Below are 144,179 nucleotides of genomic sequence, written 5' to 3'. Positions count from 1 at the left end.
GACGAAAACGGACCGATTTCTCAGGTTTTTACTACATATGAACACTTTTCACATTCTCCCGTGCAACTCGGCTGCTAGTCCTCCTTTTATGCAGAATCTTAAGGTGATAGCTCATGTCCAAGGCACCAAAGCCAGCTAAAAAGTCAATATTCAAAACCTAAAACTTTAATTGTACTACTTCTTACAGGCTATTACATCAACTTAGAAGCTTCATATGTGTTCTACTATGGTGCTTTTAGTGTCTCCGCATACCGCAGCATTCGACATAGCTTCGCAGACGATAAGTACAAGCGTTTCAGAGAAAAGAGCGGCCACTGTGACGATCTGGCTTTAAGTAGATTCGATAACAAATGACGAAAACGGACGGATTTCTCAGGTTTTTACTACATATGAACACTTTTCACATTCTCCCGTGCAAATCGGCTGCTAGTCCTCCTTTCATGCAGAATCTTAAGGTCCTAGCTCATGTCCAAGGCACCAAAGCCAGCTAAAAAGTCAATAATCGATACCTAAAACTTGAATTGGATTACTTCTTACTGGCTATTACATCAACTTAGATGCTTCATCTGTGTTCTACTATGGTGATTTTAGTGTCTCCGCATACCGCAGCACGCGACATAGCTTTGCAGACGATAGGTACAAGCGTTTCAGAGAGAAGAGCGGCCAATGTGACAATCTGGCTTTAAGTCGATTCGATAACAAATGACGAAAACGGACGGATTTCTAAGGTTTTTACTACATATGAACACTTTTCACATTCTCCCGTGCAACTCGGCTGCTAGTCCTCCTTTCATGCAGAATCTTAAGGTCCTAGCTCAAGTCCAAGGCACCAAAGCCAGCTAAAAAGTCAATATTAAATACTTAAAACTTGAATTGTACTACTTCTTACTGGCTATTACATCAACTTAGAAGCTTCATCTGTGTTCTACTATGGTGCTTTTAGTGTCTCAGCATACCGCAGCACGCGACATAGCTTTGCAGACGATAAGTACAACCGTTTCAGAGAGAAGAGCGGCCAATGTGACGATCTGGCTTTAAGTCGATTCGATAACAAATGACGAAAACGGACGGATTTCTCAGGTTTTTACTACATATGAACACTTTTCACATTCTCCCGTGCAACTCGGCTGCTAGTCCTCCTTCATGCAAAATCTTAATTTCCTAGCTCATGTCCAAGGCACCAAAGAAGGGTAAAAAGTCAATAACCGATACCTAAAACTTTAATTGTACTACTTCTTACTGGCTATTACATCAACTTAGAAGCTTCATCTGTGGTCTACTATGGTGCTTTTAGTGTGTCCGCATACCGCAGCATGCGACATAGCTTTGCAGACGATAAGTACAACTTTTGCAGAGAGAAGAGTGGCCAATGAGACGATCTGGCTTGAAGACGATTCGATAACAAATGACCAAAACGGACGGATTTCTCAGGTGCAACTCGGCTGCTAGTCCTCCTTCATGCAAAATCTTAATTTCCTAGCTCATGTCCAAGGCACCAAAGAAGGGTAAAAAGTCAATAACCGATACCTAAAACTTTAATTGTACTACTTCTTGCTGGCTATTACATCAACTTAGAAGCTTCATCTGTGTTCTACTATGGTGCTTTTAGTGTGTCCGCATACCGCAGCACGCGACATAGCTTTGCAGACGATAAGTACAACTTTTGCAGAGAGAAGAGTGGTTAATGAGACGATCTGGCTTGAAGTCGATTCGATAACAAATGACCAAAACGGACGGATTTCTCAGGTTTTTACTACATATGAACACTTTTCACATTCTCCCGTGCAACTCGGCTGCTAGTCCTCCTTTCATGCAGAATCTTAAGGTCCTAGCTCATGTCCAAGGCACCAAAGCCAGCTAAAAAGTCAATAATCGATACCTAAAACTTGAATTGTACTACTTCTTACTGGCTATTACATCAACTTAGAAGCTTCATCTGTGTTCTACTATGGTGATTCTAGTGTCTCCGCATACCGCAGCACGCGACATAGCTTTGCAGACGATAAGTACAACCGTTTTAGAGAGAAGAGCGGCCAATGTGACGATCTTGCTTTAAGTCGGTTCGATAACAAATGACGAAAACGGACCGATTTCTCAGGTTTTTACTACATATGAACACTTTTCACATTCTCCCGTGCAACTCGGCTGCTAGTCCTCCTTTTATGCAGAATCTTAAGGTGATAGCTCATGTCCAAGGCACCAAAGCCAGCTAAAAAGTCAATATTCAAAACCTAAAACTTGAATTGTACTACTTCTTACTGGCTATTACATCAACTTAGAAGCTTCATATGTGTTCTACTATGGTGCTTTTAGTGTCTCCGCATACCGCTGCATTCGACATAGCTTTGCAGACGATAAGTACAAGCGTTTCAGAGAAAAGAGCGGCCACTGTGACGATCTGGCTTTAAGTAGATTCGATAACAAATGACGAAAACGGACGGATTTCTCAGGTTTTTACTACATATGAACACTTTTCACATTCTCCCGTGCAAATCGGCTGCTAGTCCTCCTGTCATGCAGAATCTTAAGATCCTAGCTCATGTCCAAGGCACCAAAGCCAGCTAAAAAGTCAATAATCGATACCTAAAACTTGAATTGGATTACTTCTTACTGGCTATAACATCAACTTAGATGCTTCATCTGTGTTCTACTATGGTGATTTTAGTGTCTCCGCATACCGCAGCACGCGACATAGCTTTGCAGACTATAGGTACAAGCGTTTCAGAGAGAAGAGCGGCCAATGTGACAATCTGGCTTCAAGTCGATTCGATAACAAATGACGAAAACGGACGGATTTCTAAGGTTTTTACTACATAGAACACTTTTCACATTCTCCCGTGCAACTCGGCTGCTAGTCCTCCTTTCATGAAGAATCTAAAGGTCCTAGCTCATGTCCAAGGCACCAAAGCCAGCTAAAAAGTCAATAATCGATACCTAAAACTTGAATTGTACTACTTCTTACTGGCTATTACATCAACTTAGAAGCTTCATCTGTGTTCTACTATGGTGATTTTAGTGTCTCCGCATACCGCAGCACGCGACATAGCTTTGCAGAGGATAAGTACAACCGTTTCAGAGAGAAGAGCGGCCAATGTGACGATCTTGTTTTAAGTCGGTTCGATAACAAATGACGAAAACGGACCGATTTCTCAGGTTTTTACTACATATGAACACTTTTCACATTCTCCCGTGCAACTCGGCTGCTAGTCCTCCTTTCATGCAGAATCTTAAGGTCCTAGCTCAAGTCCAAGGCACCAAAGCCAGCTAAAAAGTCAATAATCGATACCTAAAACTTGAATTGTACTACTTCTTACTGGCTATTACATCAACTTAGAAGCTTCATCTGTGTTCTACTATGGTGCTTTTAGTGTCTCAGCATACCGCAGCACGCGACATAGCTTTGCAGACGATAAGTACAACCGTTTCAGAGAGAAGAGCGGCCAATGTGACGATCTGGCTTTAAGTTGATTCGATAACAAATGACGAAAACGGACGGATTTCTCAGGTTTTTACTACATATGAACACTTTTCACATTCTCCCGTGCAAATCTGCTGCTAGTCCTCCTTTCATGCAGAATCTTAAGGTCCTAGCTCATGTCCAAGGCACCAAAGCCAGCTAAAAAGTCAATAATCGATACCTAAGACTTGAATTGGATTACTTCTTACTGGCTATTACATCAACTTAGAAGCCTCATCTGTGTTCTACTATGGTAATTTTAGTGTCTGCGCATACCGCAGCACGCGACATAGCTTTGCAGACGATAAGTACAACCGTTTCAGAGAGAAGAGCGGCCAATGTGACGATCTGGCTTTAAGTCGGTTCGATACCAAATAACGAAAACGGACCGATTTCTCAGGTTTTTACTACATATGAACACTTTTCACATTCTCCCGTGCAACTCGGCTGCTAGTCCTCCTTTCATGCAGAATCTTAAGGTCCTAGCTCAAGTCCAAGGCACCAAAGCCAGCTAAAAAGTCAATATTAAATACTTAAAACCTTAATTGTACTACTTCTTAGTGGCTATTACATCAACTTAGAAGCTTCATCTGTGTTCTACTATGGTGCTTTTAGTGTCTCCGCATACCGCAGCACGCGACATAGCTTTGCAGACGATAAGTACAACCGTTTCAGAGAGAAGAGCGGCCAATGTGACGATCTGGCTTTAAGTCGATTCGATAACAAATGACGAAAACGGACGGATTTCTCAGGTTTTTACTACATATGAACACTTTTCACATTCTCCCGTGCAGCTCGGCTGCTAGTCCTCCTTCATGCAAAATCTTAATTTCCTAGCTGATGTCCAAGGCACCAAAGAAGGGTAAAAAGTCAATAACCGATACCTAAAACTTTAATTGTACTACTTCTTACTGGCTATTACATCAACTTAGAAGCTTCATCTGTGTTCTACTATGGTGCTTTTAGTGTGTCCGCATACCGCAGCACGCGACATAGCTTTGCAGACGATAAGTACAACTTTTGCAGAGAGAAGAGTGGCCAATGAGACGATCTGGCTTGAAGTCGATTCGATAACAAATGACCAAAACGGACGGATTTCTCAGGTGCAACTCGGCTGCTAGTCCTCCTTCATGCAAAATCTTAATTTCCTAGCTCATGTCCAAGGCACCAAAGAAGGGTAAAAAGTCAATAACCGATACCTAAAACTTTAATTGTACTACTTCTTGCTGGCTATTACATCAACTTAGAAGCTTCATCTGTGTTCTACTATGGTGCTTTTAGTGTGTCCGCATACCGCAGCACGCGACATAGCTTTGCAGACGATAAGTACAACTTTTGCAGAGAGAAGAGTGGCCAATGAGACGATCTGGCTTGAAGTCGATTCGATAACAAATGACCAAAACGGACGGATTTCTCAGATTTTTACTACATATGAACACTTTTCACATTCTCCCGTGCAACTCGGCTGCTAGTCCTCCTTTCATGCAGAATCTTAAGGTCCTAGCTCATGTGCAAGGCACCAAAGCCAGCTAAAAAGTCAATAATCGATACCTATAACTTGAATTGTACTACTTCTTACTGGCTATTACATCAACTTAGAAGCTTCATCTGTGTTCTACTATGGTGATTTTAGTGTCTCCGCATACCGCAGCACGCGACATAACTTTGCAGACGATAAGTACAACCGTTTCAGTGAGAAGAGCGGCCAATGTGACGATCTTGCTTTAAGTCGGTTCGATAACAAATGATGAAAACGGACCGATTTCTCAGGTTTTTACTACATATGAACACTTTTCACATTCTCCAGTGCAACTCGGCTGCTAGTCCTCCTTTTATGCAGAATCTTAAGGGGATAGCTCATGTCCAAGGCACCAAAGCCAGCTAAAAAGTCAATATTCAATACCTAAAACTTGAATTGTACTACTTCTTACTGGCTATTACATCAACTTAGAAGCTTCATATGTGTTCTACTATGGTGCTTTTAGTGTCTCCGCATAACGCAGCATTCGACATAGCTTTGCAGACGATAAGTACAAGCGTTTCAGAGAAAAGGGCGGCCACTGTGACGATCTGGCTTTAAGTAGATTCGATAACAAATGACGGAAAAGGACGGATTTCTCAGGTTTTTACTACATATGAACACTTTTCACATTCTCCCGTGCAAATCGGCTGCTAGTCCTCCTTTCATGCAGAATCTTAAGGTCCTAGCTCATGTCCAAGGCACCAAAGCCAGCTAAAAAGTCAATAATCGATACCTAAAACTTGAATTGGATTACTTCTTACTGGCTATTACATCAACTTAGATGCTTCATCTGTGTTCTACTATGGTGATTTTAGTGTCTCCGCATACCGCAGCACGCGACATAGCTTTGCAGACGATAGGTACAAGCGTTTCAGAGAGAAGAGCGGCCAATGTGACAATCTGGCTTTAAGTCGATTCGATAACAAATGACGAAAACGGACGGATTTCTAAGGTTTTTACTACATATGAACACTTTTCACATTCTCCCGTGCAAATCGGCTGCTAGTCCTCCTTTCATGCAGAATCTTAAGGTCCTAGCTCATGTCCAAGGCACCAAAGCCAGCTAAAAAGTCAATAATCGATACCTAAAACTTGAATTGGATTACTTCTTACTGGCTATTACATCAACTTAGAAGCTTCATCTGTGTTCTACTATGGTGCTTTTCCTGTTTTCGCCTACGGCAACACGCGACATACCTTTGAAGACGATAAGTACAACCGTTTCAGGGGGAAGAGCTGCCAATGTGACGATCTGGCTTTAAGTCGATTCGATAACAAATGACGAAAACGGACGGATTTCTCAGGTTTTAACTACATATGAACACTTTTCACATTCTCCCGTGCAACTCGGCTGCTAGTCCTCCATTCATGCAGAATCTAAAAGTCCTAGCTCATGTCGAAGGCACCAACGCCAGCTAAAAAGTCAATAATCGATACCTAAAACTTGAATTGTACTACTTCTTACTGGCTATGACATCAACTTAGAAGCTTCATCTGTGTTCTATTATGCTGCTTTTAGTGTCTCCGCGTACCGCAGCACACGACATAGCTACGAAATCGATTAGTACAACCGTTTCAGAGAGAAGAGCGGCCAATGTGACGATCTGGCTTTAAGTCGATTCGATAACAAATGACTAAGACGGACGGATTTTCAGGTTTTTACTACATATGAACACTCTTCACATTCTCCCGTGCAACTCGGCTGCTAGTCCTCCTTTCATGAAAAATGTTAAGTTCCTAGCTCATGTCCAAGGCACAAAAGAAGGGTAAAAAGTCAATAACCGATACCTAAAACTTTAATTGTACTACTTCTTACTGGCTATTACATCAACTTAGAAGCTTCATCTGTGTTCTACTATGGTGCTTTTAGAGTGTCCGCATACCGCAGCACGTGACATAGAATTGCAGACGATAAGTACAACTTTTTCAGAGAGAAGAGCTGCCAATGTGACGATCTGGCTTTAAGTCGATTCGATAACAAATGACGAAAACGGACGGATTTCTCAGGTTTTTACTACATATGAACACATTTCGCATTCTCCCGTGCAACTCGGCTGCTAGTCCTCCTTTCATGCAGAATGTTAAGGTCCGAGCTCATTTCCAAGGCACCAAAGCCAGCTAAAAAGTCAATAATCGATACCTAAAACTTGAATTGTACTACTTCTTACTGGCTATTACATCAACTTAGAAGCTTCATCTGTGTTCTATTATGCTGCTTTTAGTGTCTCCGCATACCGCAGCACGCGACATAGCTACGAAATCGATTAGTACAACCGTTTCAGAGAGAAGAGCGGCCAATGTGACGATCTGGCTTTAAGTCGATTCGATAACAAATGACGAAAACTGACGTGTTCCTCAGGTTTTTACTACATATGAACACTTTTCACATTCTCCCGTGCAAATAAGCTGCTAGTCCTCCTTTCATGCAGAATGTTAAGGTCCTAGCTCATATCGAGGGCACCAAAGCCAGCTATAAAGTCTTAATCCATACCTAAAACTTGAATTATAGTACTTCTTCCTGGCTATTACATCAACTTAGAAGCTTCATCTGTGTTCTACTATGGTGCTTTTAGTGTTTCAGAATACCGCAGCACGCGACATAGCTTTGCAGACAATAAGTACAAGCGTTTCAGAGAGAATAGCGGCCAATGTGACGATCTGGCTTTAAGTCGATTCGATAACAAATGACGAAAACGGACGGATTTCTCAGGTTTTTACTACATATGAACACTTTTCACATTCTCCCATGCAAATCGGCTGCTAGTCCTCCTTTCATGCAGAATCTTAAGGTCCTAGCTCATGTCCAAGGCACCAAAGCCAGCTAAAAAGTCAATAATCGATACCTAAAACTTGAATTGTACTACTACTTACTGGCTATTACATCAACATAGAAGCTTCATCTGTGTTCTACTATGGTGATTTTAGTGTCTCCGCATACCGCAGCACGCGACATAGCTTTGCAGACGATAAGTACATCCGTTTCAGAGAGAAGAGCGGCCAATGTGACGATCTGGCTTTAAGTCGATTCGATAACGAATGACGAAAACGGACGGATTTCTAGGTTTTTGCTACATATGAACACTTTTCATATTCTCCCGTGCAACTCCGCTGCTAATCCTCCTTTCATGCAGAATCTTAAGGTCCTAGCTCATGTCCAAGGCACCAAAGCCGCCTAAAGAGTCAATAATCGATAACTAAAACTTGAATTCTACTATATCTTACTGGCTACTACATTAACTTAGAAGCTTCATCTGTGTTCTACTATGGTGCTTTTACTGTCTCCGCATACCGCAGCACGCGACATAGCTTTGCAGACGATAAGTACAACCGTATTAGAGAGAAGAGCGGCCAATGTGACGATCTGGCTTTAAGTCGATTCGATAACAAATGACGAAAACGGACGGATGTCTCAGGTTTTTACTTCATGTGAACACTTTTCACATTCTCCCGTGCAACTCCGCTGCTAATCCTCCTTTCATGCAGAATCTAAAGGTCCTAGCTCATGTCCAAGGCACCAAAGCCAGCTAAAAAGTCAATAATCGATACCTAAAACTTGAATTGTACTACTACTTACTGGCTATTACATCAACTTAGAAGCTTCATCTGTGTTCTACTATGGTGATTTTAATGTCTCCGCATACCGCAGCACGCGACATAGCTTTGCAGACGATAACTACAACCGTTTCAGAGAGAAGAGCGGCCAATGTGACGATCTGGCTTTAAGTCGATTCGATAACAAATGACGAAAACGGACGGATTTTCAGGTTTTTACTACATATGAACACTTTTCACATTCTCCCATGCAACTCGGCTGCTAGTCCTCCTTTCATGAAAAATGTAAAGTTCCTAGCTCATGTCCAAGGCACCAAAGAAGGGTAAAAAGTCAATAACCGATACCTAAAACTTTAATTGTACTACTTCTTACTGGCCATTTTATCAACTTAGAAGCTTCATCTGTGTTCTACTATGGTGCTTTTAGTGTGTCCGCATACCGCAGCACGCGACATAGCTTTGCAGACGATAAGTACAACTTTCTCAGAGAGAAGGGCGGCCAATGTGATGATCTGGCTTTAAGTCGATTCGATAACAAATGACGAAAACGGACGGATTTCTCATGTTTTTACTACATATGAACACATTTCACATTCTCCCGTGCAACTCGGCTGCTAGTCCTCCTTTCATGCAGAATGTTAAGGTCCGAGCTCATTTCCAAGGCACCAAAGCCAGCTAAAAAGTCAATAATCGATACCTAAAACTTGAATTGTACTACTTCTTACTGGCTATTACATCAACTTAGAAGCTTCATCTGTGTTCTATTATGCTGCTTTTAGTGTCTCCGCATACCGCAGCACGCGACATAGCTACGAAATCGATTAGTACAACCGTTTCAGAGAGAAGAGCGGCCAATGTGACGATCTGGCTTTAAGTCGATTCGATAACAAATGACGAAAACTGACGTGTTTCTCAGGTTTTTACTACATATGAACACTTTTCACATTCTCCCGTGCAAATAAGCTGCTAGTCCTCCTTTCATGCAGAATGTTAAGGTCCTAGCTCATGTCCAAGGCACCAAAGCCAGCTATAAAGTCTTAACCATCCCTAAAACTTGAATTATACTACTTCTTCCTGGCTATTACATCAACTTAGAAGCTTCATCTGTGTTCTACTATGGTGCTTTTACTGTCTCCGCATACCGCAGCACGCGACATAGCTTTGCAGACGATAAGTACAACCGTTTCAGAGAGAAGAGCGACCAATGTGACGATCTGGCTTTAAGTCGATTCGATAACAAATGACGAAAACGGACGGATGTCTCAGGTTTTTACTTCATATGAACACTTTTCACATTCTCCCGTGCAACTCCGCTGCTAATCCTCCTTTCATGCAGAATCTAAAGGTCCTAGCTCATGTCCAAGGCACCAAAGCCAGCTAAAAAGTCAATAATCGATACCTAGAACTTGAATTGTACTACTGCTTACTGGCTATTACATCAACTTAGAAGCTTCATCTGTGTTCTACTATGGTTCTTTTACTGTCTCCGCATACCGCAGCACGCAACATAGCTTTGCAGACGAGAAGTACAACCGTTTCAGAGAGAAAAGCGGCCAGTTTGACGATCTGGCTTTAAGTCGATTCGATAACAAATGACGAAAACGGACGGATTTCTAGGTTTTTACTACATATGAGCACTTTTCATATTCTCCCGTGCAACTCCGCTGCTAATTTCCTTTCATGCAGAATCTTAAGGTGCTAGCTCATGTCCAAGGCACCAAAGCCAGCTAAAAAGTCAATAATCGATACCTAGAACTTGAATTGTACTATATATTACTGGCTATTACATTAACTTAGAAGCTTCATCTGTGTTCTACTATGGTGCTTTTACTGTCTCCGCATACCGCAGCACGCGACATAGCTTTGCAGACGATAAGTACAACCGTTTCAGAGAGAAGAGCGACCAATGTGACGATCTGGCTTTAAGTCGATTCGATAACAAATGACGAAAACGGACGGATGTCTCAGGTTTTTACTTCATATGAACACTTTTCACATTCTCCCGTGCAACTCCGCTGCTAATCCTCCTTTCATGCAGAATCTAAAGGTCCTAGCTCATGTCCAAGGCACCAAAGCCAGCTAAAAAGTCAATAATCGATACCTAGAACTTGAATTGTACTACTGCTTACTGGCTATTACATCAACTTCGAAGCTTCATCTGTGTTCTACTATGGTTCTTTTACTGTCTCCGCATACCGCAGCACGCAACATAGCTTTGCAGACGAGAAGTACAACCGTTTCAGAGAGAAAAGCGGCCAGTTTGACGATCTGGCTTTAAGTCGTTTCGATAACAAATGACGAAAACGGACGGATTTCTCAGGTTTTTACTACATATGAACACTTTTCACATTCTCCTGTGCAAATTGGCTGCTAGTCCTCCTTTCATGCAGAATGTTAAGGTCCTGGCTCATGTCCAAGGCACCAAGCCAGCTATAAAGTCAATAATCGATACCTAAAACTTGACTTGTACTACTTCTTACTGGCTATTACATCAACTTAGAAGCTTTATCTGTGTTGAACTATGGTGCTTTTAGTGTCTCAGAATACCGCAGCACGCGACATAGCTTTGCAGACGATAAGTACAACCGTTTCAGAGAGAAGAGCGGCCAATGTGACGATCTGGCTTTAAGTCGATTCGATAACAAATGACGAAAACGGACGGATTTCTAGGTTTTTACTACATATGAGCACTTTTCATATTCTCCCGTGCAACTCCGCTGCTAATTTCCTTTCATGCAGAATCTTAAGGTGCTAGCTCATGTCCAAGGCACCAAAGCCAGCTAAAAAGTCAATAATCGATACCTAAAACTTGAATTTTACTACTTCTTACTGGCTATTACATCAACTTAGAAGCTACATCTGTGTTCTACTATGGTGCTTTTACTGTCTCCGTATTCCGCAGCACGCGACAAGGCTTTGCAGACGATAAGTACAACCGTTTCAAAGAGAAGAGCGGCCAATGTGACGATCTGGCTTTACGTCGATTCGATAACAAATGACGAAAACGGACGGATTTCTCAGGTTTTTACTACATATGAACACTTTTCACATTCTCCTGTGCAAATTGGCTGCTAGTCCTCCTTTCATGCAGAATGTTAAGGTCCTGGCTCATGTCCAAGGCACCAAAGCCAGCTAAAAAGTCAATATTCAAAACCTAAAACTTGAATTGTACTACTTCTTACTGGCTATTACATCAACTTAGAAGCTTCATCTGTGTTCTACTATGGTGCTTTTAGTGTCTCCGCATGCCGCAGCACGCGACATAGCTTTGCAGACGATAAGTACAACCGTTTCAGAGAGAAGAGCGGCCAATGTGACGATCTGGCTATAAATCGATTCGATAACAAATGGCGAAAACGGACGTATTTCTCATGTTTTTACTACATATGAACACTTTTCACATTCTCCCGTGCAACTCGGCTGCTAGTCCTCCTTTCATGCAGAATCGTAAGGTCCTAGCTCATGTCCAAGGCACCAAAGACAGCTGAAAAGTCAATAATCGTTAGATAAAACTTGAATTGTACTACTTCTTACTGGCTATTACATCAACTTAGAAGCTTCATCTGTGTTCTACTATGGCGCTTTTAGTGTCTCCACTAACCGCAGCACGTGACATAGCTTTGCAGACGATAAGTACAACCGTTTCAGAGAGAAGAGCGGCCAATGTGACTATCTGGCTTTAAGTCGATTCGATAACAAATGACGAAAACGGACGGATTTCTCAGGTTTTTACTACATATGAACACTTTTCACATTCTCCCGTGCAACTCGGCTGCTAGTCCTCCGTTCATGCAGAATCTTAAGGTCCTAGCTCATGTCCAAGGCACCAAAGCCAGCTAAAAAGTAAATAATCGATACCTAAAACTTGAATTGTACTACTTCTTACTGGCTATTACATCAACTTAGAAGCTTCATCTGTGTTCTACTATGGTGATTTTAGTGTCTCCGTATACCGCAGCACGCGACATAGATTTGCAGACGATAAGTACAACCGTTTCAAAGAGAAGAGCGGCCAATGTGACGATCTGGCTTTACGTCGATTCGATAACAAATGACGAAAACGGACGGATTTCTCAGGTTTTTGCTACATATGAAAACTTTTCACATTCTCCCTTGCAACTCGGCAGCTAGTCCTCCTTTAATGCAGAATCTTAAGGTCCTAGCTCATGTCCAAGGCACCAAAGCCAGCTAAAAAGTCAATAATCGATACCTAAAACTTGAATTGTACTACTTCTTACTGGCTATTACATCAACTTAGAAGCTTCATCTGTGTTCTGCTATGGTGCTTTTAGTGTCTCCACATACCGCAGCACGCGACATAGCTTTGCAGACGATAAATGGAACCATTTCAGAGAGAAGAGCGGCCAATGTGACGATCTGGCTTTAAGTCGATTCGATAACAAATGACCAAAACGAACGGATTTCTCAGGTTTTTACTACATATGAACACACTTCACATTCTCCCGTGCAACTCGGCTGTTAATCCACCTTTCATGCAGAATCTTAAGGTCCTAGCTCATGTCCAAGGCACTAAACCCAGCTAAAAAGTCAATAATCGATACCTAAAACTTGAATTGCACTACTTCTTACTGGCTATTACATCAACTTAGAAGCTTCATCTGTGTTCTACTATGGAGCTTTTAGTGTCTCCACATACCGCAGCACGTGGCATAGCTTCCCAGACGATAAGTACAACCGTTTCAGAGAGAAGAGCGGCCAATGTGACGATCTGGCTTTACGTCGATTCGATAACAAATGACGAAAACGGACGGATTTCTCAGGTTTTTACTACATATGAACACTTTTCACATTCTCCCGTGCAACTCGGCTGCTAGTCCTCCGTTCATGCAGAATTTTGAGGTCCTAGCTCATGTCCAAGGCACCAAAGCCAGCTAAAAAGTCAATAATCGATACCTAAAACTTGAATTGTACAACTTCTTACTGGCTATTACATCAAATTAGAGGCTTCATCTGTGTTCTACTATGGTGCTTTTAGTGTCTCCGCATTCCGCAGCACGCGACATAGCTTTGCAGACGATAAGTAGAAACGTTTCAGAGAGGAGAGCGGCCAATGTAACGATCTGGCATTAAGTCGATTCGATAACAAATGACGAAAACGGACGGATTTCTCAGGTTTTTACTACATATGAACACATTTCACATTCTCCCGTGCAACTCGGATGCTAATCCACATTTCATGCAGAATCTTAAGGTCCTAGCTCATGTCCAAGGCACCAAAGCCAGCTAAAAAGTCAATAATCTATACCTAAAACTTGAATTGCACTACTTCTTACTGGCTATTACATCAACTTAGAAGCTTCATCTGTGTTCTACTATGGCCCTTTTAGTGTCTATACATACCGCAGCACGTGACATAGCTTTGCAGACGATAAGTACAACCGTTTCAGAGAGAAGAGCGGCCAATGTGACGATCTGGCTTTAAGTCGATTCGATAACAAATGTCGAACACGGACGGATTTCTCAGGTTTTTACTACATATGAACACTTTTCACATTCTCCCGTGCACCTCGGCTGCTAGTCCTCCATTCATGCAGAATTCTAAGGTCCTAGCTCATGTCCAAGCCACCAAAGAATGGTGAAAAGTCAATAATCGATACCTAAGACTTGAACTGTACTACATCTTACTGGCTATTACATCATCTTAGAAGCTTCATCTGTGTTCTACAATGGTGATTTTAGTGTCTCCGCATACCGCAGCACGCGACATAGCTTTGCAGACGATAAGTACAACCGTTTCAGAGAGAAGAGCGGCCAATGTGACGATCTGGCTTTAAGTCGATTCGACAACAAATGGCGGAAACGGACGGATTTCTCAGGTTTTTACTACATATGAACACTTTTCACATTCTCACGTGCAACGCGGCTGCTAGACCTCCTATCATGCAAAATCTTAAGTTCCTAGCTCATGCCCAAGGCACCAAAGAAGGGTAAAAAGTCAACAATCGATACCTAAAACTTGAATCGTACTACTTCTTACTGGCTATTACATCAACTTAGAAGCTTCATCTGTGTTCTACTATGGTGCTTTTATTGTCTCCACATACCGCAGCACGCGACATAGCTTTGCAGACAATAAGTACAACCGCTTTAGAGAGTAGAGCGCCCAATGTGACGATCTGGCTTTAAGTCGATTCGATGACAAATGTTGAACACGGACGGATTTCTCTGGTTTTTACTACATATGAACACTTTTCACATTCTAACGTGCAACTCGGCTGCTAGTCCTCCTTTAATGCAGAATCTTAAGGTCCTAGCTCATGTCCAAGGCACCAAAGCCAGCTAAAAAGTCAATAATCGATACCTAAAACTTGAATTGTACTACTTCTTACAGGCTATTACATCAAATTAGAGCCTTCATCTGTGTTCTACTATGGTGCTTTCAGTGTCTCCGCATACCGCAGCATGCGACATAGCTTTGCAGACAATACGTAGAACCGTTTCAAGAGAGAAGAGCGGCCAATGTGACGATCTGGCTTTAAGTCGATTCGATAACAAATGACGAAATCGGAAGGATTTCTCAGGTTTTTACTACATATGAACATTTTCCACATTCTCCAGTGCAACTCGGCTGCTAGTAATCCTTTCATGCAGAATCTTAAGGTCCTATCTCATGTCCAAGACACCAAAGCCAGCTAAAAAGTCAATAATCAGTACCTAAAACTTGAATTGTACTACTTCTTACTGACTATTACATCAACTTAGAAGCTTCATCTGTGTTCTACTATGGTGCATTTAGTGTCTCTGCATACCGCAGCGCGCGACATAGCTTTGCACAAGATAAGAACAACCGTTTCAGAACGAAGAGCGGCCAATGTGACGATCTGGATTTAAGTCGATTCGATAACAAATGACGAAAACGGACGGATTTCTCAGGTTTTTACTACATATGAACAATTTTCACGTTCTCCCGTGCAACTCGGCTGCTAGTCCTCCTTTCATGCAGAATGTTAAGGTCAGAGCTCATGTCCAAGGCACCAAAGCCAGCTAAAAAGTCAATAATCGATACCTAAAACTTGAATGGTACTACTTCTTACTGGCTATTACATCAACTTAGAAGCTTCATCTGTGTTCTACTATGGTGCTTTCAGTGTCTCCGCATGCCGCAGCACTCGACATAGCTTTGCAGACGATAAGTACAATCGTTTTAGAGAGAAGAGCGGCCAATGTTACGATCTGGCTTTAAGTCGATTCGATAACAAATGTCGAACACGGACGGATTTCTCTGGTTTTTACTACATATGAACACTTTTCACATTCTCCCGTGCAACTCGGCTGCTAGTCCTCCTTTCATGCAGAATGTTAAGGTCAGAGCTCATGTCCAAGGCACCAAAGCCAGCTAAAAAGTCAATAATCGATACCTAAAACTTGAATTGTACTACTTCTTACTGACTATTACATCAACTTGGAAGCTTCATCTGTGTTTTACTATGGCGCTTTTAGTGTCTCCGCATACCGCAGCACGCGACATAGCTTTGCAGTCGATAAGTACAACCGTTTCAGGGAGAAGAGCGGCTAATGTGACGATCTGGCTTTAAGTCGATTCGACAACAAATGACGAAAACGGACGGATTTCTCAGGTTTTTACTACATATGAACACTTTTCACATTCTCACGTGCAACGCGGCTGCTACACCTCCTATAATGCAACATCTTAAGTTCCTAGCTCATGCCCAAGGCACCAAAGAAGGGTAAAAAGTCAACAATCGATACTTAAAACTTGAATTGTACTACTTCTTACTGGCTATTACATCAACTTAGAAGCTTCATCTGTGTTCTACTATGGTGCTTTTAGTGTCTCCGCATGCCGCAGCACTCGACATAGCTTTGCAGACGATAAGTACAACCGTTTTAGAGAGAAGAGCGGCCAATGTTACGATCTGGCTTTAAGTCGATTCGATAACAAATGTCGAACACGGACGAATTTCTCTGGTTTTTACTACATATGAACACTTTTCATATTCTCCCGTGCAACTCGGCTGCTAGTCCTCCTTTCATGCAGAATCTTAAGGTCCTAGCTCATGTCCAAGGCACCAAAGCCAGCTAAAAAGTCAATAATCAATACCTAAAACTTGAATTGTACTACTTCTTACTGACTATTACATCAACTTAGAAGCTTCATCTGTGTTCTACTATGGTGCTTTTAGTGCCTCCGCATACCGCAGCACGCGACATAGCTTTGCAGTCGATAAGTACAACCGTTTGAGAGAGAAGAGCGGCGAATGTGACGATCTGGCTTTAAGTCGATTCGATAACAAATGTCGAACACGGACGGATTTCTCTGGTTTTTACTACATATGAACACTTTTCACATTCTCCCGTGCAACTCGGCTGCTAGTCCACCTTTCATTCAGAATCTTAAGGTCCTAGCTCATGTCCAAGGCACCAAAGCCAGCTAATAAGTTAATAATCAATACCTAAAACTTGAATGGTACTACTTCTTACTGGCTATTACATCAACTTAGAAGCTTCATCTGTGTTCTACTATGGTGCTTTCAGTGTCTCCGCATACCGCAGCATGCGACATAGCTTTGCAGACAATAAGTAGAACCGTTTCAGAGAGAAGAGCGGCCAATGTGCCGATCTGGCTTTAAGTCGATTCGATAACAAATGACGAAATCGGAAGGATTTCTCAGGTTTTTACTACATATGAACATTTTCCACATTCTCCGGTGCAACTCGGCTGCTAGTAATCCTTTCAAGCAGAATCTTAAGGTCCTATCTCATGTCCAAGACACCAAAGCCAGCCAAAAAGTCAATAATCAGTACTTAAAACTTGAATTGTACTACTTCTTACTGACTATTACATTAACTTAGAAGCTTCATCTGTGTTCTACTATGGTGCATTTGGTGTCTCTGCATACCGCAGCGCGCGACATAGCTTTGCACAAGATAAGAACAACAGTTTCAGAACGAAGAGCGGCCAATGTGACGATCTGGATTTAAGTCGATTCGATAACAAATGACGAAAACGGACGGATTTCTCAGGTTTTTACTACATATGAACACTTTTCACGTTCTCCCGTGCAACTCGGCTGCTAGTCCTCCTTTCATGCAGAATGTTAAGGTCCTAGCTCATGTCCAAGGTACCAAAGCCAGCTAAAAAGTCAATAATCGATACCTATAACTTGAATTGTACTACTTCTTACTGGCTATTACATCAACTTAGAAGCTTCATCTGTATTCTACTATGGTGCTTTTAGTGTCTCCGCATACCGCAGCGCGCGACATAGCTTTGCAGACGATAAGTACAACCATTTTAGAGAGTAGAGCGCCCAATGTGACGATCTGGCTTTAAGTCGATTCGATAACAAATGACGAAAACGGACGGATTTCTCAGGTTTTTACTACATATGAACACTTTTCACATTCTCCCGTACAACTCGGCTTCTAGACCTCCTTTCATGCAGAATCTTAAGGTCCTAACTCATGTCCAAGGCACCAAAGCCAGCTAAAAAGTCAATAATCGATACCTAAAACTGGAATTGTACTACTTCTTAATGACTATTACATCATCTTAGAAGCTTCATCTGCGTTCTACTATGGTGCTTTTAGTGTCTCCGCATACCGCAGCACGCGACATAGCTTTGCAGTCGATAAGTACAACCGTTTCAGGGAGAAGAGCGGCTAATGTGACGATCTGGCTTTAAGTCGATTCGACAACAAATGACGAAAACGGACGGATTTCTCAGGTTTTTACTACATATGAACACTTTTCACATTCTCACGTGCAACGCGGCTGCTAGACCTCCTATCATGCAAAATCTTAAGTTCCTAGCTCATGCCCAAGGCACCAAAGAAGGGTAAGAAGTCAACAATCGATACTTAAAACTTGAATTGTACTACTTCTTACTGGCTATTACATCAACTTAGAAGCTTCATCTGTGTTCTACTATGGTGCTTTTAGTGTCTCCGCATGCCGCAGCACTCGACATAGCTTTGCAGACGATAAGTACAACCGTTTCAGAGAGACGAGCGGCCAATGTGACGATCTGGCTTTAAGTCGATTCGATAACAAATGTTGAACACGGACGGATTTCTCTGGTTTTTACTACATATGAACACTTTTCACATTCTCCCGTGCAACTCGGCTGCTAGTCTTCCTTTCATGCAGAATCTTAAGGTCCTAGCTCATGTCCAAGGCACCAAAGCCAGCTAGAAAGTCAATAATCGATACCTACAACTTGAATTGTACTACTTCTTACTGGCTATTACATCAACTTAGAAGCTTCATCTGTGTTCTACTATGGTGCTTTTAGTGCCTCCGCATACCGCAGCACGCGACATAGCTTTGCAGTCGATAAGTACAACCGTTTGAGAGAGAAGAGCGGCCAATGTGACGATCTGGCTTTAAGTCGATTCGATAACAAATGTCGAACACGGACGGATTTCTCTGGTTTTTACTACATATGAACACTTTTCACATTCTCCCATGCAACTCGGCTGCTAGTCCTCCTTTCATGCAGAATCTTAAGGTCCTACCTCATGTCCAAGGCACCAAAGCCAGCTAAAAAGTAAATAATCAATACCTAAAACTTGAATGGTACTACTTCTTACTGGCTATTACATCAACTTAGAAGCTTCATCTGTGTTCTACTATGGTGCTTTCAGTGTCTCCGCATACCGCAGCATGCGACATAGCTTTGCAGACAATAAGTAGAACCGTTTCATAGAGAAGAGCGGCCAATGTGCCGATCTGGCTTTAAGTCGATTCGATAACAAATGACGAAATCGGAAGGATTTCTCAGGTTTTTACTACATATGAACATTTTCCACATTCTCCGGTGCAACTCGGCTGCTAGTAATCCTTTCATGCAGAATCTTAAGGTCCTATCTCATGTCCAAGACACCAAAGCCAGCTAAAAAGTCAATAATCAGTACCTAAAACTTGAATTGTACTACTTCTTACTGGCTATTACATCGACTTAGAAGCTTCATCTGTGTTCTACTATGGTGCTTTTAGTGTCTCCGCATGCCGCAGCACTCGACATAGCTTTGCAGACGATAAGTACAACCGTTTTAGAGAGAAGAGCGGCCAATGTTACGATCTGGCTTTAAGTCGATTCGATAACAAATGTCGAACACGGACGGATTTCTCTGGTTTTTACTACATATGAACACTTTTCATATTCTCCCGTGCAACTCGGCTGCTAGTCCTCCTTTCATGCAGAATCTTAAGGTCCTAGCTCATGTCCAAGGCACCAAAGCCAGCTAAAAAGTCAATAATCAATACCTAAAACTTGAATTGTACTACTTCTTACTGACTATTACATCAACTTAGAAGCTTCATCTGTGTTCTACTATGGTGCTTTTAGTGCCTCCGCATACCGCAGCAAGCGACATAGCTTTGCAGTCGATAAGTACAACCGTTTGAGAGAGAAGAGCGGCAAATGTGCCGATCTGGCTTTAAGTCGATTCGATAACAAATGACGAAATCGGACGGATTTCTCAGGTTTTTACTACATATGAACACTTTTCACATTCTCCCGTACAACTCGGCTTCTAGACCTCCTTTCATGCAGAATATTAAGGTCCTAACTCATGTCCAAGGCACCAAAGCCAGCTAAAAAGTCAATAATCGATACATAAAACTGGAATTGTACTACTTCTTAATGACTATTACATCATCTTAGAAGCTTCATCTTCGTTCTACTATGGTGCTTTTAGTGTCTCCGCATACCGCAGCACGCGACATAGCTTTGCAGTCGATAAGTACAACCGTTTCAGGGAGAAGAGCGGCTAATGTGACGATCTGGCTTTAAGTCGATTCGACAACAAATGACGAAAACGGACGGATTTCTCAGGTTTTTACTACATATGAACACTTTTCACATTCTCACGTGCAACGCGGCTGCTAGACCTCCTATCATGCAAAATCTTAAGTTCCTAGCTCATGCCCAAGGCACCAAAGAAGGGTAAAAAGTCAACAATCGATACTTAAAAGTTGAATTGTACTACTTCTTACTGACTATTACATCAACTTAGAAGCTTCATCTGTGTTCTACTATGGTGCTTTTAGTGTCTCCGCATGCCGCAGCACTCGACATAGCTTTGCAGACGATAAGTACAACCGTTTTAGAGAGAAGAGCGGCCAATGTTACGATCTGGCTTTAAGTCGATTCGATAACAAATGTCGAACACGGACGGATTTCTCTGGTTTTTACTACTTATGAACACTTTTCATATTCTCCCGTGCAACTCGGCTGCTAGTCCTCCTTTCATGCAGAATCTTAAGGTCCTAGCTCATGTCCAAGGCACCAAAGCCAGCTAAAAAGTCAATAATCAATACCTAAAACTTGAATTGAACTACTTCTTACTGACTATTACATCAACTTAGAAGCTTCATCTGTGTTCTACTATGGTGCTTTTAGTGTCTCCGCATACCGCAGCACGCGACATAGCTTTGCAGTCGATAAGTACAACCGTTTGAGAGAGAAGAGCAGCCAATGTGACGATCTGGCTTTAAGTCGATTCGACAACAAATGACGAAGACGGACGGATTTCTCAGGTTTTTACTACATATGAACACTTTTCACATTCTCACGTGCAACGCGGCTGCTAGACCTCCTATCATGCAAAATCTTAAGTTCCTAGCTCATGCCCAAGGCACCAAAGAAGGGTAAAAAGTCAACAATCGATACTTAAAACTTGAATTGTACTACTTCTTACTGGCTATTACATCAACTTAGAAGCTTCATCTGTGTTCTACTATGGTGCTTTTAGTGTCTCCGCATGCCGCAGCACTCGACATATCTTTGCAGACGATAAGTACAACCGTTTTAGAGAGAAGCGCGGCCAATGTTACGATCTGGCTTTAAGTCGATTCGATAACAAATGTCGAACACGGACGGATTTCTCTGGTTTTTACTACATATGAACACTTTTCATATTCTCCCGTGCAACTCGGCTGCTAGTCCTCCTTTCATGCAGAATCTTAAGGTCCTAGCTCATGTCCAAGGCACCAAAGCCAGCTAAAAAGTCAATAATCAATACCTAAAACTTGAATTGTACTACTTCTTACTGACTATTACATCAACTTAGAAGCTTCATCTGTGTTCTACTATGGTGCTTTTAGTGCCTCCGCATACCGCAGCACGCGACATAGCTTTGCAGTCGATAAGTACAACCGTTTGAGAGAGAAGAGCGGCCAATGTGACGATCTGGCTTTAAGTCGATTTGATAACAAATGTCGAACACGGACGGATTTCTCTGGTTTTTACTACATATGAACACTTTTCACATTCTCCCGTGCAATCGGCTGCTAGTCCTCCTTTCATGCAGAATCTTAAGGTCCTAGCTCATGTCCAAGGCACCAAAGCCAGCTAAAAAGTTAATAATCAATACCTAAAACTTGAATGGTACTATTTCTTACTGGCTATTACATCAACTTAGAAGCTTCATCTGTGTTCTACTATGGTGCTTTCAGTGTCTCCGCTTACCGCAGCATGCGACATAGCTTTGCAGACAATAAGTAGAACCGTTTCAGAGAGAAGAGCGGCCAATGTGCCGATCTGGCTTTAAGTCGATTCGATAACAAATGACGAAATCGGAAGGATTTCTCAGGTTTTTACTACATATGAACATTTTCCACATTCTCCGGTGCAACTTGGCTGCTAGTAATCCTTTCATGCAGAATCTTAAGGTCCTATCTCATGTCCAAGACACCAAAGCCAGCTAAAAAGTCAATAATCAGTACCTAAAACTTGAATTGTACTACTTCTTACTGACTATTACATCAACTTAGAAGCTTCATCTGTGTTCTACTATGGTGCATTTAGTGTCTCTGCATACCGCAGCGCGCGACATAGCTTTGCACAAGATAAGAACAACCGTTTCAGAACGATGAGCGGCCAATGTGACGATCTGGATTTAAGTCGATTCGATAACAAATGACGAAAACGGACGGATTTCTCAGGTTTTTACTACATATGAACACTTTTCACGTTCTCCCGTGCAACTCGGCTGCTAGTCCTCCTTTCATGCAGAATGTTAAGGTCCTAGCTCATGTCCAAGGTACCAAAGCCAGCTAAAAAGTCAATAATCGATACCTATAACTTGAATTGTACTACTTCTTACTGGCTATTACATCAACTTAGAAACTTCATCTGTATTCTACTATGGTGCTTTTAGTGTCTCCGCATACCGCAGCGCGCGACATAGCTTTGCAGACGATAAGTACAACCGTTTCAGAGAGAAGAGCGGCCAATGTGACGATCTGGCTTTAAGTCGATTCAATAACAAATGTTGAACACGGACGGATTTCTCTGGTTTTTACTACATATGAACACTTTTCATATTCTCCCGTGAACTCGGCTGCTAGTCCTCCTTTCATGCAGAATCTTAAGGTCCTAGCTCATGTCCAAGGCACCAAAGCCAGCTAGAAAGTCAATAATCGATACCTACAACTTGAATTGTACTACTTCTTACTGGCTATTACATCAGCTTAGAAGCTTCATCTGCGTTTTACTATGGTGCTTTTAGTGTCTCCGCATACCGCAGCACGACACGTAGCTTTGCAGACGATAAGTACCACCGTTTCAAAGAGAAGAGCGGCCAATGTGACGATCTGGCTTTAAGTCGATTCGACAACAAATGACGATAACGAACGGATTTCTCAGGTTTTTACTACATATGAACACTTTTCACATTCTCACGTGAGACGCGGCTGCTAGACCTCCTATTATGCAAAATCTTAAGTGCCTAGCTCATGCCAAAGGCACCAAAGAAGAGTAAGAAGTCAACAATCGATACTTAAAACTTGAATTGTACTACTTCTTACTGGCTATTACATCAACTTAGAAGCTTCATCTGTGTTCTACTATGGTGCTTTTAGTGTCTCCGCATGCCGCAGCACTCGACATAGCTTTGCAGACGATAAGTACAACCATTTTAGAGAGAAGAGCGGCCAATGTTACGATCTGGCTTTAAGTCGATTCGATAACAAATGTCGAACACGGACGGATTTCTCTGGTTTTTACTACATATGAACACTTTTCACATTCTCCCGTGCAACTCGGCTGATAGTCCTCCTTTCATGCAGAATCTTAAGGTCCTAGCTCATGTCCAAGGCACCAAAGCCAGCTAAAAAGTTAATAATCAATACCTAAAACTTGAATGGTACTACTTCTTACTGGCTATTACATCAACTTAGAAGCTTCATCTGTGTTCTACTATGGTGCTTTCAGTGTCTCCGCATACCGCAGCATGCGACATAGCTTTGCAGACAATAAGTAGAACCGTTTCAGAGAGAAGAGCGGCCAATGTGCCGATCTGGCTTTAAGTCGATTCGATAACAAATGACGAAATCGGAAGGATTTCTCAGGTTTCTACTACATATGAACATTTTCCACATTCTCCGGTGCAACTCGGCTGCTAGTAATCCTTTCATGCAGAATCTTAAGGTCCTATCTCATGTCCAAGACACCAAAGCCAGCTAAAAAGTCAATAATCAGTACCTAAAACTTTAATTGTACTACTTCTTACTGACTATTACATCAACTTAGAAGCTTCATCTGTGTTCTACTATGGTGCATTTAGTGTCTCTGCATACCGCAGCGCGCGACATAGCTTTGTACAAGATAAGAACAACCGTTTCAGAACGAAGAGCGGCCAATGTGACGATCTGGATTTAAGTCTATTCGATAACAAATGTCGAACACGGACGGATTTCTCTGGTTTTTACTACATATGAACACTTTTCATATTCTCCCGTGCAACTCGGCTGCTAGTCCTCCTTTCATGCAGAATCTTAAGGTCCTAGCTCATGTCTAAGGCACCAAAGCCAGCTAAAAAGTCAATAATCAATACCTAAAACTTGAATGGTACTACTTCTTACTGGCTATTACATCAACTTAGAAGCTTCATCTGTGTTCTACTATGGTGCTTTTAGTGTCTCCGCATACCGCAGCACGCGACATAGCTTAGCAGTCAATAAGTACAACCGTTTCAGAGAGAGGAGCGGCTAATGTGACGATCTGGCTTTAAGTCGATTCGATAACAAATGACGATAATGAACGGATTTCTCAGGTTTTTACTACATATGAACACTTTTCACATTCTCATGTGCAACGCGGCTGCTAGTCCTCCTTTCATGCAGAATCTTAAGGTCCTAGCTCATGTCCAAGGCACCAAAGCCAGCTAGAAAGTCAATAATCCATACCTACAACTTGAATTGTACTACTTCTTACTGGCTATTACATCAGCTTAGAAGCTTCATCTGTGTTTTACTATGGTGCTTTTAGTGTCTCCGCATACCGCAGCACTCGACATAGCTTTGCAGACGATAAGTACAACCGTTTCAGAGAGAAGAGCGTCCAATGTGACGATCTGGCTTTAAGTCGATTTGATAACAAATGTCGAACACGGACGGATTTCTCTGGTTTTTACTACATATGACCACTTTTCACATTCTCCCGTGCAACTCGGCTGCTAGTCCTCCTTTCATGCAGAATGTTAAGGTCAGAGCTCATGTCCAAGGCACCAAAGCCAGCTAAAAAGTCAATAATCGATACCTAAAACTTGAATGGTACTACTTCTTACTGGCTATTACATCAACTTAGAAGCTTCATCTGTGTTCTACTATGGTGCTTTTAGTGTCTCCGCATACCGCAGCACGCTACATAGCTTTGCAGTCGATAAGTACAACCGTTTCAGAGAGAAGAGCGGCTAATGTGACGATCTTGCTTTAAGTCGATTCGATAACAAATGACGATAACGGACGGATTTCTCAGGTTTTTACTACATATGAACACTTTTCACATTCTCACGTGAGACGCGGCTGCTAGACCTCCTATTATGCAAAATCTTAAGTTCCTAGCTCATGCCAAAGGCACCAAAGAAGTGTAAGAAGTCAACAATCGATACTTAAAACTTAAATTGTACTACTTCTTACTGGCTATTACATCAACTTGGAAGCTTCATCTGTGTTTTACTACGGTGCTTTTAGTGTCTCCGCAAACCGCAGCACTCGACATAGCTTTGCAGACGATAAGTACAACCGTTTCAGAGAGAAGAGCGTCCAATGTGACGATCTGGCTTTAAGTCGATTTGATAACAAATGTCGAACACGGACGGATTTCTCTGGTTTTTACTACATATGACCACTTTTCACATTCTCCCGTGCAACTCGGCTGCTAGTCCTCCTTTCATGCAGAATGTTAAGGTCAGAGCTCATGTCCAAGGCACCAAAGCCAGCTAAAAAGTCAATAATCGATACCTAAAACTTGAATGGTACTACTTCTTACTGGCTATTACATCAACTTAGAAGCTTCATCTGTGTTCTACTATGGTGCTTTTAGTGTCTCCGCATACCGCAGCACGCTACATAGCTTTGCAGTCGATAAGTACAACCGTTTCAGAGAGAAGAGCGGCTAATGTGACGATCTTGCTTTAAGTCGATTCGATAACAAATGACGATAACGGACGGATTTCTCAGGTTTTTACTACATATGAACACTTTTTACATTCTCCCGTGCAACTCGGCTGCTAGTCCTCCTTTCATGCAGAATCTTAAGGTCCTAGCGCATGTCCAAGGAACCAAGGGCAGCTAAAAAGTCAATAATCAATACCTTAAACTTGAATTGTACTACTTCTTACTGGCTATTACATCAATTAGAAGCTTCATCTGTGTTCTACTATGATGCTTTTAGTGTCTCCGCATACCGCAGCACGCGACATAGCTTTCCAGACGATAAGTACAACCGTTTCAGAGAGAAGAGCGGCCAATGTGACGATCTGGCTTTAAGTCGATTCGATAACAAATGACGAAAACAGACGGATTTCTCAGGTTTTTACTACATATGAACACTTTTCACATTCTCCCGTGCAACTTGGCTGCTAGTCCTCCTTTCCTGCATAATCTTAAGGTCGTAGCTCATGTCCAAGGCACCAAAGCCAGCTAAAAAAGTCAATAATCGATACCTAAAACTTGAATGGTACTACTTCTTACTGGCTATTACATCAACTTAGAAGCTTCATCTGTGTTCTACTATGGTGCTTTTAGTGTCTCCGCATACCGCTGCACGCGACATAGCTTTGCAGTCGATAAGTACAACCGTTTCAGAGAGAATTGCGGCTAATGTGACGATCTGGCTTTAAGTCGATTCGATAACAAATGACGAAAACAGACGGATTTCTTTGGTTTTTACTACATATGAACACTTTTCACAGTCTCCCGTACAACTCGGCTGCTAGACCTCCGGTCATGCAGAATCTTAAGGTCCTAACTCATGTCCAAGGCACCAAAGTCAGCTAAAAAGTCAATAATCGATACCTGAATCTTGAATTGTACTACTTCTTACTGACTATTACATCATCTTAGAAGCTTCATCTGTGTTCTACTATGGTGCTTTTACTGTCTCCGCATACCGCAGCACGCGACATAGCTTTGCAGTCGATAAGTACAACCGTTTCAGAGAGAAGACCGGCTAATGTGACGATCTTGCTTTATGTCGATTCGATAACAATGACGATAACGAACGGATTTTTAAGGTTTTTACTGCATATGAACACTTTTCACATTCTCCCGTGCAACTCGGCTGCTAGTCCTCCTTTCATGCAGAATTTTAAGGTCCTAGCTCATGTCCAAGGCACCAAAGAATGGTAAAAAGTCAATAATCGATACCTAAGACTTGAGTTGTACTACATCTTTCTGGATATTACTTCAACTTAGAAGCTTCATCTGTGTTCTACTATGGTGGTTTTAGTGTCTCCGCATACCGCAGCACGCGACATAGCTTTGCAGACGATAAGTACAACCGTTTCAGAGAGAAGAGCGGCCAATGTGACGATCTGGCTTTCAGTCGATTCGATAACAAATGACGATAACGGACGGATTTCTCAGGTTTTTACTACATATGAACACTTTTCACATTCTCCCGTGCAACTCGGCTGCTAGTCCTCCTTTCATGCAGAATCTTAAGGTCCTAGCTCCTCTCCAAGGCACCAAAGCCAGCTAAAAAGTCAATAATCGATACCTAAAACTTGAATTGTACTACTTCTTACTGCCTATTATATCAACTTAGAAGCTTCATCTGTGATCTACTATGGTGCTTTTAGTGTCTCCGCATACCGCAGCACGCGACATAGCTTTGCAGACGATAAGTACAACTGTTTCAGAGAGAAGAGCGGCCAATGTGACGATCTGGCTTTACGTCGATTCGATAACAAATGACGAAAACGGACGGATTTCTCAGGTTTTTACTACATATGAACACTTTTCACTTTCTCCCTCGCAACTCGGCTGCTAGTCCTCCTTTCATGCAGAATCTTAAGGCCCTAGCTCATGTCCAAGACACCAAAGCCAGCTAAAAAGTTAATTGTCGATACCTAAAACTTGAATTGTACTACTTCTTACTGGCTATTACATCAACTTAGAAGCATCATCTGTGTTCTACTATGGTGCTTTTAGTGTCTCCGCATACCGCAGCACGCGACATAGCTTTGCAGACGATAAGTACAACCGTTTCAGAGAGAAGAGCGGCCAATGTGACGATCTGGCTTTAAGTCAATTCGATAACAAATGACGAAAACGTAAGGATTTCTCAGGTTTTTACTGCATATGAACATTTTCCACATTCTCCAGTGCAACTCGGCTGCTAGTCCTCCTTTCATGCAGAATCTTAAGGTCCTAGCTCATGTTCAAGTCACCAAAGCAAGCTAAGACGTCAATAATCGATACCTATAACATGAATTGTACTACTTCTTACTGGCTATTACATCAGCTTAGATGCTTCATCTGTGTTCTACTATGGTGCTTTTAGTGTCTCCACATACCGCAGCACGCGACATAGCTTTGCAGACGATAAGTACAACCGTTTCAGAGAGAAGAGCGGCCATTGTGACGATCTGGCTTTAAGTCGATTCGATAACAAATGACGAAAACGGACGGATTTCTCAGGTTTTTACTACATATGAACACTTTTCACATTCTCCCGTGCAACTCGGCTGCTAGTCCTCCTTTCATGCACAATCTTAAAGTCCTAGCTTATGTCCAAGGCACCAAAGCCAGCTAAAAAGTGAATAATCGATACCTAAAACTTAATTGTACTACATCTTACTGACTATTACATCATCTTAGAAGCTTCATCTGTGTTCTACTATGGTGCTTTTAGTGTCTCCGCATATCGCAGTACGCGACATAGCTTTGCAGTCGATAAGTACAACCGTTTCAGAGAGAAGAGCGGCTAATGTGTCGATCTGGCTTTAAGGCGATTCGATAACAAATGACGATAACGAACGGATTTCTCAGGTTTTTACTACATATGAACACTTTTTACATTCTCCCCTGTAACGCGGCTGCTAGTCCTCCGTTCATGCAGAATTTTAAGGTCCTAGCTCATGTCCAAGGCACCAAAGAATGGTAAAAAGTCAATAATCGATACCTAAGACTTGAATTGTACTACATCTTTCTGGATATTACTTCAACTTAGACGCTTCATCTGTGTTCTACTATGGTGCTTTTAGTGTCTCCGCATATCGCAGCACGCGACATAGCTTTGCAGTCGATAAGTACAACCGTTTCAGAGAGAAGAGCGGCCAATGTGACGATCTGGCTTTAAGTCAATTCGATAACAAATGACGAAAACGTAAGGATTTCACAGGTTTTTACTACATATGAACATTTTCCACATTCTCCAGTGCAACTCGGCTGCTAGTCCTCCTTTCATGCAGAATCTTAAGGTCCTAGCTCATGTTCAAGTCACTAAAGCAAGCTAAGAAGTCAATAATTGATACCTATAACATGAATTGTACTACTTCTTACTGGCTATTACATCAGCTTAGAAGCTTCATCTGTGTTCTACTATGGTGCTTTTAGTGTCTCCACATACCGCAGTTCGCGACATAGCTTTGCAGACGATAAGTACAACCGTTTCAGAGAGAAGAGCGGCCAATGTGACGATCTGGCTTTAAGTCGATTCGATAACAAATGGCGGAAACGGACGGATTTCTTAGGTTTTTACTACATATGAACACTTTTCACTTTCTCCCGTGCAACTCGGCTGCTAGTCCTCTTTTCATGCAGAATCATAAGGTCCTAGCTCATGTCCAAGCTACCAAAGCCAGCTAAAAAGTCAATAATCGATACTTAAAACTTGAATTGTACTACTTCTTACTGACTATTACATCATCTTAGAAGCTTCATCTGTGTTCTACTATGGTGCTTTTAGTGTCTTCGCATACCGCAGCACGCGACATAGCTTTGCAGTCGATAAGTACAACCGTTTCAGAGAGAAGAGCGGCTAATGTGACGATCTGGCTTTAAATCGATTCGATAACAAATGACGATAACGAACGGATTTCTCAGGTTTTTACTACATATGAACACTTTTTACATTCTCCCCTGCAACTCGGCTGCTAGTCCTCCTTTCATGCAGAATCTTAAGGTCCTAGCTCATGTCCAAGGCACCAAAGCCACCTAAAAAGTCAATAATCGATACCTAAAACTTGCATTGTACTACTTCTTACTGGCTATTACATCAACTTAGAAGCTTCATCTGTGTTCTACTATGATGCTTTTAGTGTCTCCGCATACCGCAGCACGCGACATAGCTTTGCAGACGGTAAGTACAACCGTTTCAGAGAGAAGAGCGGCCAATGTGACGATCTGGCTTTAAGTCGATTCGATAACAAATGACGAAAACGGACGGATTTCTCAGGCTTTTACTACATATGAACACTTTTCACATTCTCCCGTGCAACTCGGCTGCTAGTCCTCCTTTCATGCACAATCGTAAAGTCCTAGCTCACGTTTAAGGCACCAAAGCCAGTTAAAAAGTGAATAATCGATACATAAACTTGAATTGTACTACTTCTTACTGGCTATTACATCAACTTAGAAGCTTCATCTGTGTTCTACTATGGTGCTTTTAGTGTCTCCACATACCGCAGCACGCGACATAGCTTTGCAGAAGATAAGTACAACCGTTTCAGAGAGAAGAGCAGCCAATGTGACGATCTGGCTTTAAGTCGATTCGATAACAAATGACGAAAACGGAGGGATTTCTCAGGTTTTTACTACATATGAACACTTTTCACATTCTCCGGTACAACTCGGCTGCTAGACCTCCTTTCATGCAGAATCTTAAGGTCCTACCTCATGTCCAAGGCACCAAAGACAGCTAAAAAGTCAATAATCGATACCTAAAACTTGAATTGTACTACAACTTACTGACTATTACATCATCTTAGAAGCTTCATCTGTGTTCTACTATGGTGCTTTTAGTGTCTCCGCATATCGCAGCACGCGACATAGCTTTGCAGTCGATAAGTACAACCGTTTCAGAGAGAAGAGCGGCTAATGTGACGATCTGGCTTTAAGGCGATTCGATAACAAATGACGATAACGAACGGATTTCTCAGGTTTTTAATACATATGAACACTTTTTACATTCTCCCCTGCAACTCGGCTGCTAGTCCTCCGTTCATGCAGAATTTTAAGGTCCTACCTCATGTCAAAGGCACCAAAGAATGGTAAAAAGTCAATAATCGATACCTAAGACTTGAATTGTACTACATCTTTCTGGATATTACTTCAACTTAGAAGCTTCATCTGTGTTCTACTATGGTGATTTTAGTGTCTCCGCATACCGCAGCACTCGACATAGCTTTGCAGACGATAAGTACAACCGTTTCAGAGAGAAGAGCGGCCAATGTGACGATCTGGCTTTAAGTCAATTCGATAACAAATGACGAAAACGTAAGGATTTCTCAGGTTTTTACTACATATGAACATTTTCCACATTCTCCAGTGCAACTCGGCTGCTAGTCCTCCTTTCATGCAGAATCTTAAGGTCCTAGCTCATGTTCAAGTCACCAAAGCTAGCTAAGAAGTCAATAATCGATACCTATAACATGAATTGTACTACTTCTTACTGGCTATTACATCAGCTTAGAAGCTTCATCTGTGTTCTACTATGGTGCTTTTAGTGTCTCCACATACCGCAGCACGCGACATAGCTTTGCAGACGATAAGTACAACCGTTTCAGAGAGAAGAGCGGCCAATGTGACGATCTGGCGTTAAGTCGATTCGATAACAAATGGCGGAAACGGACGGATTTCTTAGGTTTTTACTGCATATGAACACTTTTCACATTCTAACGTGCAACTGGGCTGCTAGTCCTCCTTTCATGCATAATCATAAGGTCCTAGCTCATGTTCAAGTCACTAAAGCACGCTAAGAAGTCAATAATCGATACCTATAACATGAATTGTACTACTTCATACTGGCTATTACATCAGCTTAGAAGCTTCATCCGTGTTCTACTATGGTGCTTTTAGTGTCTCCACATACCGCAGCACGCGACATAGCTTTGCAGACGATAAGTACAACCGTTTCAGAGAGAAGAGCGGCCAAAGTGACGATCTGGCTTTAAGTCGATTCGATAACAAATGGCGGAAACGGACGGATTTCTTAGGTTTTTACTACATATGAACACTTTTCACATTCTCCCGTGCAACTCGGCTGCTAGTCCTCCTTTCATGCAGAATCATAAGGTCCTAGCTCATGTCCAAGGTACCAAAGCCAGCTAAAAAGTCAATAATCGATACTTAAAACTTGAATTGTACTACTTCTTACTGACTATTACATCATCTTAGAAGCTTCATCTGTGTTCTACTATGGTGCTGTTAGTGTCTCCGCATACCGCAGCACGCGACATAGCTTTGCAGTCGATAAGTACAACCGTTTCAGAGAGAAGAGCGGCTAATGTGACGATCTGGCTTTAATTCGATTCGATAACAAATGACGATAACGAACAGATTTCTCAGGTTTTTACTACATATGAACACTTTTTACATTCTCCCCTGCAACTCGGCTGCTAGTCCTCCTTTCATGCAGAATCTTAAGGTCCTAGCTCATGTCCAAGGCACCAAAGCCACCGAAAAAGTCAATAATCGATACCTAAAACTTGAATTGTACTACTTCTCACTGGCTATTACATCAACTTAGAAGCTTCATCTGTGTTCTACTATGAAGCTTTTAGTGTCTCCGCATACCGCAGCACGCGACATAGCTTTGCAGACGGTAAGTACAACCGTTTCAGAGAGAAGAGCGGCCAATGTGACGATCTGGCTTTAAGTCGATTCGATAACAAATGACGAAAACGGACGGATTTCTCAGGTTTTTACTACATATGAACACTTTTCACATTCTCCCGTGCAACTCGGCTGCTAGTCCTCCTTTCATGCACAATCTTAAAGTCCTAGCTCATGTCCAAGGCACCAAAGCCAGCTAAAAAGTGAATAATCGATACCTAAAACATGAATTGTACTACTTCTTACTGGCTATTACATCAACTTAGAAGCTTCATCTGTGTTCTATTATGGTGCTTTTAGTGTCTCCACATACCGCAGCACGCGACATAGCTTTGCAGAAGATAAGTACAACCGTTTCAGAGAGAAGAGCGGCCAATGTGACGATCTGGCTTTAAGTCGATTCGATAACAAATGACGAAAACGGACGGATTTCTCAGGTTTTTACTACATATGAACACTTTTCACATTCTCCCGTACAACTCGGCTGCTAGACCTCCTTTCATGCAGAATCTTAAGGTCCTAACTCATGTCCAAGGCACCAAAGACAGCTAAAAAGTCAATAATCGATACCTAAAACTTGAATTGTACTACATCTTACTGACTATTACATCATCTTAGAAGCTTCATCTGTGTTCTACTATGGTGCTTTTAGTGTCTCCGCATATCGCAGCACGCGACATAGCTTTGCAGTCGACAAGTACAACCGTTTCAGAGAGAAGAGCGGCTAATGTGACGATCTGGCTTTAAGGCGATTCGATAACAAATGACGATAACGAACGGATTTCTCAGGTTTTTAATACATATGAACACTTTTTACATTCTCCCCTGCAACTCGGCTGCTAGTCCTCCGTTCATGCAGAATTTTAAGGTCCTACCTCATGTCCAAGGCACCAAAGAATGGTAAAAAGTCAATAATCGATACCTAAAACTTGAATTGTACTACATCTTTCTGGATATTACTTCAACTTAGAAGCTTCATCTGTGTTCTACTATGGTGATTTTAGTGTCTCCGCATACCGCAGCATTCGACATAGCTTTGCAGACGATAAGTACAACCGTTTCAGAGAGAAGAGCGGCCAATGTGACGATCTGGCTTTCAGTCGATTCGATAACAAATGACGATAACGGACGGATTTCTCAGGTTTTTACTACATATGAACACTTTTCACATTCTCCCGTGCAACTCGGCTGCTAGTCCTCCTTTCATGCAGAATCTTAAGGTCCTAGCTCCTCTCCAAGGCACCAAAGCCAGCTAAAAAGTCAATAATCGATACCTAAAACTTGAATTGTACTACTTCTTACTGCCTATTACATCAACTTAGATGCTTCATCTGTGATCTACTATGGTGCTTTTAGTGTCCCCGCATACCGCAGCACGCGACATAGCTTTGCAGACGATAAGTACAACTGTTTCAGAGAGAAGAGCGGCCAATGTGACGATCTGGCTTTACGTCGATTCGATAACAAATGACGAAAACGGACGGATTTCTCAGGTTTTTACTACATATGAACACTTTTCACTTTCTCACTCGCAACTCGGCTGCTAGTCCCCCTTTCATGCAGAATCTTAAGGCCCTAGCTCATGTCCAAGACACCAAAGCCAGCTAAAAAGTCAATAATCGATACCTAAAACTTGAATTGTACTACTTCTTACTAGCTATTACATCAACTTAGAAGCTTCATCTGTGTTCTACTATGGTGCTTTTAGTGTCTCCGCATACCGCAGCACGCGACATAGCTTTGCAGACGAAAAGTACAACCGTTTCAGAGAGAAGAGCGGCCAATGTGACGATCTGGCTTTAAGTCGATTCGATAACAAATGACGAAAACGGACGGATTTCTCAGGTTTTTACTACATATGAACACTTTTCACATTCTCCCGTGCAACTCGGCTGCTAGTCCTCCTTTCATGCACAATCTTAAAGTCCTAGCTCATGTCCAAGGCACCAAAGCCAGCTAAAAAGTGAATAATCGATACCTAAAACATGAATTGTACTACTTCTTACTGGCTATTACATCAACTTAGAAGCTTCATCTGTGTTCTATTATGGTGCTTTTAGTGTCTCCACATACCGCAGCACGCGACATAGCTTTGCAGAAGATAAGTACAACCGTTTCAGAGAGAAGAGCGGCCAATGTGACGATCTGGCTTTAAGTCGATTCGATAACAAATGACGAAAACGGACGGATTTCTCAGGTTTTTACTACATATGAACACTTTTCACATTCTCCCGTACAACTCGGCTGCTAGACCTCCTTTCATGCAGAATCTTAAGGTCCTAACTCATGTCCAAGGCACCAAAGACAGCTAAAAAGTCAATAATCGATACCTAAAACTTGAATTGTACTACATCTTACTGACTATTACATCATCTTAGAAGCTTCATCTGTGTTCTACTATGGTGCTTTTAGTGTCTCCGCATATCGCAGCACGCGACATAGCTTTGCAGTCGACAAGTACAACCGTTTCAGAGAGAAGAGCGGCTAATGTGACGATCTGGCTTTAAGGCGATTCGATAACAAATGACGATAACGAACGGATTTCTCAGGTTTTTAATACATATGAACACTTTTTACATTCTCCCCTGCAACTCGGCTGCTAGTCCTCCGTTCATGCAGAATTTTAAGGTCCTACCTCATGTCCAAGGCACCAAAGAATGGTAAAAAGTCAATAATCGATACCTAAAACTTGAATTGTACTACATCTTTCTGGATATTACTTCAACTTAGAAGCTTCATCTGTGTTCTACTATGGTGATTTTAGTGTCTCCGCATACCGCAGCATTCGACATAGCTTTGCAGACGATAAGTACAACCGTTTCAGAGAGAAGAGCGGCCAATGTGACGATCTGGCTTTCAGTCGATTCGATAACAAATGACGATAACGGACGGATTTCTCAGGTTTTTACTACATATGAACACTTTTCACATTCTCCCGTGCAACTCGGCTGCTAGTCCTCCTTTCATGCAGAATCTTAAGGTCCTAGCTCCTCTCCAAGGCACCAAAGCCAGCTAAAAAGTCAATAATCGATACCTAAAACTTGAATTGTACTACTTCTTACTGCCTATTACATCAACTTAGATGCTTCATCTGTGATCTACTATGGTGCTTTTAGTGTCCCCGCATACCGCAGCACGCGACATAGCTTTGCAGACGATAAGTACAACTGTTTCAGAGAGAAGAGCGGCCAATGTGACGATCTGGCTTTACGTCGATTCGATAACAAATGACGAAAACGGACGGATTTCTCAGGTTTTTACTACATATGAACACTTTTCACTTTCTCACTCGCAACTCGGCTGCTAGTCCCCCTTTCATGCAGAATCTTAAGGCCCTAGCTCATGTCCAAGACACCAAAGCCAGCTAAAAAGTCAATAATCGATACCTAAAACTTGAATTGTACTACTTCTTACTAGCTATTACATCAACTTAGAAGCTTCATCTGTGTTCTACTATGGTGCTTTTAGTGTCTCCGCATACCGCAGCACGCGACATAGCTTTGCAGACGAAAAGTACAACCGTTTCAGAGAGAAGAGCGGCCAATGTGACGATCTGGCTTTAAGTCAATTCGATAACAAATGACGAAAACGTAAGGATTTCTCTGGTTTTTACTACATATGAACATTTTCCACATTCTCCAGTGCAACTCGGCTGCTAGTACTCCTCTCATGCAGAATCATAAGGTCCTAGCTCATGTCCAAGGTACCAAAGCCAGCTAAAAAGTCAATAATCGATACTTAAAACTTGATTTGTGCTACTTCTTACTGACTAATACATCATCTTAGAAGCTTCATCTGTGTTCTACTATGGTGCTTTTAGTGTCTCCGCATACCGCAGCACGCGACATAGCTTTGCAGTCGATAAGTACAACCGTTTCAGAGCGAGGAGCGGCTAATGTGACGATCTGGCTTTAAGTCGATTCGATAACAAATGACGATAACGAACGGATTTCTCAGGTTTTTACTACATATGAACACTTTTTACATTCTCCCCTGCAACCCGGCTGCTAGTCCTCCTTTCATGCAGAATCTTAAGGTCCTAGCTCATGTCCAAGGCACCAAAGAATGGTAAAAAGTCAATAATCGATACCTAAGACTTGAGTTGTACTACATCTTTCTGGATATTACTTCAACTTAGAAGCTTCATCTGTGTTCTACTATGGTGATCTTAGTGTCTCCGCATACCGCAGCACGCGACATAGCTTTGCAGACGATAAGTACAACCGTTTCAGAGAGAAGAGCGGCCAATGTGACGATCTGGCTTTCAGTCGATTCGATAACAAATGACGATAACGGACGGATTTCTCAGGTTTTTACTACATATGAACACTTTTCACAATCTCCCGTGCAAGTCGGCTGCTAGTCCTCCTTTCATGCAGAATCTTAAGGTCCTAGCTCCTCTCCAAGGCACCAAAGCCAGCTAAAAAGTCAATAATCGATACCTAAAACTTGAATTGTACTACTTCTTACTGCCTATTACATCAACTTAGAAGCTTCATCTGTGATCTACTATGGTGCTTTTAGAGTCTCCGCATACCGCAGCACGCGACATAGCTTTGCAGACGATAAGTACAACTGTTTCAGAGAGAAGAGCGGCCAATGTGACGATCTGGCTTTACGTCGATTCGATAACAAATGACGAAAACGGACGGATTTCTCAGGTTTTTACTACATATGAACACTTTTCACTTTCTCCCTCGCAACTCGGCTGCTAGTCCTCCTTTCATGCAGAATCTTAAGGCCCTAGCTCATGTCCAAGACACCAAAGCCAGCTAAAAAGTCAATAATCGATACTAATAACTTGAATTATACTACTTCTTACTGGCTATTACATCAACTTAGAAGCTTCATCTGTGTTCTATTATGGTGCTTTTAGTGTCTCCGCATACCGCAGCACGCGACATAGCTTTGCAGACGATAAGTACAACCGTTTCAGAGAGAAGAGCGGCCAATGTGACGATCTGGCTTTAAGTCAATTCGATAACAAATGAAGGAAACGTAAGGATTTCACAGGTTTTTACTACATATGAACATTTTCCACATTCTCCAGTGCAACTCGGCTGCTAGTCCTCCTTTCATGCAGAATCTTAAGGTCCTGGCTCATGTTGAAGTCACTAAAGCAAGCTAAGAAGTCAATAATTGATACCTATAACATGATTGTACTACTTCTTACTTGCTATTACATCAGCTTAGAAGCTTCATCTGTGTTCTACTATGGTGCTTTTAGTGTCTCCACATACCGCAGCACGCGACATAGCTTTGCAGACGATAAGTACAACCGTTTCAGAGAGAAGAGCGGCCAATGTGACGATCTGGCTTTAAGTCGATTCGATAACAAATGAGGAAAACGGACGGATTTCTCAGGTTTTTACTACATATGAACACTATTCACATTCTCCCATCCAACGCGGCTGCTAGTCCTCCTTTCATGCAGAATCATGAGGTCCTAGCTCATGTCCAAGGTACCAAAGCCAGCTAAAAAGTCAATAATCAATACCTAAAACTTGAATTGTACTACTTCTTACTGACTATTACAACAACTTAGAAGCTTCATCTGTGTTCTACTATGGTGCTTTTAGTGTCTCCGCATACCGCAGCACGCGACATAGCTTTGAAGACGATAAGTACAACCGTTTCAGAGAGAAGAGCGGCCAATGTGACGATCTGGCTTTAAGTCGATTCGATAACAAATGGCGGAACCAGCCGGATTTCTTAGGTTTTTACTACATATGAACACTTTTCACATTCTCCCGTGCAACTGGGCTGCTAGTCCTCCTTTCATGCAGAATCATAAGGTCCTAGCTGATGTCCAAGGTACCAAAGCCAGCTAAAAAGTCAATAATCGATACCTATACCTTGAATTGTACTACTTCTTACTGGCTATTACATCAACTTAGAAGTTTCATCTGTGTTCTACTATGTTGCTTTTAGTGTCTCCGCATACAGCAGCACTCGACATAGCTCTACACACAATAAGTACAACCGTTTCAGAGAGAAGAGCGGCAAATGTGACGATCTGGCTTTAAGTCGATTCGATAACAAATGTCGAACACGGACGGATTTCTCAGGCTTTTACTACATATGAACACTTTTCACATTCTCCCGTCAACTCGGCTGCTAGTCCTCCATTAATGAAGAATCTTAAGGTCCTAGCTCATGTCCAAGGCACCAAAGACAGCTAAAAAGTCAATAATCGATACCTAAAACTTGAATTGTACTACTTCTTACTGGCTATTACATCAACTTGGAAGCTTCATCTGTCTTCTACTATGGTCCTTTTAGTGTCTCCACATACCGCAGCACGCGACATAGCTTTGCAGACGATAAGTACAACCGTTTTAGAGAGTAGAGCGCCCAATGTGACGATCTGGCTTTAAGTCGATTCGATAACAAATGAGGAAAACGGACGGATTTCTCAGGTTTTTACTAAATATGAACACTTTTCACATTCTCACGTGCAACGCGGCTGCTAGACCTCCTATCATGCAAAATCTTAAGTTCCTAGCTCATGCCCAAGGCACCAAAGAAGGGTAAAAATTCAACAATCGATTCCTAAAACTTGAATTGTACTACTTCTTACTGGCTATTACATCAACTTGGAAGCTTCATCTGTGTTCTACTATGGTGCTTTTAGTGTCTCCACATACCGCAGCACGCGACATAGCTTTGCAGACGATAAGTACAACCGTTTCAGAGACAAGAGCGGCTAATGTGACGATCTGGCTTTAAGTCAATTCGATAACAAATGACGAAAACGGACGGATTTCTGCGGTTTTTACTACATATGAACACTTTTCACATTCTCCCGTGCAACTCGGCTGCTAGTCCTCCTTTCATGCAGAATCTTAAGGTCCTAGCTCATGTCCAAGGCACCAAAGCCAGCTAAAAAGTTAATAATCGATACCTAAAACTTGAATGGTACTACTTCTTACTGGCTATTACATCAACTTAGAAGCTTCATCTGTGTTCTACTATGGTGCTTTTAGTGTCTCCGCATGCCGCAGCACTCGACATAGCTTTGCAGACGATAAGTACAACCGTTTCAGAGAGAAGAGCGGCCAATGTGACGATCTGGCTTTAAGTCGATTCGATAACAAATGTCGAACACGGACGGATTTCTCTGGTTTTTACTACATATGAACACTTTTCATATTCTCCCGTGCAACTCGGCTGCTAGTCCTCCTTTCATGCAGAATCTTAAGGTCCTAGCTCATTTCCAAGGCACCAAAGCCAGCTAAAAAGTCAATAATCAATACCTAAAACTTGAATTGTACTACTTCGTACTGACTATTACATCAACTTAGAAGCTTCATCTGTGTTCTACTATGGTGCTTTTAGTGTCTCCGCATACAGCAGCGCTCGACATAGCTTTGCAGACAATAAGTACAACCGTTTCAGAGAGAAGAGCGGCCAATGTGACGATCTGGCTTTAAGTCGATTCGATAACAAATGTCGAACACGGACGGATTTCTCAGGCTTTTACTACATATGAACACTTTTCATATTCTCCCGTGCAACTCGTCTGCTAGTCCTCCATTAATGAAGAAACTTAAGGTCCTAGCTCATGTCCAAGGCACCAAAGGCAGCTAAAAAGTCAACAATCGATACCTAAAACTTGAATTTTACTACTTCTTACTGGCTATTACATCAACTTGGAAGCTTCATCTGTGTTCTACTATGGTGCTTTTAGTGTCTCCACATACCGCAGCACGCGACATAGCTTTGCAGACGATAAGTACAACCGTTTCAGAGACAAGAGCGGCTAATGTGACGATCTGGCTTTAAGTCAATTCGATAACAAATGACGAAAACGGAAGGATTTCTCAGGTTTTTACTACATATGAACATTTTCCACATTCTCCAGTGCAACTCGGCTGCTAGTCCTCCTTTAATGCAGAATCTTAAGGTCCTAGCTCATGTTCAAGTCACCAAAGCCAGCTAAGAAGCCAATAATCGATACTTATAACATGAATTGTACTACTTCTTACTGGCTATTACATCAGCTTAGAAGCTTCATCTGTGTTATACTATGGTGCTTTTAGTGTCTCCGCATACCGCAGCACGCGACATAGCTTTGCAGACGATAAGTACAACCGTTTCAGAGAGAAGAGCGGCCAATGTGACGAACTGGCTTTAAGTCGATTCCATAACAAATGGCGGAAACTGACGGATTTCTCAGGTTTTTACTACATATGAACACTTTTCACTTTCTCCCTCGCAACTCGGCTGCTAGTCCTCCTTTCATGCAGAATCTTAAGGCCCTAGCTCATGTCCAAGGCACCAAAGCCAGCTAAAAATTCAATAATCGATAACTAAAACTTGAATTGTACTACTTCTTACTGGCTATTACATCAACTTAGAAGCTTCATCTGTGTTCTACTATGGTGCTTTTAGTGTCTCCGCATACCGCAGCACGCGACATAGCTTTGCAGACGATAAGTACAACCGTTTCAGAGAGAAGAGCGGCCAATGTGACGATCTGGCTTTAAGTCAATTCGATAACAAATGACGAAAACGGAAGGATTTCTCAGGTTTTTACTACATATGAACATTTTCCACATTCTCCCGTGCAACTCGGCTGCTAGTCCTCCTTTCATGCAGAATCTTAAGGTCCTAGCTCATGGTCAAGTCACCAAAGCAAGCTAAGAAGTCAATAATCGATACCTATAACACGAATTGTACTACTTCTTACTGGCTATTACATCAGCTTAGAAGCTTCATCTGTGTTCTACTATGGTGCTTTTAGTGTCTCCGCATACCGCAGCACGCGACATAGCTTTGCAGACGATAAGTACAACCGTTTCAGAGAGAAGAGCGGCCAATGTGACGATCTGGCTTTAAGTCGATTCGATAACAAATGGCGGAAACAGACGGATTTCTCTGGTTTTTACTACATATGAACACTTTTCACATTCTCCCGTGCAACTAGGCTGCTAGTCCTCCTTTCCTGCATAATCTTAAGGTCCTAGCTCATGTACAAGGTACAAAAGCCAGCTAAAAAGTCAATAATCGATACCTATAACTTGAATAGTACTACTTCTTACTGGCTATTACATCAACTTAGAAGCTTCATCTGTGTTCTACTATGGTGCTATTAGTGTCTCCGCATACAGCAGCGCTCGACATAGCTTTGCAGACAATAAGTACAACCGTTTCAGAGAGAAGAGTGGCCAATTTGACGATCTGGCTTTAAGTCGATTCGATAACAAATGTCGAACACGGACGGATTTCTCAGGCTTTTACTACATATGAACACTTTTCACATTCTCCCGTGCAACTCGTCTGCTAGTCCTCCATTAATGAAGAATCTTAAGGTCCTAGCTCATGTCCAAGGCACCACAGACAGCTAAAAAGTCAATAATCGATACCTAAAACTTGAATTTTACTACTTCTTACCGGCTATTACATCAACTTGGAAGCTTCATCTGTGTTCTACTATGGTGCTTTTAGTGTCTCCACATACCGCAGCACGCGACATAGCTTTGCAGACGATAACTACAACCGTTTCAGAGAGAAGAGCGGCCAATGTGACGATCTGGCTTTAAGTCGATTCGATAACAAATGACCAAAACGGACGGATTTCTCAGGTTTTTACTATATATGAACACTTTTCACATTCTTCCGTGCAACTTGGCTGTTAGCCGTCCTTTCATGCAGAATTTTAAGGTCCTAGCTCATGTCCAAGGCACCAAAGCCAGCTAAAAAGTCAATAATCGATACCTATAACTTGAATTGTACTTCTTCTTACTGGCTATTACATCAACTTAGAAGCTTCATGTGTGTTCTACTATGGTGCTTTTAGTGTCTCCGCATACCGCAGCACGCGACATAGCTTTGCAGACGATAAGTACAACCGTTTTAGAGAGTAGAGCGCCCAACGTGACGATCTGGCTTTAAGTCGATTCGATAACAAATGAGCAAAATGGAAGGATTTCTCAGGTTTTTACTACATATCAACACTTTTCACATTCTCACGTGCAACGCGGCTGCTAGACCTCCTATCATGTAAAATCTTAAGTTCCTAGCTCATGCCCAAGGCACCAAAGAAGGGTAAAAAGTCAACAATCGATACCTACAACTTGAATTGTACTACTTCTTACTGGCTATTACATCAACTTAGAAGCTTCATCTGTGTTCTACTATGGTGCTTTTAGTGTCTCCGCATACCGCAGCACGCGACATAGCTTTGCAGACGATAAGTACAACCGTTTCAGAGAGAAGAGCGGCCAATGTGACGATCTGGCTTTAAGTCGATTCCATAACAAATGGCGGAAACTGACGGATTTCTCAGGTTTTTACTACATATGAACACTTTTCACTTTCTCCCTCGCAACTCGGCTGCTAGTCCTCCTTTCATGCAGAATCTTAAGGCCCTAGCTCATGTCCAAGACACCAAAGCCAGCTAAAAAGTCAATAATCGATACCTAAAACTTGAATTGTACTACTTCTTACTGGCTATTACATCAACTTAGAAGCTTCATCTGTGTTCTACTATGGTGCTTTTAGTGTCTCCGCATACCGCAGCACGCGACATAGCTTTGCAGACGATAAGTACAACCGTTTCGGAGAGAAGAGCGGCCAATGTGACGATCTGGCTTTAAGTCAATTCGATAACAAATGACGATAACGAACGGATTTCTCAGGTTTTTACTACATATCAACATTTTCCACATTCTCCCGTGCAACTCGTTTGCTAGTCCTCCTTTCATGCAGAATCTTAAGGTCCTAGCTCATGGTCAAGTCACCAAAGCAAGCTAAGAAGTCAATAATCGATACCTATAACATGAATTGTACTACTTCTTACTGGCTATTACATCAGCTTAGAAGCTTCATCTGTGTTCTACTATGGTGCTTTTAGTGTCTCCGCATACCGCAGCACGCGACATAGCTTTGCAGACGATAAGTACAACCGTTTCAGAGAGAAGAGCGGCCAATGTGACGATCTGGCTTTAAGTCGATTCGATAACAAATGGCGGAAACAGACGGATTTCTTCGGTTTTTACTACATATGAACACTTTTCACATTCTCCCGTGCAACTCGGCTGCCTTCCTCCTTTCATGCAGAATCATAAGGTCCTAGCTCATGTACAATTTACCAACGCCAGCTAAAAAGTCAATAATCGATACCTATAACTTGAATTGTACTACTTCTTACTGGCTATTACATCAACTTAGAAGCTTCATCTGTGTTCTACTATGGTGCTTTTAGTGTCTCCGCATACAGCAGCGCTCGACATAGCTTTGCAGACAATAAGTACAACCGTTTCAGAGAGAAGAGCGGCCAATGTGACGATCTGGCTTTAAGTCGATTCGATAACAAATGGCGGAAACAGACGGATTTCTTCGGTTTTTACTACATATGAACACTTTTCACATTCTCCCGTGCAACTCGGCTGCCTTCCTCCTTTCATGCAGAATCATAAGGTCCTAGCTCATGTACAATTTACCAACGCCAGCTAAAAAGTCAACAATCGATACCTAAAACTTGAATTTTACTACTTCTTACTGGCTATTACATCAACTTGGAAGCTTCATCTGTGTTCTACTATGGTGCTTTTAGTGTCTCCACATACCGCAGCACGCGACATAGCTTTGCAGACGATATGTACAACCGTTTCAGAGACAAGAGCGGCCAATGTGACGATCTGGCTTTAAGTCGATTCGATAACAAATGACGAAAACGGACGTATTTCTCAGGTTTTTACTGTATATGAACACTTTTCACATTCTTCCGTGCAACTTGGCTGTTAGTCGTCCTTTCATGCAGAATTTTAAGGTCCTAGCTCACGTCCAAGGCACCAAAGCCAGCTAAAAAGTCAATAATCGATACCTATAACTTGAATTGTACTTCTTCTTACTGGCTATTACATCAACTTAGAAGCTTCATGTGTGTTCTACTATGGTGCTTTTAGTGTCTCCGCATACCGCAGCACGCGACATAGCTTTGCAGACGATAAGTACAACCGTTTTAGAGAGTAGAGCGCCCAACGTGACGATCTGGCTTTAAGTCGATTCGATAACAAATGAGGAAAACGGACGGATTTCTCAGGTTTTTACTACATATGAACACTTTTCACATTCTCCCGTGCAACGCGGCTGCTAGACCTCCTATCATGTAAAATCTTAAGTTCCTAGCTCATGCCCAAGGAACCAAAGAAGGGTAAAAAGTCAAAAATCGATACCTAAAACTTGAATTGTACTACTTCTTACTGGCTATTACATCAACTTAGAAGCTTCATCTGTGTTCTACTATGGTGCTTTTAGTGTCTCCGCATGCCGCAGCACTCGACATAGCTTTGCAGACGATAAGTACAACCGTTTCAGAGAGAAGAGCGGCCAATGTGACGATCTGGTTTTAAGTCGATTCGATAACAAATGTCGAACACGGACGGATTTCTCTGGTTTTTACTACATATGAACACTTTTCACATTCTGCCGTGCAACTCGGCTGCAAATCCTCCTTTCATGCAGAATCTTAAGGTCCTAGCTCATGTCCAAGGCACCAAAGCCAGCTAAAAAGTCAATAATCAATACCTAACACTTGAATTGTACTACTTCTTACTGACCATTACATCAACTTAGAAGCTTCATCTGTGTTCTACTATGGTGCTTTTAGTGTCTCCGCATACCGCAGCACGCGACTTACGTTTGCAGTCGATAAGTACAACCGTTTCAGAGAGAAGAGCCACTAATTTGACGATCTGGCTTTAAGTCGATTCGATAACAATGACGATAACGAACGGATTTTTAAGGTTTTTACTACATATGAACACTTTTCACATTCTCCCGTGCAACTCGGCTGCTAGTCCTCCTTTCATGCAGAATCTTAAGGTCCTAGCCATGTCCAAGGCACCAAAGCCAGCTAAAAAGTCAATAATCGATACCTAAAACTAAACTTGAATTATACTACTTCTTAATGGCTATTACATCAAGTTAGAGGCTTCATCTGTGTTCTACTATGGTGCTTTTAGTGTCTCCACATACCGCAGCACGCGACATAGCTTTGCAGACGATAACTACAACCGTTTCAGAGAGAAGAGCGGCCAATGTGACGATCTGGCTTTAAGTCGATTCGATAACAAATGACCAAAACGGACGGATTTCTCAGGTTTTTACTATATATGAACACTTTTCACATTCTTCCGTGCAACTTGGCTGTTAGCCGTCCTTTCATGCAGAATTTTAAGGTCCTAGCTCATGTCCAAGGCACCAAAGCCAGCTAAAAAGTCAATAATCGATACCTATAACTTGAATTGTACTTCTTCTTACTGGCTATTACATCAACTTAGAAGCTTCATGTGTGTTCTACTATGGTGCTTTTAGTGTCTCCGCATACCGCAGCACGCGACATAGCTTTGCAGACGATAAGTACAACCGTTTTAGAGAGTAGAGCGCCCAACGTGACGATCTGGCTTTAAGTCGATTCGATAACAAATGAGCAAAATGGAAGGATTTCTCAGGTTTTTACTACATATCAACACTTTTCACATTCTCACGTGCAACGCGGCTGCTAGACCTCCTATCATGTAAAATCTTAAGTTCCTAGCTCATGCCCAAGGCACCAAAGAAGGGTAAAAAGTCAACAATCGATACCTACAACTTGAATTGTACTACTTCTTACTGGCTATTACATCAACTTAGAAGCTTCATCTGTGTTCTACTATGGTGCTTTTAGTGTCTCCGCATACCGCAGCACGCGACATAGCTTTGCAGACGATAAGTACAACCGTTTCAGAGAGAAGAGCGGCCAATGTGACGATCTGGCTTTAAGTCGATTCCATAACAAATGGCGGAAACTGACGGATTTCTCAGGTTTTTACTACATATGAACACTTTTCACTTTCTCCCTCGCAACTCGGCTGCTAGTCCTCCTTTCATGCAGAATCTTAAGGCCCTAGCTCATGTCCAAGACACCAAAGCCAGCTAAAAAGTCAATAATCGATACCTAAAACTTGAATTGTACTACTTCTTACTGGCTATTACATCAACTTAGAAGCTTCATCTGTGTTCTACTATGGTGCTTTTAGTGTCTCCGCATACCGCAGCACGCGACATAGCTTTGCAGACGATAAGTACAACCGTTTCGGAGAGAAGAGCGGCCAATGTGACGATCTGGCTTTAAGTCAATTCGATAACAAATGACGATAACGAACGGATTTCTCAGGTTTTTACTACATATCAACATTTTCCACATTCTCCCGTGCAACTCGGCTGCTAGTCCTCCTTTCATGCAGAATCTTAAGGTCCTAGCTCATGGTCAAGTCACCAAAGCAAGCTAAGAAGTCAATAATCGATACCTATAACATGAATTGTACTACTTCTTACTGGCTATTACATCAGCTTAGAAGCTTCATCTGTGTTCTACTATGGTGCTTTTAGTGTCTCCGCATACCGCAGCACGCGACATAGCTTTGCAGACGATAAGTACAACCGTTTCAGAGAGAAGAGCGGCCAATGTGACGATCTGGCTTTAAGTCGATTCGATAACAAATGGCGGAAACAGACGGATTTCTTCGGTTTTTACTACATATGAACACTTTTCACATTCTCCCGTGCAACTCGGCTGCCTTCCTCCTTTCATGCAGAATCATAAGGTCCTAGCTCATGTACAATTTACCAACGCCAGCTAAAAAGTCAATAATCGATACCTATAACTTGAATTGTACTACTTCTTACTGGCTATTACATCAACTTAGAAGCTTCATCTGTGTTCTACTATGGTGCTTTTAGTGTCTCCGCATACAGCAGCGCTCGACATAGCTTTGCAGACAATAAGTACAACCGTTTCAGAGAGAAGAGCGGCCAATGTGACGATCTGGCTTTAAGTCGATTCGATAACAAATGGCGGAAACAGACGGATTTCTTCGGTTTTTACTACATATGAACACTTTTCACATTCTCCCGTGCAACTCGGCTGCCTTCCTCCTTTCATGCAGAATCATAAGGTCCTAGCTCATGTACAATTTACCAACGCCAGCTAAAAAGTCAACAATCGATACCTAAAACTTGAATTTTACTACTTCTTACTGGCTATTACATCAACTTGGAAGCTTCATCTGTGTTCTACTATGGTGCTTTTAGTGTCTCCACATACCGCAGCACGCGACATAGCTTTGCAGACGATATGTACAACCGTTTCAGAGACAAGAGCGGCCAATGTGACGATCTGGCTTTAAGTCGATTCGATAACAAATGACGAAAACGGACGTATTTCTCAGGTTTTTACTGTATATGAACACTTTTCACATTCTTCCGTGCAACTTGGCTGTTAGTCGTCCTTTCATGCAGAATTTTAAGGTCCTAGCTCACGTCCAAGGCACCAAAGCCAGCTAAAAAGTCAATAATCGATACCTATAACTTGAATTGTACTTCTTCTTACTGGCTATTACATCAACTTAGAAGCTTCATGTGTGTTCTACTATGGTGCTTTTAGTGTCTCCGCATACCGCAGCACGCGACATAGCTTTGCAGACGATAAGTACAACCGTTTTAGAGAGTAGAGCGCCCAACGTGACGATCTGGCTTTAAGTCGATTCGATAACAAATGAGGAAAACGGACGGATTTCTCAGGTTTTTACTACATATGAACACTTTTCACATTCTCCCGTGCAACGCGGCTGCTAGACCTCCTATCATGTAAAATCTTAAGTTTCTAGCTCATGCCCAAGGAACCAAAGAAGGGTAAAAAGTCAAAAATCGATACCTAAAACTTGAATTGTACTACTTCTTACTGGCTATTACATCAACTTAGAAGCTTCATCTGTGTTCTACTATGGTGCTTTTAGTGTCTCCGCATGCCGCAGCACTCGACATAGCTTTGCAGACGATAAGTACAACCGTTTCAGAGAGAAGAGCGGCCAATGTGACGATCTGGTTTTAAGTCGATTCGATAACAAATGTCGAACACGGACGGATTTCTCTGGTTTTTACTACATATGAACACTTTTCACATTCTGCCGTGCAACTCGGCTGCAAATCCTCCTTTCATGCAGAATCTTAAGGTCCTAGCTCATGTCCAAGGCACCAAAGCCAGCTAAAAAGTCAATAATCAATACCTAACACTTGAATTGTACTACTTCTTACTGACTATTACATCAACTTAGAAGCTTCATCTGTGTTCTACTATGGTGCTTTTAGTGTCTCCGCATACCGCAGCACGCGACTTACGTTTGCAGTCGATAAGTACAACCGTTTCAGAGAGAAGAGCCACTAATTTGACGATCTGGCTTTAAGTCGATTCGATAACAATGACGATAACGAACGGATTTTTAAGGTTTTTACTACATATGAACACTTTTCACATTCTCCCGTGCAACTCGGCTGCTAGTCCTCCTTTCATGCAGAATCTTAAGGTCCTAGCCATGTCCAAGGCACCAAAGCCAGCTAAAAAGTCAATAATCGATACCTAAAACTAAACTTGAATTATACTACTTCTTAATGGCTATTACATCAAGTTAGAGGCTTCATCTGTGTTCTACTATGGTGCTTTTAGTGTCTCCGCATACCGCAGCACGCGACATAGCTTTGCAGTCGATAAGTACAACCGTTACAGAGAGAAGAGCGGCAAATGTCACTATCTGGCTTTAAGTCAATTCGATAACAAATGACGAAAACGGAAGGATTTCTCAGGTTTTTACTACATATGAACATTTTCCACATTCTCCAGTGCAACTCGGCTGCTAGTCCTCCTTTCATGCAGAATCTTAAGGTCCTAGCTCATGTTCAAGTCACCAAAGCCAGCTATGAAGTCAATAATCGATACCTATAACTTGAATTGTACTACTTCTTACTGGCTATTACATCAACTTAGAAGCTTCATCTGTGTTCTACTATGGTGCTATTAGTGTCTCCGCATACAGCAGCGCTCGACATAGCTTTGCAGACAATAAGTACAACCGTTTCAGAGAGAAGAGTGGCCAATGTGACGATCTGGCTTTAAGTCGATTCGATAACAAATGTCGAACACGGACGGATTTCTCAGGCTTTTACTACATATGAACACTTTTCACATTCTCCCGTGCAACTCGTCTGCTAGTCCTCCATTAATGAAGAATCTTAAGGTCCTAGCTCATGTCCAAGGCACCAAAGACAGCTAAAAAGTCAATAATCGATACCTAAAACTTGAATTTTACTACTTCTTACTGGCTATTACATCAACTTGGAAGCTTCATCTGTGTTCTACTATGGTGCTTTTAGTGTCTCCACATACCGCAGCACGCGGCATAGCTTTGCAGACGATAAGTACAACCGTTTCAGAGAGAAGAGCGGCCAATGTGACGATCTGGCTTTAAGTCGATTCGATAACAAATGACCAAAACCGACAAATTTCTCAGGTTTTTACTATATATGAACACTTTTCACATTCTTCCGTGCAACTTGGCTGTTAGCCGTCCTTTCATGCAGAAGTTTAAGGTCCCAGCTCATGTCCAAGGCACCAAAGCCAGCTAAAAAGTCAATAATCGATACCTATAACTTGAATTGTACTTCTTCTTACTGGCTATTACATCAACTTAGAAGCTTCATGTCTGTTCTACTATGGTGCTTTTAGTGTCTCCGCATACCGCAGCACGCGACATAGCTTTGCAGACGATAAGTACAACCGTTTTAGAGAGTAGAGCGCCCAACGTGACGATCTGGCTTTAAGTCGATTCGATAACAAATGAGGAAAACGGACGGATTTCTCAGGTTTTTACTACATATCAACACTTTTCACATTCTGCCGTGCAACTCGGCTGCTAGTCCTCCTTTCATGCAGAATCTTAAGGTCCTAGCTCATGTTCAAGTCACCAAAGCCAGCTAAGAAGCCAATAATCGATACTTATAACATGAATTGTACTACTTATTACTGGGTATTACATCAGCTTAGAAGCTTCATCTGTGTTCTACTATGGTGCTTTTAGTGTCTCCGCATACCGCAGCACGCGACATAGCTTTGCAGACTATAAGTACAACCGTTTCAGAGAGAAGAGCGGCCAATGTGACGATCTGGCTTTAAGTCGATTCGATAACAAATGGTGGAAACAGACGGATTTCTTTGGTTTTTACTACATATGAACACTTTTCACATTCTCCCGTGCAACGCGGCTGCTAGTCCTCCTTTCATGCAGAATCATAAGGTCCTAGCTCATGTACAAGGTACCAAAGTCAGCTAAAAAGTCAATAATCGATACCTATATCTTGAATTGTACTACTTCTTACTGGCTATTACATCAACTTAGAAGCTTCATCTGTGTTCTACTATGGTGCTTTTAGTGTCTCCGCATACAGCAGCGCTCGACATAGCTTTGCAGACAATAAGTACAACCGTTTCAGAGAGAAGAGCGGCCAATGTGACGATCTGGCTTTAAGTCGATTCGATAACAAATGTCGAACACGGACGGATTTCTCAGGCTTTTACTACATATGAACACTTTTCACATTCTCCCGTGCAACTCGGCTGCTAGTCCTCCATTAATGAAGAATCTTAAGGTCCTAGCTCATGTCCAAGGCACCAAAGACAGCTAAAAAGTCAACAATCGATACCTAAAACTTGAATTTTACTACTTCTTACTGGCTATTACATCAACTTGGAAACTTCATCTGTGTTCTACTATGGTGCTTTTAGTGTCTCCAAATACCGCAGCACGCGACATAGCTTTGCAGACGATAAGTACAACCGTTTCAGAGAGAAGTGCGGCCAATGTGACGATCTGGCTTTAAGTCGATTCGATAACAAATGACGAAAACGGACGTATTTCTCAGGTTTTTACTATATATGAACACTTTTCACATTCTTCCGTGCAACTTGGCTGTTAGTCGTCCTTTCATGCAGAATTTTAAGGTCCTAGCTCACGTCCAAGGCACCAAAGCCAGCTAAAAAGTCAATAATCGATACCTATAACTTGAATTGTACTTCTTCTTACTGGCTATTACATCAACTTAGAAGCTTCATGTGTGTTCTACTATGGTGCTTTTAGTGTCTCCGCATACCGCAGCACGCGACATAGCTTTGCAGACGATAAGTACAACCGTTTTAGAGAGTAGAGCGCCCAACGTGACGATCTGGCTTTAAGTCGATTCGATAACAAATGAGGAAAACGGACGGATTGCTCAGGTTTTTACTACATATGAACACTTTTCACATTCTCCCGTGCTACGCGGCTGCTAGCCCTCCTATCATGTAAAATCTTAAGTTCCTAGCTCATGCCCAAGGCACCAAAGAAGGGTAAAAAGTCAACAATCGATACCTAAAACTTGAATTGTACTACTTCTTACTGGCTATTACATCAACTTAGAAGCTTCATCTGTGTTCTACTATGGTGCTTTTAGTGTCTCCGCATGCCGCAGCACTAAACATAGCTTTGCAGACGATAAGTACAACCGTTTCAGAGAGAAGAGCGGCTAATGTGACGATCTGGCTTTAAGTCGATTCGATAACAATGACGATAACGAACGAATTTTTAAGGTTTTTACTACATATGAACACTTTTCACATTCTCCCGTGCAACTCGGCTGCTAGTCCTCCTTTCATGCAGAATCTTAAGGTCCTAGCCATGTCCAAGGCACCAAAGCCAGCTAAAAAGTCAATAATCGATTCCTGAAACTTGAATTATACTACTTCTTAATGGCTATTACATCAAATTAGAGGCTTCATCTGTGTTCTACTATGGTGCTTTTAGTGTCTCCGCATACCGCAGCACGCGACATAGCTTTGCAGTCGATAAGTACAACCGTTTCAGAGAGAAGAGCGGCCAATGTGACGATCTGGCTTTAAGTCAATTCGATAACAAATGACGAAAACGGAAGGATTTCTCAGGTTTTTACTACATATGAACATTTTCCACATTCTCCAGTGCAGCTCGGCTGCTAGTCCTCCTTTCATGCAGAATCTTAAGGTCCTAGCTCATGTTCAAGTCACTAAAGCCAGCTATGAAGTCAATAATCGATACTTATAACATGAATTGTACTACTCCTTACTGGCTATTACATCAGCTTAGAAGCTTCATCTGTGTTCTACTTCGGTGGTTTTAGTGTCTCCGCATACCGCAGCACGCGACATAGCTTTGCAGACGATAAGTACAACCGTTTCAGAGAGAAGAGCGGCCAATGTGACGATCTGGCTTTAAGTCGATTCCATAACAAATGGCGGAAACGGACGGATTTCTCAGGTTTTTACTACATATGAACACTTTTCACATTCTCCCGTGCAACTGGGCTGCTAGTCCTCCTTTCATGCAGAGTCATAAGGTCCTAGCTCATGTCCAAGGTACCAAAGCCAGCTAAAAAGTCAGTAATCGATACCTATAACTAGAATTGTACTACTTCTTACTGGCTATTACATCAACTTAGAAGCTTCATCTGTGTTCTACTACGGTGCTTTTAGTGTTTCCGCATACCGCAGCACTCGACATAGCTTTGCAGACAATAAGTACAACCGTTTCAGAGAGAAGAGCGGCCAATGTGACGATCTGGCTTTACGTCGATTCGATAACAAATGTCGAACACGGACGGATTTCTCAGGCTTTTACTACATATGAACACTTTTCACATTCTCCCGTGCAACTCGGCTGCTAGTCCTCCATTAATAAAAAATCTTAAGGTCCTAGCTCATGTCCAAGGCACCAAAGCCAGCTAAAAAGTCAATAATCAATACCTAACACTGGAGTTGTACTACTTCTTACTGACTATTACATCAACTTAGAAGCTTCATCTGTGTTCTACTATGGTGCTTTTAGTGTCTCTGCATACCGCAGCACGCGACATACGTTTGCAGTCGATAAGTACAACCGTTTCAGAGAGAAGAGCGGCTAATGTGACGATCTGGCTTTAAGACGATTCGATAACAATGACGATAACGAACGGATTTTTAAGGTTTTTACTACATATGAACACTTTTCACATTCTCCCGTGCAACTCGGCTGCTAGTCCTCCTTTCATGCAGAATCATAAGGTCCTAGCCATGTCCAAGGCACCAAAGCCAGCTAAAAAGTCAATAATCGATTCCTAAAACTTGAATTATACTACTTCTTAATGGCTATTACATCAAATTAGAGGCTTCATCTGTGTTCTACTATGGTGCTTTTAGTGTCTCCGCATACCGCAGCACGCGACATAGCTTTGCAGTCGATAAGTACAACCGTTTCAGAGAGAAGAGCGGCGAATGTGACGATCTGGCTTTAAGTCAATTCGATAACAAATGACGAAAACGGAAGGATTTCTCAGGTTTTTACTACATATGAACATTTTCCACATTCTCCAGTGCTGCTCGGCTGCTAGTCCTCCTTTCATGCAGATTCTTAAGGTCCTAGCTCATGTTCAAGTCACCAAAGCCAGCTATGAAGTCAATAATCGATACTTATAACATGAATTGTACTACTTCTTACTGGCTATTACATCAGCTTAGAAGCTTCATCTGTGTTCTACTATGGTGGTTTTAGTGTCTCCGCATACCGCAGCACGCGACATAGCTTTGCAGACGATAAGTACAACCGTTTCAGAGAGAAGAGCGGCCAATGTGACGATCTGGCTTTAAGTCGATTCCATAACAAATGGCGGAAACGGACGGATTTCTCAGGTTTTTACTACATATGAACACTTTTCACATTCTCCCGTGCAACTGGGCTGCTAGTCCTCCTTTCATGCAGAGTCATAAGGTCCTAGCTCATGTCCAAGGTACCAAAGCCAGCTAAAAAGTCAATAATCGATACCTATAACTAGAATTGTACTACTTCTTACTGGCTATTACATCAACTTAGAAGCTTCATCTGTGTTCTACTACGGTGCTTTTAGTGTTTCCGCATACCGCAGCACTCGACATGGCTTTGCAGACAATATGTACAACCGTTTCAGAGAGAAGAGCGGCCAATGTGACGATCTGGCTTTACGTCGATTCGATAACAAATGTCGAACACGGACGGATTTCTCAGGCTTTTACTACATATGAACACTTTTCACATTCTCCCGTGCAACTCGGCTGCTAGTCCTCCATTAATGAAAAATCTTAAGGTCCTAGCTCATGTCCAAGGCACCAAAGCCAGCTAAAAAGTCAATAATCGATACCTGAAACTTGAATTGTACTACTTCTTACTGGCTATTACATCAACTTGGCAGCTTCATCTGTGTCCTACTATGGGGCTTTTGGTGTCTCCACATACCGCAGCACGCGACATAGCTTTGCAGACGATAAGTACAACCGTTTCAGAGAGAAGAGCGGCCAATGTGACGATCTGGCTTTAAGTCGATTCCATAACAATTGGCGGAAACTGACGGATTTCTCAGGTTTTTACTACATATGAACACTTTTCACATTCTCCCGTGCAACTCGGCTGCTAGTCCTCTTTTCATGCAAATTCATAAGGTCCTAGCTCATGTCCAAGGTACCAAAGCCAGCTAAAAAGTCAATAATCGATACCTAAAACTTGAATTGTACTACTTCTTACTGGCTATTACATCAACTTAGAAGCTTCATCTGTGTTCTACTATGGTGCTTTTAGTGTCTCCGCATGGCGCAGCACTCGACATAGCTTTGCAGACGATAAGTACAACCGTTTCAGAGAGAAGAGCGGCCAATGTGACGATCTGGCTTTAAGTCGATTCGATAACAAATGTCGTCCACGGACGGATTTCTCTGGTTTTTACTACATATGAACACTTTTCACATTCTCCCGTGCAACTCGGCTGCTAGTCCTCCATTAATGAAGAATCTTAAGGTCCTAGCTCATGTCCAAGGCACCAAAGACAGCTAAAAAGTCAACAATCGATACCTAAAACTTGAATTTTACTACTTCTTACTGGCTATTACATCAACTTGGAAGCTTCATCTGTGTTCTACTATGGTGCTTTTAGTGTCTCCGCATACAGCAGCGCTCGACATAGCTTTGCAGACAATAAGTACAACCGTTTCAGAGAGAAGAGCGGCCAATGTGACGATCTGGCTTTAAGTCGATTCGATAACAAATGTCGAACACGGACGGATTTCTCAGGCTTTTACTACATATGAACACTTTTCACATTCTCCCGTGCAACTCGGCTGCTAGTCCTCCATTAATGAAGAATCTTAAGGTCCTAGCTCATGTCCAAGGCACCAAAGACAGCTAAAAAGTCAACAATCGATACCTAAAACTTGAATTTTACTACTTCTTACTGGCTATTACATCAACTTGGAAGCTTCATCTGTGTTCTACTATGGTGCTTTTAGTGTCTCCACATACCGCAGCACGCGACATAGCTTTGCAGACGATAAGTACAACCGTTTCAGAGAGAAGTGCGGCCAATGTGACGACCTGGCTTTAAGTCGATTCGATAACAAATGACGAAAACGGACGTATTTCTCAGGTTTTTACTATATATGAACACTTTTCACATTCTTCCGTGCAACTTGGCTGTTAGTCGTCCTTTCATGCAGAATTTTAAGGTCCTAGCTCACGTCCAAGGCACCAAAGCCAGCTAAAAAGTCAATAATCGATACCTATAACTTGAATTGTACTTCTTCTTACTGGCTATTACATCAACTTAGAAGCTTCATGTGTGTTCTACTATGGTGCTTTTAGTGTCTCCGCATACCGCAGCACGCGACATAGCTTTGCAGACGATAAGTACAACCGTTTTAGAGAGTAGAGCGCCCAACGTGACGATCTGGCTTTAAGTCGATTCGATAACAAATGAGGAAAACGGACGGATTGCTCAGGTTTTTACTACATATGAACACTTTTCACATTCTCCCGTGCTACGCGGCTGCTAGCCCTCCTATCATGTAAAATCTTAAGTTCCTAGCTCATGCCCAAGGCACCAAAGAAGGGTAAAAAGTCAACAATCGATACCTAAAACTTGAATTGTACTACTTCTTACTGGCTATTACATCAACTTAGAAGCTTCATCTGTGTTCTACTATGGTGCTTTTAGTGTCTCCGCATGCCGCAGCACTCGACATAGCTTTGCAGACGATAAGTACAACCGTTTCAGAGAGAAGAGCGGCCAATGTGACGATCTGGCTTTAAGTCGATTCGATAACAAATGTCGAACACGGACGGATTTCTCTGGTTTTTACTACATATGAACTCTTTTCACATTCTGCCGTGCAACTCGGCTGCAAATCCTCCTTTCATGCAGAATCTTAAGGTCCTAGCTCATGTCCAAGGCACCAAAGCCAGCTAAAAAGTCAATAATCAATACCTAACACTGGAGTTGTACTACTTCTTACTGACTATTACATCAACATAGGAGCTTCATCTGTGTTCTACTATGGTGCTTTTAGTGTCTCTGCATACCGCATCACGCGACATACGTTTGCAGTCGATAAGTACAACCGTTTCAGAGAGAAGAGCGGCTAATGTGACGATCTGGCTTTAAGTCGATTCGATAACAATGACGATAACGAACGGATTTTTAAGGTTTTTACTACATATGAACACTTTTCACATTCTCCCGTGCAACTCGGCTGCTAGTCCTCCTTTCATGCAGAATCTTAAGGTCCTAGCCATGTCCAAGGCACCAAAGCCAGCTAAAAAGTCAATAATCGATTCCTAAAACTTGAATTATACTACTTCTTAATGGCTATTACATCAAATTAGAGGCTTCATCTGTGTTCTACTATGGTGCTTTTAGTGTCTCCGCATACCGCAGCACGCGACATAGCTTTGCAGACTATAAGTACAACCGTTTCAGAGAGAAGAGCGGCCAATGTGACGATCTGGCTTTACGTCGATTCGATAACAAATGTCGAACACGGACGGATTTCTCAGGCTTTTACTACATATGAACACTTTTCACATTCTCCCGTGCAACTCGGCTGCTAGTCCTCCATTAATGAAAAATCTTACGGTCCTAGCTCATGTCCAAGGCACCAAAGCCAGCTAAAAAGTCAATAATCGATACCTGAAACTTGAATTGTACTACTTCTTACTGGCTATTACATCAACTTGGCAGCTTCATCTGTGTCCTACTATGGGGCTTTTGGTGTCTCCACATACCGCAGCACGCGACATAGCTTTGCAGACGATAAGTACAACCGTTTCAGAGAGAAGAGCGGCCAATGTGACGATCTGGCTTTAAGTCGATTCCATAACAATTGGCGGAAACTGACGGATTTCTCAGGTTTTTACTACATATGAACACTTTTCACATTCTCCCGTGCAACTCGGCTGCTAGTCCTCTTTTCATGCAAATTCATAAGGTCCTAGCTCATGTCCAAGGTACCAAAGCCAGCTAAAAAGTCAATAATCGATACCTAAAACTTGAATTGTACTACTTCTTACTGGCTATTACATCAACTTAGAAGCTTCATCTGTGTTCTACTATGGTGCTTTTAGTGTCTCCGCATGGCGCAGCACTCGACATAGCTTTGCAGACGATAAGTACAACCGTTTCAGAGAGAAGAGCGGCCAGTGTGACGATCTGGCTTTAAGTCGATTCGATAACAAATGACGAAAACGGACGTATTTCTCAGGTTTTTACTATATATGAACACTTTTCACATTCTTCCGTGCAACTTGGCTGTTAGTCGTCCTTTCATGCAGAATTTTAAGGTCCTAGCTCACGTCCAAGGCACCAAAGCCAGCTAAAAAGTCAATAATCGATACCTATAACTTGAATTGTACTTCTTCTTACTGGCTATTACATCAACTTAGAAGCTTCATGTGTGTTCTACTATGGTGCTTTTAGTGTGTCCGCATACCGCAGCACGCGACATAGCTTTGCAGACGATAAGTACAACCGTTTTAGAGAGTAGAGCGCCCAACGTGACGATCTGGCTTTAAGTCGATTCGATAACAAATGAGGAAAACGGACGGATTGCTCAGGTTTTTACTACATATGAACACTTTTCACATTCTCCCGTGCTACGCGGCTGCTAGCCCTCCTATCATGTAAAATCTTAAGTTCCTAGCTCATGCCCAAGGCACCAAAGAAGGGTAAAAAGTCAACAATCGATACCTAAAACTTGAATTGTACTACTTCTTACTGGCTATTACATCAACTTAGAAGCTTCATCTGTGTTCTACTATGGTGCTTTTAGTGTCTCCGCATGCCGCAGCACTCGACATAGCTTTGCAGACGATAAGTACAACCGTTTCAGAGAGAAGAGCGGCCAATGTGACGATCTGGCTTTAAGTCGATTCGATAACAAATGTCGAACACGGACGGATTTCTCTGGTTTTTACTACATATGAACTCTTTTCACATTCTGCCGTGCAACTCGGCTGCAAATCCTCCTTTCATGCAGAATCTTAAGGTCCTAGCTCATGTCCAAGGCACCAAAGCCAGCTAAAAAGTCAATAATCAATACCTAACACTGGAGTTGTACTACTTCTTACTGACTATTACATCAACATAGGAGCTTCATCTGTGTTCTACTATGGTGCTTTTAGTGTCTCTGCATACCGCATCACGCGACATACGTTTGCAGTCGATAAGTACAACCGTTTCAGAGAGAAGAGCGGCTAATGTGACGATCTGGCTTTAAGTCGATTCGATAACAATGACGATAACGAACGGATTTTTAAGGTTTTTACTACATATGAACACTTTTCACATTCTCCCGTGCAACTCGGCTGCTAGTCCTCCTTTCATGCAGAATCTTAAGGTCCTAGCCATGTCCAAGGCACCAAAGCCAGCTAAAAAGTCAATAATCGATTCCTAAAACTTGAATTATACTACTTCTTAATGGCTATTACATCAAATTAGAGGCTTCATCTGTGTTCTACTATGGTGCTTTTAGTGTCTCCGCATACCGCAGCACGCGACATAGCTTTGCAGTCGATAAGTACAACCGTTTCAGAGAGAAGAGCGGCCAATGTGACGATCTGGCTTTAAGTCAATTCGATAACAAATGACGAAAACGGAAGGATTTCTCAGGTTTTTACTACATATGAACATTTTCCACATTCTCCAGTGCAGCTCGGCTGCTAGTCCTCCTTTCATGCAGAATCTTAAGGTCCTAGCTCATGTTCAAGTCACTAAAGCCAGCTATGAAGTCAATAATCGATACTTATAACATGAATTGTACTACTTCTTACTGGCTATTACATCAGCTTAGAAGCTTCATCTGTGTTCTACTATGGTGGTTTTAGTGTCTCCGCATACCGCAGCACGCGACATAGCTTTGCAGACGATAAGTACAACCGTTTCAGAGAGAAGAGCGGCCAATGTGACGATCTGGCTTTAAGTCGATTCCATAACAAATGGCGGAAACGGACGGATTTCTCAGGTTTTTACTACATATGAACACTTTTCACATTCTCCCGTGCAACTGGGCTGCTAGTCCTCCTTTCATGCAGAGTCATAAGGTCCTAGCTCATGTCCAAGGTACCAAAGCCAGCTAAAAAGTCAGTAATCGATACCTATAACTAGAATTGTACTACTTCTTACTGGCTATTACATCAACTTAGAAGCTTCATCTGTGTTCTACTACGGTGCTTTTAGTGTTTCCGCATACCGCAGCACTCGACATAGCTTTGCAGACAATAAGTACAACCGTTTCAGAGAGAAGAGCGGCCAATGTGACGATCTGGCTTTACGTCGATTCGATAACAAATGTCGAACACGGACGGATTTCTCAGGCTTTTACTACATATGAACACTTTTCACATTCTCCCGTGCAACTCGGCTGCTAGTCCTCCATTAATAAAAAATCTTAAGGTCCTAGCTCATGTCCAAGGCACCAAAGCCAGCTAAAAAGTCAATAATCAATACCTAACACTGGAGTTGTACTACTTCTTACTGACTATTACATCAACTTAGAAGCTTCATCTGTGTTCTACTATGGTGCTTTTAGTGTCTCTGCATACCGCAGCACGCGACATACGTTTGCAGTCGATAAGTACAACCGTTTCAGAGAGAAGAGCGGCTAATGTGACGATCTGGCTTTAAGACGATTCGATAACAATGACGATAACGAACGGATTTTTAAGGTTTTTACTACATATGAACACTTTTCACATTCTCCCGTGCAACTCGGCTGCTAGTCCTCCTTTCATGCAGAATCATAAGGTCCTAGCCATGTCCAAGGCACCAAAGCCAGCTAAAAAGTCAATAATCGATTCCTAAAACTTGAATTATACTACTTCTTAATGGCTATTACATCAAATTAGAGGCTTCATCTGTGTTCTACTATGGTGCTTTTAGTGTCTCCGCATACCGCAGCACGCGACATAGCTTTGCAGTCGATAAGTACAACCGTTTCAGAGAGAAGAGCGGCGAATGTGACGATCTGGCTTTAAGTCAATTCGATAACAAATGACGAAAACGGAAGGATTTCTCAGGTTTTTACTACATATGAACATTTTCCACATTCTCCAGTGCTGCTCGGCTGCTAGTCCTCCTTTCATGCAGATTCTTAAGGTCCTAGCTCATGTTCAAGTCACCAAAGCCAGCTATGAAGTCAATAATCGATACTTATAACATGAATTGTACTACTTCTTACTGGCTATTACATCAGCTTAGAAGCTTCATCTGTGTTCTACTATGGTGGTTTTAGTGTCTCCGCATACCGCAGCACGCGACATAGCTTTGCAGACGATAAGTACAACCGTTTCAGAGAGAAGAGCGGCCAATGTGACGATCTGGCTTTAAGTCGATTCCATAACAAATGGCGGAAACGGACGAATTTCTCAGGTTTTTACTACATATGAACACTTTTCACATTCTCCCGTGCAACTGGGCTGCTAGTCCTCCTTTCATGCAGAGTCATAAGGTCCTAGCTCATGTCCAAGGTACCAAAGCCAGCTAAAAAGTCAATAATCGATACCTATAACTAGAATTGTACTACTTCTTACTGGCTATTACATCAACTTAGAAGCTTCATCTGTGTTCTACTACGGTGCTTTTAGTGTTTCCGCATACCGCAGCACTCGACATGGCTTTGCAGACAATATGTACAACCGTTTCAGAGAGAAGAGCGGCCAATGTGACGATCTGGCTTTACGTCGATTCGATAACAAATGTCGAACACGGACGGATTTCTCAGGCTTTTACTACATATGAACACTTTTCACATTCTCCCGTGCAACTCGGCTGCTAGTCCTCCATTAATGAAAAATCTTAAGGTCCTAGCTCATGTCCAAGGCACCAAAGCCAGCTAAAAAGTCAATAATCGATACCTGAAACTTGAATTGTACTACTTCTTACTGGCTATTACATCAACTTGGCAGCTTCATCTGTGTCCTACTATGGGGCTTTTGGTGTCTCCACATACCGCAGCACGCGACATAGCTTTGCAGACGATAAGTACAACCGTTTCAGAGAGAAGAGCGGCCAATGTGACGATCTGGCTTTAAGTCGATTCCATAACAATTGGCGGAAACTGACGGATTTCTCAGGTTTTTACTACATATGAACACTTTTCACATTCTCCCGTGCAACTCGGCTGCTAGTCCTCTTTTCATGCAAATTCATAAGGTCCTAGCTCATGTCCAAGGTACCAAAGCCAGCTAAAAAGTCAATAATCGATACCTAAAACTTGAATTGTACTACTTCTTACTGGCTATTACATCAACTTAGAAGCTTCATCTGTGTTCTACTATGGTGCTTTTAGTGTCTCCGCATGGCGCAGCACTCGACATAGCTTTGCAGACGATAAGTACAACCGTTTCAGAGAGAAGAGCGGCCAATGTGACGATCTGGCTTTAAGTCGATTCGATAACAAATGTCGTCCACGGACGGATTTCTCTGGTTTTTACTACATATGAACACTTTTCACATTCTCCCGTGCAACTCGGCTGCTAGTCCTCCATTAATGAAGAATCTTAAGGTCCTAGCTCATGTCCAAGGCACCAAAGACAGCTAAAAAGTCAACAATCGATACCTAAAACTTGAATTTTACTACTTCTTACTGGCTATTACATCAACTTGGAAGCTTCATCTGTGTTCTACTATGGTGCTTTTAGTGTCTCCGCATACAGCAGCGCTCGACATAGCTTTGCAGACAATAAGTACAACCGTTTCAGAGAGAAGAGCGGCCAATGTGACGATCTGGCTTTAAGTCGATTCGATAACAAATGTCGAACACGGACGGATTTCTCAGGCTTTTACTACATATGAACACTTTTCACATTCTCCCGTGCAACTCGGCTGCTAGTCCTCCATTAATGAAGAATCTTAAGGTCCTAGCTCATGTCCAAGGCACCAAAGACAGCTAAAAAGTCAACAATCGATACCTAAAACTTGAATTTTACTACTTCTTACTGGCTATTACATTAACTTGGAAGCTTCATCTGTGTTCTACTATGGTGCTTTTAGTGTCTCCACATACCGCAGCACGCGACATAGCTTTGCAGACGATAAGTACAACCGTTTCAGAGAGAAGTGCGGCCAATGTGACGACCTGGCTTTAAGTCGATTCGATAACAAATGACGAAAACGGACGTATTTCTCAGGTTTTTACTATATATGAACACTTTTCACATTCTTCCGTGCAACTTGGCTGTTAGTCGTCCTTTCATGCAGAATTTTAAGGTCCTAGCTCACGTCCAAGGCACCAAAGCCAGCTAAAAAGTCAATAATCGATACCTATAACTTGAATTGTACTTCTTCTTACTGGCTATTACATCAACTTAGAAGCTTCATGTGTGTTCTACTATGGTGCTTTTAGTGTCTCCGCATACCGCAGCACGCGACATAGCTTTGCAGACGATAAGTACAACCGTTTTAGAGAGTAGAGCGCCCAACGTGACGATCTGGCTTTAAGTCGATTCGATAACAAATGAGGAAAACGGACGGATTGCTCAGGTTTTTACTACATATGAACACTTTTCACATTCTCCCGTGCTACGCGGCTGCTAGCCCTCCTATCATGTAAAATCTTAAGTTCCTAGCTCATGCCCAAGGCACCAAAGAAGGGTAAAAAGTCAACAATCGATACCTAAAACTTGAATTGTACTACTTCTTACTGGCTATTACATCAACTTAGAAGCTTCATCTGTGTTCTACTATGGTGCTTTTAGTGTCTCCGCATGCCGCAGCACTCGACATAGCTTTGCAGACGATAAGTACAACCGTTTCAGAGAGAAGAGCGGCCAATGTGACGATCTGGCTTTAAGTCGATTCGATAACAAATGTCGAACACGGACGGATTTCTCTGGTTTTTACTACATATGAACTCTTTTCACATTCTGCCGTGCAACTCGGCTGCAAATCCTCCTTTCATGCAGAATCTTAAGGTCCTAGCTCATGTCCAAGGCACCAAAGCCAGCTAAAAAGTCAATAATCAATACCTAACACTGGAGTTGTACTACTTCTTACTGACTATTACATCAACATAGGAGCTTCATCTGTGTTCTACTATGGTGCTTTTAGTGTCTCTGCATACCGCATCACGCGACATACGTTTGCAGTCGATAAGTACAACCGTTTCAGAGAGAAGAGCGGCTAATGTGACGATCTGGCTTTAAGTCGATTCGATAACAATGACGATAACGAACGGATTTTTAAGGTTTTTACTACATATGAACACTTTTCACATTCTCCCGTGCAACTCGGCTGCTAGTCCTCCTTTCATGCAGAATCTTAAGGTCCTAGCCATGTCCAAGGCACCAAAGCCAGCTAAAAAGTCAATAATCGATTCCTAAAACTTGAATTATACTACTTCTTAATGGCTATTACATCAAATTAGAGGCTTCATCTGTGTTCTACTATGGTGCTTTTAGTGTCTCCGCATACCGCAGCACGCGACATAGCTTTGCAGACTATAAGTACAACCGTTTCAGAGAGAAGAGCGGCCAATGTGACGATCTGGCTTTGCGTCGATTCGATAACAAATGTCGAACACGGACGGATTTCTCAGGCTTTTACTACATATGAACACTTTTCACATTCTCCCGTGCAACTCGGCTGCTAGTCCTCCATTAATGAAAAATCTTACGGTCCTAGCTCATGTCCAAGGCACCAAAGCCAGCTAAAAAGTCAATAATCGATACCTGAAACTTGAATTGTACTACTTCTTACTGGCTATTACATCAACTTGGCAGCTTCATCTGTGTCCTACTATGGGGCTTTTGGTGTCTCCACATACCGCAGCACGCGACATAGCTTTGCAGACGATAAGTACAACCGTTTCAGAGAGAAGAGCGGCCAATGTGACGATCTGGCTTTAAGTCGATTCCATAACAATTGGCGGAAACTGACGGATTTCTCAGGTTTTTACTACATATGAACACTTTTCACATTCTCCCGTGCAACTCGGCTGCTAGTCCTCTTTTCATGCAAATTCATAAGGTCCTAGCTCATGTCCAAGGTACCAAAGCCAGCTAAAAAGTCAATAATCGATACCTAAAACTTGAATTGTACTACTTCTTACTGGCTATTACATCAACTTAGAAGCTTCATCTGTGTTCTACTATGGTGCTTTTAGTGTCTCCGCATGGCGCAGCACTCGACATAGCTTTGCAGACGATAAGTACAACCGTTTCAGAGAGAAGAGCGGCCAGTGTGACGATCTGGCTTTAAGTCGATTCGATAACAAATGTCGTCCACGGACGGATTTCTCTGGTTTTTACTACATATGAACACTTTTCACATTCTCCCGTGCAACTCGGCTGCTAGTCCTCCATTAATGAAGAATCTTAAGGTCCTAGCTCATGTCCAAGGCACCAAAGACAGCTAAAAAGTCAACGATCGATACCTAAAACTTGAATTTTACTACTTCTTACTGGCTATTACATCAACTTGGAAGCTTCATCTGTGTTCTACTATGGTGCTTTTAGTGTCTCCGCATACAGCAGCGCTCGACATAGCTTTGCAGACAATAAGTACAACCGTTTCAGAGAGAAGAGCGGCCAATGTGACGATCTGGCTTTAAGTCGATTCGATAACAAATGTCGAACACGGACGGATTTCTCAGGCTTTTACTACATATGAACACTTTTCACATTCTCCCGTGCAACTCGGCTGCTAGTCCTCCATTAATGAAGAATCTTAAGGTCCTAGCCCATGTCCAAGGCACCAAAGACAGCTAAAAAGTCAACAATCGATACCTAAAACTTGAATTTTACTACATCTTACTGGCTATTACATCAACTTGGAAGCTTCATCTGTGTTCTACTATGGTGCTTTTAGTGTCTCCACATACCGCAGCACGCGACATAGCTTTGCAGACGATAAGTACAACCGTTTCAGAGAGAAGTGCGGCCAATGTGACGATCTGGCTTTAAGTCGATTCGATAACAAATGACGAAAACGGACGTATTTCTCAGGTTTTTACTATATATGAACACTTTTCACATTCTTCCGTGCAACTTGGCTGTTAGTCGTCCTTTCATGCAGAATTTTAAGGTCCTAGCTCACGTCCAAGGCACCAAAGCCAGCTAAAAAGTCAATAATCGATACCTATAACTTGAATTGTACTTCTTCTTACTGGCTATTACATCAACTTAGAAGCTTCATGTGTGTTCTACTATGGTGCTTTTAGTGTGTCCGCATACCGCAGCACGCGACATAGCTTTGCAGACGATAAGTACAACCGTTTTAGAGAGTAGAGCGCCCAACGTGACGATCTGGCTTTAAGTCGATTCGATAACAAATGAGGAAAACGGACGGATTGCTCAGGTTTTTACTACATATGAACACTTTTCACATTCTCCCGTGCTACGCGGCTGCTAGCCCTCCTATCATGTAAAATCTTAAGTTCCTAGCTCATGCCCAAGGCACCAAAGAAGGGTAAAAAGTCAACAATCGATACCTAAAACTTGAATTGTACTACTTCTTACTGGCTATTACATCAACTTAGAAGCTTCATCTGTGTTCTACTATGGTGCTTTTAGTGTCTCCGCATGCCGCAGCACTCGACATAGCTTTGCAGACGATAAGTACAACCGTTTCAGAGAGAAGAGCGGCCAATGTGACGATCTGGCTTTAAGTCGATTCGATAACAAATGTCGAACACGGACGGATTTCTCTGGTTTTTACTACATATGAACTCTTTTCACATTCTGCCGTGCAACTCGGCTGCAAATCCTCCTTTCATGCAGAATCTTAAGGTCCTAGCTCATGTCCAAGGCACCAAAGCCAGCTAAAAAGTCAATAATCAATACCTAACACTGGAGTTGTACTACTTCTTACTGACTATTACATCAACATAGGAGCTTCATCTGTGTTCTACTATGGTGCTTTTAGTGTCTCTGCATACCGCATCACGCGACATACGTTTGCAGTCGATAAGTACAACCGTTTCAGAGAGAAGAGCGGCTAATGTGACGATCTGGCTTTAAGTCGATTCGATAACAATGACGATAACGAACGGATTTTTAAGGTTTTTACTACATATGAACACTTTTCACATTCTCCCGTGCAACTCGGCTGCTAGTCCTCCTTTCATGCAGAATCTTAAGGTCCTAGCCATGTCCAAGGCACCAAAGCCAGCTAAAAAGTCAATAATCGATTCCTAAAACTTGAATTATACTACTTCTTAATGGCTATTACATCAAATTAGAGGCTTCATCTGTGTTCTACTATGGTGCTTTTAGTGTCTCCGCATACCGCAGCACGCGACATAGCTTTGCAGTCGATAAGTACAACCGTTTCAGAGAGAAGAGCGGCCAATGTGACGATCTGGCTTTAAGTCAATTCGATAACAAATGACGAAAACGGAAGGATTTCTCAGGTTTTTACTACATATGAACATTTTCCACATTCTCCAGTGCAGCTCGGCTGCTAGTCCTCCTTTCATGCAGAATCTTAAGGTCCTAGCTCATGTTCAAGTCACTAAAGCCAGCTATGAAGTCAATAATCGATACTTATAACATGAATTGTACTACTTCTTACTGGCTATTACATCAGCTTAGAAGCTTCATCTGTGTTCTACTATGGTGGTTTTAGTGTCTCCGCATACCGCAGCACGCGACATAGCTTTGCAGACGATAAGTACAACCGTTTCAGAGAGAAGAGCGGCCAATGTGACGATCTGGCTTTAAGTCGATTCCATAACAAATGGCGGAAACGGACGGATTTCTCAGGTTTTTACTACATATGAACACTTTTCACATTCTCCCGTGCAACTGGGCTGCTAGTCCTCCTTTCATGCAGAGTCATAAGGTCCTAGCTCATGTCCAAGGTACCAAAGCCAGCTAAAAAGTCAGTAATCGATACCTATAACTAGAATTGTACTACTTCTTACTGGCTATTACATCAACTTAGAAGCTTCATCTGTGTTCTACTACGGTGCTTTTAGTGTTTCCGCATACCGCAGCACTCGACATAGCTTTGCAGACAATAAGTACAACCGTTTCAGAGAGAAGAGCGGCCAATGTGACGATCTGGCTTTACGTCGATTCGATAACAAATGTCGAACACGGACGGATTTCTCAGGCTTTTACTACATATGAACACTTTTCACATTCTCCCGTGCAACTCGGCTGCTAGTCCTCCATTAATAAAAAATCTTAAGGTCCTAGCTCATGTCCAAGGCACCAAAGCCAGCTAAAAAGTCAATAATCAATACCTAACACTGGAGTTGTACTACTTCTTACTGACTATTACATCAACTTAGAAGCTTCATCTGTGTTCTACTATGGTGCTTTTAGTGTCTCTGCATACCGCAGCACGCGACATACGTTTGCAGTCGATAAGTACAACCGTTTCAGAGAGAAGAGCGGCTAATGTGACGATCTGGCTTTAAGACGATTCGATAACAATGACGATAACGAACGGATTTTTAAGGTTTTTACTACATATGAACACTTTTCACATTCTCCCGTGCAACTCGGCTGCTAGTCCTCCTTTCATGCAGAATCATAAGGTCCTAGCCATGTCCAAGGCACCAAAGCCAGCTAAAAAGTCAATAATCGATTCCTAAAACTTGAATTATACTACTTCTTAATGGCTATTACATCAAATTAGAGGCTTCATCTGTGTTCTACTATGGTGCTTTTAGTGTCTCCGCATACCGCAGCACGCGACATAGCTTTGCAGTCGATAAGTACAACCGTTTCAGAGAGAAGAGCGGCGAATGTGACGATCTGGCTTTAAGTCAATTCGATAACAAATGACGAAAACGGAAGGATTTCTCAGGTTTTAACTACATATGAACATTTTCCACATTCTCCAGTGCAGCTCGGCTGCTAGTCCTCCTTTCATGCAGATTCTTAAGGTCCTAGCTCATGTTCAAGTCACCAAAGCCAGCTATGAAGTCAATAATCGATACTTATAACATGAATTGTACTACTTCTTACTGGCTATTACATCAGCTTAGAAGCTTCATCTGTGTTCTACTATGGTGGTTTTAGTGTCTCCGCATACCGCAGCACGCGACATAGCTTTGCAGACGATAAGTACAACCGTTTCAGAGAGAAGAGCGGCCAATGTGACGATCTGGCTTTAAGTCGATTCCATAACAAATGGCGGAAACGGACGGATTTCTCAGGTTTTTACTACATATGAACACTTTTCAGATTCTCCCGTGCAACTGGGCTGCTAGTCCTCCTTTCATGCAGAGTCATAAGGTCCTAGCTCATGTCCAAGGTACCAAAGCCAGCTAAAAAGTCAATAATCGATACCTATAACTAGAATTGTACTACTTCTTACTGGCTATTACATCAACTTAGAAGCTTCATCTGTGTTCTACTACGGTGCTTTTAGTGTTTCCGCATACCGCAGCACTCGACATGGCTTTGCAGACAATATGTACAACCGTTTCAGAGAGAAGAGCGGCCAATGTGACGATCTGGCTTTACGTCGATTCGAAAACAAATGTCGAACACGGACGGATTTCTCAGGCTTTTACTACATATGAACACTTTTCACATTCTCCCGTGCAACTCGGCTGCTAGTCCTCCATTAATGAAAAATCTTAAGGTCCTAGCTCATGTCCAAGGCACCAAAGCCAGCTAAAAAGTCAATAATCGATACCTGAAACTTGAATTGTACTACTTCTTACTGGCTATTACATCAACTTGGCAGCTTCATCTGTGTCCTACTATGGGGCTTTTGGTGTCTCCACATACCGCAGCACGCGACATAGCTTTGCAGACGATAAGTACAACCGTTTCAGAGAGAAGAGCGGCCAATGTGACGATCTGGCTTTAAGTCGATTCCATAACAATTGGCGGAAACTGACGGATTTCTCAGGTTTTTACTACATATGAACACTTTTCACATTCTCCCGTGCAACTCGGCTGCTAGTCCTCTTTTCATGCAAATTCATAAGGTCCTAGCTCATGTCCAAGGTACCAAAGCCAGCTAAAAAGTCAATAATCGATACCTAAAACTTGAATTGTACTACTTCTTACTGGCTATTACATCAACTTAGAAGCTTCATCTGTGTTCTACTATGGTGCTTTTAGTGTCTCCGCATGGCGCAGCACTCGACATAGCTTTGCAGACGATAAGTACAACCGTTTCAGAGAGAAGAGCGGCCAATGTGACGATCTGGCTTTAAGTCGATTCGATAACAAATGTCGTCCACGGACGGATTTCTCTGGTTTTTACTACATATGAACACTTTTCACATTCTCCCGTGCAACTCGGCTGCTAGTCCTCCTTTCATGCAGAATATTAAGGTCCTAGCTCATGTCCAAGGCACCAAAGCCAGCTAAAAAGTCAATAATCAATACCTAAAACTTGAATTCTACTACTTCTTACTGACTATTACATCAACTTAGAAGCTTCATCTGTGTTCTACTATGGTGCTTTTAGTGTCTCCACATACCGCAGCACGCGACATAGCTTTGCAGTCGATAAGTACAATCGTTTCAGAGAGAAGAGCGGCTCATGTGACGATCTGGCTTTAAGTCGATTCGATAACAATGACGATAACGAACGGATTTTTAACGTTTTTACTACATATGAACACTTTTCACATTCTCCCGTGCAACTCGGCTGCTAGTCCTCCTTTAATGCAGAATCTTAAGGTCCTAGCTCATGTTCAAGTGACCAAAGCCAGCTAAAAAGTCAATAATCGATACCTGGAACTTGAATTGTACTACTTCTTACTGGCTATTACATCAACTTGGCAGCTTCATCTGTGTCCTACTATGGGGCTTTTAGTGTCTCCACATACCGCAGCACGCGACATAGCATTGCAGACGATAAGTACAACCGTTTCAGAGAGAAGAGCGGCCAATGTGACGATCTGGCTTTAAGTCGATTCCATAACAAATGGCGGAAACGGACGGATTTCTCAGGTTTTTACTACATATGAACACTTTTCACAGTCTCCCGTGCAACTGGGCTGCTAGTCCTCCTTTCATGCAGAATCGTAAGGTCCTAGCTCATGTCCAAGGTACCAAAGCCAGCTAAAAAGTCAATAATCGATACCTATAACTTGAATTGTACAACTTCTTACTGGTTATTACATCAACTTAGAAGCTTCATCTGTGTTCTACTATGGTGCTTATAGTGTCTCCGCATACCGCAGCACTCGACATAGCTTTGCAGACAATAAGTACAACCGTTTCAGAGAGAAGAGCGGCCAATGTGACGATCTGGTTTAAGTCGATTCGATAACAAATGTCGAACACGGACGGATTTCCCTGGTTTTTACTACATATGAACACTTTTCACATTCTCCCGTGCAACTCGGCTGCAAATCCTCCTTTCATGCAGAATCTTAAGGTCCTAGCTCATGTCCAAGGCACCAAAGCCAGCTAAAAAGTCAATAATCAATACCTAACACTGGAGTTGTACTACTTCTTACTGACTATTACATCAACATAGAAGCTTCATCTGTGTTCTACTATGGTGCTTTTAGTGTCTCTGCATACCGCATCACGCGACATACGTTTGCAGTCGATAAGTACAACCGTTTCAGAGAGAAGAGCGGCCAATGTGACGATCTGGTTTAAGTCGTTTCGATAACAAATGTCGAACACGGACGGATTTCCCTGGTTTTTACTACATATGAACACTTTTCACATTCTCCCGTGCAACTCGGCTGCAAATCCTCCTTTCATGCAGAATCTTAAGGTCCTAGCTCATGTCCAAGGCACCAAAGCCAGCTAAAAAGTCAATAATCAATACCTAACACTGGAGTTGTACTACTTCTTACTGACTATTACATCAACATAGAAGCTTCATCTGTGTTCTACTATGGTGCTTTTAGTGTCTCTGCATACCGCATCACGCGACATACGTTTGCAGTCGATAAGTACAACCGTTTCAGAGAGAAGAGCGGCTAATGTGACGATCTGGCTTTAAGTCGATTCGATAACAATGACGATAACGAACGGATTTTTAAGGTTTTTACTACATATGAACACTTTTCACATTCTCCCGTGCAACTCGGCTGCTAGTCCTCCTTTCATGCAGAATCTTAAGGTCCTAGCCATGTCCAAGGCACCAAAGCCAGCTAAAAAGTCAATAATCGATTCCTAAAACTTGAATTATACTACTTCTTAATGGCTATTACATCAAATTAGAGGCTTCATCTGTGTTCTACTATGGTGCTTTTAGTGTCTCCACATACCGCAGCACGCGACATAGCTTTGCAGTCGATAAGTACAACCGTTTCAGAGAGAAGAGCGGCCAATGTGACGATCTGGCTTTAAGTCAATTCGATAACAAATGACGAAAACGGAAGGATTTCTCAGGTTTTTACTACATATGAACATTTTCCACATTCTCCAGTGCAGCTCGGCTGCTAGTCCTCCTTTCATGCAGAATCTTAAGGTCCTAGCTCATGTTCAAGTCACCAAAGCCAGCCATGAAGTCAATAATCGATACTTATAACATGAATTGTACTACTTCTTACTGGCTATTACATCAGCTTAGAAGCTTCATCTGTGTTCTACTATGGTGGTTTTAGTGTCTCCGCATACCGCAGGACGCGACATAGCTTTGCAGACGATAAGTACAACCGTTTCAGAGAGAAGAGCGGCCAATGTGACGATCTGGCTTTAAGTCGATTCCATAACAAATGGCGGAAACGGACGGATTTCTCAGGTTTTTACTACATATGAACACTTTTCACATTCTCCCGTGCAACTGGGCTGCTAGTCCTCCTTTCATGCAGAGTCATAAGGTCCTAGCTCATGTCCAAGGTACCAAAGCCAGCTAAAAAGTCAGTAATCGATACCTATAACTAGAATTGTACTACTTCTTACTGGCTATTACATCAACTTAGAAGCTTCATCTGTGTTCTACTACGGTGCTTTTAGTGTTTCCGCATACCGCAGCACTCGACATAGCTTTGCAGACAATAAGTACAACCGTTTCAGAGAGAAGAGCGGCCAATGTGACGATCTGGCTTTACGTCGATTCGATAACAAATGTCGAACACGGACGGATTTCTCAGGCTTTTACTACATATGAACACTTTTCACATTCTCCCGTGCAACTCGGCTGCTAGTCCACCATTAATAAAAAATCTTAAGGTCCTAGCTCATGTCCAAGGCACCAAAGCCAGCTAAAAGTCAATAATCAATACCTAACACTGGAGTAGTACTACTTCTTACTGACTATTACATCAACTTAGAAGCTTCATCTGTGTTCTACTATGGTGCTTTTAGTGTCTCTGCATACCGCAGCACGCGACATACGTTTGCAGTCGATAAGTACAACCGTTTCAGAGAGAAGAGCGGCTAATGTGACGATCTGGCTTTAAGTCGATTCGATAACAATGACGATAACGAACGGATTTTTAAGGTTTTTACTACATATGAACACTTTTCACATTCTCCCGTGCAACTCGGCTGCTAGTCCTCCTTTCATGCAGAATCATAAGGTCCTAGCCATGTCCAAGGCACCAAAGCCAGCTAAAAAGTCAATAATCGATTCCTAAAACTTGAATTATACTACTTCTTAATGGCTATTACATCAAATTAGAGGCTTCATCTGTGTTCTACTATGGTGCTTTTAGTGTCTCCGCATACCGCAGCACGCGACATAGCTTTGCAGTCGATAAGTACAACCGTTTCAGAGAGAAGAGCGGCGAATGTGACGATCTGGCTTTAAGTCAATTCGATAACAAATGACGAAAACGGAAGGATTTCTCAGGTTTTTACTACATATGAACAATTTCCACATTCTCCAGTGCAGCTCGGCTGCTAGTCCTCCTTTCATGCAGAATCTTAAGGTCCTAGCTCATGTTCAAGTCACCAAAGCCAGCTATGAAGTCAATAATCGATACTTATAACATGAATTGTACTACTTCTTACTGGCTATTACATCAACTTAGAAGCTTCATCTGTGTTCTACTACGGTGCTTTTAGTGTTTCCGCATACCGCAGCACTCGACATGGCTTTGCAGACAATATGTACAACCGTTTCAGAGAGAAGAGCGGCCAATGTGACGATCTGGCTTTACGTCGATTCGATAACAAATGTCGAACATGGACGGATTTCTCAGGCTTTTACTACATATGAACACTTTTCACATTCTCCCGTGCAACTCGGCTGCTAGTCCTCCATTAATGAAAAATCTTAAGGTCCTAGCTCATGTCCAAGGCACCAAAGCCAGCTAAAAAGTCAATAATCGATACCTGAAACTTGAATTGTACTGCTTCTTACTGGCTATTACATCAACTTGGCAGCTTCATCTGTGTCCTACTATGGGGCTTTTGGTGTCTCCACATACCGCAGCACGCGACATAGCTTTGCAGACGATAAGTACAACCGTTTCAGAGAGAAGAGCGGCCAATGTGACGATCTGGCTTTAAGTCGATTCCATAACAATTGGCGGAAACTGACGGATTTCTCAGGTTTTTACTACATATGAACACTTTTCACATTCTCCCGTGCAACTCGGCTGCTAGTCCTCTTTTCATGCAAATTCATAAGGTCCTAGCTCATGTCCAAGGTACCAAAGCCAGCTAAAAAGTCAATAATCGATACCTAAAACTTGAATTGTACTACTTCTTACTGGCTATTACATCAACTTAGAAGCTTCATCTGTGTTCTACTATGGTGCTTTTAGTGTCTCCGCATGGCGCAGCACTCGACATAGCTTTGCAGACGATAAGTACAACCGTTTCAGAGAGAAGAGCGGCCAATGTGACGATCTGGCTTTAAGTCGATTCGATAACAAATGTCGTCCACGGACGGATTTCTCTGGTTTTTACTACATATGAACACTTTTCACATTCTCCCGTGCAACTCGGCTGCTAGTCCTCCTTTCATGCAGAATATTAAGGTCCTAGCTCATGTCCAAGGCACCAAAGCCAGCTAAAAAGTCAATAATCAATACCTAAAACTTGAATTCTACTACTTCTTACTGACTATTACATCAACTTAGAAGCTTCATCTGTGTTCTACTATGGTGCTTTTAGTGTCTCCACATACCGCAGCACGCGACATAGCTTTGCAGTCGATAAGTACAATCGTTTCAGAGAGAAGAGCGGCTCATGTGACGATCTGGCTTTAAGTCGATTCGATAACAATGACGATAACGAACGGATTTTTAACGTTTTTACTACATATGAACACTTTTCACATTCTCCCGTGCAACTCGGCTGCTAGTCCTCCTTTCATGCAGAATCTTAAGGTTCTAGCCATGTCCAAGGCACCAAAGCCAGCTAAAAAGTCAATAATCGATACCTAAAACTTGATTTATACTACTTCTTACTGGCTAATACATCAAATTGGAGGCTTCATCTGTATTCTACTATGGTGCTTTTAGTGTCTCCGCATACCGCAGCACGCGACATAGCTTTGCAGTCGATAAGTACAACCGTTTCAGAGAGAAGAGCGGCCAATGTGACGATGTGGCTTTAAGACGATTCGATAACAAATGACGAAAACGGAAGGATTTTTCAGGTTTTTACTACATATGAACATTTTAAACATTCTCCCGTGCAACTCGGCTGCTAGTCCTCCTTTAATGCAGAATCTTAAGGTCCTAGCCCATGTTCAAGTGACCAAAGCCAGCTAAAAAGTCAATAATCGATACCTGAAACTTGAATTGTACTACTTCTTACTGGCTATTACATCAACTTGGCAGCTTCATCTGTGTCCTACTATGGGGCTTTTAGTGTCTCCACATACCGCAGCACGCGACATAGCATTGCAGACGATAAGTACAACCGTTTCAGAGAGAAGAGCGGCCAATGTGACGATCTGGTTTAAGTCGATTCGATAACAAATGTCGAACACGGACGGATTTCCCTGGTTTTTACTACATATGAACACTTTTCACATTCTCCCGTGCAACTCGGCTGCTAGTCCTCCTTTCATGCAGAATCGTAAGGTCCTAGCTCATGTCCAAGGCACCAAAGCCAGCTAAAAAGTCAATAATCGATATCTAAAATTTCAATTGTACTACTTCTTACTAGCTATTACATCAACATTGAAGCTTCATCTGTGTTCTACTATGCTGCTTTTAGTGTCTCCGCATACTGCAGCACGCGACATACCTTTGCAGACGATAAGTGCAAGCGTTTCAGAGAAAAGAGCGCGCAATGTTACGATCAGGCTTTAAGTCGATTCGATAACAAACGACGAAAACGGACGGATTTCTCAGGTTTTTACTACATATGAACACTTGTCACATTCTCCCGTGCAACTCAGCTGCTAGCCCTCCTTTCATGCAGAATCTTAAGGTCCTAGCTCATGTCCAAGGCACCAAAGCCAGCTAAAAAGTCAATAATCAATACCTAAAACTGGTATTGTACTAATTCTTACTGGCTATTACATCATCTTAGAAGCTTCATCTGTGTTCTACTATGGTGCTTTTAGTGTCTCCTCAAACCGCAGCACGCGACATAGCTTTCACACGATAAGTACAACCGTTTCAGAGAGAAGAGCGGCCAATGTGACGATCTGGCTTTAAGTCGATTCGATAACAAATGACGAAAACGGACGGGTTTCTCAGGTTTTTACTACATATGAACACTTTTCACATTCTCCCGTGCAACTCGGCAGCTAGTCCTCCTTTCATGCAGATTCTTAAGGTCCTAGCTCATGTCCAAGGCACCAAAGCCAGCTAAAAAGTCAATAATCGATATCTAAAATCTAAAATGTACTACTTCTTACTAGCTATTACATCAACTTAGAAGCTTCATCTGTGTTCTACTATGGTGCTTTTAGTGTCTCCACATACCGCAGCACGCGACATAGCTTTGCAGAAGATAAGTACTACCGTTTCAGAGAGAAGAGTGGCCAATGTGACGATCTGGCTTTAAGTCGATTCGATAACAAATGACGATAACGAACTTATTTCTCAGGTTTTTACTACATATGAACACTTTTCACATTCTCCCGTGCAACTCGGCTGCTAGTCCTCCTTTCATGCAGAATCTTAAGGTCCTAGTTCATGTCCAAGGCACCAAAGCCAGCTTGAAAGTCAATAATCGATACCTAAAACTTGAATTGTACTACTTCTTACTGGCTATTACATCAACTTAGAAACTTCATCTGTGTTCTACTATGGTGCTTTTAGTGTCTCCGCATACCGCAGCTCGACACATAGCTTTGCAGATGATAAGTACCTCCGGTTGAGAGAGAAGAGCGGCCAATCTGACGATCTGGCTTTAAATGGATTCGATAACAAATGGCGGAAACGGAAGGATTTCTCAGGTTTTTACTACATATGAACATTTTCCACATTCTCCAGTGCAACTCGGCTGCTAGTCCTCCTTTCATGCAGAATCTTAAGGTCCTAGCTCATGTTCAAGTCACCAAAGCAAGCTAAGAAGTCAATAATCGATACATATAACATGAATTCTACTACTTGTTACTGGCTATAACATCAGCTTAGAAGCTTCATCTGTGTTCTACTATGGTGCTTTTAGTGTCTCCGCATACCGCAGCACGCGACATACCTTTGCAGACGATAAGTACAACCGTTTCAGAGAGAAGAGCGTCCAATGTGACGATCTGGCTTTAAGTCGATTCGATAACAAATGGCGGAAACGGACGGATTTCTTAGGTTTTTACTACATATGAACACTTTCCACATTCTCCCGTGTAACTGGGCTGCTAGTCCTCCTTTCGTGCAGAATCATAAGGTCCTAGCTCATGTCCAAGGCACCAAAGCCAGCTAAAAAGTCAATAATCAATACCTAAAACTTGAATTGAACTACTTCTTACTGACTATTACATCAACTTAGAAGCTTCATCTGTGTTCTACTATGGTGCTTTTAGTGTCTCCGCATACCGCAGCACGCGACATAGCTTTGCAGTCGATAAGTACAACCGTTTGATAGAGAAGAGCAGCCAATGTGACGATCTGGCTTTAAGTCGATTCGATAACAAATGTCGAACACGGACGGATTTCTCTGGTTTTTACTACATATGAACACTTTTCACATTCTCCCGTGCAACTCGGCTGCTAGTCCTCCTTTCATGCAGAATCTTAAGGTCCTAGCTCACGTCCAAGGCACCAAAGCCAGCTAAAAAGTCAATAATCGATACCTATAACTTGAATTGTACTTCTTCTTACTGGCTATTACATCAACTTAGAAGCTTCATGTGTGTTCTACTATGGTGCTTTTAGTGTCTCCGCATACCGCAGCACGCGACATAGCTTTGCAGACGATAAGTACAACCGTTTTAGAGAGTAGAGCGCCCAGCGTGACGATCTGGCTTTAAGTCGATTCGATAACAAATGAGGAAAACGGACGGATTTCTCAGGTTTTTACTACATATGAACACTTTTCACATTCTCCCGTGCAACGCGGCTGCTAGACCTCCTATCATGTAAAATCTTAAGTTCCTAGCTCATGCCCAAGGCACCAAAGAAGGGTAAAAAGGCCAACAATCGATACCTAAAACTTGAATTGTACTACTTCTTACTGGCTATTACATCAACTTAGAAGCTTCATCTGTGTTCTACTATGGTGCTTTTAGTGTCTCCGCATGCCGCAGCACTCGACATAGCTTTGCAGACGATAAGTACAACCGTTTCAGAGAGAAGAGCGGCCAATGTGACGATCTGGCTTTAAGTCGATTCGATAACAAATGTCGAACACGGACGGATTTCTCTGGTTTTTACTACATATGAACACTTTTCACATTCTGCCGTGCAACTCGGCTGCTAGTCCTCCTTTCATGCAGAATCTTAAGGTCCTAGCTATGTCCAAGGCACCAAAGCCAGCTAAAAAGTCAATAATCGATTCCTAAAACTTGAATTATACTACTTCTTAATGGCTATTACATCAAATTAGAGGCTTCATCTGTGTTCTACTATGGTGCTTTTAGTGTCTCCGCATACCGCAGCACGCGACATAGCTTTGCAGTCGATAAGTACAACCGTTTCAGAGAGAAGAGCGGCCAATGTGACGATCTGGCTTTAAGTCAATTCGATAACAAATGACGAAAACGGAAGGATTTCTCAGGTTTTTACTACATATGAACATTTTCCACATTCTCCAGTGCAACTCGGCTGCTAGTCCTCCTTTCATGCAGAATCTTAAGGTCCTAGCTCATGTTCAAGTCAAAAAAGCCAGCTATGAAGTCAATAATCGATACTTATAACATGAATTTTACTACTTCTTACTGTCTATTACATCAGCTTAGAAGCTTCATCTGTGTTCTACTATGGTGCTTTTAGTGTCTCCGCATACCGCAGCACGCGACATAGCTTTGCAGACGATAAGTACAACCGTTTCAGAGAGAAGAGCGGCCAATGTGACGATCTGGCTTTAAGTCGATTCCATAACAAATGGCGGAAACGGACGGATTTCTCAGGTTTTTACTACATATGAACACTTTTCACATTCTCCTGTGCAACTGGGCTGCTAGTCCTCCTTTCATGCAGAATTATAAGGTCCTAGCTCATGTCCAAGGTACCAAAGCCAGCTAAAAAGTCAATAATCGATACCTATAACTAGAATTGTACTACTTCTTACTGGCTATTACATCAACTTAGAAGCTTCATCTGTGTTCTACTATGGTGCTTTTAGTGTCTCCTCAAACCGCAGCACGCGACATAGCTTTCACACGATAAGTACAACCGTTTCAGAGAGAAGAGCGGCCAATGTGACGATCTGGCTTTAAGTCGATTCGATAACAAATGACGAAAACGGACGGGTTTCTCAGGTTTTTACTACATATGAACACTTTTCACATTCTCCCGTGCAACTCGGCAGCTAGTCCTCCTTTCATGCAGATTCTTAAGGTCCTAGCTCATGTCCAAGGTACCAAAGCCAGCTAAAAAGTCAATAATCGACATCTAAAATTTAAATTGTACTACTTCTTACTAGCTATTACATCAACTTAGAAGCTTCATCTGTGTTCTACTATGGTGCTTTTAGTGTCTCCACATACCGCAGCACGCGACATAGCTTTGCAGAAGATAAGTACTACCGTTTCAGAGAGAAGAGCGGCTAATGTGACGATCTGGCTTTAAGTCGATTCGATAACAAATGACGATAACGAACTTATTTCTCAGGTTTTTACTACATATGAACACTTTTCACATTCTCCCGTTCAACTCAGCTGCTAGTCCTCCTTTCATGCAGAATCTTAAGGTCCTAGTTCATGTCCAAGGCACCAAAGCCAGCTAAAAAGTCAATAATCGATACCTGAATCTTGAATTGTACTACTTCTTACTGGCTATTACATCAACTTGGCAGCTTCATCTGTGTCCTACTATGGTGCTTTTAGTGTCTCCACATACCGCAGCACGCGACATAGCTTTGCAGACGATAAGTATAACCGTTTCAGAGAGAAGAGCGGCCAATGTGAGGATCTGGCTTTAAGTCGATTCGATAACAAATGACGAAAACGGACGTATTTCTCAGGTTTTTACTATATATGAACACTTTTCAAATTCTTCCGTGCAAATTGGCTGTTAGTCCTCCTTTCATGCAGAATTTTAAGGTCGTAGCTCATGTCCAAGGCACCAAAGCCAGCTAAAAAGTCAATAATCGATACCTATAACTTGAATTGTACTACTTCTTACTGGCTATTACATCAACTTAGAAGCTTCATCTGTGTTCTACTATGATGCTTTTAGTGTCTCCGCATACCGCAGCACGCGAAATAGCTTTGCAGACGATAAGTACAACCGTTTTAGAGAGTAGAGCGCCCAATGTGACGATCTGGCTTTAAGTCGATTCGATAACAAATGACGAAAACGGACGGATTTCTCAGGTTTTTTTAAATATGAACACTTTTCACATTCTCACGTGCAACGCGGCTGCTAGACCTCCTAACTTGCAAAATCTTAAGTTCCTAGCTCATGCCCAAGGCACCAAAGAAGGGTAAAAAGTCAACAATCGATACCTAAAACTTGAATTGTACTACTTCTTACTGGCTATAACATCAACTTGGAAGCTTCATCTGTGTTCTAGTATGGTGCTTTTAGTGTCTCCGCATGCCGCAGCACTCGACATAGCTTTGCAGACGATAAGTACAACCGTTTCAGAGAGAAGAGCGGCCAATGTGACGATCTGGCTTTAAGTCGATTCGATAACAAATGTCGAACACGGACGGATTTCCCTGGTTTTTACTACATATGAACACTTTTCACATTCTCACGCGCAACTCGGCTGCTAGTCCTCCTTTCATGCAGAATCGTAAGGTCCTAGCTCATGTCCAAGGCACCAAAGCCAGCTAAAAAGTCAATAATCGATATCTAAAATTTCAATTGTACTACTTCTTACTAGCTATTACATCAACATAGAAGCTTCATGTGTGTTCTACTATGCTGCTTTTAGTGTCTCCGCATACTGCAGCACGCGACATACCTTTGCAGACGATAAGTGCAAGCGTTTCAGAGAAAAGAGCGCGCAATGTGACGATCAGGCTTTAAGTCGATTCGATAACAAACGACGAAAACGGACGGATTTCTCAGGTTTTTACTACATATGAACACTTGTCACATTCTCCCGTGCAACTCAGTTGCTAGCCCTCCTTTCATGCAGAATCTTAAGGTCCTAGCTCATGTCCAAGGCACCAAAGCCAGCTAAAAAGTCAATAATCAATACCTACAACTGGTATTGTACTAATTCTTACTGGCTATTACATCATCTTAGAAGCTTCATCTGTGTTCTACTATGGTGCTTTTAGTGTCTCCTCAAACAGCAGCACGCGACATAGCTTTCACACGATAAGTACAACCGTTTCAGAGAGAAGAGCGGCCAATGTGACGATCTGGCTTTAAGTCGATTCGATAACAAATGACGAAAACGGACGGGTTTCTCAGGTTTTTACTACATATGAACACTTTTCACATTCTCCCGTGCAACTCGGCAGCTGGTCCTCCTTTCATGCAGATTCTTAAGGTCCTAGCTCATGTCCAAGGCACCAAAGCCAGCTAAAAAGTCAATAATCGATATCTAAAACTTGAATTGTACTACTTCTTACTGGCTATTACATCAACTTAGAAACTTCATCTGTGTTCTACTATGGTGCTTTTAGTGTCTCCGCATACCGCAGCACGCGACATACGTTTGCAGTCGATAAGTACAACCGTTTCAGAGAGAAAAGCGGCTAATGTGGCGATCTGGCTTTAAGTCGATTCGATAACAAATGACGGTAACGAACTTATTTCTCAGGTTTTTACTACATATGAACACTTTTCACATTCTCCCGTGCATCTCGGCTGCTAGTCCTCCTTTCATGCAGAATCTTAAGGTCCTAGCCATGTCCAAGGCACCAAAGCCAGCTAAAAAGTCAATAATCGATTCCTAAAACTTGAATTATACTACTTCTTAATGGCTATTACATCAAATTAGAGGCTTCATCTGTGTTCTACTATGGTGCTTTTAGTGTCTCCACATACCGCAGCACGCGACATAGCTTTGCAGAAGATAAGTACTACCGTTTCAGAGAGAAGAGCGGCCAATGTGACGATCTGGCTTTAAGTCGATTCGATAACAAATGACGATAACGAACTTATTTCTCAGGTTTTTACTACATATGAACACTTTTCACATTCTCCCGTTCAACTCAGCTGCTAGTCCTCCTTTCATGCAGAATCTTAAGGTCCTAGTTCATGTCCAAGGCACCAAAGCCAGCTAGAAAGTCAATAATCGATACCTAAAACCTGAATTGTACTACTTCTTACTGGCTATTACATCAACTTAGAAACTTCATCTGTGTTCTACTATGGTGCTTTTAGTGTCTCCACATACCGCAGCACGCGACATAGCTTTGCAGACGATAAGTACAACCGTTTCAGAGAGAAGAGCGGCCAATGTGAGGATCTGGCTTTAAGTCGATTCGATAACAAATGACGAAAACGGACGTATTTCTCAGGTTTTTACTATATATGAACACTTTTCAAATTCTTCCGTGCAAATTGGCTGTTAGTCCTCCTTTCATGCAGAATTTTAAGGTCCTAGCTCATGTCCAAGGCACCAAAGCCAGCTAAAAAGTCAATAATCGATACCTATAACTTGAATTGTACTACTCCTTACTGGCTATTACATCAACTTAGAAGCTTCATCTGTGTTCTACTATGATGCTTTTAGTGTCTCCGCATACCGCAGCACGCGAAATAGCTTTGCAGACGATAAGTACAACCGTTTTAGAGAGTAGAGCGCACAATGTGACGATCTGGCTTTAAGTCGATTCGATAACAAATGACAAAAACGGACGGATTTCTCAGGTTTTTTTAAATATGAACACTTTTCACATTCTCACGTGCAACGCGGCTGCTAGACCTCCTATCTTGCAAAATCTTAAGTTCCTAGCTCATGCCCAAGGCACCAAAGAAGGGTAAAAAGTCAACAATCGATACCTAAAACTTGAATTGTACTACTTCTTACTGGCTATAACATCAACTTGGAAGCTTCATCTGTGTTCTAGTATGGTGCTTTTAGTGTCTCCGCATGCCGCAGCACTCGACATAGCTTTGCAGACGATAAGTACAACCGTTTCAGAGAGAAGAGCGGCCAATGTGACGATCTGGCTTTAAGTCGATTCGATAACAAATGTCGAACACGGACGGATTTCCCTGGTTTTTACTACATATGAACACTTTTCACATTCTCCCGCGCAACTCGGCTGCTAGTCCTCCTTTCATGCAGAATCGTAAGGTCCTAGCTCATGTCCAAGGCACCAAAGACAGCTAAAAAGTCAATAATCGATATCTAAAATTTCAATTGTACTACTTCTTACTAGCTATTACTTCAACTTAGAAGCTTCATCTGTGTTCTACTATGGTGCTTTTAGTGTCTCCACATACCGCAGCACGCGACATAGCTTTGCAGAAGATAAGTACTACCGTTTCAGAGAGAAGAGCGGCCAATGTGACGATCTGGCTTTAAGTCGATTCGATAACAAATGACGATAACGAACTTATTTCTCAGGTTTTTACTACATATGAACACTTTTCACATTCTCCCGTTCAACTCAGCTGCTAGTCCTCCTTTCATGCAGAATCTTAAGGTCCTAGTTCATGTCCTATGCACCAAAGCCAGCTAGAAAGTCAATAATCGATACCTAAAACTTGAATTGTACTACTTCTTACTGGCTATTACATCAACTTAGAAACTTCATCTGTGTTCTACTATGGTGCTTTTAGTGTCTCCGCATACCGCAGCACGCGACATACGTTTGCAGTCGATAAGTACAACCGTTTCAGAGAGAAAAGCGGCTAATGTGACGATCTGGCTTTAAGTCGATTCGATAACAAATGACGATAACGAACTTATTTCTCAGGTTTTTACTACATATTAACACTTGTCACATTCTCCCGTGCAACTCAGCTGCTAGCCCTCCTTTCATGCAGAATCTTAAGGTCCTAGCTCATGTCCAAGGCACCAAAGCCAGCTAAAAAGTCAATAATCAATACCTACAACTGGTATTGTACTAATTCTTACTGGCTATTACATCATCTTAGAAGCTTCATCTGTGTTCTACTATGGTGCTTTTAGTGTCTCCTCAAACAGCAGCACGCGACATAGCTTTCACACGATAAGTACAACCGTTTCAGAGAGAAGAGCGGCCAATGTGACGATCTGGCTTTAAGTCGATTCGATAACAAATGACGATAACGTACTTATTTCTCAGGTTTTTACTACATATGAACACTTTTCACATTCTCCCGTTCAACTCAGCTGCTAGTCCTCCTTTCATGCAGAATCTTAAGGTCCTAGTTCATGTCCAAGGCACCAAAGCCAGCTAAAAAGTCAATAATCGATACCTGAATCTTGAATTGTACTACTTCTTACTGGCTATTACATCAACTTGGCAGCTTCATCTGTGTCCTACTATGGTGCTTTTAGTGTCTCCACATACCGCAGCACGCGACATAGCTTTGCAGACGATAAGTACAACCGTTTCAGAGAGAAGAGCGGCCAATGTGAGGATCTGGCTTTAAGTCGATTCGATAACAAATGACGAAAACGGACGTATTTCTCAGGTTTTTACTATATATGAACACTTTTCAAATACTTCCGTGCAAATTGGCTGTTAGTCCTCCTTTCATGCAGAATTTTAAGGTCCTAGCTCATGTCCAAGGCACCAAAGCCAGCTAAAAAGTCAATAATCGATACCTATAACTTGAATTGTACTACTTCTTACTGGCTATTACATCAACTTAGAAGCTTCATCTGTGTTCTACTATGATGCTTTTAGTGTCTCCGCATACCGCAGCACGCGAAATAGCTTTGCAGACGATAAGTACAACCGTTTTAGAGAGTAGAGCGCCCAATGTGACGATCTGGCTTTAAGTCGATTCGATAACAAATGACAAAAACGGACGGATTTCTCAGGTTTTATTAAATATGAACACTTTTCACATTCTCACGTGCAACGCGGCTGCTAGACCTCCTATCTTGCAAAATCTTAAGTTCCTAGCTCATGGCGAAGGCACCAAAGAAGTGTAAAAAGTCAACAATCGATACCTAAAACTTGAATTGTACTACTTCTTACTGGCTTTAACATCAACTTGGAAGCTTCATCTGTGTTCTAGTATGGTGCTTTTAGTGTCTCCGCATGCCGCAGCACTCGACATAGCTTTGCAGACGATAAGTACAACCGTTTCAGAGAGAAGAGCGGCCAATGTGACGATCTGGCTTTAAGTCGATTCGATAACAAATGACGATAACGAACTTATTTCTCAGGTTTTTACTACATATGAACACTTTTCACATTCTCCCGTTCAACTCAGCTGCTAGTCCTCCTTTCATGCAGAATCTTAAGGTCCTAGTTCATGTCCAAGGCACCAAAGCCAGCTAAAAAGTCAATAATCGATTCCTAAAACTTGAATTATACTACTTCTTAATGGCTATTACATCAAATTAGAGGCTTCATCTGTGTTCTACTATGGTGCTTTTAGTGTCTCCGCATACCGCAGCACGCGACATAGCTTTGCAGTCGATAAGTACAACCGTTTCAGAGAGAAGAGCGGCCAATGTGACGATCTGGCTTTAAGTCGATTCGATAACAAATGTCGAACACGGACGGATTTCCCTGGTTTTTACTACATATGAACACTTTTCACATTCTCCCGCGCAACTCGGCTGCTAGTCCTCCTTTCATGCAGAATCGTAAGGTCCTAGCTCATGTCCAAGGCACCAAAGCCAGCTAAAAAGTCAATAATCGATATCTAAAATTTCAATTGTACTACTTCTTACTAGCTATTACATCAACATAGAAGCTTCATCTGTGTTCTACTATGCTGCTTTTAGTGTCTCCGCATACTGCAGCACGCGACATACCTTTGCAGACGATAAGTGCAAGCGTTTCAGAGAAAAGAGCGCGCAATGTGACGATCAGGCATTAAGTCGATTCGATAACAAACGACGAAAACGGACGGATTTCTCAGGTTTTTACTACATATGAACACTTGTCACATTCTCCCGTGCAACTCAGCTGCTAGCCCTCCTTTCATGCAGAATCTTAAGGTCCTAGCTCATGTCCAAGGCACCAAAGCCAGTTAAAAAGTCAATAATCAATACCTACAACTGTTATTGTACTAATTCTTACTGGCTATTACATCATCTTAGAAGCTTCATCTGTGTTCTACTATGGTGCTTTTAGTGTCTCCTCAAACAGCAGCACGCGACATAGCTTTCACACGATAAGTACAACCGTTTCAGAGAGAAGAGCGGCCAGTGTGACGATCTGGCTTTAAGTCGATTCGATAACAAATGACGAAAACGGACGGATTTCTCAGGTTTTTACTACATATGAACACTTTTCACATTCTCCCGTGCAACTCGGCAGCTAGTCCTCCTTTCATGCAGATTCTTAAGGTCCTAGCTCATGTCCAAGGCACCAAAGCCAGCTAAAAAGTCAATAATCGATATCTAAAATTTAAATTGTACTACTTCTTACTAGCTATTACATCAACTTAGAAGCTTCATCTGTGTTCTACTATGGTGCTTTTAGTGTCTCCACATACCGCAGCACGCGACATAGCTTTGCAGAAGATAAGTACTACCGTTTCAGAGAGAAGAGCGGCCAATGTGACGATCTGGCTTTAAGTCGATTCGATAACAAATGACGATAACGAACTTATTTCTCAGGTTTTTACTACATATGAACACTTTTCACATTCTCCCGTTCAACTCAGCTGCTAGTCCTCCTTTCATGCAGAATCTTAAGGTCCTAGTTCATGTCCAAGGCACCAAAGCCAGCTAGAAAGTCAATAATCGATACCTAAAACTTGAATTCTACTACTTCTTACTGGCTATTACATCAACTTAGAAACTTCATCTGTGTTCTACTATGGTGCTTTTAGTGTCTCCGCATACCGCAGCACGCGACATACGTTTGCAGTCGATAAGTACAACCGTTTCAGAGAGAAAAGCGGCTAATGTGACGATATGGCTTTAAGTCGATTCGATAACAAATGACGATAACAAACTTATTTCTCAGGTTTTTACTACATATGAACACTTTTCACATTCTCCCGTGCATCTCGGCTGCTAGTCCTCCTTTCATGCAGAATCTTAAGGTCCTAGCCATGTCCAAGGCACCAAAGCCAGCTAAATAGTCAATAATCGATTCCTAAAACTTGAATTATACTACTTCTTAATGGCTATTACATCAAATTAGAGGCTTCATCTGTGTTCTACTATGGTGCTTTTAGTGTCTCCGCATACCGCAGCACGCGACATAGCTTTGCAGTCGATAAGTACAACCGTTTCAGAGAGAAGAGCGGCTAATGTGACGATCTGGCTTTAAGTCGATTCGATAACAAATGTCGAACACGGACGGATTTCTCAGGTTTTTACTACATATGAACACTTGTCACATTCTCCCGTGCAACTCAGCTGCTAGCCCTCCTTTCATGCAGAATCTTAAGGTCCTAGCTCATGTCCAAGGCACCAAAGCCAGCTAAAAAGTCAATAATCAATACCTACAACTGGTATTGTACTAATTCTTACTGGCTATTACATCATCTTAGAAGCTTCATCTGTGTTCTACTATGGTGCTTTTAGTGTCTCCTCAAACAGCAGCACGCGACATAGCTTTCACACGATAAGTACAACCGTTTCAGAGAGAAGAGCGGCCAATGTGACGATCTGGCTTTAAGTCGATTCGATAACAAATGACGAAAACGGACGGGTTTCTCAGGTTTTTACTACATATGAACACTTTTCACATTCTCCCGTGCAACTCGGCAGCTAGTCCTCCTTTCATGCAGATTCTTAAGGTCCTAGCTCGTGTCCAAGGCACCATAGCCAGCTAAAAAGTCAATAATCGATATCTAAAATTTAAATTGTACTACTTCTTACTAGCTATTACATCAACTTAGAAGCTTCATCTGTGTTCTACTATGGTGCTTTTAGTGTCTCCACATACCGCAGCACGCGACATAGCTTTGCAGTCGATAAGTACAACCGTTTCAGAGAGAAGAGCGGCCAATGTGACGATCTGGCTTTAAGTCAATTCGATAACAAATGACGAAAACGGAAGGATTTCTCAGGTTTTTACTACATATGAACATTTTCCACATTCTCCAGTGCAACTCGGCTGCTAGTCCTCCTTTCATGCAGAATCTTAAGGTCCTAGCTCATGTTCAAGTCAAAAAAGCCAGCTATGAAGTCAATAATCGATACTTATAACATGAATTTTACTACTTCTTACTGGCTATTACATCAGCTTAGAAGCTTCATCTGTGTTCTACTATGGTGCTTTTAGTGTCTCCGCATACCGCAGCACGCGACATAGCTTTGCAGACGATAAGTACAACCGTTTCAGAGAGAAGAGCGGCCAATGTGACGATCTGGCTTTAAGTCGATTCCATAACAAATGGCGGAAACGGACGGATTTCTCAGGTTTTTACTACATATGAACACTTTTCACATTCTCCCGTGCAACTGGGCTGCTAGTCCTCCTTTCATGCAGAATTATAAGGTCCTAGCTCATGTCCAAGGTACCAAAGCCAGCTAAAAAGTCAATAATCGATACCTATAACTAGAATTGTACTACTTCTTACTGGCTATTACATCAACTTAGAAGCTTCATCTGTGTTCTACTATGGTGCTTTTAGTGTTTCCACATACCGCAGCACTCGACATAGCTTTGCAGACAATAAGTACAACCGTTTCAGAGAGAAGAGCGGCCAATGTGACGATCTGGCTTTAAGTCGATTCGATAACAAATGTCGAACACGGACGGATTTTTTTGGCTTTTACTACATATGAACACTTTTCACATTCTCCCGTGCAACTCGGCTGCTAGTCCTCCATTAATGAAAAATCTTAAGGTCCTAGCTCATGTCCAAGGCACCAAAGCCAGCTAAAAAGTCAATAATCGATACCTGAAACTTGAATTTTACTACTTCTTACTGGCTATTACATCAACTTGGCAGCTTCATCTGTGTCCTACTATGGGGCTTTTAGTGTCTCCACATACCGCAGCACGCGACATAGCTTTGCAGACGATAAGTACAACCGTTTCAGAGAGAAGAGCGGCCAATGTGACGATCTGGCTTTAAGTCGATTCCATAACAATTGGCGGAAACTGACGGATTTCTCAGGTTTTTACTACATATGAACACTTTTCACATTCTCCCGTGCAACTCGGCTGCTAGTCCTCCTTTCATGCAAATTCATAAGGTCCTAGCTAATGTCCAAGGTACCAAAGCCAGCTAAAAAGTCAATAATCGATACCTAAAACTTGAATTGTACTACTTCTTACTGACTATTACATCAACTTAGAAGCTTCATCTGTGTTCTACTATGGTGCTTTTAGTGTCTCCGCATGGCGCAGCACTCGACATAGCTTTGCAGACGATAAGTACAACCGTTTCAGAGAGAAGAGCGGCCAATGTGACGATCTGGCTTTAAGTCGATTCGATAACAAATGTCGTCCACGGACGGATTTCTCTGGTTTTTACTACATATGAACACTTTTCACATTCTCCCGTGCAACTCGGCTGCTAGTCCTCCTTTCATGCAGAATCTTAAGGTCCTAGCTCATGTCCAAGTCTCCAAAGCCAGCTAAAAAGTCAATAATCAGTACCTAAAACTTGAATTGTACTACTTCTTACTGACTATTACATCAACTTAGAAGCTTCATCTGTGTTCTACTATGGTGCTTTTAGTGTCTCCGCATGCCGCAGCACTCGACATAGCTCTGCAGACGATAAGTACAACCGTTTCAGAGAGAAGAGCGGCCAATGTGACGATCTGGCTTTAAGTCGATTCGATAACAAATGTCGAACACGGACGGATTTCTCTGGTTTTTACTACATATGAACACTTTTCACATTCTCCCGTGCAACTCGGCTGCTAGTCCTCCTTTCATGCAGAATCTTAAGGTCCTAGCTCATGTCCAAGGCACCAAGGCCAGCTAAAAAGTCAATAATCAATACCTAAAACTTGAATTGTACTACTTCTTACTGACTATTACATCAACTTAGAAGCTTCATCTGTGTTCTACTATGGTGCTTTTAGTGTCTCCGCATACGGCAGCACGCGACATAGCTTTGCAGTCGATTAGTACAACCGTTTCAGAGAGAAGAGCGGCTAATGTGACGATCTGGCTTTAAGTCGATTCGATAACAATGACGATAACGAACGGATTTTTAAGGTTTTTACTACATATGAACACTTTTCACATTCTCCCGTGCAACCCGGCTGCTAGTCCTCCTTTCATGCAGAATCTTAAGGTCCTAGCCATGTCCAAGGCTCCAAAGCCAGGTAAAAAGTCAATAATCGATACCTAAAACTTGAATTATACTACTTCTTACTGGCTATTACATCAAATTAGAGGCTTCATCTGTGTTCTACTATGGTGCTTTTAGTATCTCCGCATACCGCAGCCCGCGACATAGCTTTGCAGTCGATAAGTACAACCGTTTCAGAGTGAAGAGCGGCCAATGTGACGATCTGGCTGTAAGTCAATTCCATAACAAATGGCAAAACGGACGGATTTCTCAGGTTTTTACTACATATGAACAATTTTCACATTCTCCCGTGCAACTGGGCTGCTAGTCCTCCTTTCATGCAGAATCATAAGGTCCTAGCTCATGTCCAAGGTACCAAAGCCAGCTAAAAAGTCAATAATCGATACCTATAACTTGAATTGTACTACTTCTTACTGGCTATTACATCAACTTAGAAGCTTCATCTGTGTTCTACTATGGTGCTTTTAGTGTCTCCGCATACCGCAGCACTTGACATAGCTTTGCAGACAATAAGTACAACCGTTTCAGAGAGAAGAGCGGCCAATTTGACGATTTGGCTTTAAGTCGATTCGATAACAAATGTCGAACACGGTCGGATTTCTGAGGGTTTTACTACATATGAACACTTTTCACATTCTCCCGTGCTACTCGGCTGCTAGTCCTCCATTAATGAAGAATCTTAAGGTCCTAGCTCATGTTCAAGGCACCAAAGCCAGCTAAAAAGTCAATAATCGATACCTACAACTTGAATTGTACTACTTCTTACTGGCTATTACATCAACTTGGAAGCTTCATCTGTGTTCTACTATGGTGCTTTTAGTGTCTCCACATACCGCAGCACGCGACATAGCTTTGCAGACGATAAGTACAACCGTTTCAGAGAGAAGAGCGGCCAATGTGACGATCTGGCTTTAAGTCGATTCGATAACAAATGACGAAAACGGACGTATTTCTCAGGTTTTTACTATATATGAACACTTTTCACATTCTTCCGCGCAACTTGGCTGTTAGTCCTCCTTTCATGCAGAATCTTATGGTCCTAGCTCATGTTCAAGGCACCAAAGCCAGCTAAAAAGTCAATAATCGATACCTAAAACTTGAGTTGTACTACTTCTTACTGGCTATTACATCAACTTAGAAGCTTTATCTGTGTTCTACTATGGTGCTTTCAGTGTCTCCACATACCGCAGCACGCGACATAGCTTTGCAGACGATAAGTACAACCGTTTCAGAGAGAAGAGCGGCCAATGTGACGATCTGGCTTTAAGTCGATTCGATAACAAATGACGAAAACGAATGAATTTCTCAGGTTTTTACTACATATGAACACTTTTCACATTCTCCCGTGCAACTCGGCTGCTAGACCTCCTATCATGCAAAATCTTAAGTTCCTAGCTCATGCCCAAGGCACCAAAGAAGGGTAAAAAGTCAAAAATCGATACCTAAAACTTGAATTGTACTACTTCTTACTGCCTATTACATCAACTTAGAAGCTTCATCTGTGTTCTACTATGGGGCTGTTAGTGTCTCAGCATACCGCAGCACGCGACATAGCTTTGCAGACGATAAGTACAACCGTTTCAGAGAGAAGAGCGGCCAATGTGACGATCTGGCTTTAAGTCGATTCGATAACAAATGTCGAACACGGACGGATTTCTCTGGTTTTTACTACATATGAACACTTTTCACATTCTCCCGTGCAACTCGGCTGCTAGTCCTCCTTTCATGCAGAATCTTAAGGTCCTAGCTCATGTCCAAGTCTCCAAAGCCAGCTAAAAAGTCAATAATCAATACCTAAAACTTGAATTGTACTACTTCTTACTGACTATTACATCAACTTAGAAGCTTCATCTGTGTTCTACTATGGTGCTTTTAGTGTCTCCGCATACGGCAGCACGAGACATAGCTTTGCAGTCGATTAGTACAACCGTTTCAGAGAGAAGAGCGGCTAATGTGACGATCTGGCTTTAAGTCGATTCGATAACAATGACGATAACGAACGGATTTTTAAGGTTTTTACTACATATGAACACTTTTCACATTCTCCCGTGCAACTCGGCTGCTAGTCCTCCTTTCATGCAGAATCCTAAGGTCCTAGCCATGTCCAAGGCACCAAAGCCAGCTAAAAAGTCAATAATCGAAACCTAAAACTTGAATTATACTACTTCTTACTGGCTATTACATCAAATTAGAGGCTTCATCTGTGTTCTACTATGGTGCTTTTAGTATCTCCGCATACCGCAGCCCGCGACATAGCTTTGCAGTCGATAAGTACAACCGTTTCAGAGAGAAGAGCGGCCAATGTGACGATCTGGCTGTAAGTCAATTCGATAACAAATGACGAAAACGGAAGGATTTCTCAGGTTTTTACTACATATGAACATTTTCCACATTCTCCAGTGCAACTCGGCTGCTAGTCCTCCCTTCATGCAGAATCTTAAGGTCCTAGCTCATGTTCAAGTCACCAAAGCCAGCTAAGTAGTCAATAATCGATACCTATAACATGAATTGTACTACTTCTTACTGGCTATTACATCAGCTTAGAAGCTTCATCTGTGTTCTACTATGGTGCTTTTAGTGTCTCCGCATACCGCAGCACGCGACACAGCTTTGCAGACGATAAGTACATAACCGTTTCAGAGAGAAGAGCGGCCAATATGTCGATCTGGCTTTAAGTCGATTCCATAACAAATGGCAGAAACGGACGGATTTCTCAGGTTTTTACTACATATGAACACTTTTCACATTCTCCCGTGCAACTGGGCTGCTAGTCCTCCTTTCATGCAGAATCATAAGGTCCTAGCTCATGTCCAAGGTACCAAAGCCAGCTAAAAAGTCAATAATCGATACCTATAACTTGAATTGTACTACTTCTTACTGGCTATTACATCAACTTAGAAGCTTCATCTGTGTTCTACTATGGTGCTTTTAGTGTCTCCGCATACCGCAGCACTCGACATAGCTTTGCAGACATTAAGTACAACCGTTTCAGACAGAAGAGCGGCCAATGTGACGATCTGGCTTTAAGTCGATTCGATAACAAATGTCGAACACGGACGGATTTCTGAGGGTTTTACTACATATGAACACTTTTCACATTCTCCCGTGCCACTCGGCTGCTAGTCCTCCATTAATGAAGAATCTTAAGGTCCTAGCTCATGTTCAAGGCACCAAAGCCAGCTAAAAAGTCAATAATCGATACCTACAACTTGAATTGTACTACTTCTTACTGGCTATTACATCAACTTGGAAGCTTCATCTGTGTTCTACTATGGTGCTTTTAGTGTCTCCACATACCGCAGCACGTGACATAGCTTTGCAGACGATAAGTACAACCGTTTCAGAGAGAAGAGCGGCCAATGTGACGATCTGGCTTTAAGTCGATTCGATAACAAATGACGAAAACGGACGTATTTCTCAGGTTTTTACTATATATGAACGCTTTTCACATTCTTCCGTGCAACTTGGCTGTTAGTCCTCCTTTCATGCAGAATCTTAAGGTCCTAGCTCATGTCCAAGGCACCAAAGCCAGCTAAAAAGTCAATAATCGATACCTATAACTTGAATTGTACTACTTCTTACTGGCTATTACATCAACTTAGAAGCTTCATCTGTGTTCTACTATGGTGCTTTTAGTGTCTCCGCATACCGCAGCACGCGACATAGCTTTGCAGACGATAAGTACAACCGTTTTAGAGAGTAGAGCGGCCAATGTGACGATCTGGCTTTAAGTCGATTCGATAACAAATGACGAAAACGGACGTATTTCTCAGGTTTTTACTACATATGAACACTTTTCACATTCTCACGTGCAACGCGGCTGCTAGACCTCCTATCATGCAAAATCTGAAGTTCCTAGCTCATGCCCAAGGCACCAAAGAAGGGTAAAAAGTCAACAATCGATACCTAAAACTTGAATTGTACTACTTCTTACTGGCTATTACATCAACTTAGAAGCTTCATCTGTGTTCTACTATGGGGCTTTTAGTGTCTCCGCATGCCGCAGCACTCGACATAGCTTTGCAGACGATAAGTACAACCGTTTCAGAGAGAAGAGCGGCCAATGTGACGATCTGGCTTTAAGTCGATTCGATAACAAATGACGAAAACGGACGTATTTCTCAGGTTTTTACTATATATGAACGCTTTTCACATTCTTCCGTGCAACTTGGCTGTTAGTCCTCCTTTCATGCAGAATCTTAAGGTCCTAGCTCATGTCGAAGGCACCAAAGCCAGCTAAAAAGTCATTAATTGATACCTAAAACTGGAATTGTACTACTTCTTACTGGCTATTACAAAATCTTACAAGCTTCATCTGTGTTCTACTATGGTGCTTTCAGTGTCTCCACATACCGCAGCACGTGACATAGATTTGCAGACGATAAGTACAACCGTTTCAGAGAGAAGGGCGGACAATGTGACCATCTGGCTTTAAGTCGATTCGATAACAAATGACGAAAACGGACGGATTTTTCGGGTTTTTACTACATATGAACACTTTTCACATTCTCCCGTGCAACTCGGCTGCTAGTCCTCCTTCATGCAGAATCTTAAGGTCCTAGCTCATGTCCAAGGCACCAAAGCCAGCTAAAAAGTCAATAATCGATAACTAAAAATTGAATTGTACTACTTCTTACTGGCTATTACATCAACTTAGAAGCTTCATCTGTGTTCTACTATGGTGCTTTTAGTGTCTCCTCATACCGCAGCACGCGACATAGCTTTGCACACGATAAGTACAACCGTTTCAGAGAGAACAGCGGCCAATGTGACGATCTGGCTATTAGTCGATTCGATAACAAATGTCGATAACGAACGGATTTCTCAGGTTTTTACTACATATGAACACTTTTCACATTCTCCCGTGCAACTCGGCTGCAAGTCCGCCTTTCATGCTGAATCTTAAGGTCCTAGCTCATGCCCAAGGCACCAAAGCCAGCTAAAAAGTCAATAATCGATACCTAAAACTTTAATTGTACTACTTCTTACTGGCTATTACATCATCTTCGAAGCTTCATCTGTGGTTTACTATGATGCTTTTAGCGTCTCCGCATACCGCAGCACGCGACATAGCTTTCAGACGATGAGTACAACCGTTTCGGAGATAAGAGCGGCCAATGTGACGATCTGGCTTTAGGTCGATTCGATAAAAAATGACGAAAACGGACGGATTTCTCAGGTTTTTACTACATATGAACACTTTTCACATTCTCCCGTGCAACTCGGCTGCTAGTCCTCCTTTCATGCAGAATCTTAAGGTCCTAGCTGATGTCCAAGGCACCAAAGCCAGCTAAAAGTCAATAATCGATGATTACAACTTGAATTGTACTACATTTTACTGGCTATTACATCAACTTAGAAGCTTCATCCGTGTTCTATTATGGTATTTCTAGTTTCTCCGCATACCGCAGCACGCGACATAGCTTTGCAGACGATAAGTACAACCGTTTCAGAGAGAAGGGCGGACAATGTGACGATCTGGCTTTCAGTCGATTCGATAACAAATGACGAAAACGGACAGATTTCTCGGGTTTTTACTACAAATGAACACTTTTTACATTCTCCCGTGCAACTCGATTGATAGTCCTGCTTTGATGCACAATCGTAAGGTCCTAGCTCATGTCGAAGGCACCAAAGCCAGCTAAAAAGTCAATAATTGATACCTAAAACTGGAATTGTACTACTTCTTACTGGCTATTACAAAATCTTAGAAGCTTCATCTGTGTTCTACTATGGTGCTTTCAGTGTCTCCACATACCGCAGCACGTGACATAGATTTGCAGACGATAAGTACAACCGTTTCAGAGAGAAGGGCGGACAATGTGACCATCTGGCTTTAAGTCGATTCGATAACAAATGACGAAAACGGACGGATTTTTCGGGTTTTTACTACATATGAACACTTTTCACATTCTCCCGTGCAACTCGGCTGCTAGTCCTCCTTCATGCAGAATCTTAAGGTCCTAGCTCATGTCCAAGGCACCAAAGCCAGCTAAAAAGTCAATAATCGATAACTAAAAATTGAATTGTACTACTTCTTACTGGCTATTACATCAACTTAGAAGCTTCATCTGTGTTCTACTATGGTGCTTTTAGTGTCTCCTCATACCGCAGCACGCGACATAGCTTTGCACACGATAAGTACAACCGTTTCAGAGAGAACAGCGGCCAATGTGACGATCTGGCTATTAGTCGATTCGATAACAAATGTCGATAACGAACGGATTTCTCAGGTTTTTACTACATATGAACACTTTTCACATTCTCCCGTGCAACTCGGCTGCAAGTCCGCCTTTCATGCTGAATCTTAAGGTCCTAGCTCATGCCCAAGGCACCAAAGCCAGCTAAAAAGTCAATAATCGATACCTAAAACTTTAATTGTACTACTTCTTACTGGCTATTACATCATCTTCGAAGCTTCATCTGTGGTTTACTATGATGCTTTTAGCGTCTCCGCATACCGCAGCACGCGACATAGCTTTCAGACGATGAGTACAACCGTTTCGGAGATAAGAGCGGCCAATGTGACGATCTGGCTTTAGGTCGATTCGATAAAAAATGACGAAAACGGACGGATTTCTCAGGTTTTTACTACATATGAACACTTTTCACATTCTCCCGTGCAACTCGGCTGCTAGTCCTCCTTTCATGCAGAATCTTAAGGTCCTAGCTCATGTCCAAGGCACCAAAGCCAGCTAAAAGTCAATAATCGATGATTACAACTTGAATTGTACTACATTTTACTGGCTATTACATCAACTTAGAAGCTTCATCCGTGTTCTATTATGGTATTTCTAGTTTCTCCGCATACCGCAGCACGCGACATAGCTTTGCAGACGATAAGTACAACCGTTTCAGAGAGAAGGGCGGACAATGTGACGATCTGGCTTTCAGTCGATTCGATAACAAATGACGAAAACGGACAGATTTCTCGGGTTTTTACTACAAATGAACACTTTTTACATTCTCCCGTGCAACTCGATTGATAGTCCTGCTTTGATGCACAATCGTAAGGTCCTAGCTCATGTCGAAGGCACCAAAGCCAGCTAAAAAGTCAATAATTGATACCTAAAACTGGAATTGTACTACTTCTTACTGGCTATTACAAAATCTTAGAAGCTTCATCTGTGTTCTACTATGGTGCTTTCAGTGTCTCCACATACCGCAGCACGTGACATAGATTTGCAGACGATAAGTACAACCGTTTCAGAGAGAAGGGCGGACAATGTGACCATCTGGCTTTAAGTCGATTCGATAACAAATGACGAAAACGGACGGATTTTTCGGGTTTTTACTACATATGAACACTTTTCACATTCTCCCGTGCAACTCGGCTGCTAGTCCTCCTTCATGCAGAATCTTAAGGTCCTAGCTCATGTCCAAGGCACCAAAGCCAGCTAAAAAGTCAATAATCGATAACTAAAAATTGAATTGTACTACTTCTTACTGGCTATTACATCAACTTAGAAGCTTCATCTGTGTTCTACTATGGTGCTTTTAGTGTCTCCTCATACCGCAGCACGCGACATAGCTTTGCACACGATAAGTACAACCGTTTCAGAGAGAACAGCGGCCAATGTGACGATCTGGCTATTAGTCGATTCGATAACAAATGTCGATAACGAACGGATTTCTCAGGTTTTTACTACATATGAACACTTTTCACATTCTCCCGTGCAACTCGGCTGCAAGTCCGCCTTTCATGCTGAATCTTAAGGTCCTAGCTCATGCCCAAGGCACCAAAGCCAGCTAAAAAGTCAATAATCGATACCTAAAACTTTAATTGTACTACTTCTTACTGGCTATTACATCATCTTCGAAGCTTCATCTGTGGTTTACTATGATGCTTTTAGCGTCTCCGCATACCGCAGCACGCGACATAGCTTTCAGACGATGAGTACAACCGTTTCGGAGATAAGAGCGGCCAATGTGACGATCTGGCTTTAGGTCGATTCGATAAAAAATGACGAAAACGGACGGATTTCTCAGGTTTTTACTACATATGAACACTTTTCACATTCTCCCGTGCAACTCGGCTGCTAGTCCTCCTTTCATGCAGAATCTTAAGGTCCTAGCTCATGTCCAAGGCACCAAAGCCAGCTAAAAGTCAATAATCGATGATTACAACTTGAATTGTACTACATTTTACTGGCTATTACATCAACTTAGAAGCTTCATCCGTGTTCTTTTATGGTATTTCTAGTTTCTCCGCATACCGCAGCACTCGACATAGCTTTGCAGACGATAAGTACAACCGTTTCAGAGAGAAGGGCGGACAATGTGACGATCTGGCTTTCAGTCGATTCGATAACAAATGACGAAAACGGACAGATTTCTCGGGTTTTTACTACAAATGAACACTTTTTACATTCTCCCGTGCAACTCGGTTGATAGTCCTGCTTTGATGCACAATCGTAAGGTCCTAGCTCATGTCGAAGGCACCAAAGCCAGCTAAAAAGTCAATAATTGATACCTAAAACTGGAATTGTACTACTTCTTACTGGCTATTACAAAATCTTAGAAGCTTCATCAGTGTTCTACTATGGTGCTTTCAGTGTCTCCACATACCGCAGCACGTGACATAGATTTGCAGACGATAAGTACAACCGTTTCAGAGAAAAGGGCGGACAATGTGACCATCTGGCTTTAAGTCGATTCGATAACAAATGACGAAAACGGACGGATTTTTCGGGTTTTTACTACATATGAACACTTTTCACATTCTCCCGTGCAACTCGGCTGCTAGTCCTCCTTCATGCAGAATCTTAAGGTCCTAGCTCATGTCCAAGGCACCAAAGCCAGCTAAAAAGTCAATAATCGATAACTAAAAATTGAATTGTACTACTTCTTACTGGCTATAACATCAACTTAGAAGCTTCATCTGTGTTCTACTATGGTGCTTTTAGTGTCTCCTCATACCGCAGCACGCGACATAGCTTTGCACACGATAAGTACAACCGTTTCAGAGAGAACAGCGGCCAATGTGACGATCTGGCTATTAGTCGATTCGATAACAAATGTCGATAACGAACGGATTTCTCAGGTTTTTACTACATATGAACACTTTTCACATTCTCCCGTGCAACTCGGCTGCAAGTCCGCCTTTCATGCAGAATCTTAAGGTCCTAGCTCATGTCCAAGGCACCAAAGCCAGCTAAAAAGTCAATAATCGATACCTATAACTTGAATTGTACTACTTCTTACTGGCTATTACATCAACTTAGAAGCTTCATCTGTGTTCTACTATGGTGCTTTTAGTGTCTCCGCATACCGCAGCACGCGACATAGCTTTGCAGACGATAAGTACAACCGTTTTAGAGAGTAGAGCGGCCAATGTGACGATCTGGCTTTAAGTCGATTCGATAACAAATGACGAAAACGGACGTATTTCTCAGGTTTTTACTACATATGAACACTTTTCACATTCTCACGTGCAACGCGGCTGCTAGACCTCCTATCATGCAAAATCTGAAGTTCCTAGCTCATGCCCAAGGCACCAAAGAAGGGTAAAAAGTCAACAATCGATACCTAAAACTTGAATTGTACTACTTCTTACTGGCTATTACATCAACTTAGAAGCTTCATCTGTGTTCTACTATGGGGCTTTTAGTGTCTCCGCATGCCGCAGCACTCGACATAGCTTTGCAGACGATAAGTACAACCGTTTCAGAGAGAAGAGCGGCCAATGTGACGATCTGGCTTTAAGTCGATTCGATAACAAATGTCGTCCACGGACGGATTTCTCTGGTTTTTACTACATATGAACACTTTTCACATTCTCCCGTGCAACTCGGCTGCTAGTCCTCCTTTCATGCAGAATCTTAAGGTCCTAGCTCATGTCCAAGGCACCAAAGCCAGCTAAAAAGTCAATAATCAATACCTAAAACTTGAATTGTACTACTTCTTACTGACTATTACATCAACTTAGAAGCTTCATCTGTGTTCTACTATGGTGGTTTTAGTGTCTCCGCATGCCGCAGCACTCGACATAGCTTTGCAGACGATAAGTACAACCGTTTCAGAGAGAACAGCGGCCAATGTGACGATCTGGCTATTAGTCGATTCGATAACAAATGTCGATAACGAACGGATTTCTCAGGTTTTTACTACATATGAACACTTTTCACATTCTCCCGTGCAACTCGGCTGCAAGTCCGCCTTTCATGCTGAATCTTAAGGTCCTAGCTCATGCCCAAGGCACCAAAGCCGGATAAAAAGTCAATAATCGATACCTAAAACTTTAATTGTACTACTTCTTACTGGCTATTACATCATCTTCGAAGCTTCATCTGTGGTTTACTATGGTGCTTTTAGCGTCTCCGCATACCGCAGCACGCGACATAGCTTTCAGACGATGAGTACAACCGTTTCGGAGATAAGAGCGGCCAATGTGACGATCTGGCTTTAAGTCGATTCGATAAAAAATGACGAAAACGGACGGATTTTTCAGGTTTTTACTACATATGAACACTTTTCACATTCTCCCGTGCAACTCGGCTGCTAGTCCTCCTTTCATGCAGAATCTTAAGGTCCTAGCTCATGTCCAAGGCACCAAAGCCAGCTAAAAGTCAATAATCGATGATTACAACTTGAATTGTACTACATTTTACTGACTATTACATCAACTTAGAATCTTCATCCGTGTTCTATTATGGTATTTCTAGTTTCTCCGCATACCGCAGCACGCGACATAGCTTTGCAGACGATAAGTACAACCGTTTCAGAGAGAAGGGCGGACAATGTGACGATCTGGCTTTCAGTCGATTCGATAACAAATGACGAAAACGGACAGATTTCTCGGGTTTTTACTAAAAATGAACACTTTTTACATTCTCCCGTGCAACTCGATTGATAGTCCTGCTTTGATGCACAATCGTAAGGTCCTAGCTCATGTCGAAGGCACCAAAGCCAGCTAAAAAGTCAATAATTGATACCTAAAACTGGAATTGTACTACTTCTTACTGGCTATTACAAAATCTTAGAGGCTTCATCTGTGTTCTACTATGGTGCTTTCAGTGTCTCCACATACCGCAGCACGTGACATAGATTTGCAGACGATAAGTACAACCGTTTCAGAGAGAAGGGCGGACAATGTGACCATCTGGCTTTAAGTCGATTCGATAACAAATGACGAAAACGGACGGATTTTTCGGGTTTTTACTACATATGAACACTTTTCACATTCTCCCGTGCAACTCGGCTGCTAGTCCTCCTTCATGCAGAATCTTAAGGTCCTAGCTCATGTCCAAGGCACCAAAGCCAGCTAAAAAGTCAATAATCGATAACTAAAAATTGAATTGTACTACTTCTTACTGGCTATTACATCAACTTAGAAGCTTCATCTGTGTTCTACTATGGTGCTTTTAGTGTCTCCTCATACCGCAGCACGCGACATAGCTTTGCACACGATAAGTACAACCGTTTCAGAGAGAACAGCGGCCAATGTGACGATCTGGCTATTAGTCGATTCGATAACAAATGTCGATAACGAACAGATTTCTCAGGTTTTTACTACATATGAACACTTTTCACATTCTCCCGTGCCACTCGGCTGCAAGTCCGCCTTTCATGCTGAATCTTAAGGTCCTAGCTCATGCCCAAGGCACCAAAGCCAGCTAAAAAGTCAATAATCGATACCTAAAACTTTAATTGTACTACTTCTTACTGGCTATTACATCATCTTCGAAGCTTCATCTGTGGTTTACTATGGTGCTTTTAGCGTCTCCGCATACCACAGCACGCGACATAGCTTTCAGACGATGAGTACAACCGTTTCGGAGATAAGAGCGGCCAATGTGACGATCTGGCTTTAGGTCGATTCGATAAAAAATGACGAAAACGGACGGATTTCTCAGGTTTTTACTACATATGAACACTTTTCACATTCTCCCGTGCAACTCGGCTGCTAGTCCTCCTTTCATGCAGAATCTTAAGGTCCTAGCTCATGTCCAAGGCACCAAAGCCAGCTAAAAGTCAATAATCGATGATTACAACTTGAATTGTACTACATTTTACTGGCTATTACATCAACTTAGAAGCTTCATCCGTGTTCTATTATGGTATTTCTAGTTTCTCCGCATACCGCAGCACGCGACATAGCTTTGCAGACGATAAGTACAACCGTTTCAGAGAGAAGGGCGGACAATGTGACGATCTGGCTTTCAGTCGATTCGATAACAAATGACGAAAACGGACAGATTTCTCGGGTTTTTACTACAAATGAACACTTTTTACATTCTCCCGTGCAACTCGTTTGATAGTCCTGCTTTGATGCACAATCGTAAGGTCCTAGCTCATGTCGAAGGCACCAGAGCCAGCTAAAAATTCAATAATTGATACCTAAAACTGGAATTGTACTACTTCTTACTGGCTATTACAAAATCTTAGAAGCTTCATCTGTGTTCTACTATGGTGCTTTCAGTGTCTCCACATACCGCAGCACGTGACATAGATTTGCAGACGATAAGTACAACCGTTTCAGAGAGAAGGGCGGACAATGTGACCATCTGGCTTTAAGTCGATTCGATAACTAATGACGAAAACGGACGGATTTTTCGGGTTTTTACTACATATGAACACTTTTCACATTCTCCCGTGCAACTCGGCTGCTAGTCCTCCTTCATGCAGAATCTTAAGGTCCTAGCTCATGTCCAAGGCACCAAAGCCAGCTAAAAAGTCAATAATCGATAACTAAAAATTGAATTGTACTACTTCTTACTGGCTATTACATCAACTTAGAAGCTTCATCTGTGTTCTACTGTGGTGCTTTTAGTGTCTCCTCATACCGCAGCACGCGACATACCTTTGCAGACGATAAGTACAACCGTTTCAGAGAGAAGGGCGGAAAATGTGACGACCTGGCTTTAAGTCGATTCGATAACAAATGACGAAAACGGACGGATTTCCCAGGTTTTTACTACATATGAACACTTTTCACATTCTCCCGTACAACTCGGCTGCTAGTCCTCCTTTCATGCAGAATCTTAAGGTCCTAGCTCATGTCCAAGGCACCAAAGCCAGCTTAAAAGTCAATAATCGATAACGAAAAATTGAATTGTACTACTTCTTACTTTCTATTACATCAACTTAGAAGCTTCATTTGTGTTCTACTATTTTGCTTTTAGTGTCTCCACATACCGCAGCAGGCGACATAGCTTTGCAGACGATAAGTACAACCGTTTCAGAGAGAACAGCGGCAAGTGTGACGATCTGGCTATAAGTCGATTCGATAACAAATGACGATAACGAACCGATTTCTCAGGTTTTTACTACATATGAACACTTTTCACATTCTCCCGTGCAACTCGGCTGCAAGTCCGCCTTTCATGATGAATCTTAAGGTCCTAGCTCACGTCCAAGGCACCAAAGCCAGCTAAAAAGTCAATAATCGATACCTAAAACTTGAAATGTACTACTTCTTACTGGCTATTACATCAACTTAGAAGCTTCATCTGTGTTCTACTATTTTGCTTTTAGTGTCTCCACATACCGCAGCACGCGACATAGCTTTCAGACGATAAGTACAACCGTTTCGGAGAGAAGAGTGGCCAATGTGACGATCTGGCTTTAAGCCGATTCGGTAACAAATGACGAAAACGGACGGATATCTCAGGTTTTTACTACATATGAACACTTTTCACATTCTCCCGTGCAACTCGGCTGCTAGTCCTCCTTTCATTCAGAATCTTAAGGTCCTAGCTCATGTCCAAGGCACCAAAGCCAGGTAAAGTCAATAATCGATGATTAAAACTTGAATTGTACTACTTCTTACTGGCTATTACATCAACTTTGAAGCTTCATCTGTGTCCTACTTTGGTGATTTTAGTGTCTCCGCATACCACAGCACGCGACATAGCTTTGCAGACGATAAGTACAACCGTTTCAGAGAGAAGAGCGGCCAATGTGACGATCTGGCTTTAAGTCGATTCGATAACAAATGACGAAAACGGATGGATTAGTCAGGTTTTTACTACATATGAACACTTTTCACATTCTCCCGTGCAACTCGGCTGCTAGTCCTCTTTTCATGCAGAATCTTAAGGTCCCAGCTCATGTCCACGTCACCAAAGCCAGCTAAAAGTCAATAATCGATGATTAAAACTTGAATTGTACTACTTTTTACTGGCTATTACATCAACGTAGAAGCTTCATCCAAGTTCTACTATGGTATTTCTAGTGTCTCCGCATACCGCAGCACGCGACATAGCTTTGCAGACGATAAGTACAACCGTTTCAGAGAGAAGGGCGGACAATGTGACGATCTGGCTTTAAGTCGATTCGATAACAAATGACGATAACGAACGGATTTCTCAGGTTTTTACTACATATGAACACTTTTCACATTCTCCCGTGCAACTCCGCTGCAAGTCCGCCTTTCATGCTGAATCTTAAGGTCCTAGCTCATGTCCAAGGCACCAAAGCCAGCTAAAAAGTCAATAATCGATACCTAAAATTGGAATTGTACTCCTTCTTACTGGCTATTACAACATCTTAGAAGCTTCATCTGTGTTCTACTATGGTGCTTTCAGTGTCTCCACATACTGCAGCACGTGACATAGATTTGCAGACGATAAGTACAACCGTTTCAGAGAGAAGAGCGGCCAATGTGACAATCTGGCTTTAAGTCAATTCCATAACAAATGTCGAAAACGGACGGATTTCTCAGGTTTTTACTACATATGAGCACTTTTCACATACTCCCGTGCAACTCGGCTGCTAGTCCTGCTTTCGTGCAGAATCCTAAGGTCCTAGCTCATGTCCAAGGCACCAAAGCCAGCTAAAAAGTCAATAATCGATACCTAAAACTGGTATTGTACTAATTCTTACTGGCTATTACATCATCTTAGAAGCTTCATCTGTGTTCTACTATGGTGCTTTTAGCGTCTCCGCATACCGCAGCACGCGACATAGCTTTGCAGACGATAAGTACAACCGATTCAGAGAGAAGAGCGGCCAATGTGACAATCTGGCTTTGTCAATTCCATAACAAATGACGATACCGAACGGATTTCTCAGGTTTTTACTACATATGAACTCTTTTCACATTCTCCCGTGCAACTCGGCTGCAAGTCCGCCTTTCATGCTGAATCTTAAGGTCCTAGCTCATGTCCAAGGCACCAAAGGCAGCTAAAAAGTCAATAATCGATACCTAAAACTTGAATTGTACTAATTCTTACTGGCTATTACATCATCTAAGAAGCTTCATCTGTGTTCGACTATGGTGCTTTTAGCGTCTCCGCATACCGCAGCACGCGACATAGCTTTGCAGACGATAAGTACAACCGATTCAGAGAGAAGAGCGGCCAATGTGACAATCTGGCTTTAAGTCAATTCCATAACAAATGACGAAAACGGACGGATTTCTCAGGTTTTTACTACATATGAACACTTTTCACATTCTCCCGTGCAACTCGGCTGCTAGTCCTCTTTTCATGCAGAATCTTAAGGTCCCAGCTCATGTCCACGTCACCAAAGCCAGCTAAAAGTCAATAATCGATGATTAAAACTTGAATTGTACTACTTTTTACTGGCTATTACATCAACGTAGAAGCTTCATCCAAGTTCTACTATGGTATTTCTAGTGTCTCCGCATACCGCAGCACGCGACATAGCTTTGCAGACGATAAGTACAACCGTTTCAGAGAGAAGGGCGGACAATGTGACGATCTGGCTTTAAGTCGATTCGATAACAAATGACGAAAACGGACGGATTTCTCGGGTTTCTACTACATATCAACACTTTTCACATTCTCCCGTGAAACTCGGCTGCTAGTCCTGCTTTCATGCAGAATCTTAAGGTCCTAGCTCATGTCCAAGGCACCAAAGCCAGCTAAAATTCAATAATTGATACCTAAAATTGTAATTGTACTACTTCTTACTGGCTATTACAACATCTTAGAAGCTTCATCTGTGTTCTACTATGGTGCTTTCAGTGTCTCCACATACCGCAGCACGTGACATAGATTTGCAGACGATAAGTACAACCGTTTCAGAGAGAATAGCGGCCAATGTGACGATCGGGCTTTAAGTCGATTCAATAACAAATGACAAAAACGGACGGATTTCTCAGGTTTTTACTACATATGAACACTTTTCACATTCTCCCGTGCAACTCGGCAGCTAGTCCTCCTTTCACGCAGAATCTTAAGGTCCTAGCTCTTGTCCAAGGCACCAAAGCCAGCTAAAAGTCAAAAATCGATACCTAAAACGTAAATTCTACTACTTCTTACTGTCTATTACATGAACTTAGAAGCTTCATCTGTGTTCTACTATGGTGCTTTTAGTGTCTCCGCATACCGCAGCACGCGACATAGCTTTGCAGACGATAAGTACAACCGTTTCAGAGAGAAGAGTGACCAATGTCACGATCTGGCTTTAAGTCGATTCGATAACAAATGACGATAACGAACGGATTTCTTAGGTTTTTACTACATATGAACACTTTTCACATTCTCCCGTGCAACTCGGCAGCTAGTCCTCCTTTCACGCAGAATCTTAAGGTCCTAGCTCTTGTCCAAGGCACCAAAGCCAGCTAAAAAGTCAATAATCGATACCTAAAACTTGAAATTAGCTACTTCTTACTGGCTATTACATCAACTTAGAAGCTTCATCTATGTTCCACTATGGTGCTTTTAGTGTCACCGCATACCGCAGCACGCGACATAGCTTTGCAGACTATAAGTACAACCGTTTCAGAAAGAAGAGCGGCTAATGTGACGATCTGGCTTTAAGTCGATTCCATAACAAATGACGAAAACGGACGGATTTCTCAGGTTTTTACTACATATGAACACTTTTCATATTCTCCCGTGCATCTCAGCTGCTAACCCTCCTTTCATGCAGAATCTTAAGGTCCTACCTCATGTCCAAGGCACCAAAGCCAGCTAAAAGTCAATAATCGATAATTAAAACTGGTATTGTACTAATTCTTACTGGCTATTACATCAACTTAGAAGCTTCATCCGTGTTCTACTATGGTATTTTTAGTGTCTCGGCATACCGCAGCACGCGACATAGCTTTGCAGACGATAAGTACAACCGTTTCAGAGAGAAGAGTGACCAATGTCTCGATCTGGCTTTAAGTCGATTCAATAACAAATGACAAAAACGGACGGATTTCTTAGGTTTTTACTGCATATGAACACTTTTCACATTCTCCCGTGCAACTCGGCTGCTAGTCCTCCTTTCATGCAGGATCTTAAGGTCCTAGCTCATGTCCAAGGCAACAAAGCCAGCTAAAAGTCAATAATCGATGATTAAAACTTGAATTTTACTACTTCTTACTGGCTATTACATCAACTTAGAAATTTCATCTGTGTCCTACTATGGTGATTTTAGTGTCTCCGCATACCGCAGCACGCGACATAGCTTTGCAGACGATAAGTACAACCGTTTCAGAGAGAAGAGCGGCCAATATGACGATCTGGCTTTAAGTCGATTCGATAACAAATGACGAAAACGGACGGATTTCTCAGGTTTTTACTACATATGAACACTTGTCACATTCTCCCGTTCAACTCAGCTGCTAGTCCTCCATTCATGCACAAGCTTAAGGTCCTAGCTCATGTCCAAGGTACCAAAGCCAGCTAAAAAGTCAATAATCGATACCTAACACTTGAATTGTACTACTTCTTACTGGCTATTACATCATCTTAGAAGCTTCATCTGTGTTCTACTATGGTGCTTTTAGTGTCTCCGAATACCGCAGCTCGCGACATAGCTTTGAAGACGATAAGTACAACCGAATCAGAGAGAAGAGCGGCCAATGTGACGATCTGGCTTTAAGTCGATTCGATAACAAATGACGAAAACGGACGGATTTCTCAGGTTAATACTACATATTAACACATTTCACATTCTCCTATGCAACTTTTCTGCTAGTCCTCCTCTCATGCAGATTCGTTAGGTCCTAGCTCATGTCCAAGGCACCAAAGCAAGCTAAAAAGTCAATAATCGGTACCTAAAACTTGAATTGTACTACTTCTTACTGGCTATTACATCAACTTAGAAGCTTCATCTGTGTTCTACTATGGTGCTTTTAGTGTCTCCGCATACCGCAGCATTTGACATAGCTTTGCAGACTATAAGTACAACCGTTTCAGAGAGAAGAGCGGCCAATGTGACGATCTGGCTTTAAGACCATACGATAACCAATGACGAAAACGTTTTGATTTCTCGGGTTTTTACTACATATGAACACTTTTCACATTCTCCAGTGCAACTCGGCTACTAGTCCTCCTTTCATGAAGAATCTTAAGGTCCTAGCTCATGTCCAAGGCACCAAAGCCAGCTAAAAAGTCAATAATCGATACCTAAAACTTGAGTTGTACTACCTCTTACTGGCTATTACTTTAACTTAGAAGCTTCATCTGTGTTCTACTATGGTGCTTTTAGTGTCTCCGAATACCGCAGCACGCGACATAGCTTTGCAGACGATAAGTACAACCGATTCAGAGAGAAGAGCGGACAATGTGACGATCTGGCTTTAAGTCGATTCCACAACAAATGACGAAAACGGACGGATTTCTCAGGTTTTTACTACATATGAAAACTTTTCACATCCTCCCGTGCAGCTCGGCTGCTAGTCCTCCTTTCATGCAGAATCTTAAGGTCCTAGCTCATGTCCAAGGCACCAAAGCCAGCTAAAAGTCAATAATCGATGCCCAAATCTTGAATTGTACTGCTTCTTACTGGCTATTACATCAACTTAGAAGTTTCATCTGTGTTCTACTATGGTTATTTTAGTGTCTCCGCATACCGCAGCACGCGACATAGCTTTGCAGACGATAAGTACAACCGTTTCAGAGAGAAGAGCCGCCAATGTAACGATCCGGCTTTAAGTCGATTCGATAACAAACGACGAAAACGGACGGATTTCTCAGGTTTTTACTACATATGAACACTTTTCACATTCTCCCGTGCAACTCGGCTACTAGTACTGCTTTCATGCAGAATCTTAAGGTCCTAGCTCATGTCCAAGGCACCAAAGCCAGCTAAAAAGTCAATAGTCGATACCTAAAACTGGTATTGTACTAATTCTTACTGGCTATTACATCATCTTAGAAGCTTCATCTGTGTTCTACTATGGTGCTTTTAGTGTCTCCGCATACCGCAGCATTTGACATAGCTTTGCAGACTATAAGTACAACCGTTTCAGAGAGAAGAGCGGCCAATGTGACGATCTGGCTTTAAGACCATACGATAACCAATGACGAAAACGTTTTGATTTCTCGGGTTTTTACTACATATGAACACTTTTCACATTCTCCAGTGCAACTCGGCTACTAGTCCTGCTTTCGTGCAGAATCCTAAGGTCCTAGCTCATGTCCAAGGCACCAAAGCCAGCTAAAAAGTCAATAATCGATACCTAAAACTGGTATTGTACTAATTCTTACTGGCTATTACATCACCTTAGAAGCTTCATCTGTGTTCTACTATGGTGCTTTTAGCGTGTTCGCAACCGCAGCAGGCGACATAGCTTTGCAGACGATAAGTACAACCGATTCAGAGAGAAGAGCGGCCAACGTGACAATCTGGCTTTAAGTCAATTCCATAACAAATGACGATACCGAACGGATTTCTCAGGTTTTTACTACATATGAACTCTTTTCACATTCTCCCGTGCAACTCGGCTGTAAGTCCGCCTATCATGCTGAATCTTAAGGTCCTAGCTCATGTCCAAGGCACCAAAGGCAGCTAAAAAGTCAATAATCGATACCTAAAACTTGAATTGTACTAATTCTTACTGGCTATTACATCATCTAAGAAGCTTCATCTGTGTTCTACTATGGTGCTTTTAGCGTCTCCGCATACCGCAGCACGCGACATAGCTTTGCAGACGATAAGTACAACCGATTCAGAGAGAAGAGCGGCCAATGTGACAATCTGGCTTTAAGTCAATTCCATAACAAATGACGAAAACGGACGGATTTCTCAGGTTTTTACTACATATGAACACTTTTCACATTCTCCCGTGCAACTCGGCTGCTAGTCCTCCTTTCATGCAGAATCTTAAGGTCCTAGCTCATGTCCAAAGCACCAAAGCCAGCTAAAATTCAATAATTGATACCTAAAATTGTAATTGTACTACTTCTTACTGGCTATTACAACATCTTAGAAGCTTCATCTGTGTTCTACTATGGTGCTTTCAGTGTCTCCACATACCGCAGCACGTGACATAGATTTGCAGACGATAAGTACAACCGTTTCAGAGAGAATAGCGGCTAATGTGACGATCTGGCTTTAAGTCGATTCCACAACAAATGACGAAAACGGACGGATTTCTCAGGTTTTTACTACATATGAACACTTTTCACATTCTCCCGTGCATCTCAGCTGCTAACCCTCCTTTCATGCAGAATCTTAAGGTCCTAGCTCATGTCCAAGGCACCAAAGCCAGCTAAAAGTCAATAATCGATAATTAAAACTGGTATTGTACTAATTCTTACTGGCTATTACATCAACTTAGAAGCTTCATCCGTGTTCTACTATGGTATTTTTAGTGTCTCGGCATACCGCAGCACGTGACATAGCTTTGCAGACGATAAGTACAACCGTTTCAGAGAGAAGAGTGACCAATGTCACGATCTGGCTTTAAGTCGATTCAATAACAAATGACAAAAACGGACGGATTTCTTAGGTTTTTACTGCATATGAACAAATTTCACATTCTCCCGATCAACTCGGCTGCTAGTCCTCCTTTCATGCAGGATATTAAGGTAGTAGCTCATGTCCAAGGCACCAAAGCCAGCTAAAAGTCTATAATCGATGATTAAAACTTGAATTTTACTACTTCTTACTGGCTATTACATCAACTTAGAAATTTCATCTGTGTCCTACTATGGTGATTTTAGTGTCTCCGCATACCGCAGCACGCGACATAGCTTTGCAGACGATAAGTACAACCGTTTCAGAGAGAAGAGCGGCCAATATGACGATCTGGCTTTAAGTCGATTCGATAACAAATGACGAAAACGGACGGATTTCTCAGGTTTTTACTACATATGAACACTTTTCACATTCTCCCGTTCAACTCGGCTGCTAGTCCTCCATTCATGCACAAGCTTGAGGTCCTAGCTCATGTCCAAGGTACCAAAGCCAGCTAAAAAGTCAATAATCGATACCTAAAACTTGAATTGTACTACTTCTTACTGGCTATTACATCATCTTAGAAGCTTCATCTGTGTTCTACTATGGTGCTTTTAGTGTCTCCGAATACCGCAGCACGCGACATAGCTTTGAAGACGATAAGTACAACCGAATCAGAGAGAAGAGCGGCCAATGTGACGATCTGGCTTTAAGTCGATTCGATAACAAATGACGAAAACGGACGGATTTCTCAGGTTAATACTACATATTAACACATTTCACATTCTCCCATGCTACTTTTCTGCTAGTCCTCCTCTCATGCAGATTCGCTAGGTCCTAGCTCATGTCCAAGGCACCAAAGCAAGCTAAAAAGTCAATAATCGATACCTAAAACTTGAATTGTACTACTTCTTACTGGCTATTACATCAACTTAGAAGCTTCATCTGTGTCCAACTATTCTGATTTTAGTGTCTCCGCATACCGCAGCACACGACATAGCTTTGCAGACGATAAGTACAACCGTTTCAGAGAGAAGAGCGGCCAATGTGACGATCTGGCTTTAAGTCGATAAGATAACAAATGACGAAAACGGACGGATTTCTCAGGTTTTTACTACATATGAACACTTTTCACATTCTCTCGTTCAACTCGGCTGCCAGTCCTCCATTCATGCGGAATCTTAAGGTCCTAGCTCATGTCCAAGGCACCAAAGCCAGCTAAAAAGTCAATAATCGATACCTAAAAATTGAATTGTACTACCTCTTACTGGCTATTACTTTAACTTAGAAGCTTCATCTGTGTTCAACTATGGTGCTTTTAGTGTCTCCGAATACCGCAGCACGCGACATAGCTTTGCAGACGATAAGTACAACCGATTCAGAGAGAAGAGCGGCCAATGTGACGATCTGGCTTTAAGTCGATTCGATAACAAATGACGAAAACGGACGTATTTCTCAGGGTTTTACTACATATGAACACTTTTCACATTCTCCCGTGCATCTTGGCTGCTAGTCCTCCTTTCATGCAGAATCTTAAGGTCCTAGCTCATGTCCAAGGCACCAAAGCCAGCTAAAAAGTCAATAATCGATAGCTAAAACTTGAGTTGTACTACCTCTTACTGGCTGTTACTTTAACTTAGAAGCTTCATCTGTGTTCTACTATGGTGCTTTTAGTGTCTCCGCATACCGCAGCATTTGACATAGCTTTGCAGACTATAAGTACAACCGTTTCAGAGAGAAGAGCGGCCAATGTGACGATCTGGCTTTAAGTCAATTCGATAAGAAATGACGAAAACGGACGTATTTCTCAGGGTTTAATACATATGAACACTTTTCACATTCTCCCGTGCAACTCGGCTGCTACTCCTCCTTTAATGCAGAATGTTAAGGTCCTAGCTCATGTCCAAGGCACCAAAGCCAGCCAAAAAGTCAATAACCGATACCTAAAACTGGTATTGTACTAATTCTTACTGGCTATTACATCATCTTAGAAGCTTCATCTGTGTTCTACTATGGTGCTTTTAGTGTCTCCGCATACCGCAGCATTTGACATAGCTTTGCAGACTATAAGTACAACCGTTTCAGAGAGAAGAGCGGCCAATGTGACGATCTGGCTTTAAGACCATACGATAACCAATGACGAAAACGTTTTGATTTCTCGGGTTTTTACTACATATGAACACTTTTCACATTCTCCAGTGCAACTCGGCTACTAGTCCTCCTTTCATGCAGAATCTTAAGGTCCTAGCTCATGTCCAAGGCACCAAAGCCAGCTAAAAGTCAATAATCGATGCCCAAATCTTGAATTGTACTGCTTCTTACTGGCTATTACATCAACTTAGAAGTTTCATCTGTGTTCTACTATGGTTATTTTAGTGTCTCCGCATACCGCAGCACGCGACATAGCTTTGCAGACGATAAGTACAACCGTTTCAGAGAGAAGAGCGGCCAATGTAACGATCCGGCTTTAAGTCGATTCGATAACAAACGACGAAAACGGACGGATTTCTCAGGTTTTTACTACATATGAACACTTTTCACATTCTCCCGTGCAACTCGGCTACTAGTACTGCTTTCATGCAGAATCTTAAGGTCCTAGCTCATGTCCAAGGCACCAAAGCCAGCTAAAAAGTCAATAGTCGATACCTAAAACTGGAATTGTACTACTTCTTACTGGCTATTACATCAACTTAGAAGTTCCATCTGTGTTCTACTATGGTGCTTTTAGTGTCTCCACATACCGCAGCACGCGACATAGCTTAGCAGACGATAAGTACAACCGTTTCAGAGAGAAGAGTGGCCAATGTCACGATCTGGCTTTAAGTCGATTCGATAACAAATGACGATAACGAACGGATTTCTCAGGTTTTTACTACATATGAACTCTTTTCACATTCTCCCGTGCAACTCGGCTGCAAGTCCGCCTTTCATGCTGAATCTTAAGGTCCTAGCTCATGTCCAAGGCACCAAAGGCAGCTAAAAAGTCAATAATCGATACCTAAAACTTGAATTGTACTAATTCTTACTGGCTATTACATCATCTAAGAAGCTTCATCTGTGTTCTACTATGGTGCTTTTAGCGTCTCCGCATACCGCAGCACGCGACATAGCTTTGCAGACGATAAGTACAACCGATTCAGAGAGAAGAGCGGCCAATGTGACAATCTGGCTTTAAGTCAATTCCATAACAAATGACGAAAACGGACGGATTTTTCAGGTTTTTACTACATATGAACACTTTTCACATTCTCCCGTGCAACTCGGCTGCTAGTCCTCCTTTCATGCAGAATCTTAAGGTCCCAGCTCATGTCCACGTCACCAAAGCCAGCTAAAAGTCAATTATCGATGATTAAAACTTGAATTGTACTACTTTTTACTGGCTATTACATCAACGTAGAAGCTTCATCCGTGTTCTACTATGGTATTTCTAGTGTCTCCGCATACCGCAGCACGCGACATAGCTTTGCAGACGATAAGTACAACCGTTTCAGAGAGAAGGGCGGACAATGTGACGATCTGGCTTTAAGTCGATTCGATAACAAATGACGAAAACGGACGGATTTCTCGGGTTTCTACTACATATGAACACTTTTCACATTCTCCCGTGCAACTCGGCTGCTAGTCCTGCTTTCATGCAGAATCTTAAGGTCCTAGCTCATGTCCAAGGCACCAAAGCCAGCTAAAATTCAATAATTGATACCTAAAATACTAATTGTACTACTTCTTACTGGCTATTACAACATCTTAGAAGCTTCATCTGTGTTCTACTATGGTGCTTTCAGTGTCTCCACATACCGCAGCACGTGACATAGATTTGCAGACGATAAGTACAACCGTTTCAGAGAGAATAGCGGCTAATGTGACGATCTGGCTTTAAGTCGATTCCACAACAAATGACGAAAACGGACGGATTTCTCAGGTTTTTACTACATATAAACACTTTTCACATTCTCCCGTGCATCTCAGCTGCTAACCCTCCTTTCATGCAGAATCTTAAGGTCCTAGCTCATGTCCAAGGCACCAAAGCCAGCTAAAAGTCAATAATCGATAATTAAAACTGGTATTGTACTAATTCTTACTGGCTATTACATCAACTTAGAAGCTTCATCCGTGTTCTACTATGGTATTTTTAGTGTCTCGGCATACCGCAGCACGTGACATAGCTTTGCACGTCTGCATATGAACACTTTTCATATTCTCCCGTGCAACTCGGCTGCTAGTCCTCCTTTCATGCAGGATCTGAAGGTCCTAGCTCATGTCCAAGGCAACAAAGCCAGCTAAAAGTCAATAATCGATGATTAAAACTTGAATTTTACTACTTCTTACTGGCTATTACATCAACTTAGAAATTTCATCTGTGGCCTACTATGGTGATTTTAGTGTCTCCGCATACCGCAGCACGCGACATAGCTTTGCAGACGATAAGTACAACCGTTTCAGAGAGAAGAGCGTCCAATATGACGATCTGGCTTTAAGTCGATTCGATAACAAATGACGAAAACGGACGGATTTCTCAGGTTTTTACTACATATGAACACTTTTCACATTCTCCCGTTCAACTCGGCTGCTAGTCCTCCAGTCATGCACAAGCTTAAGGTCCTAGCTCATGTCCAAGGTACCAAAGCCAGCTAAAAAGTCAATAATCGATACCTAAAACTTGAATTGTACTACTTCTTACTGGCTATTACATCATCTTAGAAGCTTCATCTGTGTTCTACTACGGTGCTTTTAGTGTCTCCGAATACCGCAGCACGCGACATAGCTTTGAAGACGATAAGTACAACCGAATCAGAGAGAAGAGCGGCCAATGTGACGATCTGGCTTTAAGTCGATTCGATAACAAATGACGAAAACGGACGGATTTCTCAGGTTAATACTACATATTAACACATTTCACATTCTCCCATGCAACTTTTCTGCTAGTCCTCCTCTCATGCAGATTCGTTAGGTCCTAGCTCATGTCCAAGGCACCAAAGCAAGCTAAAAAGTCAATAATCGATACCTAAAACTTGAATTGTACTACTTCTTACTGGCTATTACATCAACTTAGAAGCTTCATCTGTGTCCAACTATGCTGATTTTAGTGTCTCCGCATATCGCAGCACACGACATAGCTTTGCAGACGATAAGTACAACCGTTTCAGAGAGAAGAGCGGCCAATGTGACGATCTGGCTTTAAGTCGATAAGATAACAAATGACGAAAACGGACGCATTTCTCAGGTTTTTACTACATATGAACACTTTTCACATTCTCCCGTTCAACTCGGCTGTCAGTCCTCCATTCATGCGGAATCTTAAGGTCCTAGCTCATGTCCAAGGCACCAAAGCCAGCTAAAAAGTCAATAATCGATACCTAAAAATTGAATTGTACTACCTCTTACTGGGTATTACTTTAACTTAGAAGCTTCATCTGTGTTCAACTATGGTGCTTTTAGTGTCTCCGAATACCGCAGCACGCGACATAGCTTTGCAGACGATAAGTACAACCGATTCAGAGAGAAGAGCGGCCAATGTGACGATCTGGCTTTAAGTCGATTCGATAACAAATGACGAAAACGGACGTATTTCTCAGGGTTTTACTACATATGAACACTTTTCACATTCTCCCGTGCATCTTGGCTGCTAGTCCTCCTTTCATGCAGAATCTTAAGGTCCTAGCTCATGTCCAAGGCACCAAAGCCAGCTAAAAAGTCAATAATCGATAACTAAAACTTGAGTTGTACTACCTCTTACTGGCTGTTACTTTAACTTAGAAGCTTCATCTGTGTTCTACTATGGTGCTTTTAGTGTCTCCGCACACCGCAGCATTTGACATAGCTTTGCAGACTATAAGTACAACCGTTTCAGAGAGAAGAGCGGCCAATGTGACGATCTGGCTTTAAGTCAATTCGATAAGAAATGACGAAAACGGACGTATTTCTCAGGGTTTAATACATATGAACACTTTTCACATTCTCCCGTGCAACTCGGCTGCTACTCCTCCTTTAATGCAGAATGTTAAGGTCCTAGCTCATGTCCAAGGCACCAAAGCCAGCCAAAAAGTCAATAATCGATACCTAAAACTGGTATTGTACTAATTCTTACTGGCTATTACATCATCTTAGAAGCTTCATCTGTGTTCTACTATGGTGCTTTTAGTGTCTCCGCATACCGCAGCATTTGACATAGCTTTGCAGACTATAAGTACAACCGTTTCAGAGAGAAGAGCGGCCAATGTGACGATCTGGCTTTAAGACCATACGATAACCAATGACGAAAACGTTTTGATTTCTCGGGTTTTTACTACATATGAACACTTTTCACATTCTCCAGTGCAACTCGGCTACTAGTCCTCCTTTCATGCAGAATCTTAAGGTCCTAGCTCATGTCCAAGGCACCAAAGCCAGCTAAAAAGTCAATAATCGATACCTATAACTTGAGTTGTACTACCTCTTACTGGCTATTACTTTAACTTAGAAGCTTCATCTGTGTTCTACTATGGTGCTTTTAGTGTCTCCGAATACCGCAGCACGCGACATAGCTTTGCAGACGATAAGTACAACCGATTCAGAGAGAAGAGCGGACAATGTGACGATCTGGCTTTAAGTCGATTCCTTAACAAATGACGAAAACGGACGGATTTCTCAGATTTTTTCTACATATGAAAACTTTTCACATCCTCCCGTGCAGCTCGGCTGCTAGTCCTCCTTTCATGCAGAATCTTAAGGTCCTAGCTCATGTCCAAGGCACCAAAGCCAGCTAAAAGTCAATAATCGATGCCCAAATCTTGAATTGTACTGCTTCTTACTGGCTATTACATCAACTTAGAAGTTTCATTTGTGTTCTACTATGGTTATTTTAGTGTCTCCGCATACCGCAGCACGCGACATAGCTTTGCAGACGATAAGTACAACCGTTTCAGAGAGAAGAGCGGCCAATGTAACGATCCGGCTTTAAGTCGATTCGATAACAAACGACGAAAACGGACGGATTTCTCAGGTTTTTACTACATATGAACACTTTTCACATTCTCCCGTGCAACTCGGCTACTAGTACTGCTTTATTGCAGAATCTTAAGGTCCTAGCTCATGTCCAAGGCACCAAAGCCAGCTAAAAAGTCAATAGTCGATACCTAAAACTGGAATTGTACTACTTCTTACTGGCTATTACATCAACTTAGAAGTTTCATCTGTGTTCTACTATGGTGCTTTTAGTGTCTCCACATACCGCAGCACGCGACATAGCTTAGCAGACGATAAGTACAACCGTTTCAGAGAGAAGAGTGGCCAATGTCACGATCTGGCTTTAAGTCGATTCGATAACAAATGACGATAACGAACGGATTTCTCAGGTTTTTACTACATATGAACACTTTTCACATTCTCCCGTGCAACTCGGCTGCTAGTCCTCTTTTCATGCAGAATCTTAAGGTCCTAGCTCATGTGCAAGGCGCGAAAGCCAGCTAAAAAGTCAATAATCGATATCTAAAACTTGAATTTTACTACTTCTTACTGGCTATTACATCAACTTAGAAGCTTCATCTGTGGTCTACTATGGTGCTTTTAGTGTCTCCACATACCGCAGCACTCGACATAGCTTTGCAGACGATAAGTACAACCGTTTCAGAGAGAAGAGCGGCCAATGCGACGATCTGGCTTTAAGACGATTCGATAACCAATGACGAAAACGTACGGATTTCTCGGTTTTTACTACATATGAATACTTTTCACATTCTCCCGTGCAATTCGGCTGCTAGTCCTCCTTTCATGCAGAATCTTAAAGTCCTAGCTCATGTCCAAGGCACCAAAGCCAGCTAAAATGTCAATAATCGATATCTAAAAGTTCAATTGTACTACTTCTTACTAGCTATTACATCAACTTAGAAGCTTCATCTGTGTTCTACTATGCTGCTTTTAGTGTCTCCGCATACTGCAGCACGCGACATAGCTTTGCAGACGATAAGTGCAACCGTTTCAGAGAGAAAAGCGCCCAATGTGACGATCAGGCTTTAAGTCGATTCGATAACAAACGACGAAAACGGACGGATTTCTCAGGTTTTTACTACATATGAACACTTTTCACATTCTCCCGTGCAACTCGGCTGCTAGTCCTCCTCTCATGCAGATTCGTAAGGTCGTAGCTCATGTCCAAGGCACCACAGCCAGCTAAAAAGTCAATAATCGATAAGTAAAACTTGAATTGTACTACTTCTTACTGGCTATTACATCAAATTAGAAGCTTCATCTGTGTTCTACAATGGTGCTTTTAGTGTCTCCGCAAACCGCAGCACGCGACATAGCTTTCAAACGATAAGTACAACCGTTTCAGGGAGAAGAGCTGCCAATGTGACGATCTGGCTTTAAGTCGATTCGATAACAAATGACGAAAACGGACGGGTTTCTCAGGTTTTTACTACATATGAACACTTTTCACATACTCCCGTGCAACGTTTCTGCTAGTCCTCCACTCATGCAGATTCGTAAGGTCCTAGCTCATGTCCAAGCCTCCAAAGCCAGCTAAAAAGTCAATAATCGATACCTAAAACTTGAATTGTACCACTTCTTACTGGCTATTACATCAACTTAGAAGCTTCATCTGTGTTCTACTATGGTGCTTTTAGTGTCTCTGCATACCGCAGCACGCGACATAGCTTTGCAGACTATAAGTACAACCGTTTCAGAGAGAAGAGCGGCAAATGTGACGTTCAGGCTTTAAGTCGATTCGATAACAACTGACGAAAACAGACGTATTTCTCAGGTTTTTACTACATATGAACACTTTTCACATTCTCCCGTGCAATTCGGCTGCTAGTCCTCCTTTCATGCAGAATCTTAAGGTCCTAGCTCATGTCCAAGGCACCAAAGCCAGCTAAAAGTCAATAATCGATGCCTAAAACTTGAATTGTACTACTTCTTACTGGCTATTACATCAACTTAGAAGCTTCATCCGTGTTCTACTATGGTATTTTTAGTGTCTCCGCATACCGCAGCACACGACATAGCTTTGCAGACGATAAGTACAACCGTTTCAGAGAGAAGGGCGGACAATGTGACGATCTGGCTTTAAGTCGATTCGATAACAAAAGACGAATACGGACGGATTTCTCAGGTTAATACTACATATTAACACATTTCACATTCTCCCGTGCAACGTTTCTGCTAGTCCTCCTCTCATGCAGATTCGTAAGGTCCTAGCTCATGTCCAAGGCTCCAAAGAGAGGTAAAAAGTCAATAATCGATACCTAAAACTTGAATTGTACCACTTCTTACTGGCTATTACATCAACTTAGAAGCTTCATCTGTGTCCTACTATGGTGATTCTAGTGTCTCCGCATACCACAGCATGCGACATAGCTTTGCAGACGATAAGTACAACCGTTTCAGAGAGAAGAGCGGCCAATGTGACGATCTGACTTTAAGTCGATTCGATAACAAATGACGAAAACGGACGGATTTCTCAGGTTTTTACCACATATGAGCACTTTTCACATTCTCCCGTGCAACTCGGCTGCTAGTCCTCCTTTCATGCCGAATCTTAAGGTCCTAGCTCATGTCCAAGGCACCAAATCCAGCTAAAAAGTCAATAATCGATGCCCAAATCTTGAATTGTACTACTTCTTACTGGCCATTACGTCAACTTAGAAGCTTCATCTGTGTTCTACTATGGTTATTTTAGTGTCTCCGCATACAGCAGCACGCGACACAGCTTTGCAGACGATAAGTACAACCGTTTCAGAGAGAAGAGCGGCCAATGTGACGATCCGGCTTTAAGTCGATTCCATAACAAATGACGAAAATGGACGGATTTCTCAGGTTTTTACTACATATGAAAACTTTTCACATCCTCCCGTGCAGCTCGGCTGCTAGTCCTCCTTTCATGCAGAATCTTAAGGACCTAGCTCATGTCCAAGGCACCAAAGCCAGCTTAAAAGTCAATAATCGATACCTAAAACTTGAGTTGTACTACTTCTTACTGGCTATTACATCAACTTAGAAGCTTCATCTGTGTTCCACCATGGTGCTTTTAGTGTCTCCACATACCGCAGCACGAGACATAGCTTTGCAGACGATAAGTGCAACCGTTTCAGAGTGAAGAGCGGCCAATGTCACGATCGGGCTTTAGGTCGATTCGATAACAAATGACAAAAAGGGAGGGATTTCTCAGGTTTTTAATACATATGAACACTTTTCATATTCTCGCAGGCAAGTCAGCTGCTAGTCCTCCTTTCATGCAGAATCTTAAGGTCCTAGCTCATGTCCAAGGCACCAAAGCCAGCTTAAAAGTCAATAATCGATACCTAAAACTTGGGTTGTACTACTTCTTACTGGCTATTACATCAACTTAGAAGCTTCATCTGTGTTCCACCATGGTGCTTTTAGTGTCTCCACATACCGCGGCACGAGACATACCTTTGCAGACGATAAGTACAACCGTTTCACAGAGAAGAGCGGCCAATGTCACGATCTGGCTTTAGGTCGATTCGATAACAAATGACGAAAACGGAAGGATTTCTCAGGTTTTTAATACATACGAACACTTTTCATATTCTCGCAGGCAAGTCAGCTGCTAGTCCTCCTTTCATACAGAATCTTAAGGTCCTAGCTCATGTCCAAGGCACCAAGGCCAGCTAAAAAGTCAATAATCGATACCTAAAACTTGAATTGTACTACCTTTTACTGGCTATTACATCAACTTAGAAGCTTCATCTGTGTTCTACTATGGTGCTTTTAGTGTCTCCACATACCGCAGCACTCGACATAGCTTTGCAGACGATAAGTACAACCGTTTCAGAGAGAAGAGCGGCCAATGTGACGACCTGGCTTTAAGACGATTCGATAACCAATGACGAAAACGTACGGATTTCTTGGGTTTTTACTACATATGAACACTTTTCACATTCTCCCATGCAACTCGGCTGCTAGTCTTCCTTTCATGCAGAATCTTAAGGTCCTAGCTCATGTCCAAGGCACCAAAGCCAGCTAAAAAGTCAATAATCGATATCTAAAATTTCAATTGTACTACTTCTTACTAGCTATTACATCAACATAGAAGCTTCATCTGTGTTCTACTATGCTGCTTTTAGTGTCTCCGTATACTGCAGCACGCGACATAGCTTTGCAGACGATAAGTACAACCGTTTCAGAGAGAAGAGCGCCCAATGTGACGATCAGGCTTTAAGTCGATTCGATAACAAACGACGAAAACGGACGGATTTCTCAGGTTTTTACTACATATGAACACTTTTCACATTCTGCCGCGCAACTCAGCTGCTAGCCCTCCTATCATGCAGAATCTTAAGGTCCTAGCTCATGTCCAAGGCACCAAAGCCAGCTAATAAGTCAATAATCGATACCTAAAACTGGTATTGTACTAATTCTTACTGGCTATTACATCATCTTAGAAGCTTCATCTGTGTTCTACTATGGTGCTTTTAGTGTCTCCGCAAACCGCAGCACGCGACATAGTTTTCAGACGATAAGTACAACCGTTTCAGAGAGAAGAGCGGCCAATGTGATGATCTGGCTTTAAGTCAATTCGATAACAAATGACGAAAACGGACGTGTTTCTCAGGTTTTTACTACATATGAACTCTTTTCACATTCTCCCGTGCAACTCGGCGGCTAGTCCTCCTTTCATGCAGATTCTTAAGGTCCTAGCTCATGTCCAAGGCACCAAAGCCAACTAAAAAGTCAATAATCGATATATAAAATTTAAATTGTACTACTTCTTACTAGCTATTACATCAACTTAGAAGCTTCATCTGTGTTCTACAATGGTGCTTTTAGTGTCTCCACATACCGCAGCACGCGACATAGCTTTGCAGACGATAAGTACAACCGTTTCAGAGAGAAGGGTGGACAATGTGACGATCTGGCTTTAAGTCGATTCGATAACAAACGACGAAAACGGACGGATTTCTTAGGTTAATACTACATATTAACACATTTCACATTCTCCCGTGCAACTTTTCTGCTACTTCTCCTCTCATGCAGATTCGTAAGGTCCTAGCTCATGTCCAAGGCACCAAAGCCAGCTAAAAAGTCAATAATCGATACCTAAAACTTGAATTGTACCACTTCTTACTGGCTATTACATCAACTTAGAAGCTTCATCTGTGTCCTACTATGGTGATTTTAGTGTCTCCGCATACCACAGCATGTGACATAGCTTTGCAGACGATAAGTACAACTGTTTCAGAGTGAAGAGCGGCCAATGTGACGATCTGGCTTTAAGTCGATTCGATAACAAATGACGAAAACGGACGGATTTCTCAGGTTTTTACTACATATGAACACTTTTCACATTCTCCCGTGCAACTCGGCTGCTAGTCCTCCTTTCATACAGAATCTTAAGGTCCTAGCTCATGTCCAAGGCACCAAAGCCAGCTAAAAAGTCAATAATCGATGCCCAAGTCTTGAATTGTAGTACTTCTTACTGGCTATTACATCAACTTAGAAGCTTCATCTGTGTTCTACTATGGTTTTTTAGTGTTTCCGCATACCGCAGCACGCGACATAGCTTTGCAGACGATAAGTACAACCGTTTCAGAGAGAAGAGCGGCCAATGTCACGATCTGGCTTTAGGTCGATTCGATAACAAATGACGAAAACGGAACGATTTCTCAGGTTTTTACTACATATGAACACTTTTCATATTCTCCCAGGCAAGTCAGCTGCTAGTCCTAGTTTCATGCAGAATCTTAAGGTCATAGCTCATGTCCAAGGCACCAAAGCCAGATAAAAAGTCAATAATCGATACATAAAACTTGAATTGTACTACCTCTTCCTGGCTATTACATCAACTTAGAAGCTTCATCTGTGTTCTACTATGGTTCTTTTAGTGTCTCCACATACCGCAGCACTCGACATAGCTTTGCAGACGATAAGTACAACCGTTTCAGAGAGAAGAGCGGCCAATGTGACGATCTGGCCATAAGACGATTCGATAACCAATGACGAAAACGGACGGATTTCTCAGGTTAATACTACATATTAACACATTTCACATTCTCCTGTGCAACTTTTCTGCTACTCCTCCTCTCATGCAGATTCGTAAGGTAATAGCTCATGTCCAAGGCACCAAAGCCAGCTAAAAAGTCAATAATCGATACCTAAAACTTGAATTGTACCACTTCTTACTGGCTATTACATCAACTTAGAAGCTTCATCTGTGTCCTACTATGGTTATTTTAGTGTCTCCGCATACCACAGCATGCGACATAGCTTTGCAGACGATAAGTACAACCGTTTCAGAGAGAAGAGCGGCCAATGTCACGATCTGGCTTTAGGTCGATTCGATAACAAATGACGAAAATACAAGGATTTCTCAGGTTTTTACTACATGTAAACACTTTTCATATTCTCCCAGGCAAGTCAGCTGCTAGTCCTCCTTTCGTGCAGAATCTTAAGGTCCTAGCTCATGTCCAAGGCACGAAAGCCAGCTAAAAAGTCAATAATCGATACCTAAAACTTGAATTGTACTACTTCTTATTGGCTATTACATCAACTTAGAAGCTTCATCTGTGTTCTACTATGCTGCTTTTAGTGTCTCCGCATACTGCAGCACGCGACATAGCTTTGCAGACGATAAGTGCAACCGTTTCAGAGAGAAGGGCGCCCAATGTGACGATCAGGCTTTAAGTCGATTCGATAACAAATGACGAAAACGGACGGATTTCTCAGGTTTTTACTACATATAAACACTTTTCATATTCTCCCAGGTAAGTCAGCTGCTAGTCCTCCTTTCGTGCAGAATCTTAAGGTCCTAGCTCATGTCCAAGGCACGAAAGCCAGCTAAAAAGTCAATAATCGATACCTAAAACTTGAATTGTACTACTTCTTATTGGCTATTACATCAACTTAGAAGCTTCATCTGTGTTCTACTATGGTGCTTTTAGTGTCTCCACATACCGCAGCACTCGACCTAGCATTGCAGACGATAAGTACAACCGTTTCAGAGAGAAGAGCGGCCAATGTGACGACCTGGCTTTAAGACGATTCGATAACCAATGACGAAAACGTACGGATTTCTTGGGTTTTTACTACATATGAACACTTTTCACATTCTCCCGTGCAACTCGGCTGCTAGTCCTCCTTTCATGCAGAATCTTAAGGTCCTAGCTCATGTGCAAGGCTCCAAAGCCAGCTAAAAAGTCAATAACCGATACCTGAAACTGGTATTGTACTAATTCTTACTGGCTATTACATCATCTTAGAAGCTTCATCTGTGTTCTACTATGGTGCTTTTAGTGTCTCCGCAAACCGCAGCACGCAACATAGCTTTCAAACGATAAGTACAACCGTTTCCGAGAGAAGAGCTTCCAATGTGACGATCTGGCTTTAAGTCGATTCGATAACAAACGACGAAAACGGACGGATTTCTCATGTTTTTACTACATATGAACACTTTTCACATTCTCCCGTGCAACTCGGCTGCTAGTCCTCCTTTCATACAGAATCTTAAGGTCCTAGCTCAAGTCCAAGGCACCAAAGCCAGCTAAAAGTCAATAATCGATGCCTAAATCTTGAATTGTACTACTTCTTACTGGCTATTACATCAACTTAGAAGCTTCATCCGTGTTCTACTATGGTATTTTTAGTGTCTCCGCATACCGCAGCACACGACATAGCTTTGCAGTCGATAAGTACAACCGTTTCAGAGAGAAGGGCGGACAATGTGACGATCTGGCTTTAAGTCGATTCGATAACAAATGACGAAAACGGACGGATTTCTCAGGTTTTTACTACATATGAACACTTTTCACATTCTCCCGTGCAACTCGGCTGCTAGTCCTCCTTTCATACAGAATCTTAAGGTCCTAGCTCATGTCCAAGGCACCAAAGCCAGCTAAAAAGTCAATAATCGATGCCCAAGTCTTGAATTGTAGTACTTCTTACTGGCTATTACATCAACTTAGAAGCTTCATCTGTGTTCTACTATGGTTTTTTAGTGTTTCCGCATACCGCAGCACGCGACATAGCTTTGCAGACGATAAGTACAACCGTTTCAGAGAGAAGAGCGGCCAATGTCACGATCTGGCTTTAGGTCGATTCGATAACAAATGACGAAAACGGAACGATTTCTCAGGTTTTTACTACATATGAACACTTTTCATATTCTCCCAGGCAAGTCAGCTGCTAGTCCTAGTTTCATGCAGAATCTTAAGGTCATAGCTCATGTCCAAGGCACCGAAGCCAGATAAAAAGTCAATAATCGATACATAAAACTTGAATTGTACTACCTCTTCCTGGCTATTACATCAACTTAGAAGCTTCATCTGTGTTCTACTATGGTTCTTTTAGTGTCTCCACATACCGCAGCACTCGACATAGCTTTGCAGACGATAAGTACAACCGTTTCAGAGAGAAGAGCGGCCAATGTGACGATCTGGCCATAAGACGATTCGATAACCAATGACGAAAACGGACGGATTTCTCAGGTTAATACTACATATTAACACATTTCACATTCTCCTGTGCAACTTTTCTGCTACTCCTCCTCTCATGCAGATTCGTAAGGTAATAGCTCATGTCCAAGGCACCAAAGCCAGCTAAAAAGTCAATAATCGATACCTAAAACTTGAATTGTACCACTTCTTACTGGCTATTACATCAACTTAGAAGCTTCATCTGTGTCCTACTATGGTTATTTTAGTGTCTCCGCATACCACAGCATGCGACATAGCTTTGCAGACGATAAGTACAACCGTTTCAGAGAGAAGAGCGGCCAATGTCACGATCTGGCTTTAGGTCGATTCGATAACAAATGACGAAAATACAAGGATTTCTCAGGTTTTTACTACATATAAACACTTTTCATATTCTCCCAGGCAAGTCAGCTGCTAGTCCTCCTTTCGTGCAGAATCTTAAGGTCCTAGCTCATGTCCAAGGCACGAAAGCCAGCTAAAAAGTCAATAATCGATACCTAAAACTTGAATTGTACTACTTCTTATTGGCTATTACATCAACTTAGAAGCTTCATCTGTGTTCTACTATGCTGCTTTTAGTGTCTCCGCATACTGCAGCACGCGACATAGCTTTGCAGACGATAAGTGCAACCGTTTCAGAGAGAAGGGCGCCCAATGTGACGATCAGGCTTTAAGTCGATTCGATAACAAATGACGAAAACGGACGGATTTCTCAGGTTTTTACTACATATAAACACTTTTCATATTCTCCCAGGTAAGTCAGCTGCTAGTCCTCCTTTCGTGCAGAATCTTAAGGTCCTAGCTCATGTCCAAGGCACGAAAGCCAGCTAAAAAGTCAATAATCGATACCTAAAACTTGAATTGTACTACTTCTTATTGGCTATTACATCAACTTAGAAGCTTCATCTGTGTTCTACTATGGTGCTTTTAGTGTCTCCACATACCGCAGCACTCGACCTAGCATTGCAGACGATAAGTACAACCGTTTCAGAGAGAAGAGCGGCCAATGTGACGACCTGGCTTTAAGACGATTCGATAACCAATGACGAAAACGTACGGATTTCTTGGGTTTTTACTACATATGAACACTTTTCACATTCTCCCGTGCAACTCGGCTGCTAGTCCTCCTTTCATGCAGAATCTTAAGGTCCTAGCTCATGTGCAAGGCTCCAAAGCCAGCTAAAAAGTCAATAACCGATACCTGAAACTGGTATTGTACTAATTCTTACTGGCTATTACATCATCTTAGAAGCTTCATCTGTGTTCTACTATGGTGCTTTTAGTGTCTCCGCAAACCGCAGCACGCAACATAGCTTTCAAACGATAAGTACAACCGTTTCCGAGAGAAGAGCTTCCAATGTGACGATCTGGCTTTAAGTCGATTCGATAACAAACGACGAAAACGGACGGATTTCTCATGTTTTTACTACATATGAACACTTTTCACATTCTCCCGTGCAACTCGGCTGCTAGTCCTCCTTTCATACAGAATCTTAAGGTCCTAGCTCAAGTCCAAGGCACCAAAGCCAGCTAAAAGTCAATAATCGATGCCTAAATCTTGAATTGTACTACTTCTTACTGGCTATTACATCAACTTAGAAGCTTCATCCGTGTTCTACTATGGTATTTTTAGTGTCTCCGCATACCGCAGCACACGACATAGCTTTGCAGTCGATAAGTACAACCGTTTCAGAGAGAAGGGCGGACAATGTGACGATCTGGCTTTAAGTCGATTCGATAACAAATGACGAAAACGGACGGATGTCTCAGGTTAATACTACATATTAACACATTTCACATTCTCCCGCGCAACTTTTCAGTTAGTCCTCCTCTCATGCAGATTCGTAAGGTCCTAGCTCATGTCCAAGGCACCAAAGCCAGCTAAAAAGTCAATAATCGATACCTAAAACTTGAATTGTACCACTTCTTACTGGCTATCACATCAACTTAGATGCTTCATCTGTGTTCTACTATGGTGCTTTTAGTGTCTCCGCATACTGCAGCACGCTACATAGCTTTGCAGACGATACGTACAACCGTTTCAGAGAGAAGAGGGGCCAATGTGACGATCTGGCTTTAAGTCGATTCGATAACAAATGACGAAAACGGACGGATTTCTCAGGTTTTTACTACATATGAACACTTTTCACATTCTCCCGTGCAACTAGGCTGCTAGTCCTCCTTTCATACAGAATATTAAGGTCCTAGCTCATGTCCAAGGCACCACAGCCAGCTAAAAAGTCAATAATCGATAAGTAAAACTTGAATTGTACTACTTCTTACTGGCTATTACATTAAATTAGAAGCTTGATCTGTTTCTACTATGGTGCTTTTAGTGTCTCCGCATACCGCAGCACGCGACATAGCTTTGCAGACGATAAGTACAACCGTTTCAGAGAGTAGAGCGGCCAATGTGACGATCTGACTTTAAGTCGATTCGATAACAAATGACGAAAACGGACGGATTTCTCGCGTTTTTACTACATATGAACACTTTTCACATTCTCACGTGCAACGCGGCTGTTAGTCCTCCTTTCATGCAGAATCTTAAGGTCCTAGCTCATGTCCAAGGCACCAAAGCCAGCTAAAAAGTCTATAATCGATACCTAAAACTTGCATTGTACTACTTCTTACTGGCTATTACATCAACTTAGAAGCTTCATCTGTGTTCTACTATGGTGCTTTTAGTGTCTCCACATACCGCAGCACTCGACCTAGCATTGCAGACGATAAGTACAACCGTTTCAGAGAGAAGAGCGGCCAATGTGACGACCTGGCTTTAAGACGATTCGATAACCAATGACGAAAACGTACGGATTTCTTGGGTTTTTACTACATATGAACACTTTTCACATTCTCCCGTGCAACTCGGCTGCTAGTCCTCCTTTCATGCAGAATCTTAAGGTCCTAGCTCATGTGCAAGGCTCCAAAGCCAGCTAAAAAGTCAATAACCGATACCTGAAACTGGTATTGTACTAATTCTTACTGGCTATTACATCATCTTAGAAGCTTCATCTGTGTTCTACTATGGTGCTTTTAGTGTCTCCGCAAACCGCAGCACGCAACATAGCTTTCAAACGATAAGTACAACCGTTTCCGAGAGAAGAGCTTCCAATGTGACGATCTGGCTTTAAGTCGATTCGATAACAAACGACGAAAACGGACGGATTTCTCATGTTTTTACTACATATGAACACTTTTCACATTCTCCCGTGCAACTCGGCTGCTAGTCCTCCTTTCATACAGAATCTTAAGGTCCTAGCTCAAGTCCAAGGCACCAAAGCCAGCTAAAAGTCAATAATCGATGCCTAAATCTTGAATTGTACTACTTCTTACTGGCTATTACATCAACTTAGAAGCTTCATCCGTGTTCTACTATGGTATTTTTAGTGTCTCCGCATACCGCAGCACACGACATAGCTTTGCAGTCGATAAGTACAACCGTTTCAGAGAGAAGGGCGGACAATGTGACGATCTGGCTTTAAGTCGATTCGATAACAAATGACGAAAACGGACGGATGTCTCAGGTTAATACTACATATTAACACATTTCACATTCTCCCGTGCAACTTTTCAGTTAGTCCTCATCTCATGCAGATTCGTAAGGTCTTAGCTCATGTCCAAGGCACCAAAGCCAGCTAAAAAGTCAATAATCGATACCTAAAACTTGAATTGTACCACTTCTTACTGGCTATTACATCAACTTAGAAGCTTCATCTGTGTCCTACTATGGTGATTTTAGTGTCTCCACATACCGCGGCACGCGACATAGCTTTGCAGACGATAAGTACAACCGTTTCAGAGAGTAGAGCGGCCAATGTGACGATCTGACTTTAAGTCGATTCGATAACAAATGACGAAAACGGACGGATTTCTCGGGTTTTTACTACATATGAACACTTTTCACATTCTCACGTGCAACGCGGCTGTTAGTCCTCCTTTCATGCAGAATCTTAAGGTCCTAGCTCATGTCCAAGGCACCAAAGCCAGCTAAAAAGTCTATAATCGATACCTAAAACTTGATTTGTACTACTTCTTACTGGCTATTACATCAACTTAGAATCTTCATCTGTGTTCTACTATGGTGCTTTTAGTGTCTCCACATACCGCAGCACGCGACATAGCTTTGCAGACGATAAGTACAACCGTTTCAGAGAGGAGAGCGGCCAAAGTGACGATCTGGCTTTAAGTCGATTCGTTAACAAATGACGATGGCGAACGGATCTCTCAGGTTTTTACTACATATGAACACTTTCCACAATCTGCCGTGCAACTTGGCTGCTAGTCCTCCTTTCATGCAGAATCTTAAGGTCCTAGCTCATGTTCAAGGCACCAAAGCCAGCTACAAAGTCAATAATCGATACCTAAAACTTGCATTGTACTACTTCTTACTATCTATTACATCAACTTAGAAGCTTCATCTGTGTTCTACTATGGTGCTTTAAGTGTCTCCGCATACCACAGCACGCGACATAGCATTGCAGACGATAAGTACAACAGCGTCAGAGGGAAGAGCGGCCAATGTGACGATCTGGCTTTAAGTCGATTCCATAACAAATGACGAAAACGGACGGATTTCTCAGGTTTTTGCTACATATGAACACTTTTCACATTCTCCCGTGCAACTCAGCTGCTAACCCTGCTTTCATGCAGAATCTTAAGGTCCTAGCTCATGTCCAAGGCACCAAAGCCAGCTAAAAGTCAATAATCGATACCTAAAACTGGTATTGTACTAATTCTTACTGGCTATTACATTATCTTAGAAGCTTCATCTGTGTTCTACTATGGTGCTTTTAGTGTCTCCGTATACCGCAGCACGCGACATAGCTTTCAGACGATACGTACAGCCGTTTCAGAGAGATGGGCGGACAATGTTACGATCTGGCCTTTAGTCGACTCGATAACAAAAGACGAAAACGGATGGATTTCTCAGGTTAATACTACATATGAGCACATTCCACATTCTCCCGTGCAACTTTTCTGCTAGTCTCCCTCTCATGCAGATTCTTAGGGTCCTAGCTCATGTCCAAGGCACCAAAGCCAGCTAAAAAGTCAATAATCGATACCTAAAACTTGAATTGTACTAACTCTTACTGGCAATTACATCAACTTAGAAGCTTCATCTGTGTTCTACTATGGTGCTTTAAGTGTCTCCACATACCGCAGCACTCGACATAGCTTTGCAGACGATAAGTACAACCGTTTCAGAGAGAAGAGCGGCCAATGTGACGATCTGGCTTTAATCGATTCGATAACAAATGACGAAAACGGTCGGATTTCTCAGGTTTTTACTACATATGAACACTTTTCACATTGTCCCGTGCAACTCGGCTGCTAGTCCTCCTTTCATGCAGATTCTTAAGGTCCTAGCTCATGTCCAAGGCACTAAAGTCAGCTAAAAAGTCAATAATCGATACCTAAAAATTGAATTGTACTATTTCTTAGTGGCTATTACGTCAACTTAGAATCTTCATCTGTGTTCTACTATGGTGATTTTAATGTCTCCGCATACCGCAGCACGCGACATAGCTTTCAGACGATAAGTACAGCAGTTTCAGAGAGAAGGGCGGACAATGTTACGATCTGGCCTTTAGTCGACTCGATAACAAAAGACGAAAACGGACGGATTTCTCAGGTTAATACTACATATGAGCACATTTCAAATTCTCCCGTGCAACTTTTCTGCTAGTCTCCCTTTCATGCAGATTCTTAGGGTCCTAGCTCATGTCCAAGGCACCAAAGCCAGCTAAAAAGTCAATAATCGATACCAAAAACTTGAATTGTACTACTTCTTACTGGCTATTACATCAACTTAGAAGCTTCATCTGTGTCCTACTATGGTGATTTTAGTGTCTCCACATACCGCAGCATTTGACATAGCTTTGCAGACGATAAGTACAACCGTTTCAGAGAGAAGAGCGGCCAATGTCAGGATCCGGTTTTAAGTCGATTCGATAACAAATGACGACATTGAACGGATTTCTCAGGTTTTTACTACATATGAAAACTCTTCACATCCTTCCTTGCAACTCGGCTGCTAGTCCTCCTTTCATGCAGAATCTTAAGGTCCTAGCTCATGTCCAAGGCACCACAGCCAGCTAAAAAGTCAATAATCGATAAGTAAAACTTGAATTGTACTACTTCTTACTGGTTATTACATCAAATTAGAAACTTGATCTGTTTCTACTATGGTGCTTTTAGTGTCTCCGCATACCGCAGCACGCGACATAGCTTTGCAGACGATAAGTACAACCGTTTCAGAGAGTAGAGCGGCCAATGTGACGAACTGGCTTTAAGTCGATTCGTTAACAAATGACGATGGCGAACGGATCTCTCAGGTTTTTACTACATATGAACACTTTTCACAATCTCCCGTGCAACTTGGCTGCTAGTCCTCCTTTCATGCAGAATCTTAAGGTCCTAGCTCATGTTCAAGGCACCAAAGCCAGCTACAAAGTCAATAATCGATACCTAAAACTTGCATTGTACTACTTCTTACTGGCTATTACATCAACTTAGAAGCTTCATCTGTGTTCTACTATGGTGCTTTAAGTGTCTCCGCATACCACAGCACGCGACATAGCATTGCAGTCGATAAGTACAACAGCGTCAGAGGGAAGAGCGGCCAATGTGACGATCTGGCTTTAAGTCGATTCCATAACAAATGACGAAAACGGACGGATTTCTCAGGTTTTTACTGCATATGAGCACTTTTCACATTCTCCCGTGCAACTCAGTTGCTAACACTGCTTTCATGCAGAATCTTAAGGTCCTAGCTCATGTCCAAGGCACCAAAGCCAGCTAAAAGTCAATAATGGATACCTAAAACTGGTATTGTACTAATTCTTACTGGCTATTACATCATCTTAGAAGCTTCATCTGTGTTCTACTATGGTGCTTTTAGTGTCTCCGTATACCGCAGCACGCGACATAGCTTTGCAGACGATAAGTACAACCGTTTCAGAGAGAAGAGCGGCCAATGTGACGATCTGGCTTGAAGTCGATTCGATAATATATGACGATAACGAATGGATTTCTCAGGTTTTTACTACATATGAACACTTTTCACATTGTTCCGTGCAACTCGGCTGCTAGTCCTCCTTTCATGCAGATTCTTAAGGTCCTAGCTCATGTCCAAGGCACTAAAATCAGCTAATAAGTCAATAATCGATACCTACAACTTGAATAGTACTACTTCTTAGTGGCTATTACGACAACTTAGAATCTTCATCTGTGTTCTACTATGGTGATTTTAATGTCTCCGCATACCGCAGCACGCGACATAGCTTTCAGACGATAAGTACAGCAGTTTCAGAGAGAAGGGCGGACAATGTTACGATCTGGCCTTTAGTCGACTCGATAACAAAAGACGAAAACGGAGGGATTTCTCAGGTTAATACTACATATGAGCACATTTCAAATTCTCCCGTGCAACTTTTCTGCTAGTCTCCCTTTCATGCAGATTCTTAGGGTCCTAGCTCATGTCCAAGGCACCAAAGCCAGCTAAAAAGTCAATAATCGATACCAAAAACTTGAATTGTACTACTTCTTACTGGCTATTACATCAAGTTAGAATCTTCATCTGTGTTCTACTATGGTGATTTTAATGTCTCCGCATACCGCAGCACGCGACATAGCTTTGCAGACGATAAGTACAACCGTTTCAGAGAGTAGAGCGGCCAATGTGACGATCTGACTTTAAGTCGATTCGATAACAAATGACGAAAACGGACGGATTTCTCGGGTTTTTACTACATATGAACACTTTTCACATTCTCACGTGCAACGCGGCTGTTAGTCCTCCTTTCATGCAGAATCTTAAGGTCCTAGCTCATGTCCAATGCACCAAAGCCAGCTAAAAAGTCTATAATCGATACCTAAAACTTGATTTGTACTACTTCTTACTGGCTATTACATCAACTTAGAATCTTCATCTGTGTTCTACTATGGTGCTTTTAGTGTCTCCACATACCGCAGCACGCGACATAGCTTTGCAGACGATAAGTACAACCGTTTCAGAGAGGAGAGCGGCCAATGTGACGATCTTGCTTTAAGTCGATTCGTTAACAAATGACGATGGCGAACGGATCTCTCAGGTTTTTACTACATATGAACACTTTCCACAATCTCCCGTGCAACTTGGCTGCTAGTCCTCCTTTCATGCAGAATCTTAGGGTCCTAGCTCATGTTCAAGGCACCAAAGCCAGCTACAAAGTCAATAATCGATACCTAAAACTTTCATTGTACTACTTCTTACTGGCTATTACATCAACTTAGAAGCTTCATCTGTGTTCTACTATGGTGCTTTAAGTGTCTCCGCATACCACAGCACGCGACATAGCATTGCAGACGATAAGTACAACAGCGTCAGAGGGAAGAGCGGCCAATGTAACGATCTGGCTTTAGGTCGATTCCATAACAAATGACGAAAACGGACGGATTTCTCAGGTTTTTACTACATATGAACACTTTTCACATTCTCCCGTGCAACTCAGCTGCTAACCCTGCTTTCATGCAGAATCTTAAGGTCCTAGCTCATGTCCAAGGCACCAAAGCCAGCTAAAAAGTCAATAATCGATACCTAAAACTTGAATTGTACTACTTCTTACTGGCTATTACATCAACTTAGAAGCTTCATCTGTGTCCTACTATGGTGCTTTTAGTGTCTCCACATACCGCAGCACGCGACATAGCTTTGCAGACGATAAGTACAACCGTTTCAGAGAGAAGAGCGGCCAATGTGACGATCTGGCTTGAAGTCGATTCGATAATATATGACGATAACGAATGGATTTCTCAGGTTTTTACTACAATATGAACACTTTTCACATTCTCCCGTGCATCTCGGCTGCTAGTCCTCCTTTCATGCAGAATCTTAAGGTCCTAGCTCATGTCCAAGGCACCAAAGCCAGCTAAAAAGTCAATAATCGATACCTAAAACTTGAATTGTACTAACTCTTACTGGCAATTACATCAACTTAGAAGCTTCATCTGTGTTCTACTATGGTGCTTTAAGTGTCTCCACATACCGCAGCACTCGACATAGCTTTGCAGACGATAAGTACAACCGTTTCAGAGAGAAGAGCGGCCAATGTGACGATCTGGCTTTAAGTCGATTCGATAACAAATGACGAAAACGGTCGGATTTCTCAGGTTTTTACTACATATGAACACTTTTCACATTGTCCCGTGCAACTCGGCTGCTAGTCCTCCTTTCATGCAGATTCTTAAGGTCCTAGCTCATGTCCAAGGCACTAAAGTCAGCTAAAAAGTCAATAATCGATACCTAAAAATTGAATTGTACTATTTCTTAGTGGCTATTACGTCAACTTAGAATCTTCATCTGTGTTCTACTATGGTGATTTTAATGTCTCCGCATACCGCAGCACGCGACATAGCTTTCAGACGATAAGTACAGCAGTTTCAGAGAGAAGGGCGGACAATGTTACGATCTGGCCTTTAGTCGACTCGATAACAAAAGACGAAAACGGACGGATTTCTCAGGTTAATACTACATATGAGCACATTTCAAATTCTCCCGTGCAACTTTTCTGCTAGTCTCCCTTTCATGCAGATTCTTAGGGTCCTAGCTCATGTCCAAGGCACCAAAGCCAGCCAAAAAGTCAATAATCGATACCAAAAACTTGAATTGTACTACTTCTTACTGGCTATTACATCAACTTAGAAGCTTCATCTGTGTTCTACTATGGTGCTTTTAGTGTCTCCACATAAAGCAGCACGCGACATAGCTTTGCAGACGATAAGTACAACCGTTTCAGAGAGGAGTGCGGCCAATGTGACGATCTGGCTTTAAGTCGATTCGTTAACAAATGACGATGGCGAACGGATCTCTCAGGTTTTTACTACATATGAACACTTTTCACAGTCTCCCGTGCAACTTGGCTGCTAGTCCTCCTTTCATGCAGAATCTTAAGGTCCTAGCTCATGTTCAAGGCACCAAAGCCAGCTACAAAGTCAATAATCGATACCTAAAACTTGCATTGTACTACTTCTTACTGGCTATTACATCAACTTAGAAGCTTCATCTGTGTTCTACTATGGTGCTTTAAGTGTCTCCGCATACCACAGCACGCGACATAGCATTGCAGACGTTAAGTACAACAGCGTCAGAGGGAAGAGCGGCCAATGTGTCGATCTGGCTTTAAGTCGATTCCATAACAAATCGCAAACCGGACGGATTTCTCAGGTTTTTACTACATATGAACACTTTTCACATTCTCCCGTGCAACTCAGCTGCTAACCCTGCTCTCATGCAGAATCTTAATGTCCTAGCTCATGTCCAAGGCACCAAAGCCAGCTAAAAGTCAATAATCGATACCTATAACTGGTATTGTACTAATTCTTACTGGCTATTACATCATCTTAGAAGCTTCATCTGTGTTCTACTATGGTGCTTTTAGTGTCTCCGTATACCGCAGCACGCGACATAGCTTTCAGACGATAAGTACAACCGTATCGGAGAGAAGAGCGGCCAATGTGACGATCTGGTTTTAAGTCGATTCGATAACAAGTGACAAAACCGACGGACTTCTCAGGTTTTTACTACATATGAACACTTTTCACATTCTCCCGTGCAACTCGGCTGCTAGTCCTCCTTTCATGCAGAATCTTAAGGTCCTAGCTCACGTCCAAGGCACCAGAGCCAGCTAAAAAGTCAATAATCGATATCTAAAATTCCATTTGTACTACTTCTTACTAGCTATTACATCAACTTAGAAGCTTCATCTGTGTTCTACTATGGTGCTTTTAGTGTCTCCACATACCGCGGCACGCGACATAGCTATGCAGACGATAAGTACAACCGTTTCAGAGAGAAGAGCGGACAATGTGACGATCTGGCTTTAAGACGAATCGATAACCAATGACGAAAACGTATGGATTTCTCAGGTTTTTACTACATATGAACACTTTTCAAATTCTCCCGTACAACTCGGCTGCTAGTCCTTCTTTCATGCAGAATCTTAAGGTCCTAGCTCATGTCCAAGGCACCAAAGCCAGCTAAAAAGTGAATAATCGATACCTAAAACTTGAGTTGTACTAATTCTTACTGGCTATTACATCAACTTAGAAGCTTCATCTGTGTTCTACTATAGTGCTTTTAGTGTCTCCGCATACCGCAGAACGCGACATAGCTTTCAGACGATAAGTACAACCGTTTCGGAGAGAAGAGCGGCCAATGTGATGATCTGGCTTTAAGTCGATTCGATAACAAATGACGAAAACGGACGGATTTCTCAGGTTTTTACTACATATGAACACTTTTCACATTCTCCCGTGCAACTCGGCTGCTAGTCCTCGTTTCATGCAGAATCCTATGGTCCTAGCTCATGTCCAAGGCACCAAAGCCAGCTAAAAAGTCAATAATCGATACCTAAAACTTGAGTTGTACTACTTCTTACTGGCTGTTACATCATCTTAGAAGCTTCATCTGTGTTCTACTATGGTGCTTTTAGTGTCTCCGCATACCGCAGCACGCGACATAGCTTTGCAGACGATAAGGACAACCGTTTCAGAGAGAAGAGCGGCCAATGTGACGATCTGGCATTAAGTCGATTCGATAACAAATGACGAAAACGGACGGATTTCTCAGGTTTTTACTACATATGAACACTTTTCACATTCTCCCGTGCAACTCAGCTGCTAACCCTGCTCTCATGCAGAATCTTAATGTCCTAGCTCATGTCCAAGGCACCAAAGCCAGCTAAAAGTCAATAATCGATACCTAAAACTGGTATTGTACTAATTCTTACTGGCTATTACATCATCTTAGAAGCTTCATCTGTGTTCTACTATGGTGCTTTTAGTGTCTCCGTATACCGCAGCACGCGACATAGCTTTCAGACGATAAGTACAACCGTATCGGAGAGAAGAGCGGCCAATGTGACGATCTGGCTTTAAGTCGATTCGATAACAAGTGACAAAACCGACGGACTTCTCAGGTTTTTACTACATATGAACACTTTTCACATTCTCCCGTGCAACTCGGCTGCTAGTCCTCCTTTCATGCAGAATCTTAAGGTCCTAGGTCATGTCCAAGGCACCAGAGCCAGCTAAAAAGTCAATAATCGATATCTAAAATTCCATTTGTACTACTTCTTACTAGCTATTACATCAACTTAGAAGCTTCATCTGTGTTCTACTATGGTGCTTTTAGTGTCTCCACATACCGCGGCACGCGACATAGCTATGCAGACGATAAGTACAACCGTTTCAGAGAGAAGAGCGGACAATGTGACGATCTGGCTTTAAGACGAATCGATAACCAATGACGAAAACGTATGGATTTCTCAGGTTTTTACTACATATGAACACTTTTCAAATTCTCCCGTACAACTCGGCTGCTAGTCCTTCTTTCATGCAGAATCTTAACGTCCTAGCTCATGTCCAAGGCACCAAAGCCAGCTAAAAAGTGAATAATCGATACCTAAAACTTGAGTTGTACTAATTCTTACTGGCTATTACATCAGCTTAGAAGCTTCATCTGTGTTCTACTATAGTGCTTTTAGTGTCTCCACATTCCGCAGCACGCGACATAGCTTTGCAGAAGATATGTACAACCGTTTCAGAGAGAAGAGATGCCAATGTGACGACCTGGCTTTAAGTCGATTCCATAAAAAATGACGAAAACGGACGGATTTCGCAGGTTTTTACTACATATGAACACTTTTCACAATCTCCCGTGCAATTCGTCTGCTAGTCCTCCTTTCATGCAGAATCTTAAGGTCCTAGCTCATGTGCAAGGCACCAAAGCCAGCTAAACACTTCATAATCGATACCTAAAACTGGTATTGTACTAATTCTTACTGGCTATTACATCATCTTAGAAGCTTCATCTGTGTTCTACTATGGTGCTTTTAGTGTCTCCGTATACCGCAGCACGCGACATAGCTTTGCAGACGACAAGTACAACCGTTTCAGAGAGAAGAGCGGCCAATGTGATGATCTGGCTTTAAGTCGATTCGATAACAAATGACGAAAACGGACGGATTTCTCAGGTTTTTACTACATATGAACACTTTTCACATTCTCCCGTGCAATTCGGCTGCTAGTCCTCCTTTCATGCAGAATCTTAATGTCCTAGGTCATGTCCAAGGCACCAAAGCCAGCTAAAAAGTCAATAATCGATACCTAAAACTGGTATTGTACTAATTCTTACTGGCTATTACATCATCTTAGAAGCTTCATCTGTGTTCTACTATGGTGCTTTTAGTGTCTCCGCATACCGCAGCACGCGACATAGCTTTCAGACGATAAGTACAACCGTTTCAGAGAGAAGAGCGGCCAATGTGACGATCTGGCTTTAAGTCGATTCGATAACAAATGACGAAAACGGACGGATTTCTCAGGTTTTTACTACATATGAACACTTTTCACATTCTCCCGTGCAACTCGGCAGCTAGTCCTCCTTTCATGCAGAGTCTTATGGTCCTAGCTCATGTCCAAGGCACCAAAGCCAGCTAAAAAGTCAATAATCGATACCTAAAACTTGAGTTGTACTACTTCTTACTGGCTATTACATCAACTTAGAAGCTTCATCTGTGTTCTGCTATGGTGCTTTTAGTGTCTCCGCATACCGCAGCACGCGACATAGCTTTGCAGACGATAAGTACAACCGTTTCAGAGAGAAGAGCGGCCAATGTGACGATCTGGCTTTAAGTCGATTCGATAAAAAATGACGAAAACGGACGGATTTCTCAGGTTTTTACTACATATGAACACTTTTCACATTCTCCCGTGCAATTCGGCTGCTAGTCCTCCTTTCATGCAGAATCTTAAGGTCCTAGCTCATGTCCAAGGCACCAAATCCAGCTAAAAAGTCAATAATCGATACCTAAAACTTGAGTTGTACTAATTCTTACTGGCTATTACATCATCTTAGAAGCTTCATCTGTGTTCTACTATGGTGCTTTTAGTGTCTCCGCATACCGCAGCACGCGACATAGCTTTCAGACGATAAGTACAACCGTTTCAGAGAGAAGAGCGGCCAATGTGACGATCTGGCTTTAAGTCGATTCGATAACAAATGACGAAAACGGACGGATTTCTCAGGTTTTTACTACATATGAACACTTTTCACATTCTCCCTTGCAACTCGGCAGCTATTCCTCCTTTCATGCAGAGTCTTATGGTCCTAGCTCATGTCCAAGGCACCAAAGCCAGCTAAAAAGTCAATAATCGATACCTAAAACTTGAGTTGTACTACTTCTTACTGGCTATTACATCAACTTAGAAGCTTCATCTGTGTTCTTCTATGGTGCTTTTAGAGTCTCCACATACCGCAGCACTGCGACGTAGCTTTGCAGACGATAAGTACAACCGTTTCAGAGAGAAGAGCGGCAAATGTGACGATCTGGCTTTAAGTCGATTCGATAACAAATGACGAAAACGGACGGATTTCACAGGTTTTAACTACATATGAACACTTTTCACATTCTCCCGTGCAACTCGGCTGCTAGTCCTCCTTTCATGCAGAATCTTAAGGCCCTAGCTCATATCCAAGGCACCAAAGCCAGCTAAAAAGTCAATAATCGATATCTAAAATTTCAATTGTACTACTTCTTACTAGCTATGACATCAACATAGAAGCTTCATCTGTGTTCTAGTATGGTGCTTTTAGTGTCTCCACATTCCGCAGAACGCGACATAGCTTTGCAGAAGATATGTACAACCGTTTCAGAGAGAAGAGATGCCAATGTGACGACCTGGCTTTAAGTCGATTCCATAAAAAATGACGAAAACGGACGGATTTCTCAGGTTTTTACTACATATGAACACTTTTCAGAATCTCCCGTGCAATTCGGCTGCTAGTCCTCCTTTCATGCAGAATCTTAAGGTCCTAGCTCATGTGCAAGGCACCAAAGCCAGCTAAACACTTCATAATCGATACCTAAAACTGGTATTGTACTAATTCTTACTGGCTATTACATCATCTTAGAAGCTTCATCTGTGTTCTACTATGGTGCTTTTAGTGTCTGCGCATACCGCAGCACGCGACATAGCTTTACAGACGACAAGTACAACCGTTTCAGAGAGAAGAGCGGCCAATGTGATGATCTGGCTTTAAGTCGATTCGATAACAAATGACGAAAACGGACGGATTTCTCAGGTTTATACTACATATGAACGCTTTTCACATTCTCCCGTGCAATTCGGCTGCTAGTCCTGCTTTCATGCAGAATCTTAAGGTCCTAGCTCATGTCCAAGGCACCAAAGCCATATAAAATGTCAATAATCGATACCTAAAACTGGTATTGTACTAATTCTTACTGGCTATTACATCATCTTAGAAGCTTCATCTGTGTTCTACTATGGTCCTTTTAGTGTCTCTGCATACCGCAGCACGCGACATACCTTTAAGACGATAAGTACAACCGTTTCGGAGAGAAGAGCGGCCAATGTGACGATCTGGCTTTAAGTCGATTCGTTAACAAATGACGAAAACGGAAGGATTTCTCAGGTTTTTACTACATATGTACACTTTTCACATTCTCCCGTGCAACTCGGCTGCTAGTCCTCCTTTCATGCAGAATCTTAAGGTCCTAGCTCACGTCCAATGCACCAAAGCCAGCTAAAAAGTCAATAATCGATACCTAAAACTTGAGTTGTAGTACTTCTTACTGGCTATTACATCATCTTAGAAGCTTCATCTGTGTTCTACTATGGTGCTTTTAGTGTCTCCGCATACCGCAGCACGCGACATAGCTTTGCAGACGATAAGTACTACCGTATCAGAGAGAAGAGCGGCCAATGTGACGATCTGGCTTTAAGTCGATTCGATAACAAATGACGAAAACGGACGGATTTCTCAGGTTTTTACTACATATGAACACTTTTCGTATTCTCCCGTGCAATTCGGCTGCTAGTCCTCCTTTCATGCAGAATCTTAAGGTCCTAGCTCATGTCCAAGGCACCAAAGCCAGCTAAAAAGTCAATAATCGATACCTAAAACTTGAGTTGTACTAATTCTTACTGGCTATTACATCATCTTAGAAGCTTCATCTGTGTTCTACTATGGTCCTTTTAGTGTCTCTGCATACCGCAGCACGCGACATACCTTTAAGACGATAAGTACAACCGTTTCGGAGAGAAGAGCGGCCAATGTGACGATCTGGCTTTAAGTCGATTCGTTTACAAATGACGAAAATGGACGGATTTCTCAGGTTTTTACTACATATTAAAACTTTTCACATCCTAACGTGCAGCTCGGCTGCTAGTCCTCCTTTCATGCAGAATCTTAAGGTCCTAGCTCATGTCCAAGGTACCAAAGCCAGCTAAAAAGTCAATAATCGATATCTAAAACTTGAGTTGTACTAATTCTTACTAGCTATTACATCAACTTAGAAGCTTCATCTGTGTTCTACTATGCTGCATTTAGTGTCTCCGCATACTGCAGCACGCGACATAGCTTTGCAGACGATAAGTGCAACCGTTTCAGAGAGAAGAGCGGCCAATGTCACGATCTGGCTTTAGGTCGATTCGATAACAAATGACGAAAACGGAAGGATTTCTCAGGTTTTTACTACATATGAATACTTTTCATATTCTCCCAGGCAAGTCAGCTGCTAGTCCTCCTTTCATGCAGAATCTTAAGGTAATAGCTCATGTCCAAGTCACGAAAGCCAGCTAAAACGTCAATAATCGATACCTAAAACTTGAATTGTACTACCTCTTACTGGCTATTACATCAACTTAGAAGCTTGATTTGTGTTCTACTATGGTGATTTTAGTGTCTCCACATACCGCAGCACTCGACATTGGTTTGCAGACGATAAGTACAACCGTTTCAGAGAAAAGAGCGGCCAATGTGACGATCTGGCTTTAAGACGATTCGATAACCAATGACGAAAACGTACGGATTTCTCGGGTTTTTACTACATATGAACACTTTTCACTTTCTCCCGTGCAACTCGGCTGCTAGTCCTCCTTTCATGCAGAATCTTAAGGTCCTAGCTCATGTCCAAGGCACCAAAGCCAGCTAAAAATTTAATAATCGATACCTTAAACTTGAATTGTACTACCTCTTACTGGCTATTACATCAACTTATAAGCTTCATCTATGTTCTACTATGGTGCTTTTAGTGTCTCCACATACCGCAGCACTCGACATAGCTTTGCAGACGATAAGTAGAACCGTTTCAGAGAGAAAAGCGGCCAATGTGACGATCTGGCTTTAAGACGATTCGATAACCAATGATGAAAACGTACGGAATTCTCGGGTTTTTACTACATATGAACACTTTTCACTTTCTCCCGTGCAACTCGGCTGCTAGTCCTCCTTTCATGCAGAATCTTAAGGTCCTAGCTCATGTCCAAGGCACCAAAGCCAGCTAAAAAGTCAATAATCGATATCTAAAATTTCAATTGTACTACTTCTTACTAGCTATTACATCAACTTAGAAGCTTCATCTGTGTTCTACTATGCTGCTTTTAGTGTCTCCGCATACTGCAGCACGCGACATAGCTTTGCAGACGATAAGTGCAACCTTTTCAGAGAGAAGAGCGCCCAATGTGACGATCAGGCTTTAAGTCGATTCCATAACAAACGACGAAAACGGACGGATTTCTCAGGTTTTTACTACATATGAACACTTTTCACATTCTCCAGTGCAACTCGGCTGCTAGTCCTGCTTTCATGCAGAATCTTAAGGTCCCAGCTCACGTCCAAGGCACCAAAGCCAGCTAAAAAGTCAATAATCGATACCTAAAACTGG

Source organism: Schistocerca gregaria, unplaced genomic scaffold (genome assembly GCF_023897955.1).
Source record: "Schistocerca gregaria isolate iqSchGreg1 unplaced genomic scaffold, iqSchGreg1.2 ptg000552l, whole genome shotgun sequence".
Classification (NCBI taxonomy): domain Eukaryota; kingdom Metazoa; phylum Arthropoda; class Insecta; order Orthoptera; family Acrididae; genus Schistocerca; species Schistocerca gregaria.
Note: the sequence above shows the minus strand (reverse complement) of the source record.